This window comes from Amphibalanus amphitrite, unplaced genomic scaffold, assembly GCF_019059575.1.
Source record: "Amphibalanus amphitrite isolate SeventyFive unplaced genomic scaffold, NRLGWU_Aamphi_draft 000107F_arrow, whole genome shotgun sequence".
NCBI lineage: Eukaryota > Metazoa > Arthropoda > Thecostraca > Balanomorpha > Balanidae > Amphibalanus > Amphibalanus amphitrite.
In genome coordinates, this window is record NW_024881602.1 from 811,969 (window position 1) to 949,001 (window position 137,033).

The 137,033-nt window shown below is 51.1% G+C and overlaps 2 protein-coding genes across 3 annotated transcripts; both read right to left on the reverse strand.

Moving 5' to 3' along the window:
- Positions 1-5,999: 5,999 nt before the first annotated feature.
- LOC122380824 lies at positions 6,000-14,059 on the reverse strand. The gene is made up of 6 exons (XM_043364309.1): positions 13,707-14,059; positions 13,340-13,505; positions 12,957-13,100; positions 12,464-12,626; positions 8,811-8,950; positions 6,000-7,679 (listed from the first exon to the last, which is right to left on the reverse strand). The coding sequence occupies exons 1-6, from the start codon at positions 13,711-13,713 to the stop codon at positions 7,052-7,054; spliced, it is 1,248 nt and encodes a 415-aa protein (XP_043220244.1). The 5' UTR covers positions 13,714-14,059; the 3' UTR covers positions 6,000-7,051.
- Positions 14,060-19,924: 5,865 nt separating this feature from the next.
- LOC122380825 (cysteine-rich motor neuron 1 protein-like) lies at positions 19,925-109,644 on the reverse strand. Of its 2 annotated transcripts, XM_043364310.1 has the most exons (12): positions 109,102-109,644; positions 59,603-59,791; positions 32,292-32,540; positions 30,652-30,843; positions 27,203-27,379; positions 24,912-25,083; positions 24,155-24,327; positions 23,528-23,683; positions 22,826-23,239; positions 22,305-22,490; positions 21,815-21,940; positions 19,925-21,245 (listed from the first exon to the last, which is right to left on the reverse strand). In XM_043364310.1, exons 1-12 carry the CDS (start codon positions 109,379-109,381, stop codon positions 21,007-21,009), a joined length of 2,553 nt encoding a protein of 850 aa, XP_043220245.1. In that variant the 5' UTR covers positions 109,382-109,644; the 3' UTR covers positions 19,925-21,006. The 2 variants fall into 2 exon arrangements, with proteins under 2 accessions (XP_043220245.1, XP_043220246.1); XM_043364311.1 differs by lacking the exons at positions 59,603-59,791; positions 109,102-109,644 and adding an exon at positions 39,989-40,178.
- Between the last annotated feature and the right edge of the window lie 27,389 nt (positions 109,645-137,033).

The window sequence follows — 137,033 nt, forward strand, 5'->3', positions numbered from 1 at the left end:
ATAATTCGGATATTACCAATGGGCAGGTCGTTCTGATTGGCAACATAATACTGTCCTCACTTTTCTATCTCGACTGCCCTCTTTCTTCGCCTCATATCGTCCTCAGCAGAAGCATCCGTGACAAACCCAAACAAATGGCCGGACAATTACAGCGATGGTCTGCCGACCGTCTTTGTTGTTACACGGTAGGGGAGAGTGGGGAAAGATGCCCAGGGTTTTACTATGTCATATATTATTCGAAAATGACAATCGAAAAGCAAAAACTTGGAGTTTCAACGGAAGCCAACATCATTTTTCTCCAAAAATATCACACTTTCGTGCCTGAAATATGATAACTTTTTTTGCTATTAAGCAATTTCCTGAAGAAGTGAAAGGGGGCATCTTACCCCACAGGGTGGGAAAGACGCCCCCTGGCGTTGGGAAAGATGCCCCCTGCACTATAAGTGACATAAATGGGCACGTGAATCGCTTGAGCGAATCAGTAGTCCCTTCGAGCCTGCAGTAGACACCAAACGTCATCGTAAGGGCCCTCAAAAGTAGTCGTAAGGGGCTTCAGAGGTCATCGTTAGGGCCATCATAGTCCAGCGCGGCCAAACAAGCCTCCGTGGTGGCGTTCGGAGACCGCTGTGGGGCCCTTATAGGTCTTCATGATGCTTAAGGGCCCTCGAGCCCATCGTGGGGACCTCATATGCCAGCGCGGCCCGTGGAGCCAACGTGGGAGCCCTCAAAGGATGTCGTGAGGGGCCCTGAAGCCAATAATGGGGCCCACAGAGGCCGTCGTAAGGGCTCTCAGAGTCAGATGCCGCCCAAAAAGTCGCTGTGTGGGCCGAGAGGCCGGCATGGGGAGCACCCTACTGTACTGGGCTCTCAATAGTCCCAGATCGGCTATTGTCTCTCATCACAAGTGTGTAATAAATGATTTGACGGGCTGCCTGAAGGACAGCCTACGGATTTAGGGGGGGCGTCTTTCCCCATCAGGACAGGGGGCATCTTACCCCAAGGTACCGAAGTTACATTAAATCAGTACAATTTGTTAGCCATAAAACTACACCCTGAAACAAACTGTTTGGGACACAGTACACGCATGTTAATGTATCACGGCTATAGCAAGGGACGCAAAATTATCTACCTTCTTTGATATTTACAATGTTTTGACACCAAAATATTTTTTGAAAGCAGCAAATAAAAAACATGCAATCACCAGCCAGCCGTTGCCCAACTGAGCTTCGCAAATTTTTGTGCAGTTAACAAGGCAGGCTTCCGCTTTACGCTAAGAACATCAATTTCCCGGTTTGATTCTTTGTTTCGCCGCTAGAGGGGGTGGGGCGTCTTTCCCACCCTGGGCATCTTACCCCACTCTCCCCTACTGACCGTGTGGTCCTCAGCCCTGTCTGCATGGCCAAACATCATCACACAACCACCTCCCCCCGAGCGACCATCCCATTAGTACGGGTGTTGACTCGGACGAAACACGTAATGTCGTCACAAGAGTCGCCACCTCACCACACACATACACGCAGAGTGCGCGGACGATAGTTCCTTTTTTATATTGCAGTGGTATAGCCTCAGGCTATCACCCCAGTGTCTGCTCTGACAAATTCTCCACTGCCTGAGGCTGCGCCGGTCTGCCCTGGGGCGCTCGGGGGGGAGGGGAGAGGAGGGAGGTGGAGAGGCCCTAATGAGGATGCCTCGCTGTGGGAGTGTCCACTCGAAGGCACCGTATGGCGCGGCGCGGCCAGTCATTGATTACGAACGCCGCAGGGCATACGGACGTCGGTCAGTCGAGGGAAAGAGGGAAGGGGAGGAGGAGGAGGAGGAGGAGGAGGAGGAGGAGGAGGAGGAGGAGGAGGAGGAGGAGGAGGAGGAGGAGGAGGAGGAGGAGGAGGAGGAGGAGGAGCAGGAGGAGGAGGAGGAGGAGGAGGAGGAGGAGGAAATAGAGAGAGAGAGAGAGAGAGAGAGAGAGAGAGAGAGAGAGAGAGAGAGAGAGAGAGAGAGAGAGAGAGAGAGAGAGAGAGGAGGAGGAGAGGAGAGACAGCAGGTGCCTAAATTGCATTCAATATATTTATTAGCAAACCCGTATTTTGCATAGTTCAATAGTAGCACTGGGGGTACAAGGAAGCCTCTATCCGTGTCAGTGTATTATGAATTGTCAGTTCTACAAAACACGTAAACACGTGGTTGCGATTAGGACAGCTGACCTTGCACTTGTAGAATGTATAGATGTTTGAGACGCCAAAACGATCGCCATCCGACGCATCCCTTTTCGGACTTGTTTGGGGAATAAATTCCAGCACCGATCGGCATCTTCATCCCAATCAAATTCTGGAAATCGCCATTCTGAAGAATCTTTCGGCGTCACTTAGCCATAAACCACCGCTGTCAAATGCTCGGGCTGCTCGGAATTCGTTTAGCCTGCAGATCGGCTTAGCAAAGAAACGCGCCAATCTGGCTATAATTGGCCAGAGACTGGCAGTCGCATTCAATTCTCCCCGGACCACGGCGAAAACAGACGCTCTATTCTGAAACATTGGACGGTCGGGCATTAGAAATGGCTGGTGGGTGGTGAAGCCATGCCATTTATGTATGAAGTCGATCAGGCCAACACCAAACGATGGGAAGGCTGTCCAGTGTCCAATGTCTTTGAATACCGTACCTATACAATAAATTCAGCTAATTATTGGCCTAAAATCTAAATCCACTTTTTGACCGCGCAAAACTTCAGGTGTTTCCAACGTCGGGTTGATTTCTTTAAACAATTCGACTCAGCATCGTCTCATGCATAGTTGCATCATGCAGACTTGTGCAATGTGCTATATGCATTACCAACGCAACTCGCAAGCATCTTTTTTTTCCGGGCTCGGTTGCTTGCTATGATGCCAGCATAAAAATAACGAATTTCCGGACCGATATACCCACGTGAAAGCAGACTCACAGTGTCTTAGTTTGGATAGTCATTGTTCATGTCATATATAAAATGTTGAGATTCCTTTTTCATATTGAAGGCGCTGAATAATGAATATGAAAACAGAATAACTCAGACTCAGACTCAGACTCAGACGTGTATTAAGGAAATCCACTAAAAGCGGCTATTACATCCTCTCGTCAAAAATTAAAACGGTGGTTTCAAAGTCAAGATAAAGAGAGACAAGCATCACAATCACACTCGCATACATCATAGTCAAGATAATACAAGAAACATAGATACAGACAATACCAGCACACATACACACCAGATGGTTAGCTCAACTCAGTCAGGTTGGATCCGTCAGCAGCCGCCTGAGGCGGTGCTTAAAAACAGGCACCGGGAGCCCGAGCAAATCGGGTGACAGGCGGTTGTAAAGAACCGGACCACGGCTGATGAAGCGCCTCTTGCCTGCTTCGTTTCTAGATCGGAGCACATATAGTGAGTGGTCCTGTCGGGTCACCCTAGCTTGCGCTCCTAGTGAGCTCCTAGCGGCAGCCACGGTTGACAAACCGGCGGCTAACACCTCGGGCTCACCGAAGCGCAGCAGTTTGTGCACCATGCACAGTGTGACATGCACCACAAGGTTCTCCGCGCTGAGCCAACGCAGCTTCTCAAGCAGGTCCGACACGTGATCATACTTTTTGCGTCCGAAAATGATTTTTGCCCCATAATTTAGAGTCTTCTGAATGAGTGCAAGGTTCTTCTTCGAACCGTTGCCATAGACAGTGATACAGTATCGAAGCTGCGAGAGAACCAAGGCGTTGACCAGCACGGAGATGACGGACGGAGGCAGGCGCCCCCTGAGATGTGATAGGCCACTGAGAATGCCGAAACAGCGCCGGGTGACGGCAGAGACGTGAGTGTTCCAGGTGAGGTTGCGATCGAACGTCAGGCCAAGATTTTGTGCTTCCGAAACGGGAATGATAACGTGATCGCTAAATTTTACCGTAACATTTGGGGCATTGCGCAAATTTTGAGCGCTTTCCAGCAGCATCAGCTGAGTTTTCCCGGCATTGACTTTTAAGCCGTTGGCACGGAACCAGAGGTCAAGAGAAGCTAGCGTCTGTTCCATCCGGTATACTACGTTATGAATTTCTGACTTTTTTCCACTGACCAAAATTTGGATGTCGTCTGCATATTGAACTACGACTGCATCCTCGGCGAACAAGCTAAGGTCGTTGGCAAAAATGCAATAGAGAAGAGGGCCGAGGGCGGAGCCTTGGAAAACACCGATGCTGTTGGGGAGCGGAGATGAAGTAGTTCTTCCACCCAGAGCGTCAGTGAGGCTGACACTTTGGGTGTGGCCGTGAAGGTATGCCGAAAACCAAGCTGTATCAATACCATGAAGCTGCAATTTAGTCAATAATTTATCGTGGTCTATCAAGAGAAAAACAAGAAAAATAGACCAACCGGTATCAGACGATTGAGACCAAGGGCCTGAGTCCTCTGTTCTCAGCACAGAATGACCCTTTTGGAACGAAATGAAACGTACAGAGCCTTCCCGCGCCGTTCCAGCCCACAGTCGCCGAACATTTCAAACTCCGGCGCGGATTTGTCTGCAGTGTATCCGCAGAGAACAGCGACCTCCGGCTGAGCCGTTATCACCGACCCAAGACGTACGGCAACATCAGTGAGACTGATGGCGGACAGATGATGGAGAGTGCTGTCTCAAGGAGACGCTCCCCTCGCGCTGAATGGAGAACTATGAGCTCTGACCGGCGACAGACGCCGACACTCGCCGACGCCGACGTTCCGAGGGTCGCGTCGGACGGAGCTGGCGCCGCCGCGTTGTTTCTGCGCGTGCTATAGTCGAGCTGTAGGGTCTCCCGCTCGGACGAGTTTGACGACGATACGGCGATGAGATGGGCGACCATTGCGCTGCCAAACTGCTGATGTCGGATTCGGCGACAGAGTTTCCATTTGGCTGGCGCCCGCCGGCTGAGTGCGGAGAGCCAGCGATGGAGATGTATTGCAGTAAAGCGGCACGTCCAGCGCGCAATGGAAGGACGGAGGACTGTTATTGGTGGAGATGTACGGAGATGGATATGGAGATAGGTGATGGAAGCGTAGGATGATGGGATTTCAGAGACGATGAGAGATGACGATGTAATGAGATGTCTTCCCAGCAATAACATGACGAGCGCGGGAGGTTAAGTAGACAGTTTGATGTAGTTTCTGACGAGCGGTTCGGTTGGAGTGAGTATCGTGTGTCTGATATGTTACAGAGCCCAATAAAACCTGACACTTCTATTTCCTCTCGCCATAAACATGCACGCATCTGCTTGTTCAGCGTTTAACGCAGCGGTCGAATGAGACAGTCATTAACGCTTAGGCTGCTGAGAAATACTTCACTCGCTACTTTGTCGTATCATAAATCCGTCACCGTATTCCAGGGATAGGCGCTATCCCGTCCTGTTGCAGCCCACATCTGTTTTATGACAGTCGGCCTGAGAACAAGCACTGGAGCAAAGAGACATCTCGACTACGCAGCAGATCAATCGAGCAAGAACAAACTTCGCTGGGCCATCGGCTCTGGCCCTTCCTTTACGATATCTGCCGGATAGCAAACTACAATGATATCTACTTCGATGATGGCTGCCCATCAGAGCTTCACAAAGGTCATAATCGCCAATGGTATTCGCACGAACGGGACCCAGCCAGGCACAGATAATCGAACTAACCGGCCGGCAACACAGAACTCTCCGAGGCCGCAGTCGAATGGTGCTGTGGCTGTGTCGTTTCACGTCACGAACCATAACGCTCCAGAGGCTTCTAGGCAATGTTGCTACGTTCTCGAGTCAAAAGTAAGTATGAAAGACGAAGTACAATATGAAAACCCCGATAGATGTTCCTTTTTGTATCAAGGCGTATCCTTTCAAAAACATGGCACCGGGCACGTTATGCCTCCTGTGCCAACCTCTAGCTACAGGCATCGGTATTATTCGAGCAATACGTGTGTCTCGTTACGGCTTTTGCATTACCGGCATGTGTAGAGGCCTCTCGTGCTGAGTTAACCATGCCCAAGAAACGGAAGCACGATACAAAAGTAGAAATATATTCAACAACGCCACCGAGCCATCACCGGCAATGATCAATGAGTAATGAGTATGTCAATCATCTAGAAATAAAAAGTAAACAATAAATAGTAACATCATGAGTATTATGGTTTCAACTAAAGGCCACATCCCTGGGATACCTTATACATAACAACACCAGTTTTCACACGAGTCTAAAAAACACACTCCTATTCTGTTCAACGCTAGCTGATCACGGCTTCCGATCCCCAAAACACGATCAACAAGGGCTCCCGCTTCTCTGATCACCTCCTCTTACACTACAACCCGGAGCGTGGTATCAAGCTCGCCTGCACCCGCCAGTCCCCGCGCCATCTGCTCTCCTGGGACTGTATACACGATCCTATCTGAACGCGCCCTGTCGCCTGAGCCTATGGCCAGAGCTTTGACCCGTCCGATGCCGCCCAAAGATATAGGGAAACCCGCCAAACAAACACGGTTCGTGGCGGAAAACCGGCTGCAGGCGACGAAACTATTAATAACTAGCCCGGAGAGTGCAGGTCTATGAGTGGGGATTATTTGATCAGATAGAGCGTGCAGTGCTACAACGTTGTCACAACAAAAAGATCACAACTGATCGGGTCTTTGCGAGGCGCCAAAGGCCGCTCGCACCATGTCCATTTATGGACCAGCTATTACAATCATAAAAGTACTGGCAATTAAACTATAGGCATGGAGAAAAAAAAAACAAATAAATATGAAATACAACAATCAATAAATAAGGTAAAAAACACCACGAAAATGAGCTCTAAACTGTTAGATACACCTGACCGTACTATAAATAATACTTGTCCTGAACTTAACTGGTAGCAGCTAAACCACGCCCATGGATTCTGAGTAGTCTAAAACATCCCAGGCTATTCGTACTACTGGCAGTAAATATTTACAACCCAGGCTTCCGAAACACGTCCAACAGACCCTGTTGGGACGCGGTAGTCTTTTCCTAATACCACTGTTAGGCTACCGACATGGTTCGTCCCATGGCCTGTACAGGGGGACAGGGGTCACTCCCCTAGCCGGCAGCCCTGCCCTCCTCTCGCGGGGCAGCGTCGTAATATCCAGCGAGTACCTCCTCCCTGAGCTCAGCCACCACACGGGCCCGCCACACGGCGACAGTGTCATCTATCGGCCGCCGGTGGAACCACTGCTTCCCCCAGCGGCCGCAGGACGGCGCGCCGATCAGCTCGCAGCAGCCGCACCACAGGTCCTTAGCTCCCAGCCAGAGGAAGGTAATAACCTTTCGACGCGCGTTGGAGGACCACGGAACGAAGCGGGCGTGCGCACAGGTACGCACCGCCACATACAGCAGGAAATTACCGAGTGCGCGGACGGCAGCCCCAAACCAGGTATCGAGCCAGGCGGTGGCAAACAGCCACATCATGGCCTGGTAGGTGATACGGGACCAGAGGCGGGCAGGAACTCGGTGGCGCCGAGGGAACGCTAGTCGCCAGGCCAGCGCGCGGTACGACAGGTTGTCGCACGGTGGCACGATCAGACTCACGCCCTCCAGCATGGCGTTGGACATGGCGGCGAAGCGCGGGTGGGCCGGCTGGTCGATCAGAAGGGGACGCATCACGAAGTGGAGGATGGCCTCAGAGCGGCGACGCGCCTCAGCCAGATCGGGTCCGCACATATTCAGACTGAGGGAGGAGACCAGGGGAGAGTTGGGTCAGACTTTAGAAGTCCCAAGTCGGACTTATTGGTAGACTGCCAGAGGCCGGGTCAGATTTGTTAGTGCATTGTCAGACAGTTCGGTCAAACGAGAATCGACGGCAAACAAAAGGAAAAAGTAGAGCAATCGGATCAAACGGCAAGAGCCCAAGTTGCCAAATACGAGGTGCAAATATTCGTGTTTGCGTCCAAATATTTGTTAGCTGCACTAGAAAGCGACGGCATTTAAACTGGGTCTTGCATTAAGACGGTCAACAAGAATCAAAGTCACAAACGGTGACCGACGTTAATTTGGGTTTACTGGCACACAATACCGACTCTTCAAAACCGGCATAGCCCTCAGAGCTGGACGAACAAAAACTGCATGAGCATCACCTAGAGCATGACATTGCAAACTGCTGGCTAAACAAAGCCAGGTGACCGCTGGACTTTGACCCCGGACCGGTGATTTCGTTCCAGATGAGTCCACTGGGCCGCTCAGCCGGTGCTCGGCAGTTCTCTGACCCTTTCACCGGTACTGGATGATTGGACAGTTTCCCACCCGGCAAACGGACGTCATTACAGCTGCGCGGCCGGAGGTGCCACTAAATTGCAAATCACGTGGTGAGTACTCCTCCGGTACCGTGCGCCAGCCGCAAAACTGAGCGGACTTCGGTGTTTATTTGGCCGATTTTCCCGGTTCCTCTCAGTGAATCAATGTTTTCTCCTTATTTCGGGAAACGGAGACGCTCAGCATTGTGAGAAGAGAGGACGACCCTTAGGTCGGTGGTATCGGATAATTATTATGTGTTATCGAAACCACCCGAGTTATCAGCTGGAGGACTCCATAACAATGGTGTTTGTCAGATAATGCTTTAACCCCCAATACGCAGACTCCACAAACGCATCCGATAGAAGTCACGAGCTCTGAGCAACAGCTCCTCAGCGACATCTTACACATCTGTTTCCGAGAGTATCGATTGCGATATCGTTGACACCTTTGCGATATTGCCCACCCACCACACCAGTGACGCACATCATGGCTTCCAACTTCCAAGTATTGATGTAGGCACCAATCATGTACCCGGGCACACCAATGTCTCCGTGCGATCTCCACTAACCTGTCGGGAATGCCGAGTCGGTGGCCGATACAGCGCCAGAAGTGGGCCAGCCCCTCCCTGTAGCCGGGCCGCAGCAGCAGACCCGTCTCTGGACCGTCTCTGATCAGCGCGTAGCCGCAGAACCCCCACTGGGTCAGCACCTGTAGGTAAAACGACAGGTTAAAAGTCTCTGATCAGTAGCCGCAGAACCCCCACTGGGTCAGCACCTGCAGTGAAGCAGACACGTGACAGGTCAGCAGTTATCCCTGATCAGCGCGCAGCTGCAGAACCGATGTTTTAACCAGCAGATCAAGGTTCACTGTTCCGTGTTCGGTGTAGAATGGAGTATGGACTGTGAATGCAGCTTTACACAAGAAACGACGGCCGATGACCATCGACACTAGCGCTTTTCTGCCATGACCAGAATGTACAGTATATCTAAAAAGTATGTCCCCTGGTTTGGCTCTCCCACAGGAGGCGAATCGGCAACTTGGCTGAATCCCAGTTGCGGCACCCGGCCGCCAGGGTCGCTGCCGCGCGAGCGGCCTTGACCGCTCGCATGTCATTGGCAGTTCGGTCCCTCCCCATCTAAACCGAGGTGGGGAGGGGAGGAGAGGGGAGGGAGCGGCATCCGCTCGGCACTTGGCGATACCTGGCTGACCCCGCGCTCCCTCGCTGACCTTTGTCCTGCCCTCAGGCGAAGCCCGACTTCCTGGCCTGTAGCGGCCCAGCGGAAAACCGAGCTCGCGGGGCGCGACAACATTGGCCCAATCTTATAAATGGAATGCTGTCGTATTCACGGCATTAGATAATATTAATAGTGATACCAGCAGTGGATGTGGTAAAATACAGTCCAAAATAAACGAAAGCACACGATTCGTGCATAATGCGCCCTCCCATTCAAATAAGCCCGCCCACTTTGATAGATGGTGTAGTTTCTTAGGGCGTAAAAGATGCAAAACACTACCGATTTTTTTTAGCTCGGCCACTGGGACCGACAATATACAATTGCCTGAAATGCATGAAAACCATTTTGCATTTAGGTATAAATAGCCGTTTTCTGCACCGAAACTTCAGCCAGTGACGCCCTGTCCATTCTAAAGCGTTTATAAGATTGGCAGCACCCGATTTTATATGAGGAAGTCGTTTAAAAAGCATCTTATTTCTAACGAATTTATTATTATGGCCACTTTTACAGGACGTCTATAGAGCTTTGACTTTTACATTTCTTCCTCGTTCAGGAGAAACGTTTTAACTCTCACCGGACCTTCAGGTTTTCTGAATACCGAGGGGACGTTGGGGGTTGGAAGTGAGGAAACAACCCCCTTCGCCGATTCGCCCCTAATTGAGCTAGAGCCTCACGAAAGAAACGATCGTGTGCGTCGTTACGAAATGCAGCGATTGGTCTCCCATTTAAGGACCAGGGTCAGCCGATGACTTCGGAGGTCAGGTCAAGTGGCCCAAGGCACAGGTTCGGTTTTTGGTAAATAACTTCGCTAAAAATGACCGCAGATCCGCGAATTTAGAAGCATCGTGTTTGTCTAGCTCAATCGTGTCGAATGGTACACTTTTTCTTCGGGTGAGATCAACCCCTCGCCCGTATAGAGGGGGGGGTCGAACGGACCCCCCTCCCTCGGTTTTTCGCGAATAACTCGCGTAAAAAGCGGCCGATCGCGACGAAAATTTCAGTACCCTCGTGTTAATCAATTTTACACCCACCCTGAAATTGTCATGACCCTGACCTTAATGACCTTTGACCTGCGACCTACTTTTCGAGACCATGTTTGGCCGGAATCGCGATTCGGCGTATGTCGGCTCGCATTAGCGGCGCGTTTGCAGTCTTTTCGTGGTTTTAAGCGTTCAAACATGGGATATGATGCTGCTTCCATGCATTAGGGTGGGTGTCAAGGTCACCGGAAAGTCAGGTCAGGTCATTGACCTTTGATGACCTTGGTTCACTTTTTCGAGTTTTACATGTTTCTAGGCCAGTTTTAGGAGCTGAATTCGAATTTAGCAGCCATATGAACATTTACGAAGTAGTTTTGGTGCCCTCGTAACATGTTGCGAAGCTGTCAGAGGCGGTTGCCACCTACTACGAATACCCTTACTGGTTGACCTGACCTGACCTGACCCGACCTGGCCTAAATGCATGAAGACATCATCTGTGATCAAAACTAACATGATATTCGTGATCAGCACCCCGAAAACCCCATAGCAGCCACGCTTTACGACTTTCTAACAGGTCCCGATTTTCCCGACTTTTGGGTCATTGACCTGACCTGGAAAGTCAACCGATGACCTAGGACCTTAAAATTGGGTATCATCGACTTCCTCTCGTCACGGCCAACACGCTCGTTTTTCCGCGAAGCTCTAGCTCGATCAGGGGCGAAACGGCAAGGGGGGGTCCAACGGACCCGCCCCCCTCCCTTATACGTTTGCGGCTGGAAAAACACCAATACGGGCGAGAGTTAAGGTGTTAACCTCGGGTCAAGGTCAGATCACAGCCCGTCAGGTCACGAAGCTGGTCAAAGGAGGTCATATTGCATATCAATCGATTCGGCAGGTCTTTTCATGTCCATTAGTGGCCTTATCGACTCGGTAGCTTTAGTTGATCGGGAGTTATTGACGAAAAACTGATAGCCTTAGTTACGTGATAAATGACGTCACGCAAGATCAACAAAGCAAAATTGAAGCATCAGACCTTGCAAGGAGCGCATGAAATCACGATTCCGTGTGCTTGAGAATTTGAGATAGTTGTATATCATTTCCGGACCAAACCCCATACTTATCGTATGATAAAGAACGTCAGTGTTAGAAAGTTAATTAACAATTTTATTTAGGATAGTTTAATTCAAGTGGGTATAATCCGACTTGACAATTTACTAGGAGGGTTTTGCAGCGCTATTAGTTCGGCATTTAATTATAAATCATTGCTAATTTCGATCCGGATATCGTTATTCAATGCTGGCCTTTGCGTCCTCAGAAAGTTGTTTATAGTCATAAAGGCTTGCATTGACACATGCTTTCCATTTTTCAGCACTATTATTCGCCGTAGTTGACCAGGGTGTTTTTCTTCAGCTCTCCCCTGAATCCTTTGGCTTAGACCTGGCGTATCACCCGTGCATCGCAAGACGCACCTACCACACACAAGTTCATGATCCCCACGAACCCATCATCAGCGTCCGTTCGCTTGGTGTGTGACCCCCTTGACCTTTGGCCGCGACAACTGCCAGCTTGCTGGAGCACCCCTCCCTACACGCGCTGCCCCGCCCGCTCCCCTCCCTCACCCCCCGCGGGGTCGTGTCACGAAGGTTCGGGCTTACGCTACTACCGGCCGCTGCGCAGCTGTCACCTAGCGCTTGGGAATATGTGGTCTGGTGCGGATTCAGCCAACTACCGGCTCGCGACACCAGCGCCACGTAGTGGCGACGGTACATTCTTTTTAGACACACTGTACAATGTGCATCCCAACAGACACAAAGTGCCAGCCTATCTCAGCCAGCACGAGCGCGGCCGACTTTCCTTTCCTCCTTCCTCTCAAGCTGAGTCCCTGCTCCCGGCCTCTCCCGTCCCTCCGTCCGGCCTCCGGCGTCTCACCATGCCAATCACCAGCAATATCCGTCTCCATCCTCCCACCATACCGTACCCCGTCCCTTCCTTCACCATTCTCTCACCATATCATACTGCGTGGGAGCTCCAGCGCCCACCCTGGCCGCGTACTTGAACAGCCGCGCGTGCCGGCCGTCCACAGTAGCGATCCGTTTGGCGGCGCACTGTCCGGCAGTGAACACGTCACCCCGGTACCAGCCGATCACCATACGCACCGTCTCCAGGTACCTGGCAGAGAGGTGGCAAGATATGATATAGTTAACAATGTCTGACCACGCAAAACCTGGTGGGATTGGGTCAGCAGTCAATAGAATGGCACTAGCAGCATAGCTTCAACAACATATAGTTGAGATGAGAAGTGAAGAAATGCTTTAATCGATGAGAAGAATGAGTACTTTTAATGGAAGATAAATAGCAAATAAATAAAATATTAGTAACTAATATACCGAAGAAAGAAGAAACAAATGACCTAGCAAAACGATTAAATGTGACGATTTAATGTGACGGATGTATCCGTTCCCAATTACCAATTTTACCATTACTTATGGTCGTCCTAACCTGAGGAAGGCCTTTTCCCTGGTGTCTGATTTCCCGCTGGCGATGAGGACACTGAGGATGGACGGCACATTCATAATCTGCAGCAGACCCACCAGGTGAAGCATCAAGAGCGTCAGGCAGTTACTGCGGAAGCACTCCTGGCCCCTGAAATAAATCGGTTTTGGTTAGCCAGTGAAACATCAGGAACGATTGTGCTCAAAGTTATCAATGATAAGAGTCTTGAATGTGTTTTTTATCAACACCCAGGTAGGGCACTAAATGTTCATTATCCTCCAAATGTTAAAGACAAAATACTACAGAAGCTTAAACATGAACATAGCTTCTCCACTACCTACTGAACCTGTTCAAAAGCTGCATTCACATGATGCAAAATCTGCACTAACTTTTTGTAGAGGTCCTCATCGAACCAGTCCGGTCTTGGCTTAGGCTGGCCACTGTGGTCTGCCAGCTGTGTCCTGCCGTCTGTCAGCAGCTCCTGGATGTATTTGGGCCTGTCTCGCAGCCCCATTCTCCTCCAGCACTCCGCAAACGGCTTCTCATCCATTCCTTCTGAAACGGGGCATTCATTTTTCAAGCACAAACTACTAAGAACAACTTTTACCAAGCACTTAAGCAACTAGCAAACATTTTGCAACATAAACAATAAACATGCTGACTAATCCTATCAAATGCTGAATCAGGTAGGATTGAGACAAATGACATTCCGATTATTTACAGCCCTTCAATCAATTCCTCTAAACATCAACTTACCAGTCATCTTGATACAGTGTATCTTAGCAAGCGGCAGTCAGAATCGAACATTGAGGGACACACAGTTGAAGCATGAAGATTATACATGTTTTGCGCCCATGTTTCCACTTTGGTTCACCTCGCAGCACTGCTCCCTTTCATCCGTCATCTTCCTTCAGACTATTCAGAGGCGTTTCAGTTTGGAATAACGGCCTGGAGGGGACTGGGGCTTCAAATGGGCAGTGTTGTGCACGTGTGCACAGGTCAAGGTGGCTTTGCACCCCAGCGCTCCCATCACGCGCTCCGGAACACCGGCGCCCGCCCAGCGACCGCAAGACCGTTTGTTTTCGCCCCAGGCCGAAGAAATGTAGGTCAAGAAGAGTCAGCTGATGCAATGCCGCAATAGCGTAATTTATGTCGTCTCTAAATGCTACCAGATCTGAGGAAAGAGCTTCCATATGAAGGAAAGGGTAGGTAAAAACGGTAAAGATAAATGGCCAAAATCTCGAACGGATAATTGAGCAATGAGCATAGCATTCTTTGGCTCTTCATTCAAGACATGCAGATAATTAATGGATTGTCTATTTACCTCAGATATGTGCACTGTGCGGTCAGCATGACCACTTAGATCTGCGCCGTTCTGTTCCGAAGAAACCCAACCCATTTGCCAGAATTCTGACTAAATATTATAGTATTGGTATTTAATCTTAGGAGTTAGGACTCAAAAGCGACATCATAGCTGCCCATTGAGCATAAGTAGCGCCTCTGTCAAGTGTCCGGACGGTCAACGAGAGCAATCTCAATCTGAGCGGCCCCATCAAAATATTACTGATGTGACGAAACCCATCGGGCGGGACTCGTTCAAACAGAATAGGCTTTAGCGCCGGCCGCCGAGGCCCGAGAGCAGAGCGTCGCCGGCATCCCGCATCACTCTAAGCTGCGGAAATATCTTTGGGTAAAATGGGTGGTTACTCGCCGGCCTAATGCCCACCTGATTTGTTTTATTCTGTCCGGTTCCGTTTTCGAGTTAGTTGTCCGTCGTCCGTCCAGCGAAGGGAAGTTCGCGAAGTGGGACAGCCCAGAGAGGGACTGTCCGGCGCCCCAACACGCCCGCTGTCTCCCAAACCACTGATCACTTATCGCTGGTCGCACCGCTGAGTCTGTATGTCTGTCTGCACACCAGCAGGTGGCTCTGAAGCCTGCTGGCCGCCGCGCCGCCGGCCGCCGCCCCATTAGTATGTAGGTGAGAGTGAGTTCCTGTGTAGAGTGAGCGAGTCACAGTGAGGGGGAGAGAGTGGGTGCGCCGAGCGGCGAGCGGTGGTGACGGCGACAGGTCGACGCGGTCTTCACCGCACCTTTGGCACGGGCGCACACAGCTGTTCTCCGGGGGCGAGCCTCGGCCCGGCGGGCTGGCACCGTACCCCGGGGCTATTTTTCTCGCCGGACCGTTCAACCATCCTCTGTATTGGACTCACTTACCGTATGTATTGTTTACTGGGTGGCCTGGCGAGGCTGACGCAACAGATACACGGTCACGGTGGAGCGTGTGACGCGTCCGAAGAATTTCTTTCCCCGAATGGATACGCAGCTGGAGAATCTTTCACGAACGTGCGAAGGTGCGCAGTGCGCACGAGGTACTTACAAAGGGCTTACCCCAGAAAAATCGACACTTTTTTAAAACTCGATTTTCTCAACCTTATACTATTTCCAAGAAACCGAATTTTTGGGAAAACACGGCCAGTTAACCCGCGCCCCGCTGGGCTATTCAGCCATACGCGCCCTGCTGGGGGGGGGCAGATTCTGCCCCCCCTGTCTAACTTCCGAACCGATGGTCGTAGAAAGACGGGGAAAACGGCAATCGAAAGCTCTCAACAAGGCGGATCTTAAGAGCCCAATTTTTTTTTGCTTAAGTAGGTCAGAGGTCAGGTCAAGGTCAGGTCAAGGGTACAAAATGCAAGTTTCTACAGTATCGGCCTTGCACCGTAGTTGCCGAAGAATGGACTGAGACTGATTGCCCAAAACGTGTTCTTAGACTACCAAGACAATATTCGTTGCACACAATGTCATTCAAAGGTCAAGATCAAGGTCAGGTCAGGTCAGGTCAGGTCACCAAAAACAAAATATAGAAAAGGGCATGTGCGACACATGTTTTATGGGTCATTTTACTCATGGAATTCAATAGGCACACTCAATAAGTGATATGGACCACCTCTGGATGAATTTCAGGTCGAGGTCAGGTCAAAGTCAGGTCAAGTGAGGTCAAATTTTGAAGTTGGTTGTTAAGGCCTAAAAAGGTGTCTATCCGATGCAGTTTTTCACGCCGAATCGAATGGTGCTATTTTCATTTCCGTACGAGGTCTAGAACTTCCAAAAAAATCATTTTTTTCAAAATTTTTGTGTGTCGTGACGTCATAAAATTTTGAATAACTCCCACATTTTTGAACCGATTCTTCTAAAAATTGGTATGTAGGTGCACATAGACCACTTCTTTGACATATATTCCGGTTTTTTCGATAAACTCAAAATCTTGGATTTTATAAATATTTTCCCAAAAAGTCAGTTTTTTGGAAAAAATTTTTGGCCAAAATCCAAAATTTTCAAAAAACCGAGATAGCCATTTGATAGAAAAAGTAGAATCACGTATAACCTTTTTTGTTACGTCTTGATTCCTTTAAAAATGAAGAAGTTAGCGGCGTTTGAAATTTTGCCGTTTTTTAGGCGAAAATGGCGAACATGACGTCACTAAAACGTCAATTTCTCAAAAAATTTCCGACGGATTTCGCTCAAATTTTCAGGGAACGTGCCAAATTGATGTATGATAAGGTACTGAAAGTTTGACGTCGCTGGCGTAACGCGTTTAGAAGTTATTGGCGAAAAACGGGAGGGGGGGGGGCAGATTCTGCCCCCCCCCCAGCGGGGCGCGGGTTAACTTATATCTAATCTAGCTAGCAGGATATCAACATTTTGTACAGCACGTATGGTATGTAATAAAAATGAAAAGAGCTTACTATGCCGGGATTCCCCCGGCTTCCCCTACAGGTGCAAAAGGCATTCGCCTGGCCGATTTTCGATTCAGTTGATTAAAAAACGAAATATGTACTCGTATAGCAGGAAAGAAAGCGAAAGGGGATGCTTGGATTTTCGACGAATTCATGGGCGCCGCCACGGATTTTTGACTGGGGGGGACGGACTGACCGACTGAAAACCCAATAGTAGACATTCTTACCGTGGCTTTTTCGGTCGGATGCATTCAACGTTTAAAGCAAATATGCCACTTTTAACATAGGGGTTTGAACTGAAGTAACAGTTTTGTAGCTTGAGCTGAGACGAGAACAAATCAGGAGCTTTTATGGCCCAACGATCACCCTAGCCAAATATATCGGTATCGATTTAAGGTTTGAAGACTGAAGTCATTCCCATAGATTACACTTTGTCATTCTCTTTCCGAGGAATACATTCCCTTACGGAAAAATGCTAGCCAATCAGCATTCAGCTGGTTTGAACTACGTACTATGCTTGGTAGGTATTTCTTTGAAGTAATGGCTATAGACTGCATTCCCACCGAGTACCTACCTATATACACATCTGATGTCTGATTCAGTTTGACACGGCAAAGCCTCGTGTTCTATCACGGTATGATTGCTGATGTATGCCACTAATATGATCGATAATGCATATTGCATAGGTAATGCATATTGCATCATAGAGATCTTATATACATATATATATATACATATACATATACATATACATCTTATATACATATATACATATATACTCTTATATACTATATACATCTTATATACATATACATATGTATATAAGATCTCTATGTATTGCATACCCGCGTGGGGGAGGGGGCGTTGTATAGTCACAAATCTCTCTTTTTGGTTTATGCACGAATCGGCGCGAAGCGCCGCGAAAATTGGCAAAAAAAAAAAACATTAGGCAAAACTGCTCCAAAATACGAATTTTGCAGCCCGTGTAACAAGCTTGATACCAGAAAACCTTAGGTCAGGAAAACCAAGTCAAGTAGTAAAGTCGCCTCAAAGTTTTGAGGTCCTGTCAACCGTATAACTAATTTCTTAGAAGTTGGAAATTTAGTGTAGCGTGACTGCAGAAGTGTGGGGTCGGAGCCGAAATCAGTCGGAGTTGACTGTTTTGGCCAGTTTTGGCCAGAGTCGGAGTTGAAGTCTTCGAAAATGTTCGGATTTTGACTTCGAGGTCGGATTGGTGTAAAGTCATGCTCTTGGCTGGTTAGACGAAATATATTAGGCCCGTGTTCGGCCAGTCGTGTTATACGACACACGTTGATCACGATATCCAAAATCGGCAGTTCCGCGATGACAGGTCGGATAAGAGCTGGAGATTTTGTTGGCCGAGGTGGCACGGGTAAGACCAATGCCTGTAGGCCCACACCCCATATACTGAGTATCTAAACCTCCTGGACCCTCTCAGATTCGGCACCGGCCGTTCCATCTCTTCCATCCTCATGACAGTCAAATCCTTCTCCTCCACGCCGCAACCCCCTGCTCCGGGCTGGACGGGCAACTCTATCCCATGCGGGAATGGCTCCACTGGAGCTATAGTCCTTTGCCGGGTGCAGTGAGTGCCATGGTGGGCTGGGCTGCCTGTTCAATTGGTCGGGTTCATCCCAAGTGGCTCACTGGGATGGCTGCCCCGACCAATGTCTCCCACTAATTCTTTCATACTTGCGGCTCTGAAATGGTCTCATTGGACCGAAGGGCCTAATCAAATTTCGAGTAGGATAAACAACCAGTAAAACGCCTTTTGGGGCGACCAACGGAGCGAGCGAGAGGGTGGGGTGGGCCTTGCACGTGCGAAATTGCGAGGGGATACCTCCAACAACTTGTGCACTGCACCCTTCTAACCGGTCGCTAACGATGTGCCAAATTTGAGCGCAATCGGCCGAGCCGTTCTCGAGATCTGGAAGCGGCACCGTGCACGTGCGCACGTGCAAAATGGGTCCCAAATGACTTTTGCACGGCACCCTACTAACCGGTCCCTAACCATGTATCAGATTTCAGGACAATCGGTTCAGCCGTTCTCGAGATCTGGAATCGACCCCTGCATGTGCGCACGTGCAGCAGCGCCCCAACTGTGGCACATGAATATGCATTGCCTAGTGGGTATACCTACCTACCTACATGCCAACTTTCAGCGCAATCGGCCCAGTAGTTGCCGAGATATTGAAATTGTTACAAAACTGACACCTCTTCGTTTTTCACGTGGCACGTGCATATGGGGTCACTCACATGCATCGGGAATAGTCCGATGCTTGTTAGAAGGAATGAATCTAGTGCTACCCTACACAAATTACCGCATGTAAATCGGTCAAGTGGTTGCTGAGATATAAGCCTAGCAAAAGCGTGACCACGGCATACTCAGAAATTTCCGTTAACCTACGAAAGACTACGCTCGCTTCGCTCGCTCCGTAATGAGTTTGGGGGGGACGTCCCCCTTCCATTCTGAGAGTGGGGGGGACGCGTCCCCCCCGTCCCCCCCGGTGGCGGCGCCCATGTCGACGATATTGTCATTCGAGGCCGGTTATCACGGATTTCCCGAACCAGCAAAAAGTTCGTACGATGAGACAAGTAGGCAAACAGGCAAATGTCAGACTAGAACGTAAAACCGATAAACTAGGGAATTTTATAACGAGGAGGCCGTTCAGTGACAAACGACAGAACGCCGTCTAAAATGATCGTGAAAAATCGGCGGACCTTTCTACCATTCGTGAACTCTTCTCTTTAATTGGTTGTTTGCAATTCCAAAGGTCAACAAATACCAAGGCTTAGTTGAACATTGGCTTTTGGACTGTCGTTATTAGAGTGTGATACAAAACCATGCACTCTCGTCTTGGCTGAAGTGGGAATAAGTTGCATATAAATCGTCTCGCAATTATCGTTTACGCTGGCGATCCATGAATCCATAGCTTGTAGCTCGATTTCTGGAAACACCTTCTGATCAATTTATATGAAGACCAAGGAACGGAAATATAATGACGGTGAAACATTAACAACTAAAAATGGAACGGATGCATATTATTGCATACCGTATCGATAGAAATCGTCACTCATGGATCGAAAGCGCGTAAGAACGTCTGATTATCTATTAATTGTCCCCATATAGCACCCTGTCTCATGTTTCGTATTTTGTATGGTGAAGTGTAAATGAGAGCTTCGTGTGAAAACCAAGGCTCATTCGAAAAGAATCTCGCATCCAACAACGGTACCTTGAAATTTGAATCCTTCCATATCAAACGCAGCGAGATATTGTCAAGATATTGTCTATAATCATAAATACATGGTAGCATAAGACAGCTGGTAATATGTGTCTCGATACAGCTAACACTAGTAGTGACATTTGCTCGGCAGATAAACTGAACGCACACACTCGCTGGTCGGAAGCGGGCAGCATTGGCACTGCATACACACAAGCAACTGAACGAAACCGCGACGACCGAACACTGCGGTACAGTCGCTTCTGAAAACCATCGGTGAACACCTGGTAGCACGAATCGGATCAACTCCTCTCAATACAAAACTCGCTACCGACTCCACGCAAGTCTGAGAGCTATCAGAGCACACTGAGGCGGCGGGGGCCGTGTCCGCTTCCTCCACGGCACGCCAGCGACCTTTCCTTCCGTTTCCGCCATACCGAGAACCGCGCACACATATCACAGTCAATTGTCCGATGGCGCGTCGCAGCACGGCGCGTCACTGAACAATCATTTCCCATTCACCGGGCGCCGCGAGCTCAGGGCGCCGGCCACGTGCACACTGCTGCCGCCTGGCGGCCATCACGCTAACCAACAGTTCGCTGGCTTCCCGCCAGGCAAGCGAAAACGCGATTTCGGGACGAGACGCGACGGCGAACGCGACCACTTCGCGTTGTACTGGTGAAATGATGGGGAACGTCGGCTATATACAGGTGAAATGATGGGAGCTGCCAGCTCTGGCGCTCGTGCGGCGGGGCGCCTCCACTCTCGACTCGCTCGGTCCTCTCCCCGGCCTGGCCTCGGCCCGCCGTCCTGCAGCCCTCAGAGAGCGATTCATTCGCGCTTCGGCGATTGCCACGTCATAAAACGCCAACACACCGTTGCGCTACGGATAAACTCACATGGAAATCGAGACCTAGTAAGAAGCCCTAGCCAGCCGCACGGTTCGAATACCACAAAAACACAAAACTCGCGCAAAATGCCACTAGCGTTTGTGACAGCGCTGTCTCACCACAGTTCGGATTTGCTCGGCCGGCCGGCCGGTCCACCGGTTGGTAGGGAGAGGGGGAGGGAGGGGGCGTACTACACAGCCTTCACGCCAGTCTTCTCCAGTACGTCCTGGTGGATGTCACGCCCGTTGGAAAAGCTTCTCATCACCTGCAAGTCGTTGAGGGGTTTCTTCTCTTCGGTCATCTCTTTGGGCGAGTAGCCGTTGCGGTGGCGCCGCGCGCAGTAGACCACGAGTAGTGCCAGCAGGAGCAGGGCCAGGAGGCCGATGACGGCCCAGAGAGCAATGTAGCTGGGCGTCGCCTGCTGGCCGCCTGTCGGTAACAGACAGCCCAGAGGTCAGAGGTCAGTCAGGGGTCAGAGGTCAAAGGTCGGAGGTCAGAAGTGGTTATTGGTATCACTGACAGATTCGCCTAATGAATAGCGTTCCATGGCCCTGAAATGATCTAATTAGACCGAAAGAGCCTGACCAAACAAAACAAATTAACATTGCATTCCCTGTCAAGGTTATTCTAGCTTCTGTCGAGGCTACGGAACTCTCTCAGACCTTTTCCCTCTTCACTACCTTCTTTCTCCATACCTGGCAGCCGCTCGACCCCGTGGTAGGGCGTCTGTAATACTCCCTCCCTCCCTCTCTCCCTCCCTCTCTCTCTCCCTCTCTCTCTCGTCCTCTCTCTCTCTCTCTCTCTCTCTCTCTCTCTCTCTCTCTCTCTCTCTCTCTCTCTCTCTCTCTCTCTCTCTCTCTCTCTCTCTCTCTCTCTCTCTCTCTCTCTCTCTCGTCCTCCCTCTCTCTCTCTCCGTACCTGGCTGCCGCTCCACCTCTTGCTGGGGCGGACGTTTGCGACCCTCCCTCCCTCTCCCTCCTCTCCCTCTCTCTCCGTACCTGGCTGCCGCTCGACTCCATGGTGAGCCGTCTGTGACCCGCCCTCGGGACCCCGCACCACAGTCCGGTGCGTGGCCTTGCTCACTCCACTCATCAGGTGGTAGTTACGCTTTGTGCCGCTCTCCTCTGGTGGAAGGCAAAACGGTGTTAGAAACGACAGAGCTGACACATTGTGATGATGCTGGGATACCACATGGTTTGTTCAAGTGTTTTGAAAAGGTAAAATTTACTTGCTACGGGAGGGAGGGTCGATGAAAACAGCTGTTTATCTACTATGCAACATTGCAGCTACAGAGGTAAGCAATTAAGCATGTTTATCTAAGTCATGGCTCTGGAAGTTTTCGGGCCACGACTGACATTCGATCACGCAACTACAAAGCACAACGTCATCCATGTTCTCAAAACTTCGGACCATGGACACCCTGACATTCTTATTCCTTAAGTTGAAACTACGACCCAGGACCAGCGACCGTTACCCGCCCATTCCCACCTTTACAGACGGGGCAGCACTGCCCGGCCTCCTCCACCGGATCGTCGCACTGAACGGAGCACGTTTTGCGCGTGCAGATGGTCTGTCCGTGCTGGCACACACAGCTGGTGCACGGATCCACGTCCCAGGCGTCGCCGTCAGAGATGGTGCGGTTCTTGTAGATGCAGTGAGACGATGGAGGAGGTTCTGTGGGACGGGCAGGGGGTGTTGGGGGTGAATTAGAGGAATTGAGCGTAAGCGTTGGATAAGCTTCAAGGTTCGGTGGTGGATTTTACCAGGATCCTGATTTTCCCCTAGGTTTCGTGTACTGAAAATGTCTGTGGTGGACGAATGCACAGAAGTCAACCTTACGTTCTGAATTGGTTGGCCTTGATTCCTAACAAGAAATTATCATTTCATCAGCAGCAATACTCAGTATGTAGGAATGTATTCAGCGATATTTTTGGGATTCTTTATACTTGAAATTCCTTGTTTGAAGCATAAAGTGCTGAAAATACGCGTTGAATGTCCCCTGTTCTTACCGAGGCAGACCGGGCAGCAGTGGTCCTTTTTCAGCACGGGCCGGACACAGTCCAGGGGCGGACACTTCTCGTGGAAGCAGGCCACCTCTCCGTCCCTGCAGACACAGCTCACACACGAGCCCTGCCGCCAGCTCTCCCCAGCACTACGCTCGGCGCCGGCCGCGTCCAGACACGACGCGCCTGCCACCTGGTGGTCGGTCTCGACACTGCAGGTTCCGCAGCAGCCGCCAGGCGTCCGGACGGGCTCGGCGCACGGGGCCGGCGGGCAGGACGGAGCGCTGCACAGCACGCGGCCCACGTGGCACAGACAGCGTGTGCACGAGTCGAGCTGCCACGTCTGGCCCTCCACGTACGTGCGGCCGTCCACTGACTGGCAGACGGTGACGTTCAGCAGGGCCGGGTGCTCCACGCCGTCTGAAACGGGCAGGAGGAGGTCGTCAGAGGTCAGCGAACGCCGAACGGAGGTCAGGGGTCACAGAGTGCAGGTCTGAGGTCACCGAGTGGAGGTCAGGGATCACATGCAGAGTTCAGAGGTCACCGGGCGGATGTCAAAAGTCACCTTATCGTGAGAACCAACTTCTTTAAAGGTCACATTCTCCTTATTTTTGATTTATAACTTTTTTTGCTCTCGGACAAAAGGCGTAGCGTAAGAAGATACGTTACGTACCGGTACATGTTTCGCACACGGCACACGGCACCTACCTGGGCACGTGGGGCAGCACTGTCCCTCGGCGATCTCTGGTCTCTCACAGCGCGGCACGGGACACGAGATAACTGCGCACATCTCCACCCCGCCGTGGCAGTAGCACTGACGGCAGCCGTCGTGCCACTGCTCACCCTCCTCGTACTCGCGGCCGTCTGAGGGAGAGGAGAGAGAGGGGAGAGGGGAGATCAGGTCAACACAAGGGATAGGGCAAGTGAAGCTTAGGTATATTGATATACTCTTTCCATCACCTACTATGCTTATATGGATAGCAAGCAGCAAGAAATGTGCATATCACAACTCGCCAGACTGTAAGTAACTAGATGTGTTTGTATTTGGCTTGTTTCATACGGTGAATAAACTAATGGTTCCAATCTCAAATGATATTGAGCTCCAGTCTCTATGGTCAAAGTCATATATTTAACTGACTAAAGCAGCAAATCAAATGTACCATAGACTGGGACAAGTTCAGAACTCCAGTCCGCATTTCCTTTACAAATATTAGTCCCAATCTACCTAACAATGAAACCTCAATACCATGTTGCTCCAGCTATTCACTGTGACGCTAGGCTATTGAGGACACGGGGCTCCGCAGACTGGGAACGGGGGGGGGAAGGCGCACTCACCCTGGGTCACGCAGTGCAGGTCACCGGCCGACCCGGGGTCAGAGGTCACGTCCTCGTCAACAGTCGGCTCCGAGCGGCACTTGCAGATCGGGCACGCCCGGTCGTTGGTCTCAAACCCGAACGGACACGTCTTGTTGCAGTCCTTCAGCTTACGGCACTTTTTGCACTTGCACCTGCCGGAAGAAGGGCTCGGGTCAGGGCGTACGAACGGAAAAGTCCATTCACAAACGACCCGTAAATTAGTGTTCCGGTCCGAGGCTCTGACTTTGAATATGGCAATGCGTCAGACGGTCATGTCAAAGAATGAATGTTTGTCTAATTAGTAGAGGAGATATATTGCATAGTGTGATAGACAGGCGAATGAGAGCCAATCAGTGAGTGACAACCGAGATAGGATGAATACAGAGAATAACTAGTTAGTAGCAGCTCCAAATGGTCCTGGGAACGATCCACTCGCTGGAACACAGCTGTCCGACTACTGACTGGCATATCGGTGGTTTTGAAATCTCTGATAGCTGTGTGACCGAAGAATGAGGAATCCAAGTGGAGAATGACGTATATTGCATACGTGACGATTAGTTTCGAAAGCAGTGTGTCACCTAAATATGTGGTAAGCTCAGCCGTCACTAAGACGTATATAAAAAAACTGGTTACTGATTTACTATTGAAAAAGACTCATATGTAAGGCCAGAATTCTTAAGATTAAAACAACATTACTCCCCCTCTAGATAATCCCCCTGTCGAGTGTCGATCTCACCTCTCACAACCGTCCTCATCAACTTTGAAGCCGTGTGGGCAGGCCTTCTTACAGGTGGCCATACTGCGGCACCCCTGGACACTATGTTCCACCTCGTCAGCCGTGAGACACTCGCAGAGGGGCGTGCCGTCGCGAGACGTCCGGTAGCCGTGCTGACACATGACGTCACACTCTGCCGGAAATGACGTCATCACAGGCGATTAGTGAGGTGATAAGAGGAGGGGCTCATGGTGGGTGCGGTGGCCAGGGTGGCCAGCATTCTACGGATGGTGACGTCACGTGAGTCAACAATCAAATGCAGTTTTGGGATTCTGCGAGCTCGTTAAAAAGCTATTAGCAGCAATAGGAGCTGATGATGTGACATCATGTGATGAGCGACTAGGCTGATGTAATAATGAATTGATGCCGAGAACTCATCCAGCTGGTCCCAGCTCTGGGAACGTAACAGACGGGCACGGTCAGGCGCCGAGAGCACTTGAGCTCGACTTCTGACTGGCAACAGAGCTTGCAACCGAACTGGCAGCACGACTGGCAACTCGAGCTGCAAGCCTGAGAGCTGGCAGCTGGGAGCAGGCGGCAGCGATGGCAGTGGAGCTGAGAACTATGCATACATCAGGATGGGAAGGTCAGTATAGGATGGGAGAGAGAAACCAAAGCCTGACCTGAGGTCTGAGAGCGAGCAGCCGCAAAATTAAGCATGCAGCGAGAAGGTAACCGAATCGTCTCATCACCATATGTGTGGGACCGTTCGAATACCACAGGGCGCACATAACACGAGATAAACAAAAACATACCACGCCTCCCAGATCAACAAAGCCTGGGAATGACATTTGGTTGCGGGGGGTCTCTGCAATAGCGCATGAGAAAAACATGCCGGATGGGAGAGACTGATGTGGTATTTGTTCTCAGCCAATGCCCCCCCCCCCCTCCCTCTAGTCTAGCAGGGACCAGGCGCCAATCTTGCCTATAAAGTGCCGTACTTTCCTAAAATAAGGGACGGCATTTGATAACGTAAATGCATAATTGATACCGGTTTTGGGAAATGCGTATCCAATCCCAGTGACAACGAATTACTTCCATGGAATGTCAATCAACGTTTAAATGAAAAATGTAAAAACCATTTTGTATTTCAATTAGTTGAATTTCAGCCAGTGCTATCTAATCAAACCTTATCGACACATGAATAAAAATGAGTCCAGGTGCTGGTAAAAGAATGCCGGAACTGGTTCTCCCAGGCCAGATCAGAACACCTGGTAAACCTTTGACGAGTTCATGGGGTACACCAGAGTGGACGAGCGTAGCCAGCAAGGGTAGTTCGTCACGCAGCCAACAGATGGCAGCACGGGTAGCTCGGGATCAGTGCTTCGCTATGACAGCCCTAATGAAAACAGATGGCTTGCGATGACTGTCCAGCGTTGTGCGGGTGCGGAGCAACGAGCCTGGTATTAGCAAAGAGGGCATTGAAAACGCTCGAAAACACTGGACAAATTATTGCGACTAATTTAGACATTCGCTCACGATGGATCAATCAGCTATTCTGTGCGTAATAATTTATATCTTACATAAATCAAATGCGACAGAAATGCACGTGGAACCCAGCAGCTCTGAGCCCTACCTTTCCTAGCACACATCATCAGCCCAGCTCAGGTCATCGACACCCGACACCACACCCGTGACCCGTGACCGGTCTCAGAGCTCGTCCCAGTGGGCCCCGACGGACGGCCCGAGTCCCGGGGGTGTATCGGTCGGCGTGCCGATCCCTGGGGTCACTGAGGTCATTATCTGGCGGCTCTCAGCCAGCCGGGCGCGCCGGGTGGGGCGATACCACAGCGGTGGCAGGCAGACAGAGCTGTAGGTTGCCAGCCGGTGATAGAGACAGGCGGGCAGCCGGGCCTATCATGAGATTTGGCACGGGAGATTTAACTTGAGATGGATCGAACTAATGCGGAGAGAAAGGAGAGTGGATGTCACAAGATAAAATTTCAAGTTACAAAATAATCCAATCTCTTTCCATATTTTATCCAATTAGAAGAAGCCAAGGGCCTCGATAAGTATCACATCCACTTTTACCCTCCACATCACAGTCATGTTTACGACGTATGGCATCGTTCACATGGAGATTTTAATCCTAGCATCATGTGAGACGCTTGTAACCTTGGTTCAAATCTAGATGTAGGTTGTTACCCAAAGCAACGTAAAAAATCTCTCACAACGATTAACGAATTTATTACGTCCTACCACCGTTCAAAGGCTACTCTCAGCAGTGCAGCAGCCCCAGGTCTCATTCTTACCATCGCAGACGGCACAGCAGCGTCCGGGCACTCGGCGCGGGTTACGGCAGCTGATGTGGCACATTTCGGAGACACAGCGCGGCTGACCGGCCGCCTCGCACGAGCACGTGGTACAGTCGTCCTCGAGCCATTGTTCGCTCACGTTGTGGTGCTCACCGGAGGGGGAGAGGCAGCCGTCTGTGGGGGGAGGGAAGGGGGGTCAGCCGGGTCATATGACAGATCACGCCCGTCTGTGGGGGGGGGGGGGAAGAGGTCAGTCGGGTCATATGACTGGTCACGCCTGTCTGTCTATGGGAGGGGGTCAGACGGGTCACATGACAGGCGATCAGACACGTTCAGCTGATGATAACGGGAGGGTACGTGATGGGTCAGTTACACCCCAGGCCTGTCTTCTGGGGATCCCCGGATCGGTACGTGATGGGTCAGTCTGATCGCACAACAGGTCATCCAGGTCACGTCCGTCTTGTCTGGGGTCACAGGAAGTCACATACTAGGTCTGACGGAAGACTTACTGTGTGGAACGGCGATAGGTAAGCGTCGACAAATGAGGTTGCCTTTATTGGGATAATTACTAATTAGGATATAGGTACCAGAAAGCTGCAAGAACAGACGAATCGGTGACATCCTCGCCTTCAAATGCACGCTTTGCCGGTTGCGGCTTTGCCGTTTGCACATGGCAACGCTTGAATGAAATAAGCCTTTTTTAACCGGAGATAAAACAAAAATTCGCCGCGACGGAACATGTTTGATGCACACATGATCATGTCCGGCAAATGAACTTCCTCACGTTGTTTCGCAAATGAAACAACAGGATCAAATGAAATTCCGAGGTACCGGTGCCTTATTGATCACATTGCAATTAACTTCCCTCTAAAGACATCTATCTAGTCGATGATTTACTAATGTCGCAACCACGCTGAGCGACCTTGTCAATCTGCAGTCGAGATTCCCGGACAGAAATCCCGCCGCGTTCCAAGATGTTGGAACAGCAGCTGCACCAATGTTGCGGAGTTGATACGGAATAACAAACAGGGGCGGTGCAGGATGGGACAGGACGTATTGCCGTCTTTGGACCGCGGCCCCACACGCCTGCCATGTGGGGCATTTGGAGGTGGTGTACCATCCCAGTCACGCTACTGTGCATGACTGGCGAGTGGGATGAGAGGAAGGAGGTCGATGGGAAGGAAGAAGGTCAAATAAGGGCGAACGGAGGAGTGAACGTCGCAAAAGCGGAATTAGGTGGCACGTGAGAGGCTGGATGAGAGGAGGTCATAAAGGGCCATGGGAGGGTCAGGGAATATTGCTGCCAGGATATGGTTTGTCGTTATTAAAAATGACGCCGAATAAAAGAGCGTTTCATTCGAGACGGTCACGAAGAAAAAGTCGCAAACAATGTCCATATGACAACCCTCTCTTCATAAAACGAGACCAGCACGTCTCCGGGATTCCGTCACCCCTCCCAGGCCAGACATCCTGTCCCTGACACAGCCAATCTCACTCATGGCTCCCGTCCGCGATGAGCGCCCTCGTTCACCGGTACGGCACAAGGCATTCGGCCAGCAATCGGCGGCAAGCCCGGCGCAGCCAGAGCGCCACTTTGGCCACCGCCGTCCAGCGCGCCACTTTGCGCGATTGCCCGCCCGGTCATCTGCACCTCACACGGACCGCCCGGGTCGCCGGGGTCAACAGAGGTCAGCAGCTCCGCGGTGGCGACGAATGGGGTGTCGGACGGCCGCTCTGAGGGAATTTGTCCGAGAGAACGCGATCCGACAGACTATTGTAATATTGTATGGCCCTGAGTTGGGTACGACTTGTGAGGCGGATTTGCGGCAACGATCCAGATGAGATGGGAAACACTGGAGGTCTGTGGGCAGCGCAATGCAGCGCGGAGCCTTTTTTACGCCGGTATATCGTAGATGTGATCACAATGTCTCATCAAGGAGATGGGTGTAATCATGGTATTGGCAGAGTGATACAACAGCATTGATTGATAGCATGCTAAAAAAAGGCGAGCGTCTCATCCACGGGAGAAAAAAAACTTGAAACTGACGAAGCGAGGGGTGGCTACATGCTACACGCAGAAAGTCCTGAGGATGAATCAGGTAAGTAACGGTCTTATGTTGGACTGGTCATACGGAAGGTCGGTAGCCTAATCAAAGCAAAACAATGTGTTACTTATTCATGCCGCCCTGGAGGTCGAACCTTGACCTTGACGATCAAGGTAATGCCGGTTGTTAGCTCGTCAGGTCAACCCGAGGTCAAACCGATTGAATGACAGTGGTCGGGTCAAAGGCCTGCACGCGAATGTTGGTTGTGACGCCTTCCCGACACAGCTGTTTGGTGATCGCGTTCATGGCGGCGCACCCGGTCACCCGTGACTAACGCCCGCATCTGTTGACACTTAGTCACTGCTGGGCACCAGAGGCCAGGCCAGCCGCCGAGGTAGGGGGTTAGGGGGGAGGGGGGGGGTTGATGTCTGTCAGTCGGGCTCGTCACGGCACGGTCCACGTTGCATTGACCAATAGAGGCGCATTTAGCGTACGAAAGTTCAAAAGCTATTTCCATTTAATATTTCGAAAAATAAGTTAGTGTCACTACAAACGTACGTAAATGTCTTCAAAGAACAAATCAATTAAAAATATAATATACGCTTATCTTTTTTCTAGCATTCTCAATTTTGATTTCGCTTTACGTACAGCCGCAATTTTTCTTAGAGATTCGTCTTTATGCAAAATATTTTGAAAAGGCGACATCCATCTGTAAAACCTTGTTCCGATGTGTCTGTTCCTCACTGGTCAGTGGGAATGTTTCCTGGTAGATGGATTGGACAGTTTCACCAAAGCACCAACCACTGAACACTGAAAGGCTTTTTACTCATCAGCTCAGCGTCTAAAGCCACAGCTACCGACGGACTTCGAACGCGGCACAAACACATGTTCTGTCTTGTTTTGACGTCTGTGTCTGCGTAGGAAACACATCGCACAGAAACTTTCCCGGAAAAACAATGTCATTTCGTTCCATCAAATTGATGGTACGGAAGCAGACGATTGACATCATATAGACATCGACTCGGCAATCTGCATTTTACGGGGTTTCCATAGGTTTGTTTTTGTTACAGGGATTATGATCAGCAAATATCCCTTCTTTGAGAATATGTAGAAACGTCGACAGCAAAAAAAAATCAAACCGGCAGCATACACTGACTCGTCGAAAAGTATGCCTAATTATCACCGATAACTTAAATTCCTGGAAGAGCTCATGGAAATCGTAACTTTTTACTGATGGTTCAACGCCTATTCTTTGCATCCCACCGTCCCCGTGCCCTCTACTCAACTTTCCGTCCCTCACTCCCTGCATTCCCATCTCATCTCTACCCCCTCTTTCCCTTCTTTCCCTTACTCACTCCCTCAGACCCATGTTCCTCTACCTCCACGCCTGCCCGAACTCACCGACACAGCGTGGACAGCACTGGTCCGGATCGTGGGTAGTTTTGGCGCAGTGCGCCACCGGCGGACACTCGGCCGACTGACAGAACGTCAGGCCGTTCTTGCACTGGCAGCTCGTGCAGAGGTTCGATTGCCACCGCTCGCCGGCACCGTACTCACGGCCCTCGTGGGTGCAGCTCAGGTTCGCCTGAGAAACTGGAACGGGGAGACGGTCAGACGCGGGATAGGATAGTTAGCATTCATCGTTCAAACGAGTGTTCATACGAGTACAGATACGAGTTCTAACGATTCACTGTTCAAACGAGTGGTGTCGAGTGTCCTGCTAAGGCACGCAAGCCAAATATTAACATTTCGGGTTTTAGTTGGATGAGAGAAATATGTGATACGGATTAACCGTGTCATAAAGCATACACCTACTCATTCTTGATTAATATTTCGGACGACTAAATATTTTGCAATGTGTTAAATCAATTAAAGAATGCAGCTGGCCCATGCTCCAAAAATGGATGAAACGATCTCGTTGTTTGTGAAAAGCTTATATTATTCTTACGTCACTTTGAAGTTTGAAGACCTAATTGAGGTCACGTTTGTGTTGTGTTTATTTATAACAGCTTTACGCCGATTCATTAAAAAAAGTTTAACATGACAGCCGACGACTACACTGTGCCCGACCTTTTATAATAATTCATCAAACAATACCTACTACGCAGTCTAAAAGCCGTATCGGAAATTCCAGCGGTAAAAGAAAGCGTGCGTGACCGGCACCGCCCATTCCCACGCACAGTAGTCATGTTTTATTCTATTCCTGGGCCATTAGCAGTATCACAAAATCAGGGTGGGAAAGAGATTCCTGCGTAAGATCCCTGTCAAAGTCTCTGGTCAGTCGATCGACAACTACCATCTACAGACTGCCGGGATAAATTTACGAGGCTCTGCCCCGCCTCGATCATATCGGTCATACCAGTGGGAATGTGCGGTCACTATGGTATGACGTCAGAGTGATATGACGTCACGTGGAGTTGGGAGACTGAATTTTCAGTCGTTGCACGTGCGTCATGAATGTCTCCAAAAGCCATGCGGAGCAGATGTCCCGTTGATGGTGATTGAACCTAAAGCTGGTCTAAGGCACTGGCGGTGAACGGCTGCCTTGAAGCGTCAACTGAGCGTTAAATATTTGCTAGAAGCTGTCGCTCCGTTGAGTCGCGATTTTACAGACGTGGCAAGCTTTGTCTGAGACGGTTTTATTTGATAAAACCGGACCAGTTTATAGCATAATGGACGGAATGGGTTATAGCACAGCGGTTATTCGTTCGTCAGAGAAGAGTTACCTAACGCTACTATGCTAACATAAAGCGCAGATGCCACTATGCCTAAAAAGAAAGGCAAGCTCAATAATCTTTATGAGCGGTGTTCTAACAAAACAACGAATGCGATTGATCAAATGCCGATTTATCTAGCTAACGTTCGCATGCAACCGCAGCCCATCACAAATTACTAAGAGCAAAAACGATTCAGCATGTCCATCTCGTGATCTCCCGTCTGCCGTTTCCGATAAACAAAGCGATCGTTCAATCCGCGTGTGGTGTGTCCTGCGGGGAGGGTTCAGTGCCGTCGGTACGTGTCAGTCTCGCGGCGTTGCGCACCTGTGGCCTTGCATTCCCAGGTGTTGCAGCAGAAGCCGGGCTTGTGGCGACCCTTGGTGAGCTGCGAGAGCTCGTGGCCCTCGGGGCAGGTCGGAGGCCGGGGGCACGACTCCAGGTCGCAGAGGCAGATGCCGGCCGGCGGACAGCACTCGGCCTGCTCCGAGGATACCGTCTTCAGCACAGAGTCGGACGGGCAGGAGCTCACCCCCGGGTCGCAGTGCACACCCGGGCAGCTGGGCTCGGAGGCGGCTGGCGACAAAAGAGAAAAGAAGTCAGAGAGGGTCATCTGTGAGTTGGGTTTGCAAGAGCTGTGGATGAATAAGGACTGGGACGGCTGTGGACGAATAACATAGGCGGTTAACGACAGTTAACAGCAAATTTAACACCTAAAAAGGTTCAGACGCAAGTATGAATTACTTTCATCGTCATGACTTATATTAATATTAAAATAGCAGTTACTCGACAAAAATATTAATGTAACAAAATGCAAGACACTGGCTACAACTGCTTCCGTATACACCACACACAAAGTGAGGAAACTCAGAGCGCTCTGAATGCCATTGCTGTTGCAAGTTGTAACGGCACTCGGAGTACGTGATCGTCGGCACTGGGCCGACCGGCAAAATACACAGAGCTTGTTCCATGTCAGTTCACAACAGCGCTGAACACGCGTGTCATCATGGACCGTACACAAACAGCCGAAGGCGTTTTGACGAATGGCGCCTCGCCGCCACACTATGCCACCCTTTCAGGCGGCGGCGGCGGCCGTAATTGCTATATCAATCACAGTGGGTCCAAACAATCGCACGAAATAGCAAACAGCCGGGGGACGTGCTCCGAAATGAGCGCGCCATTTTAGCACCGGGCCATTTTAATTACGCGTGCATTTGTTCGCGGCACGACGTCACAACAAACCCCACACGCGCCGCGGTTGGGCGGCAGTTTTTTGTGTTGGTCGGCACTGGTCAAGGCGGTCGGCGGCGCTGGACGGCGTCCTTCGGCGCAGCACCGGCCGAGTCAATTAATTAACCGGCCCCGTGTAAACAGCAGGCCGCCGCCGCCGTGCACACCGCCGCGGTACACCTCCATGGCGCGGGCGGGCCATAATTCAGACACCCGTCCCCTCTGTCGTCCCCGACCGCAGCGGCAGCCCGACGGACAGCCCCCCGCCGAGCCGTCAGTGGGTGCGACTGTGTGCCTGTCGTGACACGGCGACCAGTGTCACCATCAGTGTCAGATGGGTGTCGCGAGGAGTCAGCCCGGCAAGCAGGCCGAGTTTTTACGGTCTGTCCCCGTTAAAGCCACCACGGGGGACGAGGAAGCTGCTGTGACCGCAGTGCGCGACAGCTCGGCCCAGCCTTAGTGCTGAGGTCAGCTACATTAGTCGCCAGTCCATCTAAAAGACTGAACAGCTCAAGTGCTGAGGTCAGCTACATGAGTCGCCAGTCCATCTAAAAGACTGAACAGCTCAATGGCTATAACATATACTGCAGCTTTCATGAATTTGCGTTATACGAAGAAAGTTGAGCATTCGGTTTAAAGTAAGCAGAACCAACTCGGTGATTCGATCCCTTTCCGTCTGTCATGTGACAGATCTTCAGATATTAGGTATTGTATTGCCCGTTTCCAACTGACAGTCCAGGGACTGCAATTGCATCTGTCCTCTGCTCTTGCTCGAACAGAGATGCATTAACCGTACCAACAGTCCGGGCTTGAAACAGTTAGCTAATCACACGTCACAGCAGTTAGGCCTGACGAAGGGAGTGTCTGCAGGCCCACACCCCGACCAGGACCGTTATACAGTCGAGTCGGCTCGACCGCTGCAGTCCCAGCGTTCGTGGCACGAGTGGCAATTTAGCTGGCAGAGAGCTCTCGACACAAACGGCACATCTGCGCCACAGTTGCCACGTCAGCGACAGAGGCGAAAGCGGCGAGCTACCGGTGCTCAGTTGCAGTGAGTTAAATGGGGAATCAACCGAGAGCTTTCCGTGGAAATGCCCGGATAATTAGACAAACGCGAGATTCAGCAAGGAAGAGATTAAGAACCTGGATGGAGGGGGTTGAATTATTCAGGGCTCGCTGTCGGGTAATTGAGTACATCAGACGTCCTATGAAGTTCATCGGGGTGAAACCGCTTAACAATTCATTTCACACGGCAGTCGTTATTCGGAAGACAAAATGAAAATGCCTGCAAACCTTCCACATGGAACACTGCACGGTTAGCGCTGCCGAAATAGCTGCAATACCCTTCGCGGCGCCACACTACCATTCGTTCACAATATTATTTTCATTAGAAGGATGAATAACCTGTTGCTCATTTCTATCAGAAATAGAAAAAATAAACCAATATATATTCGGGCGTGGCCCTTCTTCAGTGGTACCACTGAAGAAGGGCCACGCCCGAATATATATTGGTTTATTTTTTCTATTTCTGATAGAAATGAGCAACAGGTTATTCATCCTTCTAATAATCTTATTAACAATGCTCAGCTCAACGTTCAAATACCTGAAATATTATTTTCGTAATAATTCCCAGACAATCTCATTTTCATTTAGCACTTTTCTGTGGCACTCGCTCTAGATGGAGATACATGGAACCAAACTAACAAGCGGGCTGGGCCTAATGGGTACCGCGCATGCCGGCCGCGCCGCTCCTATTTCATTTACCACGGACGCCTCTCCGACGAGGCTAATTGTGTTTCTGATACAGAGAGCAGGACGGGAGGCTGGTGGACCGGAATCAGTGGAAAGGTCCCACGATAGGGCGGCTAATGTTACCATTATGGGCGCCCTCTACCACGAATGTTACGTATCAGATGGCGTTATGGGTATAGACTGAATATCCAATTGTCAATATCCGTGAATAAGGTTAGTGCTTTAGCGATAATCATTCTATAGTGACATGCGATATTCTACATTGACATGCGATGTAACGGGGAAATGCGTCCCATAACAAGTATCATTGCATTTTTGATCGGGTCACCCTTGTGGTTAACATGAAGAAGACATGATACTAATACCATGCTCAGTTGTCTGTTTATTCATGTAGCATGGGTATTCGTAAATTAAACATGTACGACATCGCTACGGGTGGCATGCACTGTTCGTATTTTTCGATTATTTACGAGTGCGTGATTCTGGCTGGTCTGAATGTTACTGCAAGCTATGCAAATGGATATTCAGAAAATATCTTTCCAAGATAGGTTTATCGCATTACGCATCCGAAGCAACCAAAAGTTTACTTGCAATTATGTACAAACGCTTTGAAGAGCCATTCACCAATTTGATCAACTTGGGTCCTGCTTAATGTCGGTAAGGTAATGTATCTTTCCCATAAACATGCATGTTTTATAAACATTCCTAGATCATTTTATCATAAAATGCCCATGCATCGGAACATGGCGCACGTAAACATACGTGCATTACATCGGTACAGCTCAGACTGCCTGACAGATTTCAGTGCTAGCAAAGAAACAGCAGCCTCCGACGTTAGAAAACACTGAACTTTAGAGAGCAAATCTGGACAGATCTGCGAGCCGATCAGCAACGCAGATCATCATTATTGCAGCCGAAAACAGGCTTTTATCATCATACAGAGCATCGGTTCAGCTCGCTAGAGATATCTCTTTCAAATTGAGAGGGATCGGACTGGATATATCATCGTCCAGCTGCAGATGTCCCTATACGTCTTATACGTCTGGAAGCATGGACACCGCAATAATTTGTTTAATGAGACGTGAACAGAACGAGCTTGAAACGACGATGGATCGCTTGACTTCCGCTTCCAATTCTTTGTTTTGCAGAAGGCCGAAGCCAGCTATTGTTATTAAAGGGACTATCCCACCTTCTAAAATGTTGTTAAAACCAGTTAAATTGTGCCCGACTTTATAGATTGGATGACCAGTAACACGGTTCTGGCATTTATTTTTCATTAAACATCTTAGGCTTCCCATATTCCAAACACAAACTTTCAAATATGTGACGTCACAGCCCAAAATTACCTCCTTCCCCAGGTCACATTACTGTCATAAAGCTGATTCTTTTTACTCTGTAGGCACCACAACAAAGTTCAGACCAAGTTTTAAGCGATTTTTCAACGAACAAACCCATTTAAATCAGAATGACTAAACGAGGTGACGTCACACTAACGGTCGCTCCATGTTAAAGATAGGGCCTTGTACAAGGCCCATTTTCAAATGAAGGGAACGAATTTCTTCAACACCAAGAGGCCGCGGGGGTTGCAACCTAGATAGATAGTGGTTTCTGAACCTCGCCGCAAACTTGGCTATCTCAACTCAAACCCCATGTTAAAGGTGGGATAGTCCCTTTAAGTGGCTGTTGATTTTTATTATATTGGTCCGGGAAATGCTGCCCCGAAATTCCTATCCACCCTTGTTCTGCTCTCTCATCAGCCCGCAATACCGTTCGCGAAGTGTATGCATATTGCATACGCATAGATCATAAAAATGAAATTGCTCGAATAGCAAACGTACACAGAAACAACTAAACTCAAATGGAATAATAGGTCAGGTGAAGTTCACAGTTGTCCATGGTAATGGCTACTGTTATTGATGGCACTCCTGCGCCTACCACTGCAGTCGGCGCCATCGATATCTCGCAAATATCGGAGGCTCGATGTTAGCACTGACCGAAATCGCCCGGCTCCCGAATTAGCACGGCTCGCTGCACATCACTCGACGCAGAGATATCATCGGCCCAGTCCGACCTCGCCACCGCCGACAGGTGCAGTGACGGCGCGTGAGAATCCACACATTCCTCCGATTTGGGGGCACCCAGAGTGACGTCACGATCGCAGCCGTTCCCCGATAATTTAGTGGCCGTGTTTTTACAGGCCGGGCGCAGCGTTTCTCCGCGGTCGACCACGGTTTAATCCGGTGAGGTCGTACATCTCTGAGCTGTCGACGACGACGAGCGAAACAAATCGGCACAAACGCCATCTGTGGGGAATTATACAGAGATCGGTTTGATTATCAAACACACTGGCCCGTTCCAATTCGGCTGCCAATGCCGCACTGGGTTCTATTAATGCAGGCCCCTGATGCAGATGAAGTCATCAACACACCGACAGCTCCGCTAGGAATAGCCTCAGCGGCACGCATATCTCAGGTCTCAGCTCAGAGCCTCCTCGCCGTGTTAGCGCCGGAGCCATGATAAGCCTCAGATGGCTGATTCTTCAACAGTCTCAAAACGGCCGGACGTAAACGCAGACTGACGGCGATTCTCTGCGGTGAGGAAGACGTAAATACACACACCGCTCGACTATCCCGGTCGATGCCGACAATAAACCCGTGCCGGCCCCGGGAGCGGTACCAAGAACGCACCTCGTAAGCGGTGAGCGATGAGCCTCTCGGGAGCTCACATGAGGAGCCGAGTGATCCACTGCAAACAATACCCACCGCACAAAAGCTCTCGGGCAATCCGTCAGGCGGTTGGACGACCCGACGGGGATCGGGGCTTGGCCCTGCGCCGGCCGGCGACCGAGACGACCCCGCTTTTGATGCATCCGCCGCGACTAAGTGACGCACACTCCAACAACAAACAGGTCAGCCGGCGGGTGGGCGGGCCGCCGGCGGCGGTGGGCGGGCCGCCGGCGCCGTCCGGTCGGCAGAGCTGACACCCGCCGGCCTGTGTGGCATGGACGGCCATCAGCTGTGGCATTGGCGACCGGCACTGAACCATAATTGACTCGGCAGGCCACAGAGCTGACCAGCGGGCAGAGGTCCTGGTTCTGGGACTTGATCGTCATCAAACCCATGTAGTTTTGTCACCCCGTCCAAGCGCCGCTCCGCGTAGCAACAGGACACCAATTACATTCAATCGTGCGGTGCCCTCCTCGCGTGCACGCGTCCGCTATGGACGAGCCATGGCCGACGGTTGAGTGACTTGTGGTTTGCGTCAGTGGCCACAGCGGCGCTAGACCATGGCTACTGGCTACTATGTAGCATGACGTTGGCTGTATAGCGAAGAAAAAATAAAACGGTGGGAGAGACGGAGTAAGAGCCACAACCGTTCCCACAATGTAGCGAATCGTGCGAACTGCAGACGCATTTAATTCGTATATTGCAGCGTGCGGCTGCAAGGTTTGTGAGTAGCAGCCCCAGCTACGACCGCCAGTCAGGCGAGTGGCTATTTATGGGTCTGGCACTGGCCATTTTGTAATGGCACCGATAAAGTCACCCGGACATCAATGTTTAGCTCCGATGGTATCACATGAAGAGAATAAACGACTCCTCGGGAAGTGTTAGCGTTTCGTATTGATTGATGAGATGCAAATCAAATGGACACGCTTGACAGGCGAACGCATTTCGTTATATAATGCTGAGGGGCCACGAGGGTTCTTTATGCATAAATAAGGCCTCTATCCATAGCCTTCAAGATTGATGCGTAAGTGTGGCTGATATGCCGATAGACTCGGACAAGCACGCTTCAATAAATACAACTGTAGATCAAGCTACTATGCACGTAGCCCATGAAAGTACAATGGGAGAGCAGGCTTATGAAATCATGCAATACGACGCGTTACACCTACCAATGAAACCGTGTGCATTGTTTATCACTATTCTGTGTTTACACAGCTGAAAACTGAAAGAAATACGACCAAGCTCCACCCAAAAGTTGATTGAACTGATCATAACGTAAAGTTTCTGCCCTTTGAATTATTTATGTAGAAGATCATACGAATAGCAAAACACGCACTCAGCCCATTTGCAACTCAAATTGCATACATTAGCGAGATGCCGAATTTATAACGTAAACAAACGGCGAGGTCCCGTGATTTGTGCTATATCGGCGCGCTCTCGGAACGAATAACTTCGCTGCAAGACGGCTCCTCGGGGACAAATAGCTCCGAGTGCGACGTTGACAACATATTTCAGGAAGCGTATGCAAAAGCTACAGGCCTCAACGTAGGATCAATCGTTTATGTTTTAGGTCGGCACCAAATATACATCAATTATGGGCCATTCTGTATTTTGAGAAAAGAGCGTTACCGCGCATTTTTCAGCTCTAGATGTCTATCGGCTACCGCGATGTCTTCAACAACATCATCGGCAAAATGGTTTTGACTGCAACATCGTGTAGAAGGCGGCGGTAAAAGAAGATAAATCAGTTTAAGATTACATCGCTTCATGTGCATGACCTGTGAATTTAAGAGCAGAGAAAGGACTCATCTCAACCACTTCCAACTTAAGAATATCTTTATTAAACTCCAACTCCTAACCATGGGGAACTCAGATTTGATTATTTCAAGTCATCTAGAAAATCCCTCTTCCAAATTCCTAGCAATTCAAAGATCTTATCCACCACAGTCCTATGTTTGGTGCTACCTGGTAATAATTCTCACTCCGGTTACATCAAACAATGCTCCTCAGTCCTCAGAAACCATTCCCGATAAGCACGACACGGCTAACACGACCACCTGTAGTCCAGGTATCCGCATTCCAGCCTCGTGCACCGCAGCTCACGGAGCACGGCACTCGGTCTCTGGCTCGTAAACACGTCATAGTGTGACAATTTACGATCACCAAGTGGACCTTTCACAGTCCACACGGTGACAAATTTTCCCCATTGCCGCAATTATGGCTACGCGTGACACCGAATGGCACATTACGCCGCCCGAATGGCAGAAAGGCAGCTGGCCGGCGATTTATCACGTCCCAGAAGTAATGCACACTTGCCTGATGTTTGGCTGCTTCCTGGAACCGCGAACACTGCCAGTAGGACCACGGTCACACGGAGGGGGTTCATGTTGAAGTGTGACCCCTGCCTGGGTCCCTGGGAGCCGCTGCCGCTCGCCCGTCGCTGCCGGCGCCGGTGCAGTCGCCGCACTGTCGCCCTGTCGCGCTGCAGGCCGAGTGGCCACGCCGACGCGACGGGCGCGGGGGTCATGGGCGCCAGGGGATGCGCCGGCCAGGGGGGGAGGGGGGAGTCGTCAACTGCCCCGCCCGTCTCGACCGCCTGGCGGCAGCTCGAGGAACTAACGCTGCAATGAGCTATCGAGTTTGAAAGCTCGTAGGAGGGAGATTGTCCTCATGAGGGTTTAGAGCGGCCACAAGAGAAGTGACGCTAAGTGCTCACTCCATCCCGAGGGCGACAGCCAAATACTCCTTTTCAGCCCTCATTCATTCAGAATGATTTAATTGATAATTCAGGGCTTGCCACTATTTGACCTTTTTAACTTTCAGCTGCACTGTACTCAAAGTAAATAGCTATAATGGCTTGAGCTACATCGATATTTGACTTCTGCGAGGATGCAGCTGATTGTCAAAGCTCCAAGGAGGAGCAGGAAGTAACAGCTCCACACAGCAGGAGCAGGAGCCAGTGGAGCACGGGCCGTGACCAGTCAGCTGAGCGTGACCTCTCCCGATAGCCGGGGGGTAAACATCGGGGCACCATAATGGAGCCCGCTCCGTCATAGCAACAGCAGCTCAGACTCCCGGTCGAGAGCTGGTTTAGATAGTGATGTGATAAACATTAGGCGTCAAAAAGCGTAGCCACCAAATCGCTATAAAAGAGGCTGTGAAAGAGTGACCAGTAAAAACAATTTGAGGCCTAAAACAGTCCCATTCATCCTAACAGACAGCGCCGTAGTGTATTTTGACGTCAGTTTTACGCGTAATCGTTTCCCAAAATATCCCCCGGAGTGTTTCACGCAGTTTTTCGGCGAGACGTTTATTTGGCGGCGTTTAGCAGCCGATTCCTGAGACACCCCGTCGCTGGGAGGCCGCGGGTACAACGTCTGTCTGGCGACCCCCGGCTACGGCCCACCACCAGACAGCCGGCGCCGCAGTCAAAGCGAGCCGCCTGTTTGGACAGCGTAACGTAAACCAGACGGCGCCTGCCCGCCACGCGCACGCATATCATCCCGTCTATTATGGCAGCGCTAGGCCGATTAATTCGTCTCATTGATAAACGGTTCACGCAGCGAGAACACGCGTCGGCCACAATTCAGACATCCATCAGCGCTGCTGTGGGGAGATCGGAGGGGAGCCGCCCGGGAGCCGACGGCTGATCAGGGACACAGGACGGGCGCTGTGACGCTAAGGCCGCGACGCGAGTACTATTGAGGCATGTGATGGATGGGCCGGGACGGTCCGCGTGGCACTGTCGTCTTTCAGTCGCGTCTCTGCCGTCTTCGGCTCGGAGAGTCCGGGCCTCTCATTCAGACCGCGTGCACAAAGGCCGGTGTTGGAGAAACAGAGAAGCTCTGTCAAAGACGGCAGCATTCGCCCGGATAATGATGGAATAGATAGGACGAATAGCGACCGGGATCAGAGCTCAGCTCAGTGATACCGGTGGGATTTGGTCGTACCGGAAATGCATAACTGTAACGCTTCCATGAGTCTTTGGAATTCTATGAAATGCTGGCTTGTATCAAAGGCCCAGCCTACAAGCCCCAGTGTTGTTTCGTTTAAGTTTCTTGAAATGGTTGGATTCTTTGAAAAGCTTAATGGCAATATCGACTGTAATTCTGATGACAATGCTTTCTTGAAACGTTAAAAGCCTGTGCGGCATGCGCTCTCCGTTACCTATGTGTGTCACGTAATGTGTGTTATAGCTGCACTCGAACAACGTGCATCGTTGCATCAGTTTGTATCCTACCAGAGCACATGTTTCCGCATGAACGTCAGCCTGCACGTAAATCCTCGGTGACCTGATTCAAGACATGCTAATCGTGCATCCCAGATTCTAGTCGCAATCCCCTATCCAGTGTTTACTGCCATCAGACCCCCCCCCCCCCCATTCAGCGTACACCTCCGCCTCCCCAGCACGAGGGGGCTCCGTGGCATCCCCTACGTCATCGCCATTGACGCAGCTGCGGGCACCCTATATGGCGATATCCGCTGGGCATCACGGCGTCAGCGGCAGCGCCGTCGCCTGCAGCGGGCCTGTTTATTCAGAGAGCTCCAGCTCGGCTTTTCTGGACATGAGTCACCGGCCGCCGGTGGCGCCGGTCACTGGCCGCCGGCCACCTCTGAGGAGTGAGGAGGGGCCTCCCGCAGCTCCTACCCCCTCCCCCCCCGGCCATGGATGACACCTCAGCCCTGCTCCAGCGCCCCAGCCCAGTCCCGACTCCAGACCCACCCCTAGTCCCCGTCATCGGGGGCCAGAGCGACGGTGACGATGTTTGCTGTCGTCAGGCAAAACTGTGAGCCCCGTGAGCGGGAATGTCGGAAGTTCGAGGTTAAACATCGACGGCATGTCTTTCCAGAGCTTATTTCAGGAAGAGGCCCAGCTCCTTGGTCAGGCTATGCCAGAATCAACAGGATACGGTATTCACAGCGATCGAATTCACAAAGCGTATTTGGGGCGGCAGCTGTGCTGGTTCACGAAAATCACGGAAACGAAGCGTGATCGCCGGATCATCTGGGTGTCAGCACAGCAATCACACCATCCGTCATGTTAACTATAGGTCCTCGCACAGTTAGGTCATCTAGCTACTGATTTTGTCCACAGATCGCAGCTCATTGGTGTCCAAATTTCGGGTGGCTGCAGCACGGGTAGTAATATTCCGTCATCAAAAGTCTCAGGCATAAATAATCGGATAATCCCATGTCATCTCATTCAAACGAAGATTGTCATGTGCATGGGTCGCCATGTATGCAGCTCGTGACGCAAACCTGACCTCTATACGCATTCGGCAAGCAGCCTCATCGTTCAGGATTTTCAACCACGACAGGACGACGGTCGCAGACAGTCCCTCCTAGTGGCTGATACGGTACCCACTGTCGCTGACACACAGTCCTGACCTTGTGATACGGGGCCTGGCGTCTGGCGACCGCAGATCCAAATACAGGGGGGGCATTCCACGTCAAGTGAGACAAAAAATGACCATTTTGAACCTCACCTCCTCCGATTTTTGCGAAACTTTGTGAAACTACTCATCTATATGTGAAAAGAAAGGAGACATGTTTTTGTCAAGATATGACGTCACGTTTCCGAGATACACGTCATCAAACATTGACTTAGGCAAGGCACATTATCATCTTTAAAGCGTCATAACCATTGAAGGTTTAGACATATCACCATGAGACAAAGTATGAAATGGAGGGAATAGATCAGGCTTTAATTTGAGGATAACAATATTGACATAATTAGCTAATTAATGAACTAAATTAAAATTCAAAAAATAAATTTTGATTTTCTGAAAAATGGGTACCCTTCGATTTTGCTGATTTTTACATATTTCATCCTCCCATACATTAGCTACATCATATAAAAAATCAAGAATGGGCCGACGTCTACGTAACTGCCTTTTGGACTTCGGAATGTCTGGCACTCGCGAGTTTCGTTTTAGCAACCAAGGAGAGGCGCTACCCGGAGATGCTTCTTTCTGCCCCAAACCAAAGCAAACCTAGCCTGACCTGACGTGACCTGACCTAATCTAACATGCGTAAATATGTACAGCCCTCACGGCAGTTGCCGACTGGCCAAATGCTACTTAGATACGAACATTAGCCCTCACGACATTTGCCGGCTGGCCAGATGCTACTTAAAAAACGAATGCGTGTTTAAACACTTGAGGCTAACCGGCCACGAGCCAGCCACCTTTAGATTACGAGGTGGGTACACTCGGCACACTAACTACTAAGCCACGGAGATAGCTGGTCATCGCGGAGATGTAAGCCAGTTTTTTTAATGATGCAATTGGGCATTCTCCGGGCAGCGCCTCTCTTTGGTTGCAAAAAGGAAATACGCCTGACTCTCCCAGCGCTAGGGGAGAAAGGCCCGGCTTAGCCAAAAAAGGTATAAAAAACGGAATTTGAATTGTAGGTGGGGAACTTTATCGTGTGCCAATTTCATGGCCCTAGATCAATATCTTCAAGATCAAATGAGGTTAATCGTGATGAAATTTGCTATGGTGACTATTTTGCGTTTATACGCCCATAGCTCTAAGAGTTACTGGCCGATTTTTTATTTCTTCCTTTTTACGACATTTGTAGTGTTATGAGAATCTTTAGATAATCTAACCATAAATTTGGCAGTTAGTGGCCTGCTAAGAGTAAGATGTCGCCGGCAAAGGCGCGGGGATCGGCCGACGCGGGAAACGTTTCAGTCACAGATTGTGTTTGCACCCTAATAATTCAATTTTTACCAGTTGGTTTTCGTATTTATTTGACCATTAGTTTGCCTGTACATTTTTAAGCCTTCACACAAAATTTGACACGAATCGATCATAATCAGCGGTAAGAAGCGCAGTGCAAAGATGGAACCGTCCGGCGCCGGCACAGTCTACCATTCCGGCGGCAACGGCCGACGCCGGCCGCCGCGCCGCTCCGGCAAGATGTTTGACTTTACACCGCTATTACTAGAAAAGTTGTGGACCGATTTACCTATTGCTTGCACAGGAGGATTTGCAATTCAATTCTGGGCAGATGCTGAAAGTTTGACGTTAATATAATAGTTATGGCGTGAGTTATTGGCAAAAAACAGGTGGGGTTGGCGAAATCCGCCCCTACCATCGCCCGTGCTACGGTGCACTACTTGTTGCTATATCATCCAAAGTTATCGTTGGCCCACTCTAATTTTCTCAGCACGTATGCCTTACGTGTGGTGAAAGATAATGTCCAAATTTGAGCAAAATCGAAGGGTACCCATTTTTCACAAATTTGATTTTAAGAAATTAATTCAAAATAAAATAAATTCAAAATCACCAAAAAATGTTAAAATTACCAAATTTAACTAGCATAACTCCTCGTGTTCACGTTTCCGTTTGTTTGAAATTAATAGCTTCAAAAATGTTGAAGCTATAGATCTTTCAAGATTGCAATACACGTCCAATTCTGCTAAAAAAGCGGAAGTTTAGCGGCTTGTATCTCTGTAGCCCGAGGGCATATGACAAAATCCTTTGACCCTCAGAGGTTTCACCCAATAGCCAACAAGTATACCAAGTTTGAACAAAATCGCAGAGGTGGCCGATTTTGGCTGTCCCGGTTGACATGGAATGCCCCAGGGATGTCTGTGGTCAGAACTCCGCAACAGTGGGAGGGGGGGGGGGGGGGGCGGTGAGCGGGCGGAGTGGGAGAGGGGAGTGGAAAAGGGGGAGGAGAATGGCGCACGGTGGTGGCCCACAGGACGAAAATTGGCCCCGTGAGAGTCGCAGTGATGTCAGTCAGAACAACATCTCGACGGGAGTCAGCCGGTGCCGCCAAACACCACAACTGGCGTCCAACATACACTCTCGCGGACAGTCACTAATCACTGGCCTGAGAGCGGCGTCACGGCGGCGGCCCCGCGGTGACGGATCGGCAAGGGTTAGGGGTCAGTGACACATTAATCACCCGCGGGACACGATGTGGGTCACTGCCTTTTTAGGTCCGTCAGAACCGGGCCGCTAATTATGGGAGATAATGAGATCCGGGCCAGGTGATAAGGGTTACAAAAGGTCATCAGAGATCGCACAGGTGAATCATTTGAGACACACTCGCGGTGACATTGGACAGTTTGACGCTTGTCTCATGTGTGCCAGCTCGTCTGGACACACCCGGCGATGTGTCACGGGTCACGCGAGGTCAGACTGCGCAGCTGGCGGTGGTGGCATCCCCTGTTTGTTGACGCGTCAAATACCCTCCTCCGGTAGCCAATCCAAATAAACCAGACACTGGCGGCGCCTCTTGGAGCACCCGATGACGCCTGGCCCCTCCCCCGATGACGGGGTGACGTCATCAAGAGGCACTGGTTAGATGATAACGCCCACGACATCGGGCAATGATCCGGTGTCCTTGCAATTCGCCGGCCTGAGTCGTCCACCGTCCGCGCAATCAACAGACCCCGAAAATAAGGCGCTCATTGTCAGCAGAGCCGAGCCGGTGCCAGAGACGACCTTCAACGGCTTATACGATGAGGTATGCTGATGATATTCAAGGAGCTTCGTACTACCCAAAAATCAGAAGGCTATGCCAGGAAGAGCAGAAGGGAATGGAGGCAGATTGAGACGCATTGACATCAAATGGGTCAGTTTCAGGTGACTGATGGACAATCGGAGCCAAGCGGGCTGAGGGCATGGAAAGAAAGAGATAGAAGGGCATTGAGAGAAGAGAAGGAGAGGGGAAAGGGCATAGAGAGAAGGGAGAGACTGAGAAGCAGAGGGAAATGGGTAGAGGGAGGGGAGAAAAAGGAGAGAGAAAGAGGGAGAGGAGGAGATAGAGGGAGAGGGAGATGGAAGACATTGAACTTTGAGATGGCTCTCTGTCTTTTCTATTTCCAATCGAGCAGCACTTCCGCCACTGATTCAGATCATTGCCATGCCGTATGAGTGACATCACGACACGATCCTATCCCTGCTCTCATTCTGCATCATTGAGGCCTGTCAAAGCTTGAAAGCCCCAATGACGTAGCATCGGATGGACTGCATCAATGCTGTCATGGTTCTGAAATTCGTTCCCAGAATCGCCCTTCCCCTCCAGTGACCTTCTGCAAACATTTCGGACACCACATCAGGAAACTTGGAATGAATCACGGAGAGCCGTGGTGGTGCAAATTTTTCGATATTTCGTTTCCTCGCTTGATCCATTAGCGACAGATCTGCGACGAATGATTGAATCAGTATCAGTACTCATAACCCACCCCTTCATTTTCTTCCTCAAACCACACGACTGAACAGCTCCACATTCAGGCAGAAAACATCCACATTCCACACCCGCAGCTTCCCAAGTCTCCACAGAGTAGGAAGCTTCCTCGTCGCATATTTCGACTGACTGTGGCATCAGTCTGCTGACCCTCGCCAGACGACGACCTTGGAGACCGCAGACGGCTCGCGCGCGAGTGCAGACGGCCGCCGTACGCCCAGAAAGGGCAGTGCCACCCCGGTCCTGTCGTATACGACTGACCGCGGTCGGGGGGCCAGGGAGTGACTCACGATCACGAAATTCGGCGGCCGCCAGTGCCGCCGTTGCGTCAGCGGGTAAACAGTCGATGGCAGCTATTTCGGGCCGGTTTGTGACCGACTGTCAATATTTATCAGTCGCCGCAGAGAGGGTTTGTCCCAGGTGAAATTCACGGCCGGATTTGTTGTGAGAGGAGAACAGGAGGCACCATGGAAGGAGTTTTATATTGATGCTTAGTGTACCGCAAACTGCTAGCTGCTACACATGTGTCATGGGACAACATGCAATCGAATTAAATATGAATACTGCATGTGGTTGCATAAAAAACACATCTACAAAGAATAGCATAATTGATAACGCAGGAGACCTGCATGCTAACATCCTGGGACAAACCATAATGCATTACAAATGTCATTACAGGACACCTTGTCATGGTCGCCGCGGGATGCTACATGATGGAACCTCCAGAGAAACGCGTCCCATCTTCTTCTGTATCTGTTTTTGCGCCATTCGCAGGGAGGAACGGAGCGAACTCAGTCGACCGCGGGATGTTTCGGATGATCGCAGTTGGAGAAATGGGTCCACTGGGGGCAGTTGGTGTGATCCATGGAGACAAATAGGCACCGCTTCCCGCGCCGTATCGCTCGTCATTTTTCAGCAGCTGCGACAGCGGCGCACTGCACAAACCGCCGGAACGGCCAGCGAATGGCAGCGGCAGTCAATATCGTCCAACTGTGAGAGGCCGTTAGGTGGGCTTATGGTTTCTGAGCGACCGAGTGCGTCGGAAAAAACGCGTCCTTCTTGTTGTGATAACTACCAAGGTCACTGCATACTATTTGTACCAAATAGTTTCTCCATAATTGCAGCAAGTCCAGAAGCACGACAGCACTGTTTTTATCACAATAAAAACCCTCTCAACATGCATCTTCCCTATGATATTCAGCACCTCTCAACATGCTGACGAGTGGATTACCATGAGCGTCGCCACCGTCCAACAGGCGGCCGACGGTCCCATCCGCACTCAATGTCGATACACCGGCGCGATGGCACATGACATGAATAGCCACTTACCTCGCGCCCCGCGCCCCTCCCCTCCCCAACCGGTGCTGACGGGGCGGCGCACAGTCGCACCTGTCGCTCCGCAGCCCTCAAACAATGCGACAGTGCCACCGGCGCTACACTAGACAGCAATAATTTCACTGCCGTCTTCGACAGAACACGGTGTTCGTCAACCTGTCACGAATACCTACTGCAGCAAGAGTCCGTATCGTGAATGTATGAACTCGGCGCCGCTAAAGCCGCCACTGCGCCGTCGACTGACGTAGCGCAGGTGTGACAAATTGAGGAGGTAATGTGACGTTAACGTGGCACTGGGAGGCGCGTGAGGAGGCATCATTTATCAGAGGTGCGTGGCGTCACGGGAATCCTTTCACGGGGGGGGGGGGGGGGGGTCGGCCCGTGAGCAGTCAGCACCATCGCTCCTCCACTGTTGGTGGAATTTGGGCTACTGGGCGGTGACATGTCAGTCAATGCTTCGCTATTTATCATGAAGGAAAGCGCTGACTTTGAGGCGTTGAGGCGAATCATATATTATGATGACATAAGGAAGAAAGATATCAGAAGCATAGCGCTGAAACCATAGGTCATGTGGTCGTGCAAGAACAAAGTGAGAAAGAACGGGTGGCATGCATAGCAACGCCTGCATGCAGGTAGAGTGCTCTTAAAAGTTCTACCAAAACAAACTTCAGAAGACAATACGACAAAGCCGATGCCCGAACATTTGAAACTTCCTAAAAGTTCATATGCATATTCTTTTGGAAATTCTGGTCACGTTATGGTCCACGATACCAACCTCTCTTGTTCGCCTCTTCCATTTAGAGCAATCTGTAAACACCGAGCGTTCCTACTTCCTCAGGACCATCAAACCACCAGTACGTGACCCAACACACACTCCGACTTCCTCCAAACAACCACCCAGGTCCAGCGTCTCCAGCGACGACGCGGTGCGATGGGGCTCCGTTAACTATCCGATTATCGCCCGAGCCGATACCCCTGGCCATTCCGAGACAGTCCATTAACATAACGAGCCCCGTAAAAGGCGGTCGATATACCGGGTAGCGTGTAACTGCCGACCGGTCCGGATCGGCAGAGGCGTGGCCGCCACACCGCTGGCGATTACTATCCGGCCCGGATTGGTCTCACGACTGGCCAGTTTAGTGGCTCATCCATTAATTCAAACAATTACTGGCGGCGATGTGCTGTGAAGTGACCGGCTGGGTGGGCGCTGGGGCAGGCAGGCTATCAGGCGGACAGGTGAGGAGGAGATACTGAGAGGGGAGTGGGCGGACGTTTCTCCCGGGGCTGAGAGCTTGACTGGCATCTCAGTGGGTCAACACGCCATGTAGCGCTGGATTTCAGATCTCGTTTGGATGATGATTGATCGAAAACGCATGAAGTTCACCTTACATATGAACAGAACCGCCCACTCCAAGTAGTAGTTTGCTGTAATTCGAAGCAGGAACACGCGAAGACAGGAATTTGATGGCGGATTAATTCAAAGACCCAGACTCCACCGAAACTGATCGGAAAATAATTGAATTGCTGCCTGACTCGAACTAGATCATGCTTCCGCCTTATGGTAGCATCACAGCACCTCCATTGACGCTGAAGGCCGAAATGCGTGAATACTGTTCTGTCAGCGGCAAATGAGTGGTAATCCATCTCAGCCTGCTACTTTCACTGCTCACACATATTAAACTTCAAAGGTATGACATTTTCCAGGCATCGCACGGGATTAGAAGTCTGGGCCGGCGAGCTTCAAGCAGTGCGGTACAGCATAACTTCAGGCGCACACCACTGGCGCCATCTATGGACAGAAAACAAAGAGGGGCCGAGTACCCAACACGCATGATGCTCATTAGGTACCTATCATTGCTTGCTAGCTACTGTAATTAATCGGGATGTTCTTCATCTTTTATAGAAGTTTGTAACGCAAAATGATGCATGGGTTAAACCACTCAGTTCGCTATAGGTAATCACATAAATATCGTAACTAGACGAATATCGATTTGATCCTATGCCAGAGTTATGCATCAATCACATGGCCCTCGGTGGTTCCGTATTGGGATTCGTGCTGCTCTGGTCTCACTGAAAAAGTGCTCAGGCAGTACTAGCGGCTCCCGAATATTCATTCGTCTGTAAAACCTGGCTAAATTTCCTATTATTAGCATCGTGTGGAAGACCTACGTCGGAAACATTTCCAAACTTCATGCCTGAGCCGTAACCACGCCCAGTTCTATCATTCGCGGGTAAGCTCTATGTCGCAGTCCTGACATGAAATCTGCAACTTCCCGAGGCAGGATCTATCCGAGCTTAGCTGGGCAGTAGCGAGCCCTGAATTACCTTTCCTCCGCCCTTCCCTCGCAGTCTGCTCAGATTCCGCTTCAATCGACACGTTTGCATGAAACAGCGAGCGAAGCAGGCAGCCCTCGATTATCTCACCGTGAAAGGCCATTCCAACAGGCGCTACCCCTCGATTTCGTCTGAATTTATTACGCACCAGCTGTTCAGACGTGATCTCTTCACCATCAGCGCTGCCAAATGGCTGCCATATCGCAATGGTTTCCGAGGAAGCAGCCCCGATCAGTGAGTGACCTCGATAGTTCCCCGTCAGCAACCCGAGAACGAATCCACGACTTTTTCAACATCGACAAGAACGGTTTCTATCTGATGACGTCTAATCGCACGCCGCGTTCTTGCACGGTTAGAAATCCATCACGGCTCGCTGACGCTCGATTAGGTCAACAGCGGAGGCAGCGCTAGTGTCACTCCGCGCTAGATCTAGGCCAGAGGTCATCAGTTGTTCAATCAAAGCGACCCGCGCGGCCCGTCCTTGGCAGGCGTGTTCAACATACCCTGTGACGGTCTCCCTTGACTCGTGTGACACGCGCTTCACGCGCACAATGGTCACGTCCGGCCGTCGGGTCCGAAGAACCGCCCGAAAACATCGCGCGACGATTGCGGACAACAGCGGGGACATCGTGCAACTCATTGGACAACAATCGATATCAACTGGTGCGATGGAGCGGCGGTCAGAAAACACGCGGCCTGCTGGGCCGGCGCCGGGCCGAGCCACGCGCTGTTGTGCTGCACAATCAGCGAAATACCAGGCTACTGCACAGGGAGGCCGCGTCCCGGCTCAGTCAGCGACAGCGGCGAGTCGGCACTGCAGCCTGCACCCCCCCCCTCCCCCCGTCCCCGTTCGAGGCCGCGCCCTGACACCCCCACTCCTCACCACACTCCAACCCGACCTCAACCCCCACTATACCGCCCGGCCCGGCCTGGTCCCCCGAGATTGGTCCGGAGCGAAGCACATGTAAATGAGATGCGGACTGGGTCGAAACGGCTCGTCATCTGCGGGAACTGGCGCCGCCAGCCCGGCGCCGTGGACCCCCCCCCCTCCCCTCCACACACATACCACCCCCTGCCCACCACCCCCTCTGCCCACCCCCACCGCCGCGCCCGCCGGACCGGTACCGCTGCTCTATCGCCATGGACGTGACGCCAAGAGAGCAAAGCACTTTCGAGCTCATGGTAGCTCAATGAATCAGGCTTAGCCGTAATTAGTGACCAAGCCTGGACACACAGGATAAGATGGAGACGTTTGCAAGGACATCGGAGCCGTATGTGGCCCCTTGGGCATAATTCTGTGGTGATCGATTGAAATCTGATATGCCAGAGATGCCATAATTGGGGCCGCCTGGACCTAATTGTAGAGTTATCGAGGGCATTTCTATCGGCAATGAATACCCCTATCGCTATTTATTGTCATGCAAATTGAGCGGCGATCGGTTGCAGTTGGCTGTGGGTTGGTTATGGGGTCACTAGTAGTCATATGGGGAGCGCATAAATCTAGATAATGAGTCAGCACTGGGCCTAATAAGTTAGAGCCGATAAGCTCTCGGCGTCGTACGTTTACAGACAGTCGATTATGCGCCAGGGGGTGATTAATCACGGCGGTTGACGGTAGGACGAGCCTCGACGCCGCTGTGTCGGGGTTTGGGGCAGCCCGAACGGCATAGGGTACGGCCTGGGGCGAACCCAACAGGTGTGACCTGACCTGGGTTATTTTCACTGCTGTAAACTAGAATTGCGGAATTAACGGCATATAATGAAAAGTATGGTGAATATGAACTAAATGTTTACGCATTTGACGCGCTGTAAGTGCCAATGAATAGCTGGTTCAGCACAAAGAAAAACGCTTTGCATTTGTTCAATTTACGACACTTCTATTTCAGCGGTTGGTCTCACGACGTGCAGCCATGTATCGACCTGGCCTAGTATGTACGTCCCACCATGTTCATTGCCCTCTCTTCCATCCCGGAGCTGGTCGGTTTCCTGCACTCGTTATCTCGCTAATTAGCTGCTGTGTCACCACCAGACAGCAGTAGCACTACCAGCCGGGGTGACATTCGGCGAGCGACCGCAGCCCGTACCGCCGCGCCGGCGCCCGCAGAGGCCCTATCGGACGGGCGTGGCGGCCAACTGGGCCCCACTGGTCTCATGGCTGATCGGTGCAACTGTCCTCGGCGGTCTGGCCATGCCATAGCGGAAGGATGTTTGGTCGGGCTGAATCGCCCTCGCCGTGCCGGGGTCGTCCGGCGTTGGAATAACTGGTGCAGTGATACACGAGTTCCAGCTCGACCCGCCGCTCCCTGCTCCCTTCCGGCCGTCGGCGCTCGGTTTGAACAGTCAGCGGTCGAGAGGCACTTGTTAGCGGTAACATTCACCCGTCCGTCGTCAGCCTCTGAGCGAGGCGCCACTTCCTGCTGGTCCATGTGGCTCGGCGGGGCCCGACCCAGCCAGATAGCGCCAGTGAATCTGCACGGGGCCGCCGCGGTGGGTTCAAAGCAGGGCACCCTGCAGAGAGACAGGAAGTTGCCCCCGGAAGGTCAGCGGCTGTGGGCCACCGATGCATTCCGCATGGACTCGGCGGGACGTGACCCGCATGCGGACGCTCTCGATGGCCGCAGGGGCTACTCGGCCCGGCGCCCGTGAAGTTGGGTATGTTCACGGCCACGGTTGAGTGCAAAATCACGGTTATATTCCCTGGCACGGTTAGACACGGCTAAATACAGCACAAGACAGAGCCGTACAGCCCCAAGCCGCGATTAGGAGATGCAAGCTTGTTACTGAGAAGTTCATGTAGCCTGATCCCTAAGCAGGCCTTTGTTTGATGCCTTATTCACCTAAGACGCTGGGCTACGGCTCGTGATACACGGGTGATTCATAGTGGGTGCGGCAACTGTATCTCCCGAACAACACGCCAGCCTGTTGTCCGACACGGGACTTTTAAGGCTCGGCTGTTGTTTTCACATGGCGTGAGTGAATGATCTCCAGTTGAGGCTTACTACAGTACAACAGTCCATTTATCACCGGCGACTTGCGATGGCTAAATCCACAACCCTGGCCCCACGAATGGCCGGATCACGAGGCCATTTATAACGCTTCGGCCATCCGTCAAAGGGCACTCGCGCCGCGCCGCGCGCCAGCCACCGCATCAGCGCGAGGTTTGTCTGCAAGAAGAGACGAACCAGACCGGCGGAACCAATCATCAATCACCCGGCATGCCGGCTCATGATGGACATTCTAGTCACTCAGTCTACGGCCATTCAGGCGCACAACTCCAAACAAACGATTCCCATTTGCGGTCGCGGAGCTGTGTGGACGCGATCATCCAACTTCAGACGACTCGATGACAAACGGGCTCGTCTAGCGATCGGCTGATGACGGCGTCACAAATCGGCTGAGAGTTGGTGCCGGGGGCAGGGAGACGCCTTGATCGCATTCCACAATGATAGCGGCAGGGAGATGAGACGCAAACTGCGGAGAGCCGACGAAGATTGGAGGCGCAGGGGAATGCCGAGGGTGACGGGATTTGTGAGTGCCTGGCGTGTTGTGTCGTGGTTGTCATGGTGACTTTCGGTGGCGACAGAACGTCGATAAAAGATTGGCGAACGCAGGCGATTGGCAAACTTGGATCGGTGATGTGAGTGGGTGAGACATGAAAGAGACGATACATGAGGGGATGTGGTCATCCTAGATAGGAAATAGAGGACTAATTAAGCGGGATCAAACAAATGATGGCACCGATATAAACACTCAGCGATGACGAAATGTAGGCGGTGTCTCATGAACAACGCCCCTGTCCTTGTGAATGGTTTGTTCAGCGATAACTTTTATAAACAACTGCGATTCAGTCATGGTCGTTTTATCGCAATGAAATTCGGAACGCACTGCCAGCGTTCACTTAGACTTCTGTCTAACGGACATGGAGCGGGGCATGTCTAACTTACGCCGCGTACTACGACCATTGGTAGTCCAATTTCGTGCAAGCATCATTCCTTGCTCTCAAAAGGCCTCTGAAATCCCTCCTGGAGTAATTCGCTGAGCAGGAATGACCTGGGATGACCTCAGAACACTATGGGAGGCCCGTCAACGGCGGTCCTACAGTCACGCACAGAGCTGTTCGCTCCGCTCACTGCACTCGCACCAAGTGCTGACTTCACACCGAGCGCAGATCTGAGCGCTGCACAGTAGCCGCCAACAGTAGCAGCTCGCTGTGAAATTATACCGCACAAACTGCGCCGGAAGAGTCCGTCAGGCGCAGTTAGGGACAGTTACCACTAGCAGACAGACGTGCCGCCGCGAGAGCTACCGCCAGAGCTGCGGGACCCGTCAGAGGCAAGCCGTGCACCGTGTCCCGTGCAGAAGCCCTGCTGCCGGCTGCGGGCTGAAGCCCAGAGAGCTGCCAGAGCTGCGGGAGCTGAGGGGCCGCGATGGAATGTGTCTCTGCAGTGATGGAGGGAGGCGGGTCGCTTCAATAGCACGTGACGCAGCGGGCGCCGCGGCATGCGGTCGCTCTGCAGTGGGGGCGCAATGCGTCCCCCGGAGACTGGCAGCGGCATGTGCGAGCCATATGGCACCAAAGGACGATTTCATGAGCCCATGACGGCTCGCAAGCCGGCGCCGGCACTCACGTCCACATAGAGACGAGTGTTGAGAGCAATTGGAGACCTTTAGGCCAATGGTTTGGGCTGGGCGATCCCACGCCTCACCAACAAAAGAGCCTTTTAGAGTGGTGTTTGAAGATTGTGGGCGAGTTGAATAGCCAGAATTGTTCAATTGGCTCCCAGTGAAACGATTCTGACGCCTACAGCGGCCCCAAAACAAGTGGCAATCATTGAGTTCAGGCGATAAAATCAAAACCAGATGGTGTTTGTGTGGCGGGAACCTAAACGGTATCTGTGTTGTGGTTTTGTGTGCTGTGATGTGACAATTCTGGCAGGTGCTATTTACAAACCACAATGGCTCGCGTTCAGGCTGCTCTTATCTGATATCAGAATATGAGCATACCGTTCGAAAGCGTGTCGCTAGACATCGCCCTCGGTATCTTATCGATATTCAGACAAACGGCGACATCTTTATAGCGCACGTATTGCCGTCCAAACAAATAGCTTTCAGAAGTTACAGCCCGTAATAAAACCGAACGCATTGGCGCTCGCTGTTCTGCATAAGCTTATCTCGCGTCGGGTGGCGGCGAAATAAAAGGAAGTGCAGCTGAGTGCGATTCGTGGCCTTCCGACTGAACGATAACCGCGTCTGTCACCCTGCCAACCTTAGCACGGTCGTCTTGAGGTGCTAATTCCCCGCCCCCGTCCCCCTCCCCCATCTGACGCTTCACCGACTACCGTCCGGTGACAAAAACGCGCCACCCGCCGACTCGACACGCGCAATGCGTCTTTTTGTGGGCGACGTCGACGCGTTCATCAGAGCGCGGTGACGCGACTTCCAGCCACCGCCCGCTGCCTGGTGACTGCACTTGCAACACGGAGAGAGTCGCCAGCGACGTGACTATGCAGGTGTCGGGACGGGGACCCGCCCAGACCGCGACTTAGCACCGGGGTGCGCTGGGTGCCTCGCGCTCCGTCGCCTCCCGTGCCGTCGCGGGCGGTCGCGATGCGGGTGATAGCGCGGTCCAAAGGCCCTGGACGGCCAGTGGATAGCCGCGATGTCGTGATAACGACAGATGTGGGCGGCACCAGCAGGTGACCGTCGGAAGATACAGGCGAAAGTCGGCGCCGGTGTGATGAGAGGGAGGACGGGGTCGGCCCCGAGACGCTCCGTACACGAAGGGTGGAGTGACACCGGTGCTGGGTCACTCCGAGAGGCGCGTGTACAAAACGGGACAGAGCTGTCCGGCTGATGGCGCTCTGTCGACGGAGGGAGGTCAGATGAATGGGAAGAGGAGCAGACTTAGCGGTACGAGAAGGGCGGAGTCCACGCCCTGCTGAAAGGGTCATCCACACGGAAAGATGGCCACTCTGTACAGCCTGAGCTACACCACTCATTTACACGTGGAATGGGAATGGGACGCTCTTCAGAGTAAGTAGGTAATTGTAACGGTGCTTAGAGTGCATAATTTATTCAGACTTTTCCAAAAGCGGCCAATGTTACAAACCAGCCATAAACATTGTTCAACGGTGATGTAACCCCAGAAACAATGCAAAGCGCCGGTACCGGTTCGGTGCTCAGACATGTGGATTATAACATCGTGGGGTTTTCCGTGCAATCTGATTGCATAAACATTGTCATGCCTTCAATCCAGATAGGTGCACCATTTACATCCTCGAAAGTATGTTGTTTGGTGTTCCTGTTTTTGCTAAGTGTAGTTGAGCATGTTTTCGACCTAATCAGTCGTTGCATCGCAAATGTTTATTCATGGCAGCATGAATAAACATGTGCCCGCGTAAAATAAGGTATAAACCTATAGTAAACAGCCTGACTGACAAAATATGTGACAGAATAATGATTGCCTTTTCAGCCCGATGACTATGTTTCACACGTTAGGTGCTGTGCACATAAGCTAAACAAAATACCGACAACTCTTCGGTTTAAATACAGGCAAATGTAAGGAAAATGAAGAACATGACAGGAATACCGACACATTGCTTTGCTTTGAGCTTGTCCTGGCAAGGACAAAAAAAAATGTTACAATGAACGCACTTCTGGTTTTAATTCGATTCTGCATTTATAAATTGCTGAATAGTGGCCACTGGAGCCATAGACCACAGAAAAAAAAATAGAATGAAAAAAGTTGAGGACAGGAGATCAAAAGGGTTATCGAAAAATGTAAACTGGCAAACAGCAAAATCATTATTCGTGACATCAGACCTGTGCGCGCTAGCTAACTAAGGGTTGCAAATCAGATAACGTTAATTCACTCAAGCGACTTTGTTTTTCCCTGCTGTGAGCGCAGCACGTCTCAAAGGACACAGTTAATTTGTCGACTGGAGGGCAAACAAGACGGTTCCGACTCAGTCTGCTTGCCGTGAACGGCTACCGCGCAGCGTTCCAATTAGCCCAGCAATGTCAAGCTGGCCAGATGTTTTCAAAAGGACTAATCTACTGTGGCCTCATAAAGTGTGTGCACAAAAATAGAAGTAACAAGATTCCATTAACCGCACCCATATTAGGAGACTATAAATAGGAGGTTTACAGACATGCAATGAACTATGCAACATTGGCTCTCCGAGACCTCATGCCAATCGCGTCATCAAATCGAAATCATTTCCCATGCGGCTACCGTGCCGCAAAGTCGCCGTGCAGACTGGCAATCTTTCCAGTTCTGCATGGCGTACAGCGACCGGTCAACTCACAGATTCCCCACATTTCTGGCCGGAGGCACATGGCGCCCTGCAACTCCTGACACCGGAGACGTCTAGTGCTGCGGTTTCACACCACTTGATGCCCGAGTGTCGCCAGGCTGAGCGGTATAAACAGCGCCCCGGCCGGCGGTGGAGCGGAGAGCGACATGTGCACATCGCGCTGTTTATGTGCTCTTCTGACAGTGAAACCAACACCAGATAGCCGGCACAGCCGCCGCTGTGATGGCCGCCCGCTGACGTGTGACAAGCTCCGCGATGCCAGTTGCAGCTGGACGATGCTGCCTGACGGCATTTGAATACAACAGGTCGTGGGTTGGGCCTACTTGTGGCTCGCTGAAGGTAAATAATCTGTCTTTTTTTCGGCAATGTCGCTAGACAGGGAAGCCATGCATGAAAAGAAGACAAGGTCATGAGAAACAGGCGGTATTTACAGTCAGAATGAGCCTGTCAGAGGAATACAACGGATGACTTACAGTTATTGCTTTATGCGCGCTCACAAGGAACTGTGTTTGTATAGACCGAATAAATCATCCGCAGTGAATAGCCACGTCGGTGAATAGCGCCGGCGTCGAACAAGCGCCCCCACCAGTTGCAACATCATCAGGGGCGCGTGTGCCGGGTCATTTCCGCCAGCCGGCGCCGGTCGCGTCCTGACCGGTCAGCCGGCCGGCATTACCATAAGAATGCCTCCCATCATGCGGGCGCACTGAGTGACGTTGGCAGCGGACGCCGACCCACCAGTCATTGTAGTCGACAGCTCTCTAGGCGGCACAGCGTGCGCCGACAACGCAATTAGCCACGCGTGAGGCGCACAGGGCACCTGGGGACGCTGACCGCCGCGCCGGTGACCTGATCGGGCCAAACGCGAGGCGGAGGGGAGTCCACACCGGAGGGCGTGGTCGCGGCCCGTGACGGAGGGTTGGAATGAGACGTTGAGCAGGTGGGTGTCCCAGCAGCGTCGGACGCATACTGATTGGATTCGGGACGACCAGCGGTCACGGCGCGGGTGATGACCGCTCCAGTGGCGGAGATGCGGAGTCACGCAGGTGTCGAAAGACCTCACTAGAGGGGTGCTCTTATAATCGCCATCTTGCACGTGCAAATCTGACCTGTCATCAGTGCAACGCTCCCAAATGAAGAATCACCACCAGGCGAAAGAGGAGAGGAGAGATAAAGGGCAAAGTCCCATATCTCGCTTGATCCGCACATCTAACGAGTAAAAGTCACCTCAATGTTCAATTCTCAAACACTGCGCCATTCACCAAACCGAAACCCTCAATGACGACCCTATCTCCTTAGTTCCATTGAGCCACGACAAACACCTCCGTGACATCTCAGTGCATCTGACCAGTCCCTCTACCATTTACCGGACTAGTCCCGACTCCCGCCTCGTCTTGGCGACCTGCAGCATCCCCTGCACGCTCCAGTGCCGCCCTTCACCCTGATCTGGAGCGGCGGACGAGGTCTCGCAGTTGCATGGTAACAGCCTTGCAGTTCTCCCTGACCATGGTTGTGGTTTGACAGGGGGCCAGAGCCAGACTCACCCGAGGGCGAGTGGGGACTGACAGGTCTGCGGTTAGCAGCGTTCGGGTTCAGCTCACGGTTGACACAACCAACGAAAACCGGCATAACCTGGTCCGACTCAGTAGGTGCTTGCTCGGGACTCACTGTGATGCCTAGGGAGATTATTGACTCGTGACCAGACTCGAGATTCCTGACGTCGTTCAGCAGGACCTACCTGGTTCGGTGGGTGTCGCCAGCGGCGGCAGCAGGCTGCCCTTGGCCGCCTGGTCGCACTCCTCGCGACTGGTGAAGGAGGTCGGGTCAGCCGACACGTCCGGTAGCTTGCAGCCCTCCGGTTCGGCGCACACGCAGGTGGTGCCGAAGATCAGCTGGCAGAGCTCGAGCTCGCAGACAGTGACGTTTTCTGTAACAGGGAGAGACGGAATGGTCAGCCAGTGGTCAGCATAAGTGCGCGGGAGTCAATTGTCATGCATTCAAAGGCACATAATTCCACAAGGGCTTATGACTCCAAAGCTGCCAGTGTTGGGCATAGGCCAAAGTGTTGCACTTGATGATTGACGGGAGAGAGAAGCAGAACATCATCCTCATTTGTAATCAAACCAGTTATTAGGAAATAAAAAATGTTGTTTGGGTTCGTGATTGACTGTCATAGGACCTTTAAAGCATCCCTTAACAGATTCGTCCATGTATCTGATAAGTTCATTTGATGCAGAGCTGGGTCGGGAGCACTCGTCCCTGGAATTGAGATATCCCGCACGTCACGGGCGCTTCACTTCGCGGACAGGAGACACGATTTGGACGCCGCGGTACAGCAGAGTGTCATTGATCGCAGCGCCGCCAGCCTGTTCGGCCGCTGTCGCTGCATGGCCCCGCGGTGTTGGACATGACCAGCGGCAGCTGTCAGCGGTCAGGGGTCAGCGATCAGTGGTCAGAGGGCTGCGCTGTGGTGAGTGCGGCGTGTTGAGGACGTGTAGCTACGAGCTCGGTGAGCTCCAGTACCCAGGAATGCCTGCAGGATCAGCGGTGACGTGAATTGAGCACCGGGACACTGCTCAAAGACGAGTGTATAATTGAATCGATTATTGATACGAGCAAATGGTCTGTAAGAATAAGTAGCCGGTTATTAACGGTTTTCCAGGAACGGCCCTCAATCAACTAAGGCCTGTTTTTATGTTTTCTACAGGATACTGTTCTAAGTTTATGTGCACATATTTCTGGAGTAATAACACGCACTTCAAAAACTTGCTTTTCACCAATCACTGCGCCAAGCCAAACACGCCTGAAAGGAAACACAGGCTTCCCATTCCATTTACCTACAAATACCTACCTCACAAAAGCTCAGCAAGCGGCTTGCAGTTGATAGCCATCGAGGTTGCGTGTTTTGATAGTGTGCATAAGGATACATGCATACGGAAAACACCGAATTCCACACACAAACGTAAAAACTCCATCTTCTGGGAAGTGAACACTGAACAGCCTTTATTGCATCAGATCAGTATACTCATTGGCCATTCACTAGATATTTGTTCGTTGGCTGGTGTGATTTTTTGCTGATATCGTGCCACTCTTTCGGCCTCAGCATTGTGCATCAAGATAAACAGTTCGAAGGTCTGTACTCTAAAATTACTTCATTCGTCACGTAATCGGCAGTTAAACAACAGGAAAACTTCCGCCCCGTTGACCTAGTCGGTGGCGGTGATCCCTCACGTCAGCTTGTCGGCTCTGACGGAACCGACCGTCGTCGTCACATCCTCCGACGTCCGTCGACACCGACGACCTGACCCGAATGAGGTCCGTCGGGAAGTCCGTGGCACTGATGGACAGATCGCGTCGCTCGCCAAGCGGATGACACACGCGTGACAGATGGGTGACAGACGCGCGACGGATTCGTGACGGCTATGGACGCACGCACGACGGACGCGTGTTGTGACAGAGCAGTCAGATGCACCCACCGTGCCGGCGCTGACGACTTCCCGCGCCTCCCCAGCCATAATCGTTTCCACAAGTTGCGTGAGCGCCGTCACAGCTCGCTTGCTTGGCGTCGACAGGCGCCGTTACGAGTCTCCCTCTGGTTTACCTTCCGAGATTTCTGACACCTCGCGGAGCTCTGCAGAGCCCCCCATGAGCCATGCGTGTCATCGCCTGGCACGTCCGCCTTCAGTTCAACACACGGAAGTCGTCGAAGGCGTCGACAGCCGCCGCACTTCCTCACTCGCTCACTCATATAACAGCAACTCTCTGCGGACGCGCAGCCACCGCGGGGGTGCATATCACACCAGACGCCGCAGCTTACGAGCATCTCGAGCCCAGCAAGGGAGGGGAGAAGGGGAGGTGCGTGGTGTGCTGGCAGTGCGCCAATGTTGGAGTGTTGGTGTCTCGGTCACATTCTCGCGGTTGGTGACAGTCCCTCGTCATGGCTGGTTAGTCGTTGGTCGCCCACTGCCGCCAAGAGGCGTGTTGTGTTTGTTTTTTATTTGTGGGGAGAGAGAGAAAGAGAGAGAGAGAGAGAGAGAGAGAGAGAGAGAGAGAGAGAGAGAGAGAGAGAGAGAGAGAGAGAGAGAGAGAGAGAGAGAGAGAGAGAGCAGACACACGATCGTGGAATAATAAAAACAAAAACATAAGGACACCTATAAAAAATGATTGATGGGACGACACAACAAATTTACTCAGGAGCGGCACAAACATTATCCAGAGCAGCATGTTGGTCTGGAGTTCATGATCCGATGAAAAATAAGGTCACTGGGAGTTAATGTTTCTAATGTTAACCAGCAGTCAGCGCCCAGCGGTGTAGAATTTGATCAAATTGTTTACAGAAGCGAGTTTTTCCAGTCCTTTCGGAGATAACACACACTGAGGAATTGTGATGTAATGTAATGAAGCTGGAGATGAGGTCACCTCATCTGTTTGGACGGCTCCAAAGGAAGCGACCACAAACATTCAGCGACAGACATGCCAGAGACATCGTGTCGAGTTTGCACGTCAGCTCGGCTCGGTGACCCTGGATGCTGGCAAGGTGCCAGGCACCGAGCAAGTGGGCACTGGGGAACAGTTGGTGCTCACGAAAGCCGCCGCCTCCGAGTAACCAGGAAAACGACAGAGCCAAACCAGGGACCTTGAGCGGCGTGCCGTGCTGGGGCGCGAGCTGGCACGTGCCGACTGGACGGAACAATAATAGATGCACGGCCAAGGAATGTGGGAGGACCGTGTGGGGCGTGGGCAAGGAGGACACTGGACAGGGAATGTTCGTTCTTGACCTTGTAACGTTCGCCGGCACCTAGCAACTTTAATGAAAGCAGCGTTCTACCTCACAATCTTGAACTGGCCTGCGCTACATCCGGATAGCGGAGTGGTCAGCAGAGGTCAGACCAGGCAGCAGAGCCGGAGGTCAGAGGTCAGGCACAGGGGGTAGTCCCTGCTGACGGCTCGGATGTCGGGCTGGGCCTCCCAGTCCCGTCCGGCACTGCAGAGGCCCCGAGCTGCCGACAACGGCGGCGCTTCTCTGGTTTCCAAACGGCACCGGCGCAGCGCACGGCACAGGGAGCGGCGGCCGCCCCGAGACCGTCTCATGAGCCGTGGAGCAAACAATCTACGGCTGCCGTGTACGAGTGAGTGGAAAAAGAGGCCCGACATGACGTCGACATCCGAAGGTCAGATACTTTTTGCATGTTGTTCAACATGCCAATTCCAGCTTCGGCACAAGTTTACCAACTCTGTTTTGCTTGTGGAATGTCTCGCCGAATCCACGTTGTATAAAAACTATACATGGTCCTGGCAGTTTCACAAACACAATGGGCTGGAAGAAGCTCACTGTTGTTTACCCAGGCCGTCCATCTCTCTCCGGATGGAGGGGGGGGGGGGTGAGGAGAGGGGAGATACCTGGCCGGCGGCCATCACAGGTGTGGCGACTCCCCTGACACCAAACAATGGGCTAGCTTCTAACCGTCCGCTTCTCGGGATAACCCGTCCATACGATCCTCATAACTAAACATACACCAAAGACTTTGGGCTGGGGAGCGCACCCCGACCTCTTAGTATCGAGTCCCACCTCTTATGACATCAAATGTTCCTCTTGGTTCGTCTTTCGTTTGTTACCCAGCGTCTCTTATTGTTGATCAGTGGTCTACCGTCTCTGTTGGTTTGACGCCTACCGTCTGTCTTGGTTCGTCTGCCGCTGAACATCCGTCTAAGACCGTTTGTCGCCTAGTCCGTCTTGGTTCGTCTGTCGCCTGTCCTGTTATGTCCCCCTCCCGCTCAGTCATAAATATAGCCCGGCGTGTCGTCTTTACACACTCCACATAAGGATCACGACATTGAACTGTGATTAATGGCGTGCAACTTATGCTGTTGTCATTGACAAGTTAATGAGACATATATTTCAACGTTGCAATTTAGTGATTCCTTTGGTAAAATTGATTAAAACTCCGTCTCATGGATGGGCGTAGACACTGGGCTACTTCCGCAATAGCTCATGCAAATGACCCATCAGGCATGGTCCCAAAATGGTACCGTATAGTAGGCAGGGCAGGAGCAGTAATTCATGCACGTGCCATTCACATTCACGATGGCTTTAAGAAACGTAACGCATAATTACCGTCATCACTGATGCATGAGCCAATTAAAACTTAATTATGACAGATGCCAAGCAGTTATCGCTTATCAGCCATATAAATCGCTTATATATCACCATTAGACGGTCATATACACGCAAATTAATGGCGTATCAGTAACCACGCAATCAATATCGTGGCGCAGACCCCAATCTCAAACATCACCGTTAAAAGCCTTGGGAAAGGGAGGGGCCATGAGGGCCAAGTGACGTCAAGGCAGAAACCAGTGACGTCACGACACAGTGGCGTCGCCAGTGTTTGTTCCGGACACTGAAGCAGTTCCTGTAATTGAGCTGCTGAAAGGCTAGTCACGCACGCGCCGGGAGGCGTTCGTCGCCGTTTGGACGGGTGGTCTCCGCTGCTCGAGCAAAGGCCTTGTGCGTTTGAGATATAGACGGTGGGGCAAATAACATGACGAGTCGCAGGCTAACGCGTAGGACAGGAGATCATTGTAGGCTCGCTCATGTCACTTGACTTGGACGCCTGCAAGGAAAGCACGGCAAACTGACATTGGTTGCATGTCCGTAGGCGAAATACTGCCAATAAGTTAAATTAACACTCGTTGATATTCGAACAACAGCACGGTTCTGAGATCTACTATATTGCCACACCTGCATAATCCACGGAACGGCGGGACATTCGAGACCAAGCATTCTCATCACCTTGCAGTTATACCAGCTTATAATGTCTCGTTCCAGCTGTAAACGGTCTTTAACTGTCATGATTTACGATCCACCTCTTAGCTAGACAATACATGCAGCAAATTTCGTCGAAACTGTCGCATTAAACAAGTTATGGGGTCTTCTAAATCTTCCAGACGAGCTCTAAAGAGCTATTGGGCTTCGCACAATTTTCAATTTTCCAGAACTGATCAGATGTCCAACAAGTCAAGCAACGTCCGCATCGCATGGCTCGAATATTTATGCGGAATCCATCCCACTTAACATCAATTTTTTTCAAGTTTTCCTGTCTTTGCAGTCAACGTATTCGTGGTTTTCCTTGACTACGCCAATAGGTGCTTGGGCTAGTTATAGGTTTTCGGAAGCACTTTGACCTACGCTGACAGGGAATCTTTGTCAATCATAAGTCAACATCTTACTCTGACTCTGGCACATGGCAGAGCCAGCAACGAAGTTGGCAGCTATTCCCTGTTAGCATCCTTTCATAGTGAATCGTTATTGTTTATATGGCGTGCGGTGCCGTCATTTTGTGAAATTGTTATACCGAAAGCTGACAACAAACATCACACTTCCAAGCGACATTTGCGGCAAAAGAGGGTTGGCGCCTGGTGGCTTTTAAGTATTCTACTAAGGTTTACCATTAGGACAACCCCTCAGATCCCATTTCCTGAGATAGTCGCATGAAAATTGTGGTGAGCCAGCCTGTCGCCCAATAATTCAGACCGAAAGTCGAGTGTCTTGGAGAATGTGACAGCGAAACCCACTAGAAACGTGTCACGAACATATCGAGCGAGGTTCAGAGTGAATGTTAGTGCAAATGTAGAACTGAGCCTTTCCAATGCAACCATGGAACTCATTTTATATGTATGTAGTTAATCTAAATGTAATAATTCTACCTTGAACGGATGTTGTACTTGGCATCCAAGCAGCACCGGTCAGATTTAGATTTTGCGAGACAGTCTAAGACTTACTTATATGGCGTCTTTTTAGATAAGCAGCCTTCCAGGCGTCATATCACAATGCACCTTATTGCATCGAGCCATATACAGTCCACTTATGGTGCCAGTGCTCTGATGAGTTCGGAATGCGCCGGTCACTTATATGCATTATCTCAGAGAGGCATAATCCTGCCACTCAGTGATTGTGCACTTGACTTCATTGGCAGGCACTTCTGAGGTTAGAACAGTGAAGTGGAAAGGATCAGCTAGGTGCTTAACAATTCAATCGAAAGTAAGACACCTATTAAAATCAATTGAATCGGATGTTGAATGAAGATCTATCATGAGTGTTTCTCGAAAAGCACACCAACCGTGATTTATAACAAGTCCCCGTAGTGATTGAGCCCGTCGCGTTGGAGGCTACAATCAAATGCCAACGTGACCACAACCGGGTAGGTAACAGGGAAATATCGCTGAAGGATGATGCAACAACAAAACTCTATGATGGAAACCCGATGCTTACTACTGTTCAATACGACATTTTGCAAAAGTACCCAAAACAATGTCATGTGTAAGATTCACAGCACCTAAGGTAGGACCTAACGATGATTATGCTGTGACTGAGGTTGACCACAAATCAGTCCACCTACACGTCTCACGACAACAGATCAGCGTTCTGTTTCCTGGCGATGCAGTCGTTACTCATCCTGTTCCCCAAGAGATGGAGCAGCGTCTAGCACGGGTCACCGTGTCCAGCTTGACCCTGAGCAGGGAGAACAATACCCGCTTGGCTCTTTGAGAAGCAGTGTGGCCTGCCCACGCCTGCCCACATACACGTAGGACGGCAGTTTGCTTTTAGCGGCAAGGTTCTGCACTGTAGTCGACCAGCCACTGTTGTTACGGTTTGACACTGCTCTGTCGTCCTACAAAACGACGACGGCTGATGAGCCTCAGTCAAAGATGCCGATTCAGTGCTCATCCAGTGCTTGATATCGGAAAAAGGTTCGTGCACGTTCGATATAGCTATACATTAGAGAATATATGAGCAACAGGTGATACAGAGTTCGACCGGGTGCGGTTATTTTTTCACATCTTAGTTTGCTATTTTGGCGCGTTTTCGACAATTTCTGGCGCATTCCACTTGTTTACTTTAGCGGGCATAGGGCAATGGTTTATTCGAGGTTTACTAACGGGAGATGTGATGGATTGTTGCAGCGATACTTGGAATATAAAGAAGAAGTGAAGCAATTATGATACCTATTATTTTTTATAATGACAGAAGGAACGTGGAAGAAAAAAAACATTTTGTGCAGCATTTGAAAACTAAGAAATAGAATGAAAGAAGGGTTGCTACTTGTCATGCGCCCGAAACCAGCCACCTCATCATCATAGCATGGTAATAATAGTTGAAGTTTATGTTAAAAAAGAATAGGAGGAGCTGCTGCAAAGGTGATGCCTCAAAGCCGTTAAGTCAAGTCAGGCATGCTCTTACAGACTGAACGTTCAAGTTACGAGACCCCATACTTGTACTGCTCCAGTGGCTGGTGCTTATATTGTGCAATTTGAGATACTTTGTTTATTTTTAGTGGCATAATATCTAGAAAGTTTTGTGCAAGTCTGGTGATGACTGATGATTCAAATAAGTGATAAAGTAAAATTACAAGTGTTTTTTTTTCTGTAGAAGAAATGTTTAATATTATTTTTACTTTGCTTACATGCTGTCATTATCATATTTGCCTCTGTTGAGCTGGGTATTTCATTATAGGTATATAGAACTTCCGAATTTATATTTGAAATTCCTACATATTTCATGTCAGTCTATTGGATGATTATATTGTGTAGTTAACATAGTTCATGATATAGAAATGAATGGTACCTATAGAGTCTCGATGTGGGTAAATGAGAACCATGAGCTTATATTTTTTACAATGACATCAAGTCCTCTTGTCACGGCCATGGATATCACAAAAGATTTTGCTGAACTGCCAAAGAGAATCCTGTGCAAGGAAATGTTTTGCATGATTTGGCTTAACACTTAACAGCATAAATTTTATTTTCCCAGTTGCATTGGGGGTCTGCTGCAGTTTGCTGATGACAGGATGGGCTGAAGCTGGTAGCTCTGGCAGGAGTCCAGTGTCCACCAGCTCAAGATCCGACGCCGCCGCGTCGCCGCCGTGCGGCACTCCGCGGAGACGGGGACGGCGGTCATGATTGAAGACACCGCACTTCCCGCCTGGACTGCCCGGTCGGAGACTGGTAATCCCTCCGGTGAGCCGCACACCGTGGAGCTAGTTACTGCACCGCGCGTGTCCACCCGCAGCGCAGTGCCAGCAACGGTGCCGTGAGTGCGACATTTGCGTGCATATGACGCAGTGCGACTGTCACGACTCGCGGCTCAGTGTTAATTGTCAGTGTGACAGTGCGGCTCGCGCTCGTTTTAGCGAGGTGCTCTGTTGTATATAACCACCTTGATGGAGATCTATGTGCTGCCGCTTGAGTTTAAATGTACAGTTTTATGCATCAAACTAGTGTAAATGGCTGTCAGAGGTCAATTTGAAGCGCACTTAGTACCCATAGCCCAGCTGGGTTGAGCGAGTCATGTGACTAGTCCCGATGAACGTACTGTTTCGATGTCGTCAGTCTTTTGTAAACCATTCGTTTCGGAGCTCTGTGTTGTGTTGTTCGGGATCGCAGTTGTTTGAGCAGTTTGCTTTATGCGTCGTACGCTGGCAGAACGCTGATCGTACACGAGTCATGTGTTTCCTTTCGCCCCTAATGGGTTACTGCGGTACCTATGCAGTTGGAATGTGTCTCGAGACACTAAATGGTCGCACTTGGTTGTCAATAGCTGCGCTTGAAAATGGTGCATTTTTTTTTTTTGCATTTTGCAATGTAATTTTATTGCCATTATCGTATTGGTAGATAGTGTCAGAAGTTGGCCATTTGATGCGTTGTCAGACGCTGTTGCCTTAGTGCTGACAAATTGATGGGCCGCGTTTGTGTTCCTGTTAAGAAACAGATCTCAATATAAGTTGATTCAGTGGTAGGAACCTGAATGCATTCGTTCAGACTTTTCATTTTATGGGGATGCACTGTTTCATGAGCAAGAACGAGCATGGCTCTGGTTGAGCGAAGCGCAATCGATATTTGTTATCGTGTTTGTAGGCTGTGACCACATTTACATCACTATTCAACTCCACGCACCAGCATTATCTAAACTGCTTGAACCTACACTTCATTTGCTAAATTTCGGGGTCGTCAACCTACGTTCCGTGGCCGCTACGTTTGGCCAATAACTAGATTTCGTACATATTAACTGGTTCATATAATCAGCATGATGCCCCGGACAATTTTTATTTGATTCAATGATAATGAATGTATCCCAGTATCCCACAAACTGAGACTGCAACTGGACAACTCGCTTTTCGAGGTTCAAGTTCATTATCTTCAGATGGTATGGTATGGTAAGCATTTAATGTTTGAAGAAAATGGTCAGCGTTAGCAGTGCTAGGTGGGTAGGGGAGAACGGGGAGAGTTGTATCATGTCCAAGTTGTATCAGGGCGAATTGTGCCAAACTTATCCAATAGATGGCGCTCGTGACACGACCAGCCGACGAGGTTTCCCGGCGCCATCTTTCCCTGTTCTGTCGTGTGGCTGGGTGAACGCGTCTCGAGGTGAGAGCCGATTTTATGTTTTTTTTTAATGTCATTCTAAAAAAATAAGTTGCAAGAAAATGTGTGTTTTAGGCATTTAGATGTGCACGAATTTGAAAGATCTCCGTAGCGGTGGTGAGGGTAGGTTCTAAGGCTGCGTGAGGGAAAATGGATTTATCCAGCTGTCCGCTGTTTTTGAGCACGAGGATGTTTTTCCAAGATGGCGGCGAGGTACATGTTGTATCAGAGCCGGGTGGGGTATGTTGTAACATGTATATATGTATGTATGTATGGGTATGTTGCTTTTGATCGCGAAAGCCAAGCCCTGGCTCGCGTTTGTAGGTAGCTAGTCAATACTCGTTCCATTTCGGCACAATGTGTTGGCTTCTTTGCTCTTAACGGGCCACTTTTGCGTCTAGTCTGTTGATGTTTCGTTCGTTTCGATGTTTCGTTCGGATTGACCTAGGTTTGGTCTAATAAAAGTGAAGCATTTGAGCATATACATTGTATTAACCCCATTTAATGTTGTCGTTATGTTCAAAACCAGTAGCAAGCACACTCCCTGAAACGTGAAATAGTGATACAAATTACCCCACCATGTGATACAACTCACCCAAGCCATGGGGCAAGTTGTATCAAAAACATTGTTCTTTTCGGCAGACCGTAGAAGAAAAACTGGTAGAGGTAGCGGAAAAGTTACTTTGCACAAAAAAGCAGAAGAATCAAGGAAGGAGATAGTATGGAAATAATGAGTTTATCACGGATAGTTACGAGGTTATGGGTCTCGGAGTAAAAACTGATACAACCCACCCCACTCTCCCCTATTATGAGCTTTCAGTTATTTCAATATTTGTTTAAGCTATTGTTCTTGTGATATCTCCTATCAATTTTACGCGGAATATCCAGTATTATCTTATACAATCGCGGTAACTACATATTTTCTGCCGGTTACTGTTATTATCATTGATTCGCAATATTTCGCTACTACGAGCGTGGTTCGATTCACATTGTTATTATTTTGGCATTCAAGATTTTAAGAATAAACATCTTTTAATGCATTCCAATTCCATCAAAATGTCAATATGCAAAAAAAAAAAGTTCTAAAAATTGCAGCAGTTTTGCGAGTCGAAAATAGCTGTAAAATAGGCTTGTATAACTTCAACAACAGTGCGCCGAAAAACGTCTAAAAACACGTAAACAAAAACTAAGATGTAAAAAAATAACTGCACCCGTTCGACCATCTGCCTGCACGTCACCATCATTTGACCTATGACATGCCGAGAGAGATCTCGCCATCGTGCATTGAGCGGTTCTAGGTCACCTCCTCTGCTGGGCGGGGCTCTACAGACGACTCATGGCGACAGTCTGAACTGGCCACATCTGCTAAGAGACCGTTTTTGGCAGTGACCGCCTCCTGACCCAGACAGCTGGGTCGGGTCCGGGCCAGCTGTTCTCCCTGACCCCCCCCCCCTCTTCCCGTCTCTCTTCACGGGGCGTGTCTGAACAGGTGGACGCTGTGCGGGGGCGGCCGTGCTGGGTCTCTGCCAGCTCACCGAATGCCAATGTCACGGCTCCTCCCTCCCCCTCCCCACCCGACGGCGGGGGGGGGGGGGGCTGGCGGTGGCCCCGCTCCAGCCTGGGGCGTGTCGCCCGCAGACAATCAGCTGACCGACAGTGGGATTCACGCGTACCAAGCTCAGTTGGCGCATTTGAAGGACACCACGATCCAGATCACTGCGTATGTCTCTCGATACACTTGATGACCGCAGAAACGTTAATGCTAGAATGCATTATGAATATAGGGATAGCAGATTTTCAGAATTATAAATGAAGTCAAAAGTAACTATCACAGGGCGAAGAAGTCAGCAACTTTCACCACCTCCTTTCCACAAGCGTATCCACAAAACTGTCGAGATTGATTCGTTTCTGCTGAATTGTTTATTAAGAGTCACTTTCTGTAATGAGGTTGCATACCGGCCTTGTCAAGTAGGATACAAACCTTATGATTGCAAGAAGATTATTGGCGCATGAACTGTTGACAATCGAAGATTAGCAGCTGATGATGGGCATTGGGCAATGTCAAACTATAGGGTGGGCGGAGGCAATGTCAAACTACAATGCATAATAAAACAAGATAGACAACAGTTTGCCATAAAAAATCGAATTCCGCTGCGGAAAAGGCAATGCTAAAGTGCGCTTGCGCTTGGTTGGGAGCCAGCTATATTAGCCAAAATAAATCCGCTCATGATCAGATCACAAGTTCGCAGTAGCCTATTTCTGAAAAGCTTGAGTCATTGTCAACATATACTAGAACCGTGCAGTGTGGGTAGCTTTGAACTAAGTGACGTAGCTGTCACGCTAAAAGTCCTCTGAATGCTTGAGTGACATCTTCACTGCATATCAAACACCACGTAAACAACTGGTGGCGTTGCTAACGTATCGCCTCTTCCCGGTCTCCCCTTTGACCTCTGACCACCTTCTGCGGTCCCCTGGGTCAGAGGTCAACAAATCACGGATGACGCGGTGGTACAGATCCCACCCCGGGTCCCCCCCTCCCCCCACCTGTGGCTATCGGTGCCAGCTGCTGTCCCCCCCTCCCCCCCCCCCCCGAGCCCCGAGGGTAGCCCAGCAACAGGCGGGTCGCTGCTGCATCAGGTCCTGGATGCAGGCACCGCCAGCCTGCATGAGTATTTTCCCAGCCGAAACCACAAGCTTGGTAAAGTGTTGAATCTTGGAAAGGGTCACGCAGAATGATTCTACGAGCGTTACGTTACGCTAACTCGTTATGAAGTTCCGCCCGCAACCGTGCAGATGCTACAGACCGGAAGTTCTGCCACCTGACTTCCGGCGTAACCGGAAGTGAAGGGCGTTCGCAAGCCCCAGCATTCAGCATTGGCCACGGCTGGCCGTCGATGTTTGGAAGGCTTGTGCAAAAAAATGTGGAAATGCAACACACGGATGAATCGTTGATTCATTTTGTGCTAAAAGAAGAAGGCTCGTGCCCGGTGCCAATGATAAACTACGCGTGACGTGATTCCTAAGGTGTGTTTGGGTTCCACGTCAGTGGCAGATGCGGGATAAAGGTCATACACCGGTAGGCCGAGATGTTTGCTTGTTTATAAACACTCCCAATTAATTATTGTGGATGTGTTTGCTTGTTAAAAATCATGTCCTCAGGAAAAGAGACGTGGTGTTGTGTTGTCAGCATCGAAACCAAAGAAGCAGCTGAGACGCTGTCTTTTGTCTGGCAATACCAACATGGACTTCTTTTTAATTCAGTATCCCCGCTAGCACAAGGGCCATCACAGACAGTACACTAAGACGGCATTCATTTGAGCCCATTTGGAAGGTCATTTTTACGCATAACTTCAGTTAGCAAAGCGGTGAAACGTTACGTAAAGATGAGGTCGCACGCTAATGTCCGTTCCTCCATATATCAACTCTGAACAAAGTGACAGACGTCATTTGAGCTGCGTTTTATGTTATCGCACATGTCTTAGCAAAGGTGCGTTAACCTCTTCCGTCAGTCGAGCAGGGCTTCTGACTCTATTGCAGACTGTCAGGCTTATCAGGGTCCCATCGACGCCGTCAATCTTTGCAGCCATCCAGCTAGTGACTGCGTCTGTCACTGTCACTACCTACGCAGCCAGATAGTTATACCGTATCGCTGACAGGCGAACATACACTGTCTCATGTGGGCTCAGACTTTGACGCATCGTCGTGGGTCGAATGCGTCGCTCGCTTTGTGTGTACTGATGAGACTGACAGACTGCTCACGCAGCAGCGCATGCAGTCTGGAGTTCCTGCAGGCTACAGTGCGCACGAGCCACCAATCGGGCATAGTTTGGATAGCCCTATGAAGCCGACAGCTGCCATGAAGCCGACAGCTGTGAGGAATCATGAGCAGCAGGGGCAAACGCGCACGAGCTTCGGCAGCTGTCTAAACACCCAGTTCCTGCAACTCCACCTGGGAAGGACACGCACCCCTTTAACAGAAGCGAAAACGTCCAGTCGTCATCTAACTAATCCAGCCCTTCAGCATACGCCTGTCGATTCTATCATTCATCGCTCGACTAGCCATCATCGCGCCCCGATCGACTGCCGCTAACACGGGGGTCGCTAATCGACAGCCGCGGGGTTTACACAGCCACCCTGCCAGACAAAGAGCCGGGTTCGGAGGCAGTTAACCCGGCCGGTGACGTATGGTAATTCGCCGGAATTATAGGGGCGGCAGAGCGATACAGACACGATACGCATATCGTACGTACGTGATGTGGCGCCGAGCACTGGCCCATGACGTGCCCGGAATGGAAGGGGTATTTTTCTATACTGCAGATCGGGGTATCGACCAGCCTACGCGCTGTTACGGTCCACCGCAAAAGGAAGCAGTGGCCAACAAGGAAACTCACATGACGTCTATTTGACCGCGTACTTCACTGCCCATATGGGTATGTAAGCAGCAAGACTCAATTTACCCTGAGTAAGAACAAATGACGATGTCGTGTATCAGCATATTTGCATCAAAATGGATTGATTCATTTAATCTCCGCTCCATTTCATTATGTCCCTGTTTGTTACAGTTGGGCGTTTTGAAGTCCAACGTTACAAGGATCCAGTAGCGCACCCGGAATACATGTCCATGAAACTACACGAAGTACGGTACAGCCCGTGCCGTAAATCCAGATCCCATTAAATTAACGGACAACATAAATCATAGTCGCGATATAAATCAAAGCAGCCGTCGAGATCCGGTCCGGCGACCGCCATACCGGCGCAGAAGCTTGGGGCAGGCGCCGGCCTACGAGCTCTCTCATATCGCTGTAAACTGATAGTTTTCTGCGTGAACACGCGGCAGAGCACAGGTCACGGAGCACACAATTGGTGCGCCGTTTACGGACGGGCGCGGTCGATGACCCCTGCGTATCGTGACGTCACAGGCGTCCGATGATATTTGCATGGGTCCAGGGACTGTTTGAGAAGTGTCCCATATCATTAGTCATCATGCGGTGTTTGAGCAGTGCTGATGGTGCGCAAATGCGCTCTCATGGGCGTCTCCATGGCAACGACGCAGAGGGAGAGAAGAGAGAGAGAGAGAGAGAGAGAGAGAGAGAGAGAGAGAGAGAGAGAGAGAGAGAGAGAGAGAGAGAGAGAGAGAGAGAGGGAAAGAGGGGATGGAAGGTTGTGTGTGTAGAGAGGGAGGGAGATCCTGACCGAAACGAGAGTACCTATCAGACAAAAGTTACGGGTACCCGGCCAGTGCAATAGACATTAACCCTCGCATGTGTAGGGGGGGGGGTCGGATGGACCCCCCCCCCATGGTTTTTCGCGAATAACTCGCGTAAAAAGCGGCCGATCGCGACGAAACTTTCAGTACCCTCGCATTGATCAATTTTACACCTACCCTGAAAATTTCATGACCCTGACCCAAATGACCTTTGACCTGTGACCTCTTTTCCGAGACCATGTTTGGCCGGAATCGCGATTTCGCGTATGTCGGCTCGCACTAGCCGCGTGTTTGCAAGCTTTTCGTGGTTTCAAACGTTCAAACATGTGATTTGATGTTACTCCCGCGTGTGTCAAGGTCACCTGAAGGTCAGGTCAGGTCATTGACCTTTGGTGACCTCGGGTGACCTCGGGTCACTTTTTCGAGTTTTACATGTTTCTAGGCTAGTTTTTGGAGCTGAATTCGAATTTAGCAACCATTTGAACATTCACGAAGTAGTTTTGGTGACTTCGTAACATGTTACGAAGCTGTCAGAGGCGGTTGACACGTACTACGAATACCCGTCACGACGCCTACTGGTTGACCTGACCTGACCTGACCCGACCTGGTCTAAATGCTTCAAGACATCATCTGTGATCAAAACTAACACGATATTCGTGATCAGCACCCCGAAAAACCCCTTAGCAGCCACACTTTACGACTTTCTAACAGGTCCCGATTTTCCCGACTTTGGGTCATTGACCTGACCTGGAAGGTCAACCAATGACCTAGGACCTTAAAATTGGGTATCATCGGCTTCCTCTCGTCACGGGCAACACGCTCGTTTTTTCCGCGAAGCTCTAGCTCGATCAGGGGCCAAACGGCAAGGGGGGGGTCCAACCGACCCCCCCCCCCCCTACACATTAGAAGCTGGCAAACGCCGCACACATGCGAGGGTTAAATATACTAATAACAAAAATGACCTTTCAAACATGCAGTGATTGATCGGCTAACTTTCACACTTGACACTTCTCAAACTTTCGACCAAAAAGACCACTCTGACCCGTCAACTAGACTGACACAGCTAATAAGGATATCAAATTAGCCGAAAAGTTAGCCAGTAGAGAAAGCATTAGCTAAGCTACCGCACGCAGCGCCACCCAAACAAACTGCAACCGCTCTCTAGTCGTCGTGCCGTCGTGCGTGGCCCGAACCGAGCATCGCTACACATCGACAGCTACTCGCCGGGGGAACACCGTCCTTTAGCGCACCGTCGACCTCATTATAACGCCGGCAAACCGCGCTCGTGGAAAACACGGTCCATCATCAGCCCGTTCAGATAGCCCGGCCCTCGCACGGTCGGCCGGCGTCCCGACGGCCCAGCCGCTGGAAAACGCCGCAAAACATCGTCCGCCTATCGCCTCAACGAGCCCGCTCCGTGCTCTATTGCACGAGATTGCAGTGGCCAAGGTCGCGCTATTAGTGCTTCGCAGAAAATTGGCTGATGCGCGCACTTTTGAAAAACTGATGGGCCTGCAACGCACTGTGCACTCGTAGCAAAATAAAAATATTAGTTGACTGCAGGTAATAAGCGATGTCTAAAAGCGCCTCTATTTTGTAAGCACTGTGATGTGTTGCTTACATTGATGAAGATGTCAAACTAGGTTATAAAACACTTAGACTGATAGTGATGCATCTGACACTAGGACTAACCAATATATCATCGAACAGTCTGTAGCATGTCATCCGTCTAACAACTCCCGGGATCCCACAATCCCCTCCGCGGCCCCATCACCCATCTAAATCACCTCAGAACGTCGGCAACAGCGGCACATTTGCGGTTCTCTAGGGCGCGTGACCGGGAAGTGAGCCATCAGGCGGCCAACCGGGCTCCTCTGAGCTGAGCGCCGAGTCAGGAACCGGCACAATGTCACGTAGCACTCGCCGGGAGGGCGCCGGGCTGACGCCAGGGCCGGCGCCCGGGCGGCGTCTCCAGACTGGAGCTGGAGTGCTGGAAGGGGGCTGGAGGATAGCGCCGAGCTCTGAAGAGATGTTGGATAAAAAAGCGAGAGCTGAGCTTCTCAATAGATGCTTGATGAGCGTTACTGACCATTAGCAAGCTTTCCCTGATTGTTTCATGCTTATTGATCGGACAATGCACCTTTTGCTTTTGATGAAATATTTCACTAATAACAATGCAATAATTCTCGAGGAAAAAAACGTTAGCAGGTAAAAATAATATAAAAAGGGCTTTTTCTGGCAAGGCAACAAAATCCCGGTCACATTACTTGTTGCATGATTCGGATTTCGGATTCACTTACGTCAATAGACGAGCTCAAAGCCGTCTGCATTCTCGGCAGCGATGTCCTTGTATTGCGATATAATCGGAACGACCGCTGGGATCGTATATTAGTTCATGCCTCACTGACTCTGTGAGACAAATGGAGTGTCATCACCTACTCGAAGGCATTGACAAGCACTGGACATTCGTCACGCCTCAACGGACCGCATGCTGAAGTGGTCATCACCAGAAGGATCATCAGATGTTCAGCCGACAGACTGTCCCGTCTCTGTGAGATGCGACAAATGCTATACGGTGCTGAGGAAAGATAAGAGACACCGCCGGACTTCACCTGACATTGGCGTCACAAGCAGAGAATGCGCTGGTGAGCTAGTGGGATGTCTTCTGTACAACTCTGTCGATCACATTTGTCGTGAGACACTGAGACAACAAGACAGAGACGTGCCACAGTAACTCGCTGGTTGATAGCATCAACCAGCTGCATAGCTAAAGCAGCAAGGAATGTACTTAAATTACCGTAGAATGGATCGGCTACGTAGAAAAACATCAAAAACAAAACTGCGGGTCTGTTGCGCATCGCTACGACGGTCATGCGAAGCGCATCATGCCGAGCTCTGGACAGAATGTAATGGGAAGTCACGCGGCATAAAGAACACTCAGGTGAGGACACGCCGATTTTCCCAGCAAATTAGGCGTAACGCAAGTCGGCGAGTTTGAATGGGCTCGGTTCGTCATGGGTTGAAGTGTGATGCGTGGAAGCCATCTGATGAGGTCGTAGAACGCCATGGGCAAGAAGTACCGACGGATGCTCGGGGTCACAGAAAGCGTGAAGCTGTTTCGCTTTGTGGTGTGTCGCCGCCGAGCTGCTCCCAGAACAGAACTGCTTATTACCGATACGATGTGAGCAGCCGCATGGTTAACCACTATTGCACTCATCCGAGAGACTTTACTGAAAGGCCAAAAGGCATGCCTGCAACGTTAGCTAAAGCTGCCAGCAGCAATATCAGCAAAATAATTAACCGATTTACGTTCCTCGACAAAGGTCACTTTCGAACAGGAATGCCGTATATTAGCCCTTTGGGGTTCAGGAACGTTATAAGTGTCGCCTTATAAGCTGAGCTCCCTGTCGTAGGCGTTTGTTGCGCCGCGATCGGGTCGGGTTCTTCGTGTCGTGCGCCGGATGAGGGACTGGCCCCGGCGCCCACTGACAGGAGTGGGACAGGTTGACAGTGACGCTATCACGACCCACCCCGCGATGGCGTGACGCAGGACGGGGCCGGTAAATTAGCCTGCTGACATGCTGCAGGTGCCCCACCCCTTCGGAACAGTCGTCAGGGACCTTCTTAGGAAGGCACCGGGACGGCACGCTCGTCGCTCACCTTCGAACCGCGGCACAAAGTGCTTTAGTGCCGCAGTGGGTGGTCTGCAATGGAAAGTCATTGCACGTAACAGTGGTAAAATATGCAGACGGTCAGCTTCGAAAAAAAAAACACGATGAAAAATATATTTAAAAAATTCATTTGATTTAGCTTCTTGAATAAACATGCAAGAGAGCAGCATCTCATAGCCGTTTCCTACAATCCATGGGCATGCTTGAGTTCCATTTGAGCTTTGCAGTTTCAGAGGAACTGTGCCATGATTCCTTCATCTGAAAAGCCCGAGCCATACATTTTGCCCAGATTCCCCATCTGGACGTTCCAACAACTCGAGATTGAACTGAACGTCGTCACGAAGTGTCTGAACTCGTAAAGCACTCGAGACGCGTTCCTCCCATCGTGGGCTCATCAATATTAAAGGTCGGAAGGCGCTCCTCCCTGTCCCGGGGGAGTCCGCGCGCCGGCACGTGTCAGAAATACGGCCTCATATCGCTCACCCGGAGCCCTCCGGGACCCGCGAAGGGCCGGTCCGGACCGTGCCCCGGAGGAGTCGGCACGGGCCCGGCAGACCACACACAGCGCCGTGGGCCGTCCGACAGCGGGTCCGCCGTGGCGCTGTCGTGTCACGAGGGCGGCACCTAATACACCTGTCCGCCACACCCCGATCGAAATTAGCGGCAATCTCAGTCCGGCCCTGTCCTGTGTCGAGCCAAACAGTGCACACACACGACGGATATGACGTCTCATCTGTGAGCGTTTCCGGCTGCGGTCAACAGCGACACAATAGGAGTGTCGTCATCCTCACACCTTTCTATCAGAACACGCATTCAGAGTCACGACTGTCAGGACAAAACAGGCACTACTTTTGACACGCGCACTCGAAGAGGGCACGGTGCGACTTTTACGCCACTACCAATCGAATTCTGGGGTTGAGTGTTACGTAGCAGTTTTGATCCAACACCCTCAAATGGGGCGCGGTGCTAGTTAAACGCCACCACCAATTCAAGTCCGGAGTGTCCTCAACTATACATGCGGCGTGCAGAGAATCATGCTGACGTTCCATCGCTCATTATCTGCGCAGGGTGAGATGCGCACCGCCTGCCTGCCAAGCAGCGAGTGCGTGTCACAATGACGACATCCAATTATCGAGCATGAAATTGCACATCAGTCGCCTCATTTCCAGCTAATCATCGCTATCCCGGCTTAGCGTCACATGGCGTCGCAGTCTGTCCATCGGACAGCTCCTCGGCTCCATAAGAACACCCGGACATGGACACAGGGCCGGTGCGGACCTCGCAGTCCCGGTTTTCTTGGATAGCCGCGTCATAAAACACGGCTGCGCTCGTGGACACGAACCATATTTATTTTCATGACTCTTGCCCGAGTCGAGTCCTCCCTGCCCCCGAGCAAAGTGTCGGATGACCTCTGGGTTGGCACGAAACCTCCGGTTTAATATCTCGGTGCGATACCGGCCCTCCTTTGCCTCTGGCGTTTGCCTCTCGTCAGACCGCTGCCGGTGCCGCCATGCACGGCACAAACAGCCCTCTGCCGCCCCCGTCCCTGCCCACGCCCACGGTCGGCCCGTCCGGTAAAACCAGACGGCACTTCTGTGGAGAGCTGCCGGGCACGCGGCGGCCCCAGGTCACTGATTCACCGTGCACCTCACACCGTGCACAGTGAGCCGCCGTGCACACCTGGAACCGTGCACAGACCGTGGGCGGGTGTCTGTTCCCCGTACCGTGCTCCCCCTCTGACCCGGGGAGAGGAAAACAGGTCACGGAGCGGGGAACAAAAGGGCAGACGGAAAGGGTTCGTCATGCCTGAGGTGACTGCTGCAGTGGCGCAGATGGGGGCATTGGGCAATACTTCGTAGCTGAAGTGTTGGTGATAGCGGTGCAAGCAGTAAGCACCAAAGCAAGGAGCAAGCAAGGATATCTTTAGATTGTGAGTCTTCTGACATCCGTGTTATTGGCTGGTCAATAGTGGCATAAAATGCGAAAGCGACAAAATATTGCGGACATTGCTATTTAGTAGTTAAAGTTATTACGGAGCGAGCGAAGCGAGCGGAGTCTTACGTAGAATAACGGAAATTTCTGAGTATGAGCGGCCGGCCGGCCGGCCGGCCGGCCGTGCGGACGCTTTTGCGAGGCTTATATCTCAGCAACCACTTGACCGATTTACATGCGGTAATTTTTGTAGGGTAGCTTCATTCCTTCTACCAAGTATTGGACTATTCCCGATGCATGTGGGTGACCCCTTATGCACGTGCCACGTGCAAAACGAAGAGGTGTCAGTTTTGTAATTGTTGCAATACCTCGGTAACTACTTGGCCGATTGCGCTGAAAGTTGGCATGTAGGTAGGCACCCACTAGGCACTGCATATCCATGTGCCAGAGTTGGGGTGCTGCTGCACGTGCGCACGTGCAGGGGTCGTTTCCAGATCTCGAGAACGGCTGGACCGATGGCGCTCAAATTTGGTACACGGTTAGGGACCAGTTAGTAGGGTGCCGTGCGCAAGTCAGTTGGGACCCATTTTGCACGTGCGCACGTGCAGGGTGCCGCTCCCAGATCTCGAGAACGGCTGGGCCGATTGTGCTCAAATTTGGCACATCGCTAGAAACCGGTCAGTAGGGTGCCGTGCACAAGTCAGTTGGAGGTACCCCCTCGAAATTTCGCACGTGCAAGACTCACCCCCTCGCTCGCTCCGTTAGTCGCCCCAAAAGGCGCTATACTGGTTAGTTACCTACTTGGAAGGAAAAAATATTAACAGAAAAGAAAGGTATGAATTAAATCACACACTCAGGACTGATTCCTGGCCAAATTACAGAGATGTAGGTATATGTCCAAAATAATGCAGTTTCAGCACAGGCGCAAATAACTATATTTGCCTCCCAGTACTAAATGTGGCGCCGTCCTTGGCCTATTTTGACACCCCTCCCCACCACCGGAATTCACGGACGAAATTTTGGCACGGCTGCCGGCCGCGAACACGGCGTACGTAATTTTCGCCGACAAACTGACAGTTGAGCTGGCCTGTGGAAACATTGGCTCTGACTCAGAATGGCCGGTGTTCACCTGTCGAACCGAGCCGCTGGCTGTCGAACTAGCCTGTCGAACGGAATTGTCGACTGCCAGCGCTCAAAGACTGGAGTGGGGAAGCGGTAGGGAGGGGTAGGACGGGGTCTAGGGGGCGGGCGGCCTGGTGTTGGTTAGTGCATTGCCGCCAGTGGTGTTTATACATGCCTGGCTTCAAAGAGTCCATTAAGTAGATGAGAACCACACTAAAGGCTTTGAAAGATACATCTTTGAAGAACTTCAAGGGTATATTTTGCGGTGGAAAATTAAGACGCCCTAACTCGTCGCAAACTCGATGGAATATCTGAGCACTTCTCTGGTCAAAGTTTGTCACTTGCATGACTAAATAATGAACTGGGTGTGCGCCTGACCTCTGCAGAGCTTAGCCCTCGCCCGTAAACGGCGATCTGCCACCTTCGCCCATGCAGGGGGAGGGGTTGGTGCGACCCCCCCTTGGCGTTTGAAAACGGAGCGTCGTAGAGCTTAGCGGAAAAGGCCAACGGATTGCTCTCGCCGAGATCTCGCGATTGGTGGTATATTTTTTGGTCCTAGGTCAACATTTGACCTACTTTTGACCGGTCAAAGGTCAAATTTTCGGAAAAATAGACTTTTTTCAACTTTCCGCGGCGATTGCGGCAAAACGGTGGGAGATATCGACTTGAAACCTTCACTATCGTGTTTCTTGATCAATTCTCTATCGTTTGGTATGTATTTCGTTTCCCTAGCTCTAAAAATGGCGCGTTGGGAGCGCCGGAAGTCGGCAAGGTCACACTCGGCGGCAGAAATTCGAAAAATCAAAATTTAAATTTTTGAAATCTGATTGTATTTTTGGATTTGGAAGGTCCATTTGCTCCCTATAGAAGCTAATATTGCTGCATATTCCCATTGAGGTGACAAGAATTAGCAAAATAGTGGTTCGGGCGCTTTTCAAAAATAGTACCGGACGCTGTTCCTCTTGTGACGTCATAGCTCCGTGACCTGACCTGACCCGGTCAAGTTTCTTATACCATATGATAGCCAATACTTGCCCCAACATGCATGGGAAGTTTCATCACGAGCCATCAACCGATGTCCGTACCACCGGCAGGAAACCTCGGGCGTTGGCACTCAGTTTGTGAAAATCCGGCCGGAGGCTGTTCCTTTTGTGACGTCATAACTCCGTGACCTGACATGACCCGGTCAATTTTTTTTATCAAAAGATGCGCAAGGTTTGCCCCATAAGGTACCCAAAATTTGGCGGCGCTGCGCGCCGCCGTTTTTGCACTATTTCCGAAAAACCTCAGGGGGGGGTTGCACCAACCCCCCCCCCCTACATGGGCGAGGGTTAATAGACGTCTTTACTATCCGAAACTGTTTAACATCTTCATTGAAAAGCGGGACTTCAACTTCAAACGGCACCGCGGGGCTGGCGACGCGTGTTAGCTCGGCGAGTCCCGTTTGACAGGCGGGACACGAGCCCGCCCTGAGACCCTACCTCTCGTGTACCGAACAGCGCCAGACACGATACACGGGACAGGACAGGACAGAACAGGGCGGGACAGGGCGGGACAGAACACCCGGGACACGCGCCCGCCCTGAGACCCTCCCTCCCATGTACCAGATAGCGCTCGACACAACAGACAGGACAGGACATGCCGAGCAAGGCGAGACAGAACACCCGGACAAGACAGGACAAAACACAACAGAACCGGACAGGACAGGTTGGGACAGAACAGAATAAGACGAGACAGGACAGGGCAGGAGAGGACAGGACAGGACAGGACAGGAGAGATGATTCAGGATAAAACAGGGCAAGGCAGGACAGGAGAGTGGGACGCCCAGCCCCGCCGTATACTCTGTCACCGACACGGCCTGTTGGGACTTGGTGGGACGCTACTGTCTATATTGCCACCCAAGGTCGGACGCTATGTCCAGTTCCACCACAGTTCCACTCTCCGCGATACGACTACCTGGCTCACCTGCCGCCGTCTGATACTGCAGTGAGACCCTGTCAAATGGGGAAACGGGACGGCTGGCGGCAAAACGCCCACCAATAAAACCTACGCGCTAATTCGGCTCGTATTGGTTTGGAAGTAATTTATGGTGGTTTTGGCACGCGACATACCGTAAAGGTGCGGCGAGAGATAACAGGAGAAAATTAGCAGGGAGTGTTCACTATTGATTAGATAGCTGGCCGCCGACAGGGTGGATTTTTATGTCGGCGATAACGAGTCGGACACTAATAGTGGACGTATGTGCATACATTTCGTCGGGTCGGCATGCAAGGCATTAGCGGGGGCACTGGAGCCGCACAGTGTTTGGTTCAGCGCTGACAGCAGTGGCCAACAACAGTTTATGAAGACCACACAATGCCAGCCGTGCCAGCAGCTGACGAAACTTTGCACAGTCCACAACCCTGATTGATGACTGGAAAGCAAACTGCGTCGCAGTCGGTCGGCATGAATTCAAAGTCGGATAAATCAAATATCCATCAGGAGTTGCCACGACCGCGGGGCGTGCACCATTGTCCTCTGATGGCTCAGAGGGCTGCGTCGGGGGAGGCATCCAGCTCGGCTCCCCCGGGGGCATCGAGGTCGACATCGGCACGGCGGCGGCTGACGCAAGGCGCCGGCCGCAGACGACTGACGAGTGACGACGGACTGACGGTCCGGACCCAGACGAGTGACGAACAGACGAGTGACGACTGACGGTTGACGAGTGACGTCTGAAGGCTGCCGGATTCAGTTTAGTCGAGCCGGAGCTCGCTCTAACACAGGATGCTCCTATTCAACCCGTGCTAAAGCTTCCGAGAGGTGTTGTCTCCCTTTATCTCATACGACTGCCTCCTCCAGCAAAGGCTGGAACATAGTCCCTGCACCCCTCCCCCTTCCCCTCACCATCACCACGCACGTGAGGTACGGCTTCTAACACCTCATTGACCATTACAAGCATCTGCTGGGCAGTGGGCACCCATGACGGCCTTCAGACCAATACACCATAGCGAGAAACCGCTTCACGTTTCTGCAAGCTCATTGCGCCGTATAATGCAGCTGCTGAGCCTCCCTGTGCTCAGAACAATGAACAAGTTCAATCTCAATCCATCAAGGAAAATGAGGAGACTTGGGATAAAGATGTTAATGCTGTACAGGTCGACTCGTGTAAAGTACAGAGAATGAGCCTGGCGGAATGAAAATACACAGCCTCATCGCAATCGGACATCTGAGGTGTTCCAAAACGGACGATCTAATTTACATTGAAATACGGAGCGGCCAGTGGCGTTGCTACACTTCCTGCCCAGCCCACCATGTGCCTATCTGTCCGTCTGTCTGTTCGCCTGATTGAGGAGGGGATTAAGCCATGTTCGCCCGGCTAAGCCTCACAAGAAGTCCGTCCGGTCCGACTACGTCACGCAGGAGACCACCAGGGCACCGCCCAGCCTGTATCCCCCGCAACGCACACCGTCGCCTCCGCGAAACTCTCTGACATCACCTAGTAGATTCACGATTCTCCGTGCGCTTCATCGTAACCACGTCTCGCGGGTCGAGTTTCCGCCCACACGGTCGGGTTATGTCATCTCTCAGTGAGCGGCTCTATTTGGGTCCCCGCCCGGGGACGGGTCGCGCTCGCTCCCGAGCGCTGAGCACCGCCAGTCAGTGCTAACAAGGCCGGCTTCATAGCGCGTCAAGCGCTGCGCTGATTAAAGGTTTCGTTATCTAGTTTAGTACCCGGCTCTTGGTGAGGAGCGCTGCGGGACCCGGACTCTGGGAGCCTCATTAGGGGTCTTCTGTTGCGCTGAGCCCCGTCTGGCCACGACCCCGACCGCGTCGTCTGACGGCACAGCACGACTGTGCTCGGCCCATGACCTCGTGACAATCGCGCGGTACACTGAAGGCGGCCGGGCTTACATTGGCGGCTCTAAGAGGCCCGTTATGTTGTCTGGGAGTTGCGGTGAAGACGGCGGTTGCCAGGGATGATAACTGAGGTTTCAGCGTGCCGCAACATACTAATTACATGACGCTCTTGACCTCTTGGTGTAAAAGATGCCGAGGGAAGTGAAACCCGTCACATAAAACCTACCGCAGACGGTGCGGTGCGCACATGTCTGCAGACGTTACCCAATGGGGGCTCAATCAGAGGCGCGGGCTGGCCGCGCGAAGTCCATGAGGCGCGCTGCGTCCCCGACTGAGCCGTTCATCAGCTCGGCTGCTGCCTGCACGCCGCTGACATCAGACATACCGCCGCCGCCGCCGCCACTGACGCGCGATAAACGCCGCCGCCGTCAGCCGCAGCAGTGCGCCGTGATCGACGCCGATTTATGGCTGGGACAATTCAGACGGCGGCGCCGCGCCGGCGGCAGCGGGCCTCACGCACCGAGTTTATCTCTGCCGCCGGACCTCACAGACAGGCCGTCCCCGACGGCGGTGACGCGGCGGGCCTTCGCGACACGGCGGGCGGGACGGAGACCGCGGGGCCCGCCGGTGGTGGCACGCGGACCGCGATCCGCTCGAGAGGCCCGTCGAGGCCACCATAAATCCCACAGCACCGTCACGGAGGAGCAGCCCCCATCAGGACCCACCCAGCCCGCCGAGAGCTGCCACTCGCCGCGCTTAGTGCCAAAGCTGGCGATCGAGCAGGGGCCCCTGAGTGGTGGAGTTACGGACAATGGACCTACGGTTAGCAGGGTTCCCATGCGCGTTCAAGCGTGGCCAGTTAACCGCTCAAGCGTGGCCTGTCGTCTCTCTGACAATCAGACAACACCCTGGACACCTCGGTTTGACCGTCTCCGGTGATAAAAAGGCGTCCGTTCCAGCGGTCAGGCAGGGCCCGGGAGGACAGCCACCTGGCCGGCTAACAAGACGGATGGGATCGATGGGGAGGTCCTGGGATCGCTACACTGCCAGGTCTTGGATTCATACGCACGCCAGACACGCGTGGTTGTGGCCCGAGAAGGATGAAGTCGTCGGGAGTATTCGGGTGGGGTAATAATGTGAAAGAGGATTGGGACGACGACGACTCCGGTGAACGATAATGAGAAACACAGCGGACAAGAGAAATATGATGAAGCTTTGCGGAAAAAAAGTGTCGAAGGGTGACATGGTGAGCGTGGCAAGACGTGGCGGGATGTCGCATGTTTTGTCCACGCCGCAATCGACAAGCGTTGGGATGACCCACCACGTGATAGGACGTAAAGTAATACCTGCTAGGACGTGGTGGCACGGGACAGAACGTGATAAAGAAGCGAAAATAAATAACGTAACGTGACGGCACGTGGCAGGATACGGCAGGACGTGACAGACCAGCACCAATCCTAGACCGTCCGGAGAGCCCAGGGTCGCTGTTCGGAACATCGCATCAGACCGAGAACATTTCCCCGGGGTCGGTGTTAGTTGGCGCACATGAGATGAACCGCCGGGTAGATTGCCGCGTCGGGAACCCGGCGCTGGCGAGCAAGGCCTTGGCGAGGAAGTTAGAACGGCATGGTGACCGCGTACCGTGCGACACCACTTCTTGGTAATTGTTCAGGGATGCAAATGGCCCCGGCTGGGGTTCATACCTGGTTCATACCCGCTAACTCGGGCAGAACTCCGTGTTAACTGTCGGTGTTTGGGTCGGTGGAGAATAACTTTTTCCATCGCAGGGTACGTTGGCCCTATCACCGGAAAAAACGACGTCATGTTTGCGGAAATGATTTCATCTGGTCGGTTTCGCGATAGTTCAATCCCGAACTAACCACTTTTGTCATCGTGCCTGTCACATCACGGTTCGTAGAAGCGTGACACGATCTGCAGCCGCGCCGTGAGCCGCACCCGCCTTCACCCCATCTCGATCCAGCAGCGTGCGCTATAAAGTGGCGCTGCTGAGACGAGAGTGGCGCACGGCGCTGCGGCGAGGTCGCGCCAGATTAGCATCGGACCGCGCCACTATCGCCGCATCGGCCTCGCAGCGCCACTAACGAGGTGCTGGTGCGGCGGGTGACCGCCGGTTCGGGACCACTTTGTCAGGGGTGAGGCTACGACACCACTTGGGGGCGGAGGGGTGATAGTTACCACGCTGTGGGAGTGATACCACTTGACCATGAGGTGACACTGCTCGGTCAAGGGGAGCGTTATATAGACCCCTTACGTCTCGGCGACTCATGAGGTGGGAAGTAACGATGCAACGGCATCAGCAAAGTCACGATCCGAGTCTGCTGTGCGGCAGTGTCTGCTCTAAGATTACGACAGAACACCACTGCAGTTATAGAGGCAGCCTTGTGGCTTGGTGACTGGTGAGTTGGTGACAGGCTTGGTGACTGGTGACAAGCCTGTTGACGGGTGCAACCTCTGTCGGCAGAGCTCATCGCGGCGTCTGTGACACTCAGACAACCCTGGATCTCGGCGGAAAACAGTCACTCTGCCACTGCTGCCGCCGCAGACGCCGACAACGTGGGCAGAGGGGAAAACAACAGACGCGACAAAAGCAAGACGACAGGCCGGGAAGGAGCAGGCCCAGGGTCACCGCTGAGTCGTGCAGACGATGGAATACAGCTCTGTGGTGCAGCCGTAAGCCCGAAGGGGTCTGTAAGTAGACTTCTAAACGGCACAAAGTGTCGCCTAATCCGCCTAAATCGCTGCCATATGAACTCTAACTGCTCGCAAAATAGCTAGCAAACAGCCAGACCGGGCTCAGAATCGGGCCTCACCCCGACCATTACGTCGCTCGCGCCTCGCGGTGCCCGGTGGCAGGCGCACCGGTAGCACCAAAATCGTGACTGGTCACCGACAGCGAGTCACGACTCACCCCGCGCGAGTCTGAGTCATGAGTCAGCGCTGAGTGCAGGCGGCCGCGAGCCCCTGAGTCGCCTGCGAGAGTCGTGAGGCGGCATGGGACCGGATCGGGCCAAAGGTCACGTCTGCATAGGACAGGAGCGAGGTCGGGGCGGCGGCTGCAAAAGCGGCGGGATTCCGCTGGTAATGAGCACTGCCGTAAAACGCAGCGGCAGCAGCGGCGAACATGGCACCGGTGCAGGGAAAGAGGGCCAGATTGCGAGGGGTGAGACCTGCGGAGGCAGCTGGGTTTCATGAGTGAGTGCAGGAGGGCTGTATGAAGTACGGGCAGGTGCAGGGCAGCAGGAGTGAACTGGAGATTGGAGAAGGCTGTTCCGGCAGCAGTGGGCCAGGCAGGGTGGAGTGGCCACATTGATGGGTGGCTGAATAGGAGTTAACACCTCCCAGTAGGAGCAGGCACACCACGAATCAATGATTTCGTGTCAAACGGTGATAAAATAAGGTGGTGAAATTGACGAAGCACAGCGATATGCCCATTGGCTGTCGAGCTGCTGTGAGACAGTGGGCGGGAGAAACTGGGAACGGAGCAGGGAAGCAGACGGAGAACGAGAGTGACAAGAGCAGAAGCAGCAACGAAACTATCCTCGACAGACAGCGATCCTTTTCTATCAGAGGCCATTACCGCTTCCAGGAAAACAGAAAGACAATCGTACTGTTTGCGGTCGAGCCTTGTTTCTACGTTCTTACACAACATGATCCCAATAACCGCATCAGGGAGATAGGAAATAACACGTGCTTGTTATTCATGGTATTCAGACATTCATAATGTGCCATAGCAACAAGTGGATCGGATGCAGGAGCGCAGCCCTCCCCCATACACCTTATGCATACAGTATGCCATCTGTTACGAGCGTAAAATGATTGTAAACAACTCGATTGGTACCGGGTCGACTCTGCGAACGGCATTGCGTTAGGCCATGTTGGGCTATAAATAGGAATATCCAGTGGGACTTTCTGAAATCGAATTGTATGGAATGAAAACACATTCAGTTGTCAATGCATCAGAGAGACGTTAACCCTAATACTGGATTCAGATATGAAAGGGGCGACTTATGCACTACTCTGATTCAGAAAAAGCTCCGTTTTCAATTAAACCTGTTGATGGAAAGCGCAGAGTTTGCATTAAAGTTTTAGAGCAGCGCTTATATGTGTATATCACCTTTTTATCTTAAAAGTTACCGGCAAGTTGTTAGCACATTATATTTTGTCCTCAAGTCACCCTGTGTGAAAATCACTAAGCACACATTCCCGGATTCCCCAACATTCTCCAATTGATCATTTACCCCTCGCCTCCTCTCCCTCTCCCTATCATCCGAGATCGTCCAGCTGACGACCTCAGGGACTTTCCCGGCCTTGAGATGACCCTCTGATAATGAAGCTACCCCACGCGAGTCCCTAGTGGCTGGATAAGCCGGTCGATGAGACGAGAAGCCACGTCTCACTCCCCTTAGATGTCTTGTCGAGGACAGGATCAGCCGCCGACCTGCAGGACAGTGTTTCATCATCGATTCACGTCAGGTTTAAGGAATGGAGCCGAGCAAGGTGGGCCAAAATGGCCATCCGAGAGGGCTCACATTTTTCAAACGGTTCATTACCGGCGCATACCGGTCTTTAGTGGGATATTAGCATAAAACTCATATAGATAATGAGCGGTGTTGTATCCACATAGAACATATTTCTATTATCTTGCCGTAAAAATCTGGGGATCCGGCGGTGGCTGAAGATGTCAAACTCCAAATTATCCCGAAGTCATAATTCAGTCACTTACAAAAACGGTGACGGCAAGTACGGGACCGTGCATGAACGAACAGTTCTTCGATGGGTATAACTAGAATTTTTATCACAAGGAATTCATTTAAGGCATCGCAACATCTAAAGCTCACCAATAATCATGTATCGTACATTATAAACAATATTCCAGAAACATATAATGTTAGCAATCGCGATAGAGGACGTGATTTTTTTATGGGCAGCGGTGATTGGCTGTGGGTCTGGTCTAAATTGCCATTGGCCTTCAAAATCAACAAATGCCTATAAAGCCGCGGCTGACCATCACAAAGTGTCTTTCTATACGCGTTACCTAATCACTGATAGACACGGACAGTGAAACTGCAGAAGGTGTACACCAACAACCGTGTCCCGTCGTGTATAGATTACTCCAGAACGGTACTTGGGGGCGGGAGAGATGTTGGCTACTGGCTGGTGTCACAAAAACAGGCCACCTGGCTAATTTGTCAATGCTACTGACAGAATCGTTGGTAATTAGACAACTGTACAGAGTACGTACACAGCCACCAGTCCAAGTCGTGCATATTGCGCACCTTGCTCATAGACCGGTTAGAAGTTGATTAAATTAACCGCGTGAACAGCCGATACAGAATGTTTTGCTGCATGTTCAGTGTTCAGTGTACACTCAGCAATGGGTCGTGCCTCACTCAGCAGGCGTGGTGAAATGAGAACCTTCTCGGTAGCCGGACGTTCTAACGTCATCCAAAAACAGTGGGCACACGCTCAAACACGTGATCGGGACCGCCATGATTGTATTAGGTCACCGTGGGGCTTCTCCAATCGACAGGGATCGTGTCGGCCGTCCGGCTCTCGACTAGTAATCTGTCACGATCTGATTGTGAAGCGACAGCTTGGATCGGCCTTCTGGAGCGAGAGATAAGCCCGGCCAATACAATCCAACAACGATATATTATGATCAGTGACAATTAAAAATGACGGACGTCGAATGTTTTCAGAACTCGACATATTATTCTACGACGAGATAAATAGTTCGTTCGACTGTAACAAAGTTGGACAGATTTGTTCCACGGGAGTTTGGCGGAAGCTTGGCGTCTGGTTGCAGAGTTGGCCGTTGTTTTATTGTCTCTCCAAACTCAGATCCATGTTACCCAACTGGCTGACGACTGGCCCAGCTCGGCTCGTCCTCATTTCAAAACTATTGGATGTCCCCGACTGGTGACAAAGATCCCGATCGGTTATCTAATCTCAGAATGATAGATAGGCATGACGGTCCGAGTGAGCTCGATTGGCAGCCGATTCGCCACAGAATGGCAACTGAGATCAATGATTCTGTCAGATCCATTGTCCGAACATTTTACAAACATCAGCTAAAAATTTGCCTGCCGACTGGTGTGGCTCAGACTTGTTAAGCAAATGGCAAATGCTGCCAATCTCGCTGTTTCGCATACAACACGTCGAAATAAATCCATCAAACATTTTTGGTGTCACACATCGAAATGCAGAATGAATAAAAACCCAAACATACATTCTCAAAGATTGCTGAGTGGTGTCATCCAATGTCTCAATTTTGACAGAACAATTACACCGAACTGAAATACTGCCGACTGCTTCGTGATGTTTGACTCAGGATTGTGGTCTCGGATGGCTTGCGACATGGTTCGCCCAACAACTTAATACAGCAGCAGCTACCGCCGAAGCGCCGGCTTTAATTTAGCTGTTAAATCATATCAACCCATTCCATTGTGGCGGCTCTTTTTTGTCGAGCCGATTTAGGGTCGTCTTTTGTGCCGTGGCGCGGCTCTGGAAATAGGCCAGTGGTGTGTGTCTGTCTGAGACCAGACCCTTCCCCACCTGCTGCTGTTCAAACGGTGGTCGTCGCTTTCATAAAGCGGCTCAGACGGCTCCAGTGTCACGACAAAAAAAAAAGATAGAAAGGAATCTCAGAAGAAAAGGCACAGAAGACGGCGTAGCGTGATTTAGCTTCAACGGCGAGAAAATCTAGCCAGTGCCGTCTGAATTCGACGACTCTCCGACGATATTGTGTGTCTGTTCAATGAGTCGCAGGTATAGGAAAGACGACGCAGCGGCTTGTGGATCCTTCTTTTTCCCCAGAGTCTCCAGCGTCCGGTACGATCACAATGGTCTGTGGACCATGACGGGTCGTGAGGAAGGCCTTCTCAGTCACGGCCACGATAGGGAGCGCAGCCATGGACTCCATGGGCCGTCTCAATGAACCAGCGCCGTCCACGTAAGGTTCGAGCGTCTTACTAACGTGAAAGATAGGATACGATAGTTAAGATAGTTTACTATGGATGCGAATTCCACCATCAGCTAGCCTGGACCGAAGCAGGCCCTGACCTGACTTAGGAGGAGGGAGTGATGAGGTCCGTGCCCTCGAATTCGACAGAAGGCTTGGCGGCGTACCGTGTGGCGTAGATCAGAGCGCATTGGGAGAGAGGCTGGGATGAAAGACAGAGGATGGGAGTGGCGTGCGTGACCGGTCGGTCGTTATAGCGGTCGAATGGTGCGCAGCACGCAATCGTAACGACGTGCTAATGATGGTACTTCATGGCATCACGTCTTGAAGTTTGATGAAATAGCTTCCGTGCATGTGCCACCCAAGTGAGATAAGCGACGCTTCGCTCTGCTAGATGTATTAATATCCTCGTCTAAAATGTATCATCACCATGTAGCTATTGGGATCAAAATAATTAGCATCTCCTTCGAAAACCGTGGCAATTATAACACCAAAAGAACATATGTTGATATAGTTAACACAATGCTTCCTTCCATGCTTTGCACTCGCCAACAATGTCCACTCGAGCTACAACAGCACATGCATCCCTACGCAAGCCTAATTTCATTCAGCACCATTGCTGGGAGCGGAGTCTACCAGCGGAATACCAATGTGACGAGCCTCAATGTGGTATGAGCATGCCACGCCACGCTTCATGCATGTCATTATCTCTCCGACGGCCCTGAGACCGCCCGCCGACCGATTCCAGAGCACACGAGCGATCCGGAACCCGGCTGGTCACTGGTCACTCAGTGGTCAGTAGTCAGTGGTCACTCAGTGGTCGCGTCCCTGTGGCCAAAGCCAGTGCGACCACCAAGCTCTGGGGCCATCCATATCAGTTCAGCTTCGCTGGACTCCCCGGAAGGACACCGCACTTTGTCGTTTTGGGTCCAGTGGCCGCTCATTCTCTCACGTTGTTCCTCACGTGTCTCCTTCTCCCCAAGTCTTTCTCCCTCTTCCATTCTCTCCCTATCTCCTCTCTTTCTCTCTCACACTCCTCCCTCTACCCTTCTAGCCGGTTGTCATATCCATCAACTAGTACCCTAATTCAAGTCGAAAATGTCTAGCATGACACTAAATCGAGCTCGTTAGCAGAACGCTATGAATTATGCAGTCCCCATGCCACCGAGCTCGAGACTATTCCATTTCGGGCTCGCATGATCGGTGGTTGAAACTCTCGCTGGATGGTGCCATCAGCGCTGGTCGTTTTTGCCTCATGTCCGAAGTTGTGGGAAGTTTTTCGGTCGGTGGAGCTGCTCCGGGTGCGCCCTTACGAGCCAAACTCGGCTGGAAGCAACACCAATCATCCCACGAATCTGCCGGCAGCGCGGCGGGAGGTCCGGATCTCTTGGAGGGAGCGGGCTGGAAATCTGGAGTAGGGTATGTGGGAGTGGGAGAGAGAGCGAGAAAGAGAGAGAGAGAGAGAGAGAGAGAGAGAGAGAGAGAGAGAGAGAGAGAGAGAGAGAGAGAGAGAGAGAGAGAGAGAGAGGCGGGCACTGATAGCAGTCAGCCTTAGGCGGAGGGCGTAACATTTGAGAGCAGAAACCCTTTCCGTTCAGAAGCTGCAGTAGCGAAATGGAACAGAAGCAATTGCACGAAACTGCAGGGCTATTGGCCGCTTCAGATTGGACGGATAGGAGCCAATGGAGCTATCAAAGCACGCTATCGGATCCGGAGATCGGGGCATTGGGAATGTTATGGGTCATAACGCTGGGCACAAGGAGAAGTGAGACATATTCCGGGCAGATGTGATGTGAGGATAACAGATGGAGGAGGATCAGTTACAGCGCCCAGCCCTTTCGGGATAAAACTCCTCTGGAAACAGGTTAAGGACGTTGAAGCAGGTTATCCCATCCATTGATAAAGCGAATGTTTAGCGTGAGCCTGGCCGCCCAAGATCCAGCCGGCGACTTATAGTTCGAATGACGAAAAAAGCATCGCAAAAAATAGCAACACAAGCCAAGAACTCTCCCTAGACAGCTCTGACACTCGACACATCCCAGTCCCGTCGTCCAAATCCGCGCTGCTCTCGGCGGCGGCCGCTGCCTTCCCGGCAGTACCGCGGTGTGATTATGAGTGCCGCTCACCACCCGGGTATGACAAACAAGACGTCGGCTGGTGATTTACGCGTCCACAGTGGACCGACCACAGCGGCGGGAGGGGAAGGGAAGCGACTGCTCGGCGCGGCTGACGAGTGACGAGCCAAGCGGTTCTGTGGAAGGGCGTGTTGGGAGGGGTGCTTTGCGGCTTGTGGTGAAATGGTAGTGAAGATGATGATGATTATGACAGCGGTTGGAGTTGGTGGTTACTGGTTACGGCGGTGTTGCGCTCTGACGAAGTCGTCTCACCGTCGAATTTCATCCCATTCGTAAATGATCAGACATGATTGAGTTTTATTCACGATCGATGGCAACACAAGTCAAATTCCTAAAACCAGACGTTTCGGCCACAGGGTGCCTTCGTCAGTGGACACTAGTGATAAATTAAATTAAAAACACATAGTATAAAAAAAAATCGGTATAAATCGTTCGAAGTCGACACATCGGGCACAGGTTTCGAAATGCATTCTGTGCCCGATGTGTCGACTTCGAACGATTTATACCGATTGTTTTTGATACTATGTGTTTTTAATTTAATTAATCACTAGTGTCCACTGACGAAGGCACCCTGTGGCCGAAACGTCTGGTTTTGGGAATTTGACTTGTGTTGCCATCGATCGTGAATAAAATTCATCCCATTCATTCCTCCCCGAAATGCTGAATGCGGAATTGTGAATGCTATTCAGTTATTCAATTTCACTCACTACGCCACTAACCTGGGACACGTCGCCTTTCGACCCATGTGTAAAATGGAGAGTGCTGCTTGAGGTCCATGATCAAATTAATAAATAAAAGGAGATGAGATACTTGTTAATCATATTGATAAATATTTTTCGGTTAGCCAATCTCAGCTTTTAACAGCCCTTCCTTAGAAATTTGTTAGCATGAAGTTCAGGCTAATATATTCCTACGTTTCCATGGTTCAATACCAGCACTTTGAATCAACTAGAACTATGAGCTATAGAGAGCGTGTTGTGATTGGGGACCCGTGCGGACTAGACCAACAATCGACTGCCCCCAGCAGTCAGTAGCCGCGGGAGCTGGAGTAAATTGAGACCAATGCATGCTAAACAGCATTAGCATGCACATGAATTTTTCATTACATGTGGTAAATGCTGGGGGCGTCCCGTAGATCAACGCAGATGGAGTGGTCCTGAACATGCAGTGACGAGGCTAACGCGTGGTTGTCACGTAAAGGCTTTTCATCGTGTCACTAGCGGTCATGAGCCTGCCTCGCTGGCTGGAAAACCATGTGATTCTGTTTATCTAAACTGGCAAACAGATTTAGCTCTGGTTACGCATCAAGTCATCTGGGTTAACTATGAGGAACGCAAACGACTCGCGCCCGGTCATGACTGACAGCATAAAGCAAATGGACAGCTCCCTTGGACGCTGTTTCAACATCTCCCGACTACATTGTGTCGCATAACTTAACCCGCGCCCTGGTGGGGTCTGTTTATAACGCGACCTGGTGGGGGGTAGAGCACTTCACGGATAGGCTTTTTAGGATCCGGCCCGGCCCATTTCCGGCAAGTCATATCCAGATCCGCCCATTATCCGCCTTTTTTTGAATATCAGAATCCGGCCCACCCATGGCCCGTATTGCAGCCAAACTTCCAAAAAATATCCGTAATAATCCGTTTCACCAATAACTGGTTTCACCCAAAACTGGACTAACAAATTCAATCTAAGGGACCAGACAGCCATACATCTCACAGACCATCATGGTTCCAAAAACCATGCTTATAAACCTAAAACCACATGAAAATCACCACATTGGTAAACTAGGTATTATCCTGCCGCTTAACACATTAGGTTAATTTTTAACTTCAATGTTGAATGTTAAAATTTTGATCCGTTTTGATCCGGGTTCAACCTTCAATTCCCAAATCCGGCCCGCCCATATCCGTTCTTTTTTAACAAATTTAGAATCCAATCCTATCCGGTCCGCGGATTTATCCGTGGATAACGGATTTATCCGGCCCATGAAGTGCTCTAGTGGGGGGGGCTATTTTTTGCCCCCCCCCCCTCGTATCTCCGAAACTACTGGACGGATCCGCAAAATTCAAACGGCGTTCGATAGCCCTGTCAAATTTGTCGAAGGAAACCAAATTTTATTGACCTCGGGGTCACCGATGACGTCACAGGTCAGGTCAAAGATAAAATGTTTCACCGTTCACGGGGCTTCTAGGGAAAGCGCTATAACACCGAGTAAAACGCATTTTGTCGAAAATCAGCGATAAGACGTCAGTTGTCTAGTACATATGTTGCTATTAGAGGTCACTGGTCATACCAGGTCAGGTCACAGGTCAGGTAACCAAAGGTCACCAAGGGTCACCACATGAACCCAACTTTACTAAGGTTGTGCGATGCATGTTTTATGGCCAGTTTTTCATTTCCAACCCAATGGTGTTGGTTATAAGACCATCAGGTACGGTTTAGGTCACTTTCTGGTGGAGGTCAGGTCAAGGTCAGGTCAAAAAAGGTCAAATTTCAAAGTTGATATTTTTGCATAAAATGGATATCGATTCGATGCAGCTCGTCACGGGGAGTCTAATGGTGGTCTTTGTTTTGCACTACGAGGTCTAGAATTGCTAAAAATTGAGTTTGAAAATTTGACGTCATCAATTTTGAACAGTTTTTCCGCTATAACTTCGCCAAAAAAGAGGTATCAATCTAAAATTTGGTATGTGGATGGAAGGCGGTAGGGACTATCACATATATTCCGGTATTTGCGAAATTCAAAAAACTTTTTGTTTTTTTTTATCATTATATTTAAAAAAAAAAATATTTTTTTTTGATTTTTGGGGGTCAAAATCCAAAAAATTCAAAAATCCGAGATGGCAGTTTTGTAGCCCTGTCAATTCTACAGCTTTTATGTCCTAAACATTTTTCTGTATTTTCAAAGCTATAGGCCTGACAGCTCTTCCCGCGAAACCCTTTTTTGGGTCGAAAACGGCAGAACATGACGTCACTCTGACGTCATTTCCGGCCAACCTATCATAGCTTTTGGAAAAAATTTTGGTCACAATGTGTAAAATTGATGTCCGGGAGGGTACTGAAAGTTTGGTGACGATCGGCGCAGCGGTTCTGGAGATATATCGAAAAGTCTGGAGGGGGGGGGCAAAAAATAGCCCCCCCCCCCCACCAGGTCGCGGGTTAAGCCGCGAGCTTAAACTGGCTTTACGCATGCAACGCCGCCCCGCTAACACCCTAAGACGCCTGACAACGGAACAATGGCCACAGATTTGTGCGTGCACCAGCCGCCGGCTCATTGTCGCCAGCAAAGTCTGAGCGCCCCGCCGCGCCGCGCCACCAAGAGGCTCCCGAGTAGTGCGCGAAGAACGCCCGGGCGCCCAGGTATGCCCCGCGCTCCTCGGGTGCTCAGACCGTCCCCGTTTATTGTCATACTGACCGCCCCCGGCTAATTTCAGACCGCAGGCACGCCGGCTCCTCCCTCTGTCATCCAAAGGACGTCGCGCTCCGGCCGGACCTTCGTCGCGTCGACGGCGACAGGACGCGGCGTCGAAAGCGACGGGGACGCGGCGTCGAAAGCGACGGGGACGCGGCGTCGAGTCTGAGTCGAGTGCGGAATGACGCGATGTCAGCGATAGCCAGGTCTAAGTCTCTACCGCACAACAGAGGAGAGGATGAGCGCATTGATTCTCATCTATTACCGACTCTCAAAAGCAGCAAGCAGCCTCTTTAGCGTTTTTAAGCACCTGCCAAGTGCACAAAGATGTGCTGTCTCGACCTGTCTCACGGGGCCCGCCCGACAAAGTCCCGTTTCACATATTCTAGTTTCTAAAGAATGCTACTACAGCGCAATCCAGATCGTCAAGCTTGAAAAACTCCTGTGGATTTATGGAGACAGACTCAGACCACATGATGAGGCAAAACAACCGCAGCAGGCGCGTGATGACACCGTTCCCGTCAGGCCATGTGGGCCCGTCAGCTACCCACAACAAACGACAGAACGCCCGGCATTCCGGAGGAGCTTCTCACCGGCCTCCTACAGCGATCAGTCCTCCTACAGCGCCGCCGGGGCGCCGCTGGGGCGCCGAATTAGTCGCCTCAGCGCCGCCACAGCCGCGCCGGACGCGCGGGCGCCGATCGGCCGGCCTCTGGACGGATGCGGCCTCTGTTTAGATGGTCTGGCGCCGGCGCTGGCGCCGACTGCAGGCCCGGCCGTCCGGCGCCGCACAGCCGCACTCGGATGCTGCAGAGTGAAAGTGCCCATGTGCGAATGAATGCCAAACAGCGCGACGACCGGTCAGCGACGCCAACTCAAACACAAGTCCGGGAGAAACTGTAGGTGGCGTTTGACGTCATCGTGGATTTGGAGGCTTTTGGGAGTCGCTTAGGAGTCATGAGAAGAGCTTGACCCAGGACCGGCTTCGCTGCGACAACGGCGAGCGACTTGAGGTGGACTTCTGTCCCGTGGGAACAGCGAGCGATGAGATGGTGCGCGATGACTGGAAAATTCCTGGAGTTGGCTGAAGTGTGGATCCAGCCGGATAACATCTTACCAAGTGTTGGTTTACGTAGAAAATCGAAACGCTAGACCCGCAGGTATTGATAGTTATAACGGCAGCAGGTATGTAATTATGCATGTGTCGGGCTCAAATCCGCAAGGATCGACCGATGTGCCAGTCACTTTAAGACACTTTCCTGGATACTTCTGTGAACTGAAACAGAAGGGGGCCAATATAGGATAAGTAGCTCCAATTGCTAATCAACCTACGATTAGCTTTATCACATTGTTGTTGCATTGTTGAGAAAGAAGGACGAGCGTTTTTGAGCCTGCATCACTGAGGCCATCGGACAGGGTTTGCCACTTTCACCAGGTGGAATATGCAGGTAATGACTATTGGCTAATGCTAAAAGGGATTAGAATCGGGTTCCCCTCTTTGGCTGATACCTAGGCCACCGTTTTGTGTCAAACTCAACAAGAGATCATTCTCCCAAAAAAGTAGCCTCTATAAACACGCTGAAGACGGAAAAAGGGTGCGGCTCTTACACGTGACTGACGAACTCTGCTGTGAACGACAGACTACCAGCATCAAGAAAATCTATCAGCAACAAGGCCCAAGAGGCATCGGCAAACTTTGAGCTGAGCTCGATTCAGTATTGACAAATCTCAACACTTCAACAGCTCTCCTTTCGGTTATCCCAACGTCCTTCGGTTACCAGGCGCCGGCCAATTTCACGCCTCTGACAAACCCATTCATATCTGCACAGATCAACAAGTCGCCGACGGCGCGCGGCACGCCGCCGTTTTTGCCACAATCTGACGCCGAATGAGGCCTCATTCGGAGCGGCAATTTTCTCAGACGCCGGTTGACATACGAACGTGCCCTCGAGCGGCGGACCGCCGGGCCCGACACGCCGCAAACTGAGTACAACAACAGGCGTACTCGTGTTTTACACCGGCAAAAAGCGCCCGCGGCTGCCGGAACTGTGGCCAGCCTGTCACGGCAGAAAACACCCGAGTAGCATGTCGCCCACGGCGACATCCTGGGCCTGTCACTCGGGCGGCGATTAGGTGTCGGGTGATCCTGAGGGCGCTTTATTCAACCACTCGCTTGCACTCATTCTGCGATCGTCTATGTCCGTTCTACGCCTGAGCCTTCCATCCTCCACTTTCCAGTGCTCTCGATCTGCACTTGTTCGCGCCCGATCTGCGCCTGTTCTGCGCTCGATCTGCGCTCGTTCTGCGCTCGATCCTCGCTTGATCTGTGCCCATTCTAGGCCTGTGTGGCGCACAGCTTCAAGCGGCGCGGCGGCAAATACGGCGCTATCAGCATCGAAGGACGCGTCGCCGAGCGGCCAATAAGCGTCTGAATGTGCGGCAAGTGGCGCAGAGATTAGGCCAGTCAGATTCGGCCTGTGTACCGCGCGTGGCGCTGGCAGGCCAGGGACACTCGCCACTCGTCGGCAGCGACAATCGCCGCTCGTCGGCAGCGACACTCGCCGCTCGTCGGCAGCGACAATCGGGACGATCCGTTCTTGTTCACTGAGGATGAGTGGATGTCGACCCAATGATGCGCGTTGCACTCTGTATATATGAGTCTGTAAGTCATTTCCGTTTACTGTGCTAGGAAAATAATATATATTGAGGCTCGAGACGTTATATATTTTTCTAAACAGGTATTAGCTCGCTTTTCAACAAATATTGCAAGCTTATTATGGCAATTCAACGGAAGAAAAGTTATTGACGGAAGCAAGGTAATAAAACAGCTTACCTAAAACTCAGTCTAAGAAGCAAGATGATGACTGGTAGCTTTAAAGTGTGCTCAAATCCCCTAGGATGGTAAGCAACTCGCGAGTTCACAGCTCCCATACTTGATCGTCCCCCTCCTCACAGCGCCGAAGTACCGCGCTTCTCGCTAAGTCCGGGCAGGATCCGTCGTCTCTCTCGTCTTGTCCCGCCCTTCCAAAACACCTGACCGGTACTTGTCCTCCGACTGAGTACACATTCAGCACCACCGGCCGACCGGCCGGCGCCGACGGAGGGGGGGCCGAGAGCCCCGGGGGGGGGGGGGGGCATGACACGGACCCGACCTTGGCCGGCGAGGCTATAAGTGTCCTGGCAGCGGCCGGCCGCACGGCAGCTGACACTCCGACCCACTCAGATCGGCGGAGAACGGCGCGCCGGTCGGGGCGTGCTCTGACCGTGTCCGGAGCACGGCCCGGACGTGCTCCGCGGCACGGCCCGAACGTGCTCCATCGGCTCCACACGAGGCCCTCTGTCGGCCCCGGAGCTCCAGGATAAAACTGAGCTTACCGCGGAATGTGTTGATTCCAAATAGTGAACGGTCGCTGCCCGCGCTCAACCAGTCCCTTACATATGCTGAATGGAACGGTCGTTTTACTCCCCGGAGTATAATTTACAGATGCTCACCAGGCGCGCTCTGAATCCTTGAGCTCATGACGCTGCACAGAGATCCCGTTAGGTTTTAACGCGACATTCCAGGCTTGGCGAGCAGTAGTTGCAGGTCACTGTGTTTAATATGGCCCCCGATGTGAGCAGTCGCGCCCAGACGTTCCTTGGCGTACCCTGACCGCAGCCACGCCGCAGCAGGGCGTGCTCGGACGTACCGCCCACGCTCGGTCGTGATGCCATGCCGTTCTACGACGCACTAGCCGGACTTCGTCGCAGAAGTATTATTGCTAGTTACAGAGCTAAACAATCAGTCACATAGTAAACAGTCTACCCACGCGTTTTGTGAAGAATGTCACTGTGCTAGTCTGAATATACGTAAGGCATTTGTCAGCAACATTAGGTGAAGCTCGAATTCATGGGCTCGCTTCCTTTTTAACTGACAACCCTTCAGAAAAGTCGGGCTCGGCCCTCTGTCGCTATCACTGATCCTATCCTAACCTTAGCCGTATGAAACGACTTAGTCCCAACCGTGGCCTTGCTGTGCCTTAGCCAAACTTTAGCTATGCTGTGCTCTGACCGCGTCCAACCCTCCCTCCGCCCGTGCTCTCCTCGTGTCCGGACGTGCTTTGGACGTGCTGCGGGCGTGCTCTGGGCGTGCTGCGGTGCCTTTCGGCAGTCGGCCGTGGAGTCCGGGTCGCCAGTTTCGCAGCACAATGGTGGTCGCTGTGTTTGTGTAGGCTTCCAGAGGCCGTTTGCACAGGTGACTGTCGCGCCGGCCTGGAGCCGTGGCTGGACGGGCGGGGCGGCGACGGAGACGGATATACGGGAAAGGGACGGAGACGGGATGGAGAGGGACGAAGACTGATACGGGAAGATACGGAGACGGGACGCGGACGAAGACGGGACCAAAGAAGGCAGGTGAATGGCAAGAGGTAGGTAAGTGTGAGAAGAGGATGTGTGGCAAAGAATCAAAAGCTTTCATAAGCTTTTCATTCGTTGGGCTTTGTGGCAAGCTTTAGGATCTAACCAAAAAAAGTTTCAGTAAATAACCAGTTCACAGAGTTTCACAAAAGCGGCACGAAGGTAAAATGAATGTCCTGCACATAGTTGGAACAGAACACCCAAGAATCCATAAAGCTTTTTCACAGGTTACACGACGTTAATTGCAGAACAGACTATCACAAACGCGATTTCGAAGATGTGCACCGACGCAAAAAAAAAAAATGGACAGATTCTGGTTTAGATCCGGTCAGGCGGTCAGTGATAAACATACCTGTCCGGACCATTCCAACCACGACTGACAATTGTGAGGTCGAGCGCGCCTCGGACAAACGTTTTCAGTTGTCCAGCCGGCTGGAAAATCGACTAGCCTGGTCGCCGGGAGATTGCCCATCCAGGCAGCTCAGGCTGACAGCTGGAATATTGGCTCGGCTCGCCGCCGAAAAATTGGAGACGAATTGCAGCCTGACGGGCTCAGCGGCCGGATAATGTCATGGCGATTGTGCTAGATGATTGCAGCATTCGAGCGTGACAGCTGGCGTCCGCTGCAGGCCGGCCGGTCCGCACAATGCGCGTCGGGGCCCCAGCTGACCGGCCCCCGGTTATCTCTCAAGAGTCCGAGTCCCAGTGACTGGGCTATCGATTTGATTTGACCTCGTACTTTGACGCCGTACATTTCGGCCACAACCACGTTACAATGCCGAGGACCCCGCCGTAGGGTTCTGGTATCAACCGGCGCCCCGCGGCAAGGCAGACGTACCCGTCGCCCACCCGGGCGCCCACGGGGGCGTCCGAGCGCCACTGCACATGGCCCTTGCCGAGTAGTGCACGCGACGTGCACGGCTGACGTGCACAATGGGTGCAGCTGTGCACAGTGCCAGCGACGCGGCTCGCACGGCCGATCGGTGCAGCAGCCGAACCAGGGGGGTTCGCTCCCGTGCCTTCAGCATTACGAAAAATGGAAACAACCCGTGAGCAGCATCAGCTGCTCACGTATATGTTCAAGGAAAACAACATGTAATGGACTGCTGACGACGGCCCTCTCCACCAATCAGCGCTCGGCATCTCGAGCGCTGATTGGCTGGTAACAAACGCGTCATATGTGGGTCTCATTTTTTGCGATCAGTGAACGCGTTATTTAATACACAGTGGCCTATGGAGAATGGCACGCGGAACTGAAGGTCAGTGTTATATTGCTTCGTACATGCGAATGGAGGTATTTGAGTGGCATTTGACACCATTTTTGAAATCTACGGTGAATTTCTGATCGACTCATGTATATATTTTTATGAATTTGATAGTATTAGCGCTACATAGTCGGTGTTTTATGTTGGTGTTGTTTCTCTCGACCTTTGTCTTGGACTTTTATCATATCTTTTCTCGAAAATGCTTGCCATAACCAAGTCTAAACTGTATCTGTATAAGAGATAATTTGTGCTGAATATGAGGAGAAAGTAGTTATGACCATTCTGCCCATCAAACTGCCAGAAGGTGTTCTTGTAAGGTGATTGAAACTTCAGTACGGGTTGCAGATGTGGGTTTGACATAAGCATTGTTGTTGTAACCCTACTTGCTCTAATAAAATGGAAACATGGGGTTATGTACCCACTATTGCACAGCCTGGTATCAAGCTGGTTGATATGTGGAGGATAATGAAAGCATAAAAACTTTTCTTAAGTGAATAGGAGCGTTGCGTCTTGTGACTTTGTCAAGTCATTTTAAATCAAATGATTGTGATTGTAACTTCTGCTTCAATTAATTATTGTTGCTAGTTTTGACCTTTTTAATCATCAAGTTTTATGTGTACCAATTTCATATGCTTGTGTAATGTCTGTGCGGCTTTGTGCAGTGTGCGTGTCTTGAAACAAACCAATTTATTTTGTACCTTTTTGTACTTCAACAAATGTATGTCAAAAGACAAAAAAGTCATGTCTATTATCATTGACACTACTACAGCTAACTTTGCCTATATTCCTATCTTTCAGAGGCATTCAATTCAATCTGCTTTCCAGTGCAGTACCTAGGAGGCTGCAACTGAAACTCGCACAAAGGCAATCAAGTGTCACTTCATCAGCCTACAGTAACAGCCCATCTGTAATCAAGATATGGATGAAGTGGCATAGAAGAACAACCAATTCAAACAAGATAAGATTGTATTTTGTTTTGGACTATTTTTAAGCATAACAGAACACTACACTTGCTGCTTTTTATGTTTGCCCTGTGTGCAGTTTTGAATAATTTAACTATGAAATGCTTTTGCCCACTATTCTCTTTAGATAACCTTCCTTTGTAATGCATTTTGAGCTTACATGCATGATATATTTATCTTGGCTTCATAAAACTACTTGCAAGCTTTTGTTATGGACATTGGTGCTAATATGATGCTTCAAATGTGTCCAGTAGTTGGTGAAGGGAGAAGAGAAGTAGGACAGCTGATAGCTATTACCAAAAATATGTGCTTGTCTGCACTTCGGGCTGTTCCATCATATGCAACCTCTTTTTACCTCCTAGAGTTAAAAACACCTCATCTTTTGTTTCTTTCCTGTGTGCCAATTGTTTCCGTGGTGCTATAAATGTCAAGTTTGAAGTTGGTATCTAAGTGAGCAGAATGTGCATTATTTCAGTCCGTCTTGAATCATTCGTCTTGAATTATATCCCTAACTGACATCCTGTTATTTGTCCTGCAATGTATGTGCCTGTGTCCGCCCTTACCTCCGGCTTTAGCCTCAAACCAGCCCTGCTGAGCTCTGTCGCCGGCGCGGTGTGTCGCAACGTGCTGTTTCTCCACTTCAGCCGACAGCTGCTAGGAATCGTCCTGTGCCATGCGCCATGCGACACAGCAATTGTAAGCTTCAGGTCACATTCGGACTGATTGGCTCCGCGTATGTGCATCCGGCCGGGTGCTAGTCGATATCAGGGACGTGGGTCGGACTGTCGTGGCGGCGTGCACTGTGGTGGTTGAAGTTGTTGTATTTCTGTCAGTGAAAAGCATTAATACATAACCGTGGCCGCAGCCCAATGTTATTGTGAATTTCAGAGGGAGTGGCCAGTCAGAAGGGCCCCATGTGGGTATGGATCCAGTGTCCAGTGGGATTGGCTAAGATTTCCGGCGATTGATAAACGCTTCTATGAAAGTAAACCTATTGAGTTATGAGGGGAGGTCACGTGACGGACCTGACCTTACTAAACTCTTGTGAAAACACGACACATACGAACGATAAGAAACCGACAGCTCTTCTTTCTGCCAAGTGTCATCTTTGTGTGAAGGATTTCTTGGCACTGAGTGTTCAGAAATTGCATTGTTTTTGGACTGTGCAGAGGCTCACGAGCGACAACATAGGTCAACAACCTAACGTTCCTTAAATATGCGACCTGTACCAGAAGATCCAGCTTGATCAAAAGATTGGACGAGTCAAATTTCAGCTCTTTAGCTTAAAAGAATTTTGAGCTTTCTTAAAAACCGTCAGTGTGGCACCATATCGCCTCCCCGCGCGGTCGGAAGGTAAAAGTTCGCCGGCTCTAACTAAACAAATACGCGTCGCATCGCAAATTCATTGACGGCGTTCGAAGCGTCGTTCAATTTACTTTCGTAACATATCCTAACATTAACATTTAACTGCCTAGCGCAATCTCCAACAAGCAAAAGTTCCGTGCACTCATCCTCATACAGTGTTAGCGGCCGCCGGCCGCCGGCCGCTGACCCACATTCGCGTCATCAGGGAATGCTGCAACTAATTTATTGTTTCCAACTTTTTTCCCGGAGCGTTCTACCTGGTTTATATAGCCTTGAGCCGAACGGCGGCTCTGAATGATAGAGATATCGGGTCGACGGCATGGAGTGGCAACAGGCGCTAAGGGGTGCAGTGTGGAAACGGCTGAAGCGGGCGAAAATGGTTAGCATTTTGGGCGCATTTGAACGGCTTCCCTAGGCGTGTATGAGCGTTGGCTGGTAACGCGGATAACGATGGGGAATGGTTCTGATGATTTTGGTGATATTCATAATCGGCAAAACATTGATGGCTGCTAACACTAATGGCCCATTCAGTTCCGCGAAGTGGTCACAAAAAGTCACGCATATATCGGGACTCGATCACAGAGCCTAAAAACTGTCGCTCACATGCTGTGCTCCTTCGAAAACATTTATACGGGATGGCGACCGAAAAAAAAACTGACACAGGCGCGAGCGTTTTGTGTGCGGTGGTCGCCTGCGGCTGCCCGCGACCGCCGCCGCCTCAATTCGGTGGGGAGCTACTAATTTGGTAAAATCCACACCTAAACGACTACCGAGCCACGCTCGCCAGGCCTTCTGCAAGCTTATGTTCGCGTAAGTTTGAGGTTGCAAGGTCTTCTAGCCCCTAACCGTACCCGAAGCCGTTTTATACCCTCTGACCACCGCACCGCCAAAACCGCACGTCAGCCGAAAGAACGTCCCAGCAACTGTTACATGGCAAGGTAGGTACGACGTCACAGTTTCCACCGCGAACCAAACAGGCGGCGCGATATTGCTGTTTAAACATCCGCAACACACTGCCGGCCAGTTAAACATCACTCGGGGTTTGTTGGCTCTGTTAGAGAGCCCTGCCGGGGCGGGGTTCCCGGAGCTCCCTGAAAGTTTGCCGCCAGTCAGGGGCCCATTGATGACATTCAACAGAAGGGTTGCTAGCGGCCTGCTGCGCATAAGCGGCCCCGCTGGACTGTGGGCTGTAATGTGAGCTGTGTTATTTTATTCATTGTTGAACATGTGTGTGCTCTACAATTCTACATGCACGGGTACGAGAGCCATTGTCATTGTTCACTGGTAGACTTGGAAATAATCAGGATGATTTGTGCCCCACAAAAACTTTATTTGCAGAATGGTTTCCGATTTCCCGAGGTTTTCATCATATAGAAACTGGCCAGAAACTTTACGTTTTGTCTTTGAAAACCAATTGATATCGTTTTTTTTTTGCAACGGCTCAATACCAACCCGAACTAAGACCGGACGCTTATTTTACACCGAAAGAGACGGAAATTTCAGTATAGCTGCCTGCAAAGCAAAACAAAATGCTTGCATGCTTCTTATCCAAAATCAATGCCAGTTGAAAACTACGACATAACGCCCCACTTGAGCTTGGAATTCGCAGGAAATGGGTATGCCGTTAGGCGTATTGCGTGACCGTATTGCAAATATTTATAACGTCTACCGGGTTACTAGGGACAAGGCTCACTTATTTAGACGTGCCATGAACGTTTCTAAGAACGTTCCGCGGAATATTCTTAGAAAAGCTTGTCGCTTTAGACTATCTCCATATGCATACCGTATGGTAAATTGGATTTAAATGAGCTTCTTTGTGCATGCAAGGAGGTAACATCGGTAAAGATTGTAAAAATTTATATGCTTAGAATTGCTGTTGCTTGGATGTTCATTTTTTAAAGTGTCGCTTTAATATTTCGAGCTACACTGACCACATGTTATTACGAATCTCCTCAGCGCTGCCAACCCTCTGGGATTTCCAGCAGACCTTGATGAAGCATCTGAGAAGTTAGCGGCCGGATCTAGATTGTACTCTCGCCTAACTTCCTCTCTCCAGGGCGGCTCAGAATGACGAGCTACGGAACTTTCGCCTCTTGACGACCAAATCATACGACTCCATAGCGTGGCCTCCGAGAGTAAGGCCCCACAACACCGGCTACTTTCGTAACACGCCTTTGAACATCCCCGACCAGACCAACGGCGCTATTCACATGCTAATGAATGATCGCTCGACAGGTTTCTAGGCCGTTTTCACACCTGTAACCGACAATGGCCACAGCCCATATATCCGTGTCACCGTACCAGCGTAGTGCTATTCTGTGCAGTGTTCTTCTGTTTGCGTTCAGTCGGTCTCACAGTTGGTCGGTCCGTTCAAATTTGGTCTGAGCCCGGCTGGGTGGTCCCTCACCTCTCCGGGCTCCCTCCCATATAAGCGCCGCCTGTCAATGGCGAGTGGACCATAGGCGCGTCGCCTGCTCCCCTCCAGCCGTCGCCAGACACGGAATGGACCCAGCGGCAGGTGGCACGCGCGGAACCGTTCCCACACAAGCCGTGAAGCGGCCGGTCCCTCTGCCAAACTAGTGCTAATTTCCACCCGCAGGAGGGGCGTTCGCGGGCACCAGTCAATCCGACGCTCCGTTCACACTTGAGTACACCCCTATCTATCCCTAACCCCTAGATCCAGTGTCCTCAGCTACCGACCAGCGACCAGCGCGGTAGCTACCTCGCGCCCAGTTTATGCTGGGCTGGCTGTGCTGAGCGGACGGACGGTCGGACGGGCGGGCGGCTCACCTGCTTATGAACTTGGCCCCGTGCCAGGCCGCCCAGCGCGGCGCCGCGCTGGGTCGGCCGTTCGAACCGGAGCTGGCCGGCCGGCCCGGCGCCGCGGAGACTGGCCACTGAGATAGTCACGTGCACAGCCGAACGAGATTTGACGAGACACGACCTGACCCGAGCCGCCGCTGCATGATTTAGGGGGCATCGTGTGATGTTTATAATGCACCCTCTGGCATCAGGCCAAATTTACGCATCACGATGCACGCTTTATGATGCAGAACTTCCGCTTAGGGAATTTCACATCCGCGTGCATTCGTCCCTATGCTTCCGTGTTGTTACAGCAAATAATCCATGTAAGGCTGGTTCAGAATGTTCACCGTCAACCCAGCTATGTGAGGTCAACGGGAGGAGCCATGAGTGGAAAAAACCCGTCTCAGAGCTCGCGCCGACCGCGCCTTCCGGCTCGCCCAGCGCTGCGAGCTACGGTCATGAGACGAAGCACGGCCGGGCACGGCGAGCACGACCGAGCACGACCGAGCACGGCCGCGGGGGCACGACGCGGCGGGCAGGCCTCGTCGAGTTTACGATCCCGCGGCTAGTTACGAGTTCGGTTAGGGCTGCTTGGGGTCCGGTAAGAGGCCGAGTTAGCGTCGCTCGGGGCCGGCTGTATTCAAGCTCAGCCCCGGGGACTGGGCGGGACGATCCGGGCCGGGCCGGCGGCGGGGGCGGGGGCGGGGGCGGGCTGTGTACTCACCGATGCAGACGCCCTTGGCGGCGGTCACCACCGGCTGACCATGCTCGGGCGACGTCTGGCAGACGAGGCCATCATCACACAGTCCGTACGCGTCGAAATGTCCTCCGCAGGGCTCGCCCAGGCCGCGCGCGCACACGTCACAGCACCCGCAGACGTCGCGCACGATGCGACCGGGACAGTCGGGTGGTGAGCACGAGGCCTTCTCACACGGCGCACATGACAACGCCGAGCTGATCCCGACGCCGGCCGCTAGCAGCAGAGCCGTCAGCAACCCGCGCATGGTTCTCACTGCAGGCGCGGGACGGCAGAGGGAAACGGACGACCCAACGGCACGGATCACGACACGCGAACGCTGGCGAAACTCGGATCCAAACACAAACGGCAAAGTGACCGAAACGTGCAGACGGCAGCGAGCACGACGGAAACGGCGGCGACGGCGACCTGTCACTAGCGCGCTGTCGAAACGACCCTTCCTCGCGGCGGCTCGACGCCACAATGCCGCTCGGCGGTCGGCGCGGAGAGGTGCCTCCTCGGCGAGCGATACCGACTGCCGTCGGTAGGTGGCGCTGGCTGCGGCCGCAGTGGATTGGACCGAGCTGAGGCGGCCGGCGGAACACAAACGGAGGGGTGAAAATTAGAACGATTTACTAAGAGTTGAATCACAGATGTCGCGATGTATCTAGGCGAAGAATGACATATTTGAAAAGAAGGGCGATGGGGGGCATAATCTGTAAGTACCTAATGGTGGTGGTGCTGGGAGGGGGCCTTTCGGCCCTTCAGTGCTTTTTGGTTCTGAATGAAAACGGATTGAGCTAGCGACGAGAAATTCGGTGTCCGGTGACATTGCCCAAAAATTTATTCTGAGCATTGTGCCAGCATTTTGAGTTCTTATCTTAGAGCAGTCTTCAGGTTCAGTTTCTTAGCGGCATGTTTTCCCAAACTTCTACTTTTCCGACAATCGCCGATAATAACCAGGTGCTTTGACTCGAGCAGTCAACATTCGGTGAAAATGACGATTTGGGGGGCACTTTGTCATTCTTAATAAATCCCGCGCCCTGGTGGGGGGGGGCATTTTGGCCCCCCTGTGGTTTTTCTTAAATAGCGAGAAAACGGCGGCGCGCAGCGCCGCCAAATTTTGGGTACCTTACCGGGCATCAATTTGACACCTTCACACAAAATTTCAAGTCACAGGTCACCTCAGGTCAGGAGTTATTGAGGTCAAACTGAGGTCATGTTCGAGTAAAAATGAGCAAAAAACATGACATCTTGAAACGCTCACCAATTCTACAGTTAACAAGCAATTTTAAAGTTCTTTATGTGGTTGTGTAGAAAAAAGACGGCGCTACAAAACCGCTATCTCGAATTTTCGAAATATTTGGGATTTTGACCCCCAAAAATAAAAAAGTTGATTTTTTTAGAAAAACTAAAAAAAATCCAAAATTTTTCGAATTTCAAAAAAACGGAATACATGTGATAGTCCCTGCGGTCTTCGATATACATACCAAATTTTAGATCGATACCTCTTTTTTTGGCCAAGTTATAGCGAAAAAAACTGTTAAAAATTGATGACGTCAAATTTTTGAACTCAATTTTTAGCAATTCTAGACCTCGTAGCGCAAAACGGAGACCACCATTGAACTCCCCGTGACGAGCTGCATCGAATCGATACCCATTTTACGCAAAAATATCAACTTTGAAATTTGACCTAATTTGACCTGACCTTGACCTGACCTTGACCTGACCTTGACCAAAACGTGACCTAAGCTGACCCTAAAGTCTGTCTGACCCACATAATCGCATTTGTCATGTAAAATGGACCATAAAACATGTATCACACGACACTTTCATATTGTGACCCCCCCCCCCCCAGTGACCTGACCTCTGTGACCTGACCTGGTATCAGTGACCTCAAATAGCAAAATATGTGTTTGAAGAACATTTCCCCATCGATGATTTTCAATGAAATGCATTTTACTCGATTTTGCAACGCATTTCTTGAAATGCCTGTAAACGGTGAAAATTCGACCTTTGACCTGACCTGTGACGTCATCGGTTTGACCGAGGTCAATGAAATTGGGTCACAAGGTAGTTCCCCGTTGGGGCTATCCAACACCGTTTACCGCTTGTCGCTATGTTGCGTGGTTCTCGAGATCTGAGGGGGGGCCAAAATGCCCCCCCCCCCCCATCAGAACGCGTTGCTCGGCAGACCCCATCTGGGCGCGGGTTAACCTTCAGTTCGGAACTTTTTCGCCTTTTCGAAATATAATAATATGCACTTCACGATGAGAGAACAACGGCAACCGCATTGCCGTTTGCCGCATCGAAACCGGGGACGTAGCCAAGGGTGAAGGGGGGAACGGGACTATGCCCCTCCCCTGAAGGCGAAAATAAAATAAATTTTAATGAGAAATAAAAATAAACAACAACAGCTGCACGGCCCTTAACAACCACAACAACCACCACCCTAACAACAGCCCCCTGAAAAGTGGGCCAAATCCGAGATTTCATTTTGGGATGGGGTAAGACACTAGGCCGCGACCTGTGGCCCTTCCCTGCGCAAAATCCTGGCTAATGCCTGATCGAAACCGGTCTAACGAACTCGAAAACAGTTCTCAGGACGTCAAAAAAGACTGAAATAAAATAAAATAGAATAAAATAGAATAAAATAAAGCGAGAGGTTCGATGATGTGTAGGTAGATGAATGTGCTACTGAAACCCAATATCCTCGGTTCTCATTTGTTGTTAAGGAAAACGAATTGGTCGGGTCTTAGATTCCATTTGTTGTTAAAAAAAATAGTAAATATATCAAACACAATGCCCATAAAGTACCTATGTAGATATAGTTATATTGAGTAGGAAAAACTAGTATTTGTCTATACATCACTCAAAGCACCTATGTACTCGTTTATGGGAATGTTTTAAAATGCGTAGGAATTCCTAAATAAAACTTACCAATGTCAAGACATTATTGATAAGCATTGTGCAATGTGCCAACATACAACCAAAATTCGTTGGTTGGTGCATACCTTCTACCAGCTTCTTATTTTCCAGTATTTTCGAGCAATAATAATACGATAGTCAGTTGCTTTTTTGCCATCGCTATGCCATGTGTTTATTACCACTTAATTGTGCCGCTGACGTCAATAACAAAGTAATCAGTGGGAGATAGCGCAAATAATTCCTTTCCGAGCACCAACGATAGCAATAACGGTCCTTTGACCATCGCATCACGGCGCTACCTGCCTAGAGTAGTTAGGTACATACCTATTTGCTATTCAAGCACTTCTTGTGCGTGCGAAATTAACCAGTGATGAACGAATCTATTCATTGTGGTATGTGTGTAAGTACGGGGACCCGCAGTTGCTATTGTACAGCAACCCTAAGTAAATTGTCCCAGCAGTCAGCACCTTCACAGGAAACGACGATAAGCTGTCAGAGGGCACGCACAGAAAACCTCAGCTGCTCTTGTACAGGGACCGGCAGTCGATATCAATGTTATCGGTTGTTACTGGACAGGACAGACGGCTAGAGTTGGGGTTCGTGTACAGTAGGGTATTTCACATTTTCAAAGTGCCATATTGCGAGTCATATCGATGAACCCCTCAAATGTCATCTGCTCACAAGTTTCTGTGTAAAATTTCACTTCATTCTGATGAAGTTTAGAGGTCGCACATTTCTGCGACTTTTCATCTCTGATTTTGTTTCTGGCCGTAACATGAGTAGTCTTCCTGCGAGCTGATTTGGTTGAGAAAGCCAGGCAGTGGCGGCGGAATAGGGGGTGCAGGGGGTGCAGCTGCACCCCCATCGAAAACATGGGGGTGCAAACATATCTTTTTTGCACCCCCAAAATCCATACAAGGGGCCCGTCGCACCATCCAATACATTTTCTCCTGAAAACCAGTGATCGGGAAACGAACACTGATGTGGAATCATCCGGGGTGTCTATTTATGGTCAGGAGCGCCCCATGCTAGTCGGGGCCTCCACACCGGCTAGAAGTGTCCCGAGCCGCGTTTGGTGCTCCACACGGCATCTGAGGGCCCCCACGACGGCCTCAGAGGGCCCTTTTATGACGATCTCTGAGGGCTCCCACCTGAGGGCTTTGTCCCCTGGGGCCCTACAACGGCCACTAAGGGCCCTCGTGACGACCGCTGAGGGTCCCACAGAGACTCCAGGGGCCACGCTGGCCTCTGAGGGCCCCAATCAATGACGGCCTCTGAGGGCCCTTACGATGATCTCTGTGGGCTCTCACGACGAACTCTGTCCCCTGGGGCCCTATAACGACCACTAAGGGCCCTCATGACGACCGCTGAGGGTCCCACAGGACTCCAGGGGCCCCACTGGCCCCTGAGGGTCTCTACGACGGTCTCTGAGGGCCCTCGTGACGGCCCTAGACCCAACTCAAGTCTGAGGGCCCATTTGGCTTCAGGCGGCTCAGCGACGGCCTCTGAGGGCCCCAACACAACCAGGCTGCGGGGGCTATGCTGGCATCTGAGGGCTCTGCAACGGTCTATTGAGGGCGGCAGGGCCCTAACAACGATGGTCTGCGAGTCGTGGAACTCAACCGGAAGGCGCTGCCCAAGCGCACCAAGGAAGGATGTGCCCCCTTCTCTGTGTAACGAGTTTTGGTGACAAAAGTGTGCGACCCCTAAATATACTTAAATTTGGGTTTCAAGCGTATCAATCGATTCAGTTTTACGGGTAGAGTTGGGGCAAAGTCGATATGGCTGAGTTTTGAACCAACATTATTTTACCATAGTGTAATGAAACACCCTAGTGTACAGTAGCAACTAGCAACTGCGGGTCCCCGTACCTATATGTCGCCTAACATAAATGTCCGTCAAGACAGCCCAGATTCAGCCCAGATTCGGGACACCTCCGATCAAGCTGAAACTTGCACACAACATAGGCCATGGCATGCCCAATCCACAGTCCAAGTCATTCGGCGGCACTCCCAGCCGTTTGACCTACAGAGGTCAGCAAAGGTCACGTGGCCCAAATTTGCACAGCAGATTGTTGTCCACCCAGTTGAGCTACAGCGCTAAAAATGGCACCAATCGACTCGCCAACATCTAATCTTACTTTCCCAACACTCATTTGACCTCTCAAGGTCATGCGATGACCTAAGGTCATTTGTGGGCTATGTCGAAAATACACTTGCACAGCAGTTTTCGAGTAGAGGAATTGACCGAATTCCAAATCAAAGCACATCATCGGGTAGCCCATAGGCCGTAGTAACTTTCCTTAAAAATCGCTTCTCGATATGTGACCCCGTTTGACCTCGGCAGGTCAAAAGGTACAAATAAACGACACTCAGTACGTCGCAGCCCGGATTCAGCCCAGATTCGGGACATCTCCGATCAAGCTGAAACTCGCACACGATGTAGGTCCTGACATGCCCAACCCACAGTCTGAGTCATTCGGCGGCACTCCCAGCCGTTTGACCTAGAGAGGTCAGCAAACGTCACGTGGCCCAAATTTGCACAGCAGATTGTGGCCCACCCAGTAGACCTAGAGCGCTAAAAATGGCACCAATCGACTCGTCAGCATCTAATCTTACTTTCCCAATACTCATTTGACCTCTCAAGATCATGCGATGACCTAAGGTCATTTGTGAGCTATGTCGAAAATACACTTGCATAGCAGTTTTCGAGTAGAGGAATTGACCTTCGGTCAATCTGAAGATCAAACGGGGTCACATATCGAGAAGCGGTTTTAAAGGAAAGTTACTACGGCTTATGGGCTACCCGATGATATGCTTTGATTTGGAATTCGGTCAAACCCTCTACTCGAAAACTGCTGTGCAAGTGTATTTTCGACATAGCCCACAAATGACCTTAGGTCATCGCATGACCTTGAGAGGTCAAATGAGTGTTGGGAAAGTAAGATTAGATGCTGGCGAGTCGATTGATGCCATTTTTAGCGCTCTAGCTCTACTGGGTGGGCCACAATCTGCTTTGCAAATTTAAGCCACGTGACCTTTGCTGCCCTCTGTAGGTCAAACGGCTGGGGGTGCCGCCAAATGATTCGGACTGTGGATTGGGCATGTCAGGAACTACATTGTGTGCGAGTTTCAGCTTGATCGGAGATGTCCCGAATCTGGGCTGAATCCGGGCTGCGACGTATGGAGTGTCATTTGTTTGTACATTTTGACCTGCCGAGGCATAAGCGTAGGAACCATGGGTGCAAGGGTGCAGCTGCACCCACAATATTTATCCAGTGGGTGCAGACAATGTATTCTGCACCCACAATAATCTGAACCAAAAACCCCTTTTTCATCAACACTACTTCCCATGCAGCACGGCAAATTCAGGAAATGTTGCCTACTTACTATCCATCTTTCGAAGCATTTGCTACTGTGATCAGTGATGGTCTTCAAAACTTACATTTGTGCTGAAAAAAGGGAAATGGAGCATGTGATTGAACACATACCGAACCGATGACCCACTGTAAAAATTTTAGCCCGACATCTTCGAAAATGGCTAAGTTGACCGCTTTTACTTTTTGCGGTAGTCAATATTGACAATATTAGCCCTCGAATGTGTGCAGCGTTTTCCAGCTTCTAATGTGTAGGGGGAGGGGGAGGGGGGTCGGTCGGACCCCCTGCCGTTCGGCCCCTGATCGAGCTAGAGCTTCGCGGAAAAAACGAGGGTGTTGCCCGTGACGAGAGGAAGCGGATGATACCCAATTTTAAGGTCCTGCTTCATTGGTTGACCTTCCAGGTCAGGTCAATATTCCAAAAGTCGGGAAAATCGGGACCTGCTAGAACTGCGTAAAGTGAAGCTGTTATCGGTTTTTTCGGGGTGCTGATCACAAATATCTGATGTTAGTTTTGATCACAGATGATTTCTTCATGCATTTAGGCCAGATCGGGTCAGGTCAGGTCAGGTCAACCATTAGGCGTCCTACCGGCTATCATAGTAGGTGTCAACTACCACTGACGGCGTCGTAGAATGTCACGAAAGCACTAAACTACTTCGTAAACGTTCAAATGGATGCTAAATTCGAAATCAGCCCTATAAACTACCGTAGAAACATGTAAAACTCGAAAAAGTGAACCGAGGTCATCAAAGGTCAATGACCTGACCTGACCTTCAGGTTATCTTCACACCCACCGTGATGCATGGGAAGAACATCATTTCACATGTTTGGACGTCTACAATCACAAAAAGACTGGAAACGCGCGGATAATGTGAGCTGACATACATACGCCAAATCGCGATTCCGGCCGAACATGGTCTCGAGAATCAGGTCACAGGTCAAAGGTCTTTTGGGTCAGGGTCATGAAATTGTTAGAGTAGGTGTAAAACTGATCAACTCGAGGGTACTAAAAGTTTCGTCGCGCTCGGCCGCTTTTTGCGCGAGTTATTTGCGAACAACCAGGGGGGGGGGGTTCATCCGACCCCCCTACACATGCGAGGATCAATGCTTCCAAATGCACTTATCGGTTGGTACCTTTTCGACATGGTACACCCTCAAAGCTCGTTACGAGCCTTCGCTCGGGTGTCGCCCCCCCCCCCTCACCGGCCATGGCTGGATTTCTGCACCCATGCACCCACAATGTTCCAGCCGTTCCTACGCCCATGTGCCGAGGTCAAACGGGGTCACATATCGAGAAGCGGTTTTTAAGGAGAGTTACTACGGCCTATGGGCTACCCGATGATGTGCTTTGATTTGGAATTCGGTCAATCCCTCTACTCGAAAACTGCTGTGCAAGTGTATTTTCGACATAGCCCACAAATGACCTTAGGTTATCGCATGACCTTGAGAGGTCAAATGAGTGTTGGGAAAGTAAGATTAGATGCTAACGAGCCGATTGGTGCCATTTTTAGCGCTCTAGCTCTACTGGGTGGGCCACAATCTGCTGTGCAAATTTGGGCCACGTGACCTTTGCTGACCTCTGTAGGTCAAACGGCTGGGAGTGCCGCCGAATGACTCGGACTGTGGATTGGGCATGCCATGGCCTACATTGTGTGCGAGTTGTAGCTTGATCGGAGGTGTCCCGAATCTGGGCTGAATCCGGGCTGCGACGTACTGAGTGTCGTTTATTTGTACATTTTGACCTGCCGAGGTCAAACAGGGTCACATATCGAGAAGCGGTTTTTAAGGAAAGTTACTAAGGCCTATGGGCTACCCGATGATGTGCTTTGATTTGGAATTCGGTCAATTCCTTTACTCGAAAACTGCTGTGCAAATGTATTTTCGACATAGCCCACAAATGACCTTAGGTCATCGCATGACCATGAAAGGTCAAATGAGTATTGGGAAAGTAAGATGAGATGCTGGCGAGTCGATTGGTGCCATTTTTAGCGCTCTAGCTCTACTGGGTGGGCCACAATCTGCTGTGCAAATTTGGGCCACGTGACCTTTGCTGACCTCTCTAGGTCAAACGGCTGGGGGTGCCGCCAAATGATTCGGACTGTGGATTGGCCATGTCAGGAACTACATTGTGTGCGAGGTTCAGCTTGATCGGAGATGTCCCGAATCTGGGCTGAATCCAGGCTGCGACGTATGGAGTGTCATTTGTTTGTACATTTTGACCTGTCGAGGTCAAACGGGGTCACATATCGAGAAGCGGTTTTTAAGGAAAGTTACTACGGCCTATGGGCTACCTGACGATGTGCTTTGATTTGGAATTCGGTCAATCCCTCTACTCGAAAACTGCTGTGCAAGTGTATTTTCGACATAGCCCACAAATGACCTTAGGTCATCACATGACCTTGAGAGGTCAAATGAGTGTTGGGAAAGTAAGATTAGATGCTGACGAGTCGATTGGTGCTAATTTTAGCGATCTAGCTCTACTGGGTGGGCCACAATCTGCTGTGCAAATTTGGGCCACGTGACCTTTGCTGACCTCTGTAGGTCAAACGGCTGGGAGTGCCGCCGAATGACTCGGACTGTGGATTGGGCATGTCATGGCCTACATTGTGTGCGAGTTTCAGCTTGATCGGAGGTGTCCCGAATCTGGGCTGAATCCGGGCTGAATATGGGCTGTCTTGACAGACATCTAACATAAGCACCTGCACATGCTAGGCATGTCTTCGCCCAAAATTTGGAACGTGATACGGTATTTACCGCATCCTCAAACGCGTCCGCTATACGGTTGATAGGTCCCAAACCTAGGCGCTCTCATCTGACATGGCTTCTATTCATGACTATGCAATGTGCCTGATATAAATACAGTCGATCGGGCTGTGTCCGCGCGTGGCACGCGGCTAATGCCCATGTTTAAGCTGCACGATCGGCCGGGCGGCACAGGCGGGATTGTTTATAGGCTTCCCCGGCTTGGCATGTCGGCCGAGCTGGTCATGACAAAACCCGTCAAAGAGGACGTCTTATCCGGCTGGCAGTGGGGCCAGCAAGCTCAGGGCGCTGGACTGTGTAGTACGAGTACGAGTAACTAACAGTAAAACGCCTTTTGGGCGAAGAACGAGCGAGCGAGATAGTGAGCCCTGCACGTGCGCAAGGGCGAGAGGGTACTTCCAACGGGCTTGTACAAAGCACCCTTCTAACCGGTCGCTAGCGGTGTGCCAAATTTGAACGCCATCGGCCAAGCCGTTCCTGAGATCTGGAAGCGGCATTCTGCACGTGTGCACATGCAAGCGGGGTCCAAAATGACTTTTGCACGGCACCCTACTAACTGGTCCCCAACCGTGTACCAAATTTGAGCGCAATCGGCCCAGCCGTTCTCGAGATCTGGGAGCGCTCCCTGCACGTGCGCACGTGCTGTAGCACCCCAACCTTAACACATGCAGATGAATTATCTGATGGAGACCTAACTGTGTACCGAGTTTCAATTCAATCGGCCCAACCGTTGTGCCGTTATTGAGGTTGCAATTTTGGGGGTTCTTAAAAAATGTCCAACTTTACCACGCGCCACGTGCGGTGGTTGGCAAGAACGCATGGTGGCCATCACACCACAGAACTTTTACGTCCAAGTGACATTCAGTAAAGAAGACCGCTTGTCAATCGGATGTCCCGTTCCTAAGATATTAGCTTTTGAAGAGCGTCCCCACGGCCGGCCGGCCGGCCGCTCATACTCAGATTTTCCCTTAATTCAGTATGAACTCGCTCGCTCGCTGCGCTCGCTCGCTCGTAATAAGCTAAAGAGTAATACGGTACTGCGAAACCCATAACACCGAGATTTGTAAGGAATGTCTGATTTTCAAATTTATAACCGAAGGTTTGTTGTCAATAGTTAAAACACCAGGGGCGGATCCAGGAAAACTCCAAGGGAGGGTCATGAATCGAAGTGGTGCCCCTACCTACACCCAAAATTAAAAACTCAACGGATTTCGTCCACTTCATTTTGGTGGTGCCCCCATTTTCAGTTTTTTTATTTTATTTTTTATTTTTAGTCAGTATCTTAACTCTTAGCCACAACCACATTTACCAATTGTAAGCAAGTATATATGAATGTGCTATGTGTATATGTTGTGGACGCTGAGTAGTGAGTAGAGTACTTACCAGGAACGTTATCAGGTAAGCAAATCGTTGTCAGTCCGACGAACTTGACCCTGGCGTCTAAAGGGTCTGTCCTTGACACTTCAGTTTTGTCAGGGGCACCAAAGTCCTTCCAGGGACACCACAAACCTGTCAGGGCACCTACGGCCTTGTAGGGGCGCCACAGGCCCGCCAGGGGCACCACAGGCCTGCCAGGAAGCAGGGGCACCACAGGTCTAGCAAGTATACACGACAGGCCTGTCAGGGGCACAACGGGCCTGTTGGGCCCATGAGCACCCCTAGGGGCAGGGGCACCACAGTCCTTCCAGGGGCACCGCAGGCCTGTGAGGGGCACCAGCGGCCTCGCAGGGGCACCAGTCAACACAGGCCTGCCAGGGGCACCACAGACCTGCCAGGGGCACCAGAGGCCTGCCAGGAGCACCACCGACCTCGCAGGGGTAACTTGGGCCTGTCAGGGCCCAGGGGTACCACGGGCCTGTCGAGAGGCACTTCAGGCTTTTCAGGGGCACCATAGTCCTCTCCGGGCGCAGGGGTAGCAGGGGCACCAGAGGCCTGCCAGGGGCATGCAGGCCTAGCAGGGCACCACTGGTCAGCAACACCAGGTCTCACTTGTCAAGGCCCAGGGGCACCACGGTCTGTGAGGGGCACCAGCGACCTAGCAGGGGCACCAGTCAACACAGGTTTGCCAGGGCGCCACAGACCTGCCAGGGGCACCACAGACCTGCCAGGGGCACCAGAGGTCTTCCAGGGGCACCACCGGCCTCGCAGGGGCACCTTGGGCCTGTCAGGGGCACCACGGGCCTGCCGAGGGCACTTCAGACTTTTCAGGGGCACCAGTCCTCTCCGGGCGCAGGGGTACCAGCGGCCTAGCAAGAGCACCAGAGGCCTGCCAGGGGCACCAGCGGCCTAGCAAGGGCACCAGAGGCCTGCCAGGGGCACCACAGGCCTAACAAGGGCACCACGGGCCTGTCAGGGGCACCTCAGGCTTGTCAGGGCCCAGGGACACCACAGTCCTTCCAAGGGCACCGCAAGCCTGTCAGGGGCACCAGAGGCCTGCCAGGGGCACCACAGGCCTAGCAAGGGCACCACTGTCCTGTCAGGGGCACCTCAGGCTTGTCAGGGCCCAGGGGCACCACAGTCCTTCCAGGGGCATTACAAGCCTGTCAGGGGCACCAGAGGCCTAGCAAGGGCACCACAGGCCTGCCACGGACACCACAGGCCTGCCAGGGGCACCACCGGCCTTGCAGGGGCGCCTCAGGCCTGTCAGGGGCACCATGTGCCTGCCGGGGACGCTTCAGGCTTGTCAGGGGCGTTACAGTCCTGTCAGGGCCCAGGGGCACCAGGCCCGTGGTGTCCCTGCTAGGCCTGTGATGCCCCTGGCGGTCCTGTGGTGCCCCTGTCAGGACTGTGATACCCCTGATAGGCCGGTGGTGCCCCTGGCAGGTCTTTGGGCCCCCGGGCCTCAAGGGGGGGGGGCCATGACCCATGTGACCCCCCCCCCCTTGGATCCGCCACTGTAAAACACTATTCTTTAGAATTGTTTTTCTATTGAAAAACAAATCTGAGTTCCCTGACAATTTGGCATATTCAAGCACTCAGTGTTGATTAGGAGTAGGTATCTTCAGAAACTTCAGCTATTATGTTAATCAGTTTTATGTGGTCATCTGGGCGCACAGTATGTGGTTGATGCATGTCGTCGTTCCATCCACATTAATTTAGGATCCCTGTTTAGCTGGTTATTTGTTTGCAAATCTAGGCATACATGGCTAGTTTTATGCTGCATATTGCTACGAATAAAAATAATATACGATCTTCCCTCGATAGTTGCTGGCAAGATACGAAGCTGCGAAGCGCATTTGACAGCAGTGTTGCTTTGATTGATTACGTGATGTGCATCCGCGAGTTCATTCTCACAGTTAATTTCGATCAACTCGCCGATTCTCATGATATACCGCTGTTGGCCAGAGGCGGATCCAGCTCAGAGTTTTTTTTTTTGGGGGGGGGCAAACCATAGCAATTTATCGATTCTTTCCATGCCTCATCCATAGGCGTAATGTTAAAATTATGCCGTTTGGAGGGGGGGGGCAAATGCCCATTTTGCCCCCCCCCCCTGGATCCACCACTGCTGTTCGCACCAGTTAAAGAACAGAAATCAGACTGGTTTCAGCTGCAGGTAAATCAGTAAGTTCCCCATTGGCGGACCATGCACTGAACCGCTCCGCTCTCACCAGCAGCTATATATGTGAATCCGGGTGGATATGGAGCTTCATTTCACGTTAGAATGGATCGTTTGGTTGTAGAGAAATCGGGATTGAACGAAAATGAAGAGATCGCTTCCTTCTCATTCATTGTATTGACTGGGTTGAAACTTGAAAACGGCATGAAGAGATAGGTACTAAAATGAAGGCCAGTCTGTGGATGACGCCGACGGACGACTGTAGACTGATGAGTGATGTCAATGTCGGATGTAGAACTACCATTGACCTCAGTGACCGTATAAGCTGGAGGGTGCGAATTGCGAATTGTGCAGGCTCATCAGCGCCCAAAATGTACCGAAGTCGTAACTTCTACAAAAGGACATCTTGGTAAATATCGTTCTTTTCCTCGACTGCTAGCCGTTTGTAAGCCTGTTCAGAAAAGAATTATGGACGAGTGATTAGAAGCCGAGAAAAGAGACAAAGGACACTCAATATGGCTACTGTCGTTTCTCGGCACAGCTGCCGTTGTGTTTAAATCTCGAATCCTCGCGGTGGTGGGTGGTCCCGTATCGAGGCTGGCCACTTTCTGTCAGGAGCCCAGCAGTCTGTCGCGCTCCGAGCCGATCTTATCGTGTCGGCACGTGTCTCTCTCGGTGTGACAAGACGTCTTGTCGGTGAGATTTGTATGGGAACGGCCACCTGGGCTGGCAGGCGGTCTGTCTTGGGCTGTCCCACGTCCGGCCGATGGGAGTTCAGGCCAGGGAGCTTCGTACTGAACGCGGCGTGACGTGTTATGTGATATTGCAATGGCGACGGAATAAGATGACTTGGTGGTTACTTACCTACAATAAAATAAACGTGATATTATACAGGGACACGTACATATATAAACGCATAAAAACTTTTCAATTAAATGCACATGGGTATCGAATAAAATGTCTGATTTATGACCTTTCAGCTCTTTTAAGTGGCTTAGCCAACAATCGGCACGAATTTGAGGATATGCGACCATATTTTTACCTAATAAAAACGTTGAAAAGCTTCATGTGACGTGTCTCATATTCACGAGAATTGAATAAGCTGGTTTCATGACAATGCTTGCTGAATCTTGTAATTCAAATTCATACCAGCAATGCAATCCACCGGTCCAATCGAGCCTGCACTAGTTTGTAGCCCTGCCGAATCTTTTCCAGCGTGCCGCCGCTAACCTATACACCATCCTCTATCGCCTCTGCGCTCCCCGATGAGATTTCCATTTTCCGACCGTCCAATCTGAGCTGTCTCATCGGGAGGAATTTACCGTCCAAGTTGGCACCACACCAGCAGACTGTCTCCAAACACCTTATCATAAATCATACCGGCGAGCGCTCCGGGGTTTGAGCTCAAAGTTTTCGGCTCGGTATTGCTTCCTTTGTCTGCGCTTGTTCACCAGGACGTCCAGCCGTTTTGTCGCAGAGTGCATGGTGATTCGTCCGTGGCGGCACGATGATTTAATTCAGCCTCTGTTCGCCGGATGTTTTGAACATACCAGATCGAATGTCGTACGCCGCGAGTGGTCACTGACGGGTGTGCGGGGGCGTTTTCGGCCATTCACGGGCCCCCGCTACGTGCCGTCGGCCGGTGCCGAGACCCGTGCTGCTGTGGTAACGCTATTGTTTCTGTGCACTCTGCGTTTGTTCTGTACCGGGAACAGGTGGGCAGAGCGAACACTCTGCGAACGAGAGCACGTGCCAGAGGGGAGAGAAGGAAGGACGGACACGTGGAATGTGTGATGGGGAATAACTTATGAGCAAGACCGCACTTTGAAGAGAGAGGCTCATTGCCGTTCACGAAATTGAATGCTGATAAACACGTGGCGTGAGAGGAAGGCGGAACGCCAAAATTACATTTTTTTACATGTGTCATAAATATTGCAAAGGAGTTGTGTGTATACTGTATAGCTCTGCTTACATTTTTCTTTTTTAATCTAAAAGCGAAGTTACAGAAGAAAAAGCGAAGTGCGCGTCCTTGTCCGTAAATGCCAGTTAAAGGTAGTGTGCCACCTTTGAAAGATTTCCCGTTTTATTTTTCCTAGGATAAGCAACTTCTGTTTTTACCTAATATCGCAAAAAAAATCAAAAATGGGCCTGGAATAGTGCTTTTTTTGCCTAAAAGTTTATCGGTTTTTCGATATGTATAACAACTGTAGTGGGCTGACCTGCAAACAGGCGTCGGCAACAATCGCGAATGCGGCGCACATGTGACAATAAGCAAAGGTCATTATAGAGTTACGACGTACGGGAATGAGTTATCAGCTGTCTAATTGTAGACAACACAATGTCGAACTTAAACTGTAAGCCTGTATTGGTATTGTTTCCTTAATTTGGCTGTCGAACATTAATTTATGGTTTGAAATATTATTTTATGTAAAATAATTGACATGAAAAAGCCGTCTCTTAAGTTATGACCTCATTTCACCACACGCAAGTGGCAGAAATGATAATAATCAGCTGAAGCATTTTTCTTGGCCGAAGTCAGAGCGCGCGGCCCGACGCACCACCACCGCACCACAAAGTATGAGCAGAAGCCGCGCCCAAAGCCAGGGCCCCGGTAACGTGAGGTAGCCGAGTCGGGACAGCGTGCGCTGACCCAAGCCGGGGCCGCAGCTTTGGGCGCGGTCTACCGCATCCCCGCGGGCAGCCCCGGGCTATCACATGACACCGGAAGGACGCGCGGCCCCGGCTTGGGTCAGCGCACGCTGCCCCGACTCGGCTACCTCACGTTACCGGGGCCCTGGCTTTGGGCGCGGTCTACCGCACCACCTAACAGGCGTGTTCGAAACCGCAGGAGATGCTGATGAACGGGTTTATCGAAACTTGATTGGATGAGCCTATCGGTAATAGCGATTTCAGTGTGTGCATTTATTGTTCATAGTGGTGTGAAATGTGGCTGGGGTACGACCGACAACTCGTCGGGGCGAATTTCGCACTGGGGTACTCAAAATTTGAAGAATTTAAGACGTTTCCATGAGTTTTGAAGGTATGGATAAGTTCTAAAAATCCGGTTCTCCTTACCTGGGCCATTAACTCCATACGGTCCAGGAAAGCTGGCACACTACCTTTAATGGTAACGCCGCATCCTTGCTCAAACGCGTATCCGCGGTTGGCCTCTAGAGCCACGCCGGCCGGCACTGTCGAGCGGTGACCCGACCTGACCTCGCCGGAGGGTTCGTGACGTCACCAGCGGGCCGCCGTGAGCGGGACGGCTGAGGTCCACTCAACGCGGCCCGGGCGAGTGAAGCGGACCAGCAGCGGTCGCTGCTGTGCACGTTTTCCTCCACCCACCCCTCCAACCATCTGCGTTGGTTTTACTTACCTTCATTTCCTTACCTCGTCGACCGTCTCCTCTCTCTTAACGATCGCCTGGAAGGTGAATAGGATATAAGGGAGAGAGAGACGGCCGGACGATAAACAGCCAACACATGGGTATGGAGCTACGATGCCGCGAAGCGTTACGGGATTAACTAAAGATAACGCCAGTTATCATCCTCCAGAAGGGTGCGACGCGAAGGCCCCGCCCCCTCCCCCGTTCCAATGAAGCACGTCATGACATCAGGGGACAAACTACCCTTTTATCCACATCCGGGGCGAAAGTTGCGACCGCTGCACTGACTGGCATTGTTCAGTGGCAGCATAGTCGCGGGGATTCCTTGGGGATTCCTATGGGTGGTGTCTGTCTCTCCACTCTGCCCCGGCTTCTGTATCCCTTCTGAGTTACACATATCGGTGGGCCACAGCGGATGACGGCTGTTGACGGCTGTTGACAGTGAATGGCGGCTGTTTTCTCAGGGAACCCCGCAGGAGGTTGACGGGTCAGTAGGTACTGGAGACGCCCTCCGTGAACCATAAGGGGCGCTCGGGAAGCACAATCGGACATGCAATCAAACTGACTGAAACATCAAGACGAGTGAAACTCAAGAGGCACCTTTCCGTGTTTCTGTCCTCAGGATACAGAAATCCTTCTCCTCCACGCCGCAACCCCCTTCCGGGCTGGACAGGCAACTTTATCTCATGCGGGCTGCTCCCTTGGAGCGGCACCGCTGCTCCCGAGGGAGCGCACCCCGTAGCCGGGTGCAGTGAGTGCCTTGGGGCTGGGTGGCCTGTCCTCTGGACGGGCTCAGCCCCGGCGACTCACTAGGGTGCCTGCCCAGACCAATGTCTCCCCCTATATCCTGTCATCCTCCCGGCTCTGAAATGGTCCCATTGGACCGAAAGGGCCTAACCCAATAAAACAAAACAAACAAACAAACTCAAGAGGAGCATTGGTGGAGGAGTATGGTAAAAATGGATGCGTGCAGCCCATTGAAGTTGAATTATACAGACATATAAGTGAAGATTGCGAACTCAGGCATGCATTACTCCTCCCTCTGTTGTACAGTATGTCAATCACATCACCATTAAACGTCACACAGACAAGGAACATATATCGGTTTGTAGCATTACAAGTTGACATTGAAGATGACACGTTGATAAAATGCACACTGAGAGGAGGATTTATCCTTTAATGGTGCACTTTGCCTTATTGCTCAAGTTGCGCTATTGCTTGCAAGGGTGGGCCAGTTAAATCGCCATAATCCAGTTGGGTTGGACGTCAGAGTCCATTTATGTGTGGATAATCCGACACGACTGCCAACTACAGTCGTATGACGCTTGTGAAATAGCGCGGCTATGCGATATTTATCTCGGGTAAAATCGAACATATCAGTTGAGCGCTAGCCTGTCAATGTTAACGGTCGATGTTGTAGGAAAAATTACCCGAAGGACAGATATCTATCGACTTCAAGCTTATTGATTACCGGCTTACGGCTGGCAAAATCGTTACTTGGCGTACCTACTTCTTTCAGAAAAGCAGTTTCGGATGCTGCGGGTTAGGATAGGACATGTCTGAAGGTTTCCTCTAATTGATTAAACTCTAGCATGGCTCTAGCCTCCTGGGATTTTCCCTGTTGTTTTCTTTTTTTACTGTTGGGAATTGCCTGGCAAATTTTTTCTTAGCGCCGGATGCTGCAATGAACTAATGGCGTCCTTCAATCTCCCCTGGATTTGACAGTGATTTACCTGAAGGCTAGATATGAGCATTGAGCATGCATCACTATTCGCCTGGTTATTTGATGCTATGGTGGCACTGGTCTGAGTTCTGACGTTGCAATGCATGCACACATGGCTCCATGGCGAAGGGATAGGCAGGATAGCCACTGTGTAAGCCCAGAAGATAAACACCATAAAGAGTCCGCTTGTCAGGACAATGGGCTATGGCGCGATTCCATGTGAGCTTCACGTTGGATTAGTCGCATGCATGAGCTAAGTCACTAACGGCGAGTGAGACTGAAGATGGATGGCGAGTGACGAGTGACGAATTGCGATGTTTATTTTTCGAAACTATTTTGCAGCTGGCTTTTTAGCAACATCTAAGGGCCATGCATCATCAGTCAAAGATATAAAATTGGGCCTCGTTATAATACATGTTCAAGACTACTATCTTCAGATATGAGGCACCCTTTTTCACACAAATATTGTCCCATACAGTTTGAGGAAGTCTTAAAATTTCATGAGTCTGGCTGACCAGCTTTTTTATATCAACGAATACAAGTGAAGAGGTGGGCGGGTTTTACGCCTCTTTCCCTTCTTACATTACTATATATAAGAGGGTTAGCATTTTCCGTACATGTACGAATTTTAAGGTGAATGAGGATGTGAAGATCATAAAAATGCAAACAAAGTGAGGGAGAGAACAAGCAAATTACACAAATAAAATAGAGAAAGATAGAGGAGTAGGAGAGAGACTCGCTCGTGCTTCTTAGCGAGCGTTTAACGCTCATGCATCGGCCATCGCTAACCTGACCTGTAAATACTAAATCCACACCTCAATTATTTAGTGTTCTCAGCTCTTCGCCTGAAAAAGATTGGTGCTTTTGCAGCCACTTCGCTAGAAATATTGCCGTCAGTCGAGTCCCGACCACGGGCGTATAAATAAACTGGACTGACGATCCCAATGAACCTCCTATGGAAGATAGTGAAGCCGACAAGGCGCCATTTTACGTTGCCAAAAACCCGTGCTCTGAAAGGTCATCGAACTATTACAATTGGAATTGCGTCTAAACGGATGATCGGATCGAGATGCTGGTGGTACCGTTCGATGGGTAATGCTTTGAGGCAGGTGATGATGCATGTCACAGGTCATTCGGTGTCACGTGGCGCGTGCCACGTGCCGACAAAGTCGGGAAGGGCAAAAACCTTTAAGCGACGCTCCAAATTAAACGGTGCGCGGCACAGGTGCCAAATTCACCGGGTCACATGTCCCGGTGTTTGACCATTAACATATGGTATGCTCGGCAGCAGGGGGTGCGGAATGCACGCGCCAGGGGCGAAAAACATGTTTTGAGGATGCATCCTCCGATTCCGGAAAACCTTGACCTAGGCACACCAAATTTGGCACACTGACACTACTGGACGAGCGCTTTAAGGCGCTGTGCAAATAGATGTGCTGGGGTACACGGTGCACGTGCTGTGCACGTGCAAACCTTTTGATGTTGCACTCTGTGTCACATATACGGGCAGAGCGGGTAGCGCTAGCAAGCTCAAAGTGCCAAATTTACACAGGCCACCCAGAATGCATTCCAGCATAGCTATTGAGCATATCTATCTCCTGGTGGACCCCAAAGGTGCGCTCTGCAGTCTGCACGTGCAAAAAATTATCCGCGCCGGGTGGTGGGGATGCTTGGACACCCCATGTATGTTTATGTAAATATCTCGAAAACGGCGTTGTGGAGCGCCGCCGTTTTTAGTACACCCTTTCATGAATCTTTTTCACACATGCTGCATAACTTTCAGACCCCAGTCACTCAAGGTTAGGTCCTCCCCGTTCCGCCACCTATGGTCCATGATGACGACAACAACAACGTTCATCGGTCCCCCTGGTCGGCTCACCATTTAGGTGCTGATCCATTTGAAAATGGGAGATGATATCACTTTTGCCTACTCCAGTAGGTAGTACCCATCACCCTCACGTGAGGCAAAGGACACAAAACATAGACGAGCGGTGTCCCCTGAAGTTCGTTATGTGCTGGTAATAGCTTGGAAGTACCACGGTTTGATAAACAAATCACCAATTATCTCAAAGCAAGAATTGAGAGTAGCCGCAGATTGTTTGATACGGTCTTTAAAACGGCAAACCATTTGTTTTGTCAAATTCGGGCTCCAAAACCTTTAGCTACCCAGCAACGCAAATTTACGCTACCATCGCCCGGTAGCGCAGCATAGGCATCTTCGTTTGCACGTTTGCGCCTGTAGTGATACTGTACCGCAATAACCATTATCTTCATCTTTCACCCATAGATGGCAGTAGCAGAGCGCCTGTATCTATGCTGTGCCGCAGTGCTTTTACAATACGAACGGAGCATTGAGCAAGCGCGGTGTAATACGATTATGTGGTGGCCTGGACCGGTGACCGCGGCCAAGAAGAAATGCTTCTAACTTGACTGAGTAGCGGTAAATCAGCATCTGATATTAAGTTATTATTACGAGACCATGTTTGGCCGGAATAGTGATTCGGCGTACGTCGGCGCGCACTAGCCGCGCGTTTGCTGTCTTTTCTTGGTTTCAAGCGTTCAAACATGTGATATGATGTTGGTCACATACGATATGGTGGGTGTCAAGGTCACGTGAAAATTAGGTCTGAATGACCTTGGTTCACCTTTTCGAGTTTTACATGTTTCTAGGACAGTTTTTGGAGCTGATTTCAAATTTAGCATTCAGTTTAACAACATTTAAGAAGTTATAGTTTTAGTGCCTTCGTAACATGTTACGACGCCATCAGTGGTGGTTGACACCTACTATGGATAAGCTACTTTACTATGGATAATTGATACTTTACTATGGATAAGATACTTTACGTATACCTATATGGTGCTCTTAGTAATCGCCGCCAAAGTTTTAGACCGATTGTTCAGTCTGTGTAGCTATGACAGGCATTATAACTTTTCCTAAGGTAAGGCCACTTGGACGTAACCTGGTGACCAAACCTTGAGTGCCTGGGTCTGAAAGTTATGCAGCATGTGTGAAAAAGGCATGAAAGGGTGTGCTAAAAACGGCGGCGCTCCACAACGCCGTTTTCGAGATATTTACATAAACCTACATGGGGTGTCCAAGTATCCCCACCGCCCGGCGCGGATAATTTTTTGCACGTGCAGAGCGCACCTTTGGGGTCCACCAGGAGATAGATATGCTCAATAACTATGCTGGAATGCATTCTGGATGGCCTGTGTAAATTTGGCACTTTGAGATGGCCAGCGCTACCCGCCCTACCCGCATGTGTGACACAGAGTGCAACATCAAAAGGTTTGCACGTGCACAGCACGTGCACCGTGTACCCAAGCACGCCTATTTGTACAGCACCTTAAAGCGCGTGTCCAGTAGTGTCAGTGTGCCAAATTTGGTGTGCCTAGGTCAAGGTTTTCCGGAATCGGAGGATGCATCCTCAAAACATGTTTTTCGCCCCTGGCGCGTGCATTCCGCACCCCCTGCTGCCGAGCATACCATATGTTAATGGTCAAACATCGGGACATGTGACCTGTGAATTTGGCACCTGTGCCGCGCACCGTTTAATTTGGAGCGTCGCTTAAAGGATTTTGCCCTTCCCGACTTTGTCGGCACGTGGCACGCGCCACGTGACACCGAATGACCTGTGACATGCATCATCACCTGCCTCAAGGCATTACCCATCGAACGGTACCACCATCATCTCGATCCGATCATCTGTTTAGACGTAATTCCAATTGTAATGGTTCGATGACCTTTCAGAGCACGGTTTTTTGGCAACGTTAGATGGCGCCTAGTCGGCTTCACCTGAATGGAGGTGGTTGCGGGTCCAGTTTAATTATACGTCCGTGGTCCCGACGTATTTTTTCGCCATCTCTCTCAGGCCGAAAGCTATTGTGTTCCTCCACGAGGCATACGACATAACTCCCACACACAAGCCCGCGGTCGACAGGCGGGCAGTTAACCTAGACCCACGCTATAATCACGCTTTCATTAGAAATATGATTTCTGATTTGTGACGGAACAAATCTATCTAGCGCTCTCTTCAGATGGTATCGGTAATGACCGCCCCATACGTCGTAAACTGGTCATTCGCCACAATACGTCTTTTCTTGTCTTTTATGCGTGAGTCTCCGGCGTGGCCGTTTCCTCATTCTTCTCGCCACAATCTCGGCTCGCCGTCCACTAAGTGACGCTCCTACGCAGAGCAATCTGGACACACCATCTCGCACTGGGCCCACACGTCTGGAGCAGCGACGGGTCGCTCTGTCGACTAAGACAGTCACAAAAGGCGGCGGCTCGGCGGCTGGCGTGCCGCGCTGTGGCAGCTGCCATTCGGGGCGTAATCGCCGTCCCCGACTCGGCCGCCGCCACCAAAGAGCGATCATATCCACGTGCGGCGCCGGCAGTGACCATTATCGCTGTAAATGGCGCCCTCAGTGCGGACCCGGCCCACCCGGGGTGACGGCAGCCACCCACTTCCTCTCCCCTCCCGTCCGCGGGTCGCTGGCTGACCTCAGCAGAGCAGAGCGGGCTGCAGCAGCGCTGGACGGTTGGACGCCTCAGGACCAGCGCTGGCCGATCGGCGACCTGGGACGAGCGCTGGGTGCCCTAGGGGCAGCGCTGGGTGTCCTCGAACTAGCACTGGATGTTCATTGCTCATCGACCAATGGATCAGTGGCCCAGCGCTGGGCGCCTCTGACCAGCCCAGGGTCTCAACTCTCAGGCCTTCTGACCTGCGCTGGGCGCCGGCCAGCCGTGTCGATTGGCACAGGGAGGCGTTATTGAGACGTACGGCCGGCGCCGGCCCGTCGGCAGCGATGGGGACCGATGGGCGGCCGGCGGGCGGCGCTGATTGCGCGCCACGCTCGTTACGAGCGCGCGCGATTTAGCGCCGCCGGCCGCGCGGTAAAAACGCGCGCGCGCGGCGCGCGCCATTTGTCAAGGCCGTCGAGCGTAGTCGCCGCCGTGACGACGGAGCGATGTCGTCTGCAGAAGAAACCTTGCCGTGATGAATGAAATGAAGGAGAGCCGGCTATTATTCTCAGCGATAGAATGGGATTGAGGCATGACAACACAAACGAGGAATTTCTGGCTCGCGATGTCAGTTCTGTTTCTCTCCTTTGCCCTGTTCCTTTTTTCGATCTGTTCTCGGTCTGATGGTGAGCGATGCATTGGTAATTCGCATCAAATCCATTGTTTGACCTTCGGGTTTGACTAGGTATAGGGCTATAGGCGCTGAAATGCGATCCCTGTTCGACAAATCATCGTCAGAATAGGAATGTTTCGCGTTTTTGCAGCGACAGTTGCTCCATCCACAGTTAAGTTCGATACACGTCATTGGTTCCTGCACCCATTTCACTGTCCTTTTGATTTCTAAACCTAATTAATGGTATGCTGCGCGACCGAGCCTCGAGCCGGCAATAACTACCTATGACACGTTGGTATTGTTTTGTAAGGAGCTACGACCTGAAACGATTACCTTGGGAATAAAATACTCGCGAATTATAATATTTTTATTTATTCTAAAGATGGTTAGCGGAGATTGTATGGCTTTGTAGGTTAGGTATAGACACTGCAGTTGTTGAAAATTGCCAGCTGACAGCGAAATCATTTGCCTTGCCAAAAGACATGAATATCTCGGCGGCATGTGACCTCTGAGATCACCGGTATCCTTCAATACACAAGAATGTGAGATAAACATCGAACTGTCATAACTAATCCGACGACAGTGTTCTATTTGTGCTGTCACTCAGTGGGGCTCTGAATTGCTTCAGAGAACTCGGGGCACGAGTTCTACACCTGCGTCACCCAGGGCATCAACATCAGCTTCTTGCTGATAGATCACATCAGCCCCGACTCGGGCTGTCACGACCCTCTCAAATCGCCCCGGGCTACGGACCCATGACCCAGTGATACTGGCCCCGCACCAACTCTGATACCTGGTATAGGGTCGCCTCGGGCGCCAACACCTACCGGGAACTGGAGCCGCGGGACCATGCACGATTATATCGAGCCAAAACGCTACACTGCCAGATACGTGATGCCATCATGATGAACGTTTCCAGGATACGAAGAGGACTGGCAGCCGCGAACTGAGATTAAGCCTGTTGACTGCTCAGCTTAGCTTAAGAACACAACTGCATGGAGACAGAGGGGAAATATTTTCAGCTCTTTTCATTAACACCGTGACAGTTGAAAAACAAAGTTTGCTCGTTTTTTAGCGCCGGAGGTCGTGGCCCGCGGACGGCTGGCGCCGAGACGAAATGCGATGCAAAGCGGGACGACAAACAGCGCCGGTCCGGAACAACAAAGGTGCGGAGACTGGGTGCTGACACCGCCGGCCGACACCGCTGTCCGCGCCCTTTGATCACGTGTCGATTTAATTTTGTTGTCGGCTGGAGCTTCTGAGTTTTTTTTCTGGGCGGCGAGACCTGGCGCTCCGACCCCCGCGCGACACAATTCACGATCCTACGCCAAGTCGCACCTAGAGAAAATAAAAAGTAGCTCTCCGACGGTGCTCGTCACTGGAGTTTAATTACACAATGCCAATCACCATTTTATTCCCAGCTCCAAGTTACTAATTGAATAAAGACAGACGAACGCTCATTTAAATGACATGGACTTCCGAAGCTCGAATTATGACGCACATTGGCATTAACTAGTGCATTCAAAAAGCATACCCAACATGCAATACATTCATCTAACCACCTATCCATGATAAAAACAGCCCCATTCACTTTATCGATTTCACACCTGACGTTTATCAGTTTGCGACGGATACCTACATGTGACAGACATACGCCACGCTGGTCTCCAAGGCACAAATGACACTTTTTGTCCCACTATCAGCCCGCGCTAACACCACACGCCGCCACGCTCCGCGAGAATCGGTATGGCGACACGGGCCGGTGTGGTCGCGATAGCGTGACCCCGTGTGACCTCTGGGGCGCTATCAGGAACGGACAGGTGTTACTCGTGGCGTCGGAGTAGACTGAGGTAGACTGAGGGCGGCGACGAGCTGGTGAGAATCGAGATCGGCTGGACGGGAGGAAATGTGAGCGCTTTCAAGCTGTCAGTCCTCTTTGAAGCTGGTGGCATGTCAAGGAAACAGATACTGATTTGTCTGGGTGATGTTGATGCCTGATTGAGATGAAATTGACATGACCTTTTGGGTGTCGTCACTGATATCAGAATTCAGAGATACCAATATGTTGTACGTACAATGTTCAGTTGGTGTAGCTATGGCGAGCACGGAGCAGTACAACCTTCGCTGAGGTTAGGTCACTTGACGTGACTTTGGTGACCTGACTTTGAAAGACCTGAGTCTGAAAATTTCGTCACGCTTTGGTATGCAATGCATGGACACAGCGGAAAGTTGAGAAAACACGCAGGCTTTGTTGCCTTAAATCCAGCCGTGCTGTTTAATTTAATAAAATTAATTGCCAACCGGATGGATGACGACTCATTTCACAGCGATCCAGCTACAATTCAGAGCAAATCAAAGCCGGAAATGACCTCATCTGTCCACTGCAGTACTGTGAACGCAAGATGCGCCCACAGTCCATATATCTCCTCTGGTGACTGACTACCCGACTGACGAATCCGCCTGCCGTGGCGGCCGGCAGCCGTCGGTGGCGCAGTTACAGCTGTTCTTTATCACCCTCCCAGCTGTCCAGTTCCACGCGCCAGGAACGGGGAGCGAGCTTCATCAGCGCACCTCGTCAACACCTCATTGGGCACCTCATCTACCAGGTTCGAGACTAACGTAACGGCTGCTCACAACCGGCCGGTACGAGCGGGCAGTTTCCAAATGGTTCAGAAGCTAAACGCGGTAACGGAAAGGCGTAAGCTCGGTGATTGCGAGTTGCAACTACTTCTCTACATTTACGGTCAGAAAAAGAGACGGTTATCGCGAGTGACCAGGTCACTGTCAGGTTTTAAATCGTTAGATAGATTCGAACTGAAATCCACGGTCACTCACGAACAAGCGGTGAATTTTAGCGGTAGCTCGCCGTTCATTTATTGATGGGCAGACCAACACAAAAAGACCGCAGTGCTGGGAGTGTTTCTGAACTATAAGTGTATAAGTATAAGTATAAGTATATATGTATGTATATATGTATATATGTATAAGTATAAGAGTGTTTCTGAACTATATCTGAACGGTTTTGAAGATATAGACGATTTAAAAACCCTCTGCAGCAGCAGGAAAGCAACGTAAAAACGCATCGAGCTTATATTTTTACTATGGATAAATCATTTTTCAGTAAGTTTTTAGATATGGTATAGATTTAAGTTACAACTTCATTAAAATATTTTCATTACTTGAAACTTTATTTCAAAATAATATTTTCAAAAATGGCAGCTGTTGGCCAGTAGCTTGGGAGCGATTGTGGCGCACCGCGCCATTAATTGTCCTGAGGCCCCCTTATGATGTCATCAAAAGTGGAGTGACATGGGCCTGCGTATACTGCTGAAAGTAATTGTTGAGAGCTCTATCGATTCTTGCCCGCGTCTTCGTATCTTTTTTACTTTTCGGGATGATCGCGTGAGGCAGATAGGAAAACTGTAAGATGAAGCAAATCTGCCTGGGGACCCCCAAGCGGGCGTGGGCTAAGACAATTTTGTTATTCGTCGGTGTAAAAGTTATCGCAACGTAAATAAAGCAAAACATAAATAAAGCATTTGAAAAAAATATGGCAGAGCATAAAACACATTTAGCTTCTTTTACCCAATGAAAAGGAAGTGCAAGGTTTAAACTTTAAGCAAGAGCGCTTCGCACAATGCAAGTACCTATGAACAGCAAAACGTCCTTGTGTATAGGTCGGTAGTCAGTACCAATAAACCGTGGTAACGATAATACAAGCGATACTCTAGCTTAAAGGTTTCTTTTCCGACTTTATCTGCGCAGCAAAGGCGAACTCCAACACGAGCAACAAACTCTTGCAATGAGTGGTGGGCCATGCGGTCAAGATTTGAAAACTATACCCAAAAAACGTGCTGGAGGGGCAAAACATCTTTGAGTGAAGGTAGAAGATACGAAAAACAGACTATAACTACGTCGGCATAAACTACGCTCAACAAACCGGCCACATAATAGCAGTACCGCAGTCACACACGGAACGCTCAATAATTTCCCAAAATTAGAACATCGATCTAACAACCAGCTAGGCGAACTCCTGTCCCGATCTTTAGCACCGACGTCCACTGTAAAATCGTCCTACCTACGTCCTCATAGATAGCCAGGGGCCCGGGAACGATTTTCAAGTTGGGGGGGCGAGCCTAAAATACCTGACACATGATACATATGAGACAGTGGCGTAGCTAGGGGTCTAAGGGGACACGTACCCCCCTCCCCCATCGGGTTCAACACTCGGGTCCGAGGGTCCCTGCGGCACTATTTGACCGCTGAGGGTTAACGATGGCCATATTTCGACTCAGAAGGGCCCCATGGGGCTCATTAGAACACCTCATGGGCCCTAAATAGCCGGACTAAGATCTCCATAAGGGCCCCACGCCGGCTTCTGAGGGCCTTTGGCGGCTTTTAGGGGCTCCTCGGTGGTCTCCAAAGGCCCGTTACTAGCCTCTAAGAGTTCTTACCAGACTATGAGGGGTCAGTTCTAGGGGCATTTCCCGCCTGTGATGGTCCTACACTTATTTTTCTGAGGGCCCATAACGGCAACTGTGGGGACCCTCATCGGCGCCTATGAGGGCCCAAAACGGTGTCTCTGAGGGTTTCACACACCCCAACTCTGAGTGCCCACACCAGTGCCTATTAAAGCCCTATATCTGCGGCTCTGAGGACCCAACGGCCAACACCTGCGCATCTAAAGGTCACCCACTGATGACTTTTGAGGGTCCCACACCTGTGACTCTGAGGGCCCCACCGGCGTCTGACAGTACCATGCCGGTCTCTAATGACCACAGGGGACTTCTTCTGCCGTCCTAAGGGCCCCTTGCCGGTCACTGAGAGCCCCCTGCTGGCTTTTAGAGGGTTGGCGCTAGCAGCTCTATGTAAAGGCCCCACACCCGCCTGTAACGGCTCCATACCAGCGTCTATGAGGGCACACAGCAACGCCTGTAAGGACCCTCACCGGCGCCTCTGAGAGAATCACACTAGCACCTCTGAGCGCCCACACGGGCACCTGCATGACGGCCCCACACCATGACCAGTGCCTCTAAAGGCCCCTTACC

Bases quoted from the DNA above. Each gene is read 5' to 3' on its own strand.
- LOC122380824 (XM_043364309.1), bottom strand. The intron at 13,101-13,339 runs GTTAGTGCAGAT...GATTTATTTCAG, and splicing joins GATGAGGACCTCTACAAAAA to GGGCCAGGAGTGCTTCCGCA. The intron at 12,627-12,956 runs GTTAGGACGACC...CCTCTCTGCCAG, and splicing joins AGGGAAAAGGCCTTCCTCAG to GTACCTGGAGACGGTGCGTA.
- LOC122380825 (XM_043364310.1), bottom strand. From the start codon at position 109,381: ATGCGCGGGTTGCTGACGGCTCTGCTGCTAGCGGCCGGCGTCGGGATC. The intron at 59,792-109,101 runs GTGAGTACACAG...TCCCTGTTACAG, and splicing joins CGCCAAGGGCGTCTGCATCG to AAAACGTCACTGTCTGCGAG. The intron at 22,491-22,825 runs GTAAGAACAGGG...CCCGTCCCACAG, and splicing joins CTGCTGCCCGGTCTGCCTCG to AACCTCCTCCATCGTCTCAC.